This window comes from Thermobia domestica, chromosome 11 (assembly GCF_964235325.1).
Source record: "Thermobia domestica chromosome 11, izTheDome1.hap1.1, whole genome shotgun sequence".
In the NCBI taxonomy this organism is placed as follows: Eukaryota; Metazoa; Arthropoda; class Insecta; order Zygentoma; family Lepismatidae; genus Thermobia; species Thermobia domestica.
The window spans coordinates 242,158,415-242,285,170 of NC_137464.1; the positions used below are offsets into that span (position 1 = coordinate 242,158,415).

The window sequence follows — 126,756 nt, forward strand, 5'->3', positions numbered from 1 at the left end:
CAGCATACTTTCAATTCAGTGGTATAGAAGCAAAACCTGATAAATCCATTATTCAATTTTGTCAGGAAACAAAGAAGTGACGCCCTTATGCTTCAGAATTGTTGAACATTTTTTTGTTTAGTGATCAATAATACAAATGAGTGAAATCAACAACTAAACAAAAAAGTTGTTAAGAAATTCTGAAAACATGAGGGCGTAACTTTTTCTTCGTTCCCAGCCAAAATTCAAAAACGAATTTAGAAGGTTTTGCTTCTCTGCTTCTATACAACGGCTCGATATGTTAGTCAGCCGCTTTGAAACTAATTGAGAGAACATTTGCAAAAAAAAAAAAAAAAAAAAAGTATTTCACAAGGAATTCTTTAATTGCACAAAAATTGACAGTTCCTAAAATGTCTTTTCTTCTTTCTAAAGTAAGGAATATTGATTAAAAAGAGCGTAATAAGAAACAACTTCTACCTTTTCCATTGTTTTGTAGTGTAATATACGAGTGAAGTGGTGTGTTTAGGGGTGTACGAGTTTATACACAATTAGATTTAGTAAATTCAACATAATTCTAGGTTTTAGAATTATTTTGTATAACTGGAGTGTGAAATGATTCTAAGTGTGGTTGTGTTTTGATGTATTCCAAGTGAGTTAAAACTGCACCTAATGGCAACGAACATGTTTCGAGAAGCTGCACAAGCAAATACATGTATTGCTTTAAATGTTGTAGCAAATGTTTGTTGTATTTACTGGCTTTCATTTTCCAAGAGTAATAACATTCATTTAAAAGCATATGTGGAATTAAAAATTAAGTTGTTCATTAATCCCCAGTTTCAATATTACTTCTACATAGCATACCTCATTATTCATTACTATGATTAATATTATCCTTTCTATTCATTTGTTTTGTAAATTTGTTATTAAATAATCTGATTACATAATTTTCTAGACAGAATGTTAAGAGAAAGAAATGAAATGAAAGTTTTGAGTTTTATGTCCCACGCTTATGCCGGCTAGGCTAAAGGAGACGGTGAAGATGATAAATACTGTAAATGAAATGGTGGAATGAAGAAAGTGGGAGGAAACGGGAGAACCCGAGAAAACCTTACCGACAAGGTGTTTGTCCGCCACAAGATCCACTTGACGGGAGCAGGGTTTGGACCAGGAACCCCATGCACCAGAGGTGAACGATCTACCACTGAGCCACCGCGACCACCAGAATTTTAAGATGTTCATGAGCAAGTAATCAAATCTCTTCTTACACCTTTGTTGTTTAAGAATACAAAGGGCTAGTGCCTACTTCTGTTGCTCTTGTCAATTTATTTAATAAAATATAAAAATACGATATACGGTATTTTAACTGAAAAAGATAGTATCCTATTAGTTATACAACCTTTCGTCAAACAAAGTGTTGGAAACAACCAGGGAAACTAACAGTGATATAAAAATATTCAGATCATGTCTTGCCCCCCCCCACTTTTAACGTCCAATCGCCGCCACTGTATGGCATATTCAGGATTATTATTATTATTATTATTATATGAATGTCTTTGGAGCACCGAAATTGTGTAAGACGAACCATGGTATGTAGAGGTGGTTTAAGATGAGTGGTCATAGGAGAGGAAAAAACAGGATTTTTCTCTCTGACTCTCTAATGTAAAGATTATGTGCTGAAGGTAAGAAGCGTCATCATTCTACAATAGGTTGCTTTTACGTAGAATATCAGCTACTTCAGTTCTCCTCCTTCGGGCTACTTACCTCATGGGGTAAATTCAAAACAATTTCAATTTAAAACATATACATTGTAAAACTTTTCCGTAATGAAACATCTAGGGAAAATTAAACATTTAATAGGGAAATCTGTTATCAAAATGTCCAAACAAGTAGATAGAAGATTATTTAATGATAAACATTGTGAAACTTTATAAAAATCTCCAAATTAGAATTAACGTTTACTGGAAAGCATTCGTTATACACCAGCGAGCATATTGTGAGCAGTGAGCACAGGGAAAATAATTACGAAACTGTTTGCAAACAAAAATTAGAGACACTAATGCAAGTGCGACAACATTTTTTTTTTTTTTTTTTTTTTTTTTTTGGTATCGTCATGAGTTTTACACATATGTTACAATTTGATTCTTTCCCACATAAAAAATAAATAAAATAACCACAGTAATAGAAATGACAGTTGCACCTCTCTGGGGGTTCGAACCAGCTACCTTCGGCATACAGACTCGTTGCTTTAACTAACTGAGCTATTTGTTTTCTTACGTAAATTGAACATGTTATACGGTAAAGATGATTTTTCATTACGATCGTGCTACCAATTCGTCCTTTTCCATAGGTAATTTCAACTATTTGCTCTATCTAAACGCTAATACTTGGCATAGATTCATATATTTGAAGTTTGCAGATAATGCATGTAATAAGACATATTAGAAATGTTTCGTTAAAAGTTTCGTTTGTAGATTTAATCCGCATTTCTCTCAATGACATAGATGTCGTTGCTTCGTGTTGAACTGTAGAATTCCCTCGACTTCTTGAAAATTTCCCACTTTAGCAGAGTTGGTAATTCTCGTAATTTCGGTCGATTTAATGTTTTTTGCTTCTAATTTATTTATTTTAAGCTAATATCTAACACAAATATTTAAAACGGGCTTGTTATTAACGTTTCCTGCTGGGGAAACCTTCCGAAATTTCGAACATATAAAGAAAACGGAGATATTTTCAAAAAACTTCAAAATAAAGAGACGCGTCATTTATTTTGCTCATGGTAGTACACGTTTTCTTTATTTTACTAATAGCCAAGCAGGGTCTTCTGTGTACATTGCTGCTTGGCTGCTTGACTTTCCGCATACACTTTAATCTGAGACATTATACAAAGTGAATCAGAATCATTTTTTCGTAAGGCAAATTTTTTAAACTTCTGAGAGCATTTTGATATGTATTTATTCTACACTCTTCTTCGAGCTCGGTATTGTATTCCTCTTCTTCCTCTATCTTGTTTTCTTCTTTCCCACATTCCGTACGATTCTTGATTAAGTTGCGGAGATTAAGGACAGTTTGTAGGGGTGAATATGAGTAGTGGTTGGGGAAGGTCAAGACTGTCCAGAAATATTTAACAAAAGAACGAACATTTTATCGCAGACAGTGTAATGTATATGTCTCACAAAATGTCTAAACATCTTCTAAACGCAGTAGATATCCCCGCGGATAGACGGCCGAGTCAGCAAAAAATTATCTTGTTTTCCTAGAAATCGATACCATTTCCTGGAATTGGGAGGCAAGTTTCGACAAGCCTTTAGTTGCTATGTTCATAGCCTTTTACGGGTAGTACAGAAGCGCGTGGGAAAATTTTGGTTTATTTGAATCCCCGTTACCCCCTACTCCTCCTGGAAAGCCAAAGAGCATAAGCGATTTAGCCCCTTGATCCTATTCCCACGAGATGACTGTAGAATATGAACTGAAAACATGATATTCAAATGATCGAAGCTTCTCAACAGATTGTATGAAATTGGTCTTAGTTGATAAGGTAAATATTATATGTCATGATTTTTTTTTAAAAGCGTGAGATGAGACACACTATATGAGTCTCATAACGAAACACATACTCATGCAAAATCGTGTTGATTAGCCCCTTGGCCCTATTCCCACAAAGTGTCTGTAGAAGCCGTGATAGTCAAATGATCAAAGCCTCTCACGAAATTGGCTTAGTTGCTAAGGTAAATATTGTATTTCACAATTTTTTTAAAGACGTGAGACATGAAACCAGATATAAGTCTCATAACGAAACACATACCTATACACTCCTTTCCCCAGACCTCCTGCGAATGGATTCCAATGATTGAGCAAATTCTAATAATGGAAACTTCTCATAGCATATCATATTGTTTAAAATGTAGGGTGTGAAGTGTGTTATATGAATATTCACATGCCGATGTCTGCTATGACAAGTAAATCGATATCACTTCCTGTTTAGTTGTTATGTTCATAGCCTTTGAGAACATCATGTTGCTAGAAACAAGATGAAACATGCCTTTTAGGGTTACCATCAGCTATAGGTTCATGAAAAAACACGCCTTTTCTAGTCGTCTTGTATTGGTTAGCTAATTTGAATTCCCAAGCCCCCGTTCCCCTCCCGCAAAGACTCTTGAACGTCTACCGGATCTTCATCAGAGTCCTTTCAGTTACCACGATTGAAACCTGCCAATTGATTGTGTTTTCAGCTTAAACTGTAGTGAGTGTTTTGTGCTTTAAGTTCTTACGAATAAATCCTATCAATTGATTGTGTTTTCAACCTAAAACTGAAGTGTATGTGTGTTTTGTGATACCGCTCGTTCTTATTAAAATAGGTAAGTAAAATATATATGTTCTTTCTTCATTTAGTTATAAAGGCAGTTGAAAGAACAAGTGTATTTATTCAAAGTTCCGTTTTTAAAAAAAACACACAGACACATATGTGAATGTCTGTTTTGTTAGTCTCTTTCTTCCTCTGTTTTGTTAGTACATTGAACTACATCTTAAAATGGTTTAGTTTCAAGAACAACAGATAAGATGCCATTGTCAAATGTTTTGATGATACGTACTACAACGAGATAACAAGACTGCCCTAGTTAAAAACAGATAAGTGAACTTCTATGAGGCTTCTAAGAAAAATGATAAGATGGAATTCTTGAATGTTTTCTGGCTCGCATTGCAATTGACGCAAGAAGTGTCTGCAGACTTGGTATTTTAATTTTGATAATATGATGTATACGTCTGTCTTTCTGTCTGTAAATGAAATCTTTTAAACAATGAAGAGTTTTACGTCCAACAATAAAGCCAACAAGGTCTGTCTGTCTTTCTATGTCGGCTATGCTAATGGAGGCGATGGTGATGAGTTGAGTTGATTTTAGTTCAGCGTCCCTTTCAACAGCAAGGCTATATGAGACGTGGACCTACTGATTATCGTGGTATCTGAACCACTAAGTTTTACGTCTTACAGTTATGTCGGCTATGCTAATGCAGGCGGTGATGATGAGTTGATGAGTTGAGTTGATTTTAGTTTAGCGCCCCTTTCAGCAGCGAGGCTATATGAGACGTGGACCTACTGATTAACGTGGAATCCGAATCACATGAGCTCCAGCCGGGACGATGGTAATGAGAAATGAATGAATGAAATGTTGCATTAAATTCACGTACACGGTGTTTGTCCATCGAGTTTTACGTCCTACGGTTACGTCTACTAGGCTAATGAAGGAGAGGTGATAATGAAAAATGAATGAAATGATGTAATGAAGAAAGTGGAAGGAAACTGGTGAACTCCGAAGGGAAATCCACGCATATGATGTTTGTCCACCACAAAGTTCATAGGGCACGAACTGGGATCGAATCAGGGACCCAAGCACTTGAGGTGAACGCTCTACCACTGAGCCACCGTGCCCTCTGGAACGTAAAAATGAAATGATAAGGACGGTTTTCCGGGGACTGTCAATAGCATCTTTTCGTTAAGTTGTAAAGGAAGCAGGGAATTTGTGGTCGCTAAAATTAATGACAAGTATATAGAAAAAAAAGACGTGATTTGAACACGGGCCCTCATGCACCAGAGGTAAACACTCTACCACTGAGGCACTGAAGTTAATTTCATAATTTTCTAATGATAATAAGAGTGAAATCTAACGTTAAATACACATACATAAGTCAACGAACTGAGAGAGTTTTTGTATCTGCAATGTCTACTTGCAAAGAGCAGAAAAATAAGATAACAGAACATGTTTTGTATTTCAATGTTGTTCTCCAGCTGTCGCGTCAACATTATCTTAGGTCATGGTTTCAGACAACACGAAGCGAAGATATGTATGTGTGTGTGTGTATGTGTTTTAGGTAATATTAAAACAGTGTTTGAGATCTAAAACTTGTCAAAACTAGTGTTGCTTATACATCTCGGATGCCGTTACCTATGTACACATGATGTTGATTGATTTTTGAGTTTAACGTTCCGTTCAGCAGCGAGGCTATATGCACCACAAAGTTCACACGGCAAGAGTTAGGATCGAACCAGGGACCCCAATCACAGAAGGTGAACGCTTTACCACTAATCCACAGCACCCCACGATTTCAACATGGGGGCACAAATCTTCAAGTTAAAACAATTGTCTATTCTCAAATAAGAGAACATTTCTCCATTTCTTTAAGTTGATCTAGGAAGTTGAACTTTATACAGTTTTCTCCATATTATAGTCTAAGCTGTATGTGATATTACTTTAAAAGGACGAAAGTAGTTAAAATATTCCCTATTATTATCATCAATTTCTTCTAAAATGCTCAGAATTCCGTCATAGAATTCGTATACTAGCTATGTACACATGCGTGCATTAAGAAATTTTTTGTTGGGAGAGGTCCAAGCTTTGGGCGACGGGGCTCAAACACTACAAGCCTCTGTGTAGTATTGAACGCGTATTATTTTGCACTCGAAAAGACAATAAGTACTTGTAAAATACTTTCATCTATATTTTCATAGCGTCCCTTTCAGCAGCGAGGCTATATGAGACGTGGACACTAAATCACCAAGGACCCCTATCGCATCACAAGTGAACGCTTTACCAATGATTCACCGAGTCCCCTAGTACTTGTAAAAATTCTTTCATCTATATTGTCATAGCGCCCCTTTCAGCATCGAGGCTATATGAGACGTGGACACTAAATCACCAAGGTCCCCTATCGCATCACAAGTGAACGCTTAACCATTGATTCACCGAGTCCCCTTAGATCAAAGTACAGTACTCATGTAATAATATTATCTAACATAAAGTTTACTTGTCGAGGGGCTCCCTGGGGGTAATATTCATACACGTAAAATATTTTAAAATAAACAATATTAGTACCGATTCCATAGTTTTCGAAGGTGCTGTATTCAATAAAGACACTTTGAAAATAGTAACATGACATCTAACGGATAAAAATAGTGATGAGCTCACGGGGTCTCCCTAGGGGGTAATATTCATACACGTAAAAATAATTTAAAATAAACAGTATTAGTTTCGATTCCACAGTTTTCGAAGATGTTGTATTCAATAAAGACACTTTGAAATCAGTAACGTGACATCTAAGGGGTAAAAAGTGTTGAGCTCCCGGGGGTGATATTCATACACGTAAAATAAACAACATTAGTATCGATTCTATAGTTTTCGAAGGTGTTGTATTCAATAAAGACACTTTGAAATCAGTAACATGACATCTAAGGGGTAAAAAGTTGTGGGCTCCCGGGGGTTGGTATTCTTACACGTAAAAAATAATATAAAATAAACAATATTAGTATCGATTCCATAGTTTTCCTAGTGTTGATCCCATATCGTGACAGGATTCCAATCTGTGACTTCCCGTGCACTAAAGATGAACGCTGTATCACGTAAGAAAAAGAGATGAAATCTTTTAGTTTAAAATGTCTCCCCTCCCTCATTCACACGTTAAGGGTAGCATATGAATAAGACAAGTAAGACACATGTAGGAACGGTTTTCCGGGGAAAGTCAATAGCATCTTTTCGTTAAGTTGTAAAGAAGATAGCATTGAATTTGTGGTCGCTAAAATTAATGACAGTATAAAAGAAAGACGTGTAGAGAGGAGGAGGAGGAAATACGGATTTCGCGTTCACTAAAATTAACGATAAAATTCTAAAACAGAATAAGTATAAAAGGCCGTGTAATCTACATATCTTCATTAGTCAATACAATTGAAAGAGATTGTGAGCATACATTTGTTTCACTCCTCATCCCATGGAATAGGAAGAAAAGTTAAAAATATTTAAAAGGTATGATGAGAGATTATTTCATTGACATCATAAAGTTCTGTCTTATATAGTATATATTTATATATCTAATATATATTGATTTATAAGTAACAAAATTCATTTCTTTTTTATTTTAGGTTGCATACAAATAAAGATAAGTGTAATCCTTTTCCCTATTCCCGTTGATATTATTATTATTATTCCTTTTTAATTACTTATATATCACATTTTACTTACTCGTATATTCTTTTAAACGCTTATATATCCTTTCAAAATATTTATATACATATATATATATATATTCCATTTAAATAAGATTTATATATCCTATTATATATCATATTCATATACCGTTTACACATATTGCATTACGTATATATACATCTGAGGAAGAAAAATGGCAAAAGAGAGTACGCAAGATTTACTGAAGGAGATTACGGTCTTCATTAATGACATTGAAGAAGAAGAAGAAGAGGTAGTGGGCGTAAATAACGAAACGCAAGTTCTTTTAAGTGAAATAAATGCCATAATCGGGATAGAAGAAGAAGAAGAAGAAGAAGAAGAAGAAATGGAAATAGATCATCATGAAAAAATGCAAGAAGAAGAAGACGGAGAAGAACAAATGAAAATAGAAGAAAGAATAGAAGAAGCAGCAACAGAAGAAGAAGAAGAAGAAAGAGAAACTATTGAAATTCAAATTCCAGTAGAAAAAGAAGAATATGATGAAGAAGAACTATTACAAATATTGAACAGTACTAGCAATAGAACGATAACAGAAGAAGCATCAGGCCGTATTAAAGAAATTATAAAGTGGTTACAAGAAGGAACAGAAGAAGACGTCGAAGAAGAAAGGAGAAATGAAGAAGAGCTGCTAAATCTCACGTTTTCCCAAATAATAGGAGAGGATTACAATAAGGAAGAGATGAAGATAGAAGAAGAAGATGATAAGTTTTACACGAATGAACTAGAAAATTGGATTAACAATTTGTTTCCCGATCCCAGAAAAGAAGAAGAAGAAGTAATATATCCCTCAATTATGGAAATATTAGCAGAGGCTAGTGCAGAACACGAAGAAATGGAAGTCGATTTAGACGACATAGAAAAAAGAATGGACGAATTGCTAGTCGTATTTCAAGCACAAAGAAATTCAAATATACAAGTAGGATTCGGAAATAACAACCGTAATGATGGACACAATAGATTTCATATAATAGAAGAACGAAGAAGACAATACAGAAGATACAATATGGAGGGTAGAATGTTACGATTCCGTCTAGCCCCCGTGCGTGCAGATGAAAACCCTTTTACGGCAATTGAAGCAAGTCTACGGGCACTAATAGATTATTTACTACGTAATGTGGACCAGCATGATTACGTAGGAATAACAATCGCAAATGAGAGAGAAGGACACCGCCCTTTTTGGTTATCATTCAGAGAAGCAAGAAATCTCTCAGCAGAAGTTCTATGGACAAGCTATGAGAAAGTACTGCAAAGTAATGCGGCTTTTCTTATAAATGAAGATTGCATCGTGAATTTTCATCATGTACGTATGCCGAGAGGACAAGGTCCTTTGAAACAACATGTTATGAATACTGAAGAATATGTAAAGGCAAAACGTGGTATTATCACAATTAAGAATAAAGGCACAAGATGTTTAGCACATGCAATCATCGTTGCCATAGGACTGAAAAAATACAAGGGAAGAAATCAAACTGAATACAATAGATATGTAAAGCATCAAAGTAAATATATAATAGAAAAAGAAGCAGAAGACCTGTGTGAAGCTGCCGATGTAGATCTTAGTCATGGTGGTGGAATTCCTGAAATTCGTAAATTTCAGGAATATTTAAAGGATTATAAAATTACAGTGTATAGGGGCTTTTCAGGAAGTGATGTCATGTTTGAAGCACCACCAAGTGATAACGAGAGAACTGCTTTAAATTTACTGTTTATAGATAATCACTTCAACGTCATTGAAAGCTTGACATCATGTTTTAGCTGTAAATTTTATTGCGAAAGTTGTCATAAGAAATATGAAAAAAAGCATGAACATTTGAAACATTGTACAGCTGTATGTTTTCGTTGTCATCAGAAGCCTCCATGTGATTTTAAAGAAACCCATATTACTTGCAATGATTGTAATCGAGAATTTTATGGCCAGTCATGCTATGACTATCACAAGTCAGCGCCGTATCAAAATGGAAAGCCTTTATGTTCCATTGTGAAATGTTGTGCCCAGTGTTTGAAAATTTATGTAATGAAAGAAAAACGTTCTCACGTATGTGGAGAAACTTATTGCAATGTTTGCTATGCTATTGTACCACCCAATCATGAATGTTACATGAAAGTGAATGAAAGAAGAAAATCGAAAAAAGTCAATGAAAAAATCATCATGGAGAAGAAATCTATGATTCTGTTTTATGATATTGAATGCACACAAGATACGAAAATAGAAGACGAGGACGCAAACATATATGAACATATACCTAATGTCTTGGTTAGTCAACATGTATGCTACCAATGTTATGAAGATAACAACATCAAGAATGATTGTGTCATTTGTGGAAAGCGAGAAAATATTTTTGACGGAGAAAATGTAATAGAAGATTTTCTAAAACATCTTCAACAACGTCGACCAAACATTAAATCAGTAATCTGTGTTGCCCATAATTCAAAGGGATATGACGCACATTTCATCATTAAGACCATGGTTGAGAAGATGAATTGGACTCCAGAAGTAATCATGAATGGAGCAAAAATTCTCTCTCTTAAAATAGAAAACGTAACCTTCATCGATTCACTAAGCTTTCTTCCTATGCCCTTAAGTAAATTAAGTGGTGCATTTGGGCTTCAATCGTGCAAAGGATATTTCCCACACTTCTTTAATCGACGTGAGAACCAAACCTATGAAGGGCCGCTTCCAGACATTAAATATTATGGAGCAGATACTATGAAAGTAGACGAAAGACGCAAGTTTCTCGAATGGTATACCGAACATCAAAACGACACCTTTAAAATGAAAGAAGAACTCATCAAGTATTGTGTACAGGATGTCGAAGTATTACGTCAAGCCTGTATTTCCTTTATGAATACATTTGAATCTGAAACTAATGTTAATCCCCTACTTGAATGTATTACAATTGCCAGTGCATGTAATTTGGTATATCGTAGAAATTTCTTAAAGGAAAATACAATTGGTATCATACCAAAGAACGGATATCGATGGAGAGATGTACAATCAATTGAAGCAGTACAATGGATAGCTTGGGAAGAAAAAACCAGAAACATCCAAATTACGAATGCTGCACGTAGTAAGGAAAAACGAATAGCATCAATGAAAGTAGATGGTGTATGGACAGAACCCAATACAGGAAAAATTCACGTGTGGGAGTATGAGGGATGCTGGACGCATGGTTGTATCAAGTGTTACCCTAATGACAGAGATAAACCCATCTATAACAATGCTATAGATACCATGGAATTTCGATATGAAGCAACAAAGAAGAAAATCCAAAAATTAAAAGATTTTGGCTGTGAAGTGCATGAAATATGGGGTTGTGAATTTAAAAAACAATTGGCAGGAAATGAAGAGATAAAGAAGTATGTTAGTAATCATCCGTATACAAAGAAATCACCATTAAATCCTCGTGACGCTTTTTATGGAGGACGTGTGAATGCCATACGTCTGTATCATAAAGCACAAGAATCTGAAGGAGAGACCATAAAATACAAAGATGTTATTTCATTGTACCCATTTATCTCTAAGACTAAGAAGTTTCCAATTCGTCATCCTACTATCTACCTGCCTGGAGATTCAAATATTCCCACCATTGAAGAAGTAGAAGGATTAGTTAAGCTCAGTATTTTGCCTCCAAAACAACTGTTTCATCCTGTCCTCCCTTATAAATCAAATGATAGATTGATGTTTCCACTCTGCCGTACATGTTGTGATGAATTAATCCAAGCACCTTGTAATCACAACGATGAAGACCGAGTGCTACATGGAACATGGGTAGCAGATGAAGTAAGAAAGGCATTAGAAAAAGGATATAAAATAATAGATATTCATGAAATATGGGCATATGACGTTGTTCAATATGATGAAAAAACAAAAAGTGGTGGCTTATTTGCAGAATACATAAACACCTTCCTGAAAGCAAAAACAGAAGCTAGTGGATGGCCATCATGGTGTGAAACAGATGAATTAAAGAAGAAGTACATTCAGCAATTTTATGAAAAGGAAGGAATACGTCTAGATGAGAACAAAATTAAACATAATCCAGCACTTAGAAGTTTAGCTAAATTAATGCTAAATTCATTTTGGGGAAAATTTGGTCAACGTGAGAACATGGGTCATGTCAGCATTATTAATGAACCCAAGGATTTATATGAGAAATTATCATCTCATGATATAGATGTTCATCAAATATTTCCAGTAAATGATGACATGTTATATGTATATTGGCAATACACCGATGACGTTCCTGTTTCATTACCAACAGTAAATGTTGTCATAGCCGCATACACAACAGCACAAGCAAGATTAGAATTGTACAAATATTTAGATCAACTACAAGAAAGAGTATTATATTTTGATACTGATTCCGTCATTTATACGCAAAAACCTGGTGAAAGTACAATTCCAACTGGTGACTTTTTAGGCGATTTAACAAATGAAGTCCTCGAATATGGTAAAGAAGCCTATATTTCAGAATATGTATCGGCGGGCCCGAAGAATTACAGCTTACGTATTTTTGATCCCAGTACGAAGAAGGAGTTTCAAGTATGCAAGATACGGGGCTTTTCATTAAACTATGAATCTTCAAAACACCTAAATTTTGATGTAATGAAGAAAATGATAGTAGATAGTGAAGAGGATGCAGAAGAAGAGGAAGAATCTCGTCCCACGGAAGTCAAAATTACCAATGAGAAAAAAATTTGCCGCAGGAAAGACCATACTATCGTCAGCATGCCCGAAACAAAAATTTATAAGATAAATTATATTAAACGACGTAGAATTCCAAATTCATATGATACTCTTCCATATGGCTACACTACTTCCAACAAAAGAAGAAGAGAAATGTAATAAGGCCTTTATAAATATACGTATAAGGAAAGAATGATCATACTCTTTAACATGGACACGACGTGGAAACATCCCTTTTCATGTATTGTTGCCGGACCAAGTGGATGTGGAAAAACTTCCTTTGTAATACGATTCCTGTCCAATTTACCACGTATGGTTAATACATCGTTTCGTCATATTTATTGGTACTATGCAGAATGGCAAAATGCATACAGAGAAATTTCGACAAAAGTACAATTTATTGAAGGATTACCTCGAACAAAAGACTTTTTACCTGAAACTGGACCACATCTTATTATTATTGATGATCAAATGTGTGAAGTGAACCGCAATATAGTTGATTTCTTTACAAAGGGTTCTCATCATAGAAATCTTAGTGTACTATTTATTACACAAAACATATTTCATCAGGGAAAAGGAAGCAGAGATATGAGTTTGAATTGTTCTTATCTCGTATTATTTAAAAATCCAAGAGATAAATCACAAATTAAACATTTGAGTTATCAATTAACTCCTGAGAATCCAAAATTTCTTCAAGAAAGTTTCAACGACGCAACAAAGTTACCATATGGATATTTCTTTATTGATTTAAAACAGGATACGCCAGATGAACTTCGTTTTCAAACAAATATCTTTCCTGATGATATTTATCATTACGTTTATGTTCCATCGAAATAGAAGAAGAAGATGTGTTTATAATGTTTGTTTTAAACTGTGTTTCTTCATTCTGACAATATGTCTCCAAGAGTAAAACACGGAGATCTTCTTCGTACGCTGAGCAAAGCAAATCCTAAATTACGTAAAGCTATACTGGCAAATGCAGACTCTTCAGTGATTCGAAGTATTTGTGAATGTTGTTATAATGTATTAAAAGGGAATGTACCTCTTACAAAGACACAGAAAGCAAGATTAAAGCGATACAAGAGGACGCTTCGATATCTTGTGAAGAAAGGAAACTCCATCCAAAAGAAGAAGAAGCATTTATTAGTACAGCAGCAGGGTGGATTCCTACCGGCATTATTAGCTCCTATTTTAACTGGTGCATTATCAAGTTTACTATTCCGTTAGTACAATGGAACACGCAAAGAAGATGATTTTAGTTCCACCTGAAGTTCTGAATCGTATACAAACACCAGCATCATCATCATCATCAACCCTGGAGAAACGTGAATCTAATTTGGATCAAGAAATGCAAGAGATTTTACAGTTATCATCGCTTAGTGATGAAGAAAAGTGGAATCAGTATAACAATATTCTTCAAAAATATTTACATTTAATACGAAAACAAGAAGAACCTGTGACACTTTCAATTACGTCAACTAAATCAGAGAAGCCTGAAGTAGAAGAAGAAATATTATTATCTATACCCAAAATGTTTCGTAAAAGAGCTGAATTACTACTACATAGAATGAAACATGATGATAATATCACGTGGGATAATAAAGGAACTGTTTACATCAGAGGTGATAAACTAGAAGGATCTCACATTGTAGATTTAATTTCTGATGTGTCGCGACCCCGGAAACACACAAATCCACCGGGATGGGAGAAATTTTGTAATTATTTATCTTCTAATAACACACCTCAAGAACTTATTGGAAATCCAAAACGTTTGTCATATATTTTACGACGAACTAAAGCATCACCAACAGCATCATCGTCAAGGGAAAAAGTACCTCTGAGATCGTTTGCAGAAGACGACGAAGAAGCAGAAGAAGAAGAAGAAAAGGAAAAAGTAATATCTCCAATAAGGAAAAGGAAACGTGCCTGTAAACGCCCAGTATGGTCAAGGTGGAAACCGTAAACAAACAGTTAAGCAAGATTTACTACAACCCTTCACATCCTGCCTCGTTTTCAACTGTTAAAAAATTGTGGATAGCTACAAAGAAGAAAATTCCTATACATTGTATAAGAAGATGGTTACTGCAACAAACAACATATACGTTACACAAACCTGTACGTCGTCGTTTTAAAAGAGATTTCTATGTAGTGAATAACATTGATGATGAGTGGGAAAGTGATATTAATGATCTTCAATCTCTTCATAAATTTAATGATGGATATCGTTATATTCTGACAGTGATAGATGTGTTCAGTCGATATGCATGGGCTGTGCCATTAAAATCTAAAAGTACAAATGATGTCTTAAAAGCATTGCAAATTGTGTTCAAAGATAGAAAACCGATTACATTCCGAACAGATAAAGGAAGTGAGTTTACTAATAAAACAATACAGAAGTACTTAGTGCACAACAAAATAAAACATATTACAACTAAAAATCCTGATATAAAAGCTAGTATTGTAGAACGTTTTAACAGAACTCTAAAAGAAAAAATGTGGAAGTATTTTACAAAGTATCAAACGTATAATTATTTAAATGTATTACCTCTTCTTGTGAAATCATACAATGAAGGTTATCATTCAAGTATAAAGATGTCACCTGCAAATGTTTCTCAAAATAACCTATTACAAGTATGGCATAATCAATATGATAATAAAATAAAGAAGAAGAAGAAGAAGAATCCAAATTTCTCAAAACATCTTAAGATTGGTGATACAGTACGAATTAGTAAAACTAAACGTACATTTGATAAAGGATATATGCAAAATTGGACTTGGGAAATATTTAAAGTGAAGAAGATAATACCAAGAGATCCACCTGTTTATGAAATTGAAGATTTAAACAAGGAACCACTGGATGGATTATTTTACAGAGAGGAATTACAACCTGTGACGTTATCAAAGACATTTTACATAGATAAAATCATACGTACAAGAAGAAAAGGCAGCAGAAAAGAATATCTTGTTCATTGGAAAGGATATCCTTCTTCTTTCGATTCCTGGATACCTGCATCATCCGTAAAGAAGATCGAGAAGTACAATGGAACCTGATGGAGATTTTTACGTTACGCTTCCCAGTAATAGTTCTATGGAATATTTTCCTGACAACACCTTAACATCATACACTACGAAACTTCATCAAAGAATGGAATTCCATGAAAAGTGGGAAGTGGCTATTGTTGAAATTCATTATCCTCATTCAATATTAAATATTAATGACGAAAATAATAAAATTTTTTACAAACCTGCAAAAAGTGATGAATGGAAATTTATAACTATTCCTGTACGTTATTACACTGACATATCAGAATTGATAAAGATAATAAATACGTACAACAGATTCACAAATTTACATATTTCTTATACTCGTGAGAGTAATACCTGTTTTATACGACGTCTTCATAAAGACATAGATGTAGACGTTGCATTATCACCAAGTGTTAGTGCGATGTTGGGGTTTGATCCAAGCGTTGATTTAAAGGATATGCAACAAGGCCAAAGCATTCCAAATTTACGTTTAGGACTTCCATCTACAATGTATGTGTATTGTGATATAATTCAATCTGTATTTGTTGGAGATACAGTAGCACCATTATTACGTATCATAAATATGAATCCTGTGAATCATACATTTGGAAGTAGTGTTATAGAAATTTTTAATCCTCCACATTATGTGCCTATAGAGAAGATGCATTTTGAACACATCAAAATAGATATAAGAGATAGTACAGGCTCTCCACTGGCATTCACTTTCGGAACTGTATGCGTTAAACTACATTTTCGACCAGTGCGTCAACATCGACAAATATGAATAATCCATATTTACAATATTATCAAAAACAAGCTCTTTCTGGAACTGGAAACGTTTATGTTGGCTCCCCTTATCAAGTTGGACATGGTATTGGAAGTTTCCTTGGAGGATTATTTCGTTCTGTCATGCCATTAGTAAAACAAGGAGCTAAAACAGTAGGAAAGGAATTATTAAAATCTGGAGCAAACGTTATTACTGATGTCATCATCGACAATCAACCTATTAACGAATCCTTTCATCAACGAATGGGTGAAGCGAGATCCGTCTTGCAAGACAAAGCAAAAAATAAACTGAAATCTATGCTAGGATCTGGATATCAACGAAGGAAAAGAAGAATTACACATCATTCCATCTTTAACCCTTCACCATTACACATCATCAAGCGCAAGAAGAAGAAGGAGAAGGGCAAGAGGAAACGTACACAGAAAACAAAGAAAAATCAATCTTATAAGAAGAGGAAGTTATCACACGATATCTTTGATTAAATCATCACCATTATGGCTTTCTTACATCATCAATCCTGCGAGTGTGTAAAAAGTGAACTAGATATTTTTTCTACAAAACCAACGCAAACCAGTATATTGGATAATCATGTTGTTACATACAAACCAATAAGTTCACTAGCTGATAATGCTCCTATAGAGTTTGTCATCCCAGGAACAAGTGATGAATACATAGATCTACCACATACTCTTCTTTACATCGAAGCTCAAATCGTTAAGCCTGATGGATCAGCATTTGGTGAAAGTGATAAAGCTGTGGCTCCTATTAATGACTTTTTAAATTCTATGTTCAGTGAAGTGGAAGTGTATTTAAATAACAAACTGATTTCATTTCCATCTCATAATCATCCATATCGATCATACATTGAAAAACTGTTAAATTATGATGATTCTGCTAAAAATACTCATCTTCAATGTGCATTCTGGTTTCAAGATACTGCTGGACATATGGATGCAACATCTAGTGGTAATAAAGGATTTCAACAACGTTATGAATTAACAAAAAAAAGTGCAAAATTCGACATGCTTGGACATCTTCATTGTGATATTTTTAATCAAGATAAATTTTTAATCCAAGGAGTAGAATTACGTCTCAAGTTAATTCCTGCAAAGCCAAACTTTTGTCTCATCGCTAGTGATGCGTCTGTTGAGGCTAAAGTGAACATTTTAGACGCTGCTTTACATATTAAAAAGATTAATGTTAGTCCTACAATAAAACTAGCACATAACAAGCTTCTACAATCAACAACAGCCAAATATCCTCTCACAAGAGTGCAAATGAAGTCATTCGTCATTCCAAAGGATCTTCAATCAAAAACAATTGATAATTTATTTATGGGAGTATTACCAACTCGAGTGATTGTGGCGTTTACACAAAATGATGCCTATACAGGAACAATAACTTCAAATCCATTTCATTTCAAACATTTTGACATCAATTTCTTCTCTCTATACATTGATGGAAAACCTGTACCTTCAAAACCATTACAACCAATTTTCGAAAACAACCTCTATGTTTCCTCATATCATACCTTATTCTGTGGATCAGGCATTCACTTTTCCAATCATGGCAACAATATTCCTCGCCTTGACTTTCCTCAAGGATACACTATCTTTGTTTTCGACATTACTCAAGATGGAGAAGCCAGCGCTGTGCAGCATTGGAATCTTATACGTCATGGGTGTGTTCGTCTGGAAGTTCATTTTACGAAGCCTCTACCAGCACCTATCTCCTGCATTGTGTATGGAGAATTCCAATCTCTCTTAGAAGTGGATCATCAGAGGAACATCATCATGGATTTTTAAAGGTACGTTATTTAAATATCATATCATATATGTACATGTCTGCATTTTTATACATGATGTCCTCTACACTAGATTTATTGAATGCTTTGCAAACAAATTCTTTATTTCACAATCATTTCGTTGGCGTATATGCAGCCAATGAATTACCAGCACATGTTCCACTACCTGCAGCTATCATCATAAATACAGATCCCTCGAACAAACTTGGCACACACTGGATTTCCGTATATATTCATACTGATGGCCGTGCCCACTACTTCGATACATTTGGATTTCCTCCATATGTAATGCATCATATTCAATTTCTACGTAGAAATTCCACTTCTTATACATTTAATAATAAACAAATTCAAAGTGTGAAATCATCCCTATGTGGACATTATTCATATCTTTTCCTATGCTTCAAAGCTAAAGGAAAGTCCTTAAATGAATTTCATTACACTTTCTCATCAACTCCAGAAAAAAATGATCGTCGCTTGCTGTATTTACTTCTACAGGTAATCATATCTTCATTCTTCTTCTTCGTTTGTTTTGATTACTTTCTTTTCATATTATTGCAGGTAGCCATTTCTTCTTCTTCTTCTTCTTTATTATAATGTGTTTGTATGTATTATTATTTCTTCATGATTATAGATAAAATAAATTTTAAGTTTGTTTTTCAATTTTTTTTCATTTCAGAGAGTAAAAGATCGTCATCGTGTGTATGGACATCATCTTCAATGTAAAGATTGACTTCTATCTACGTTTCATCATCAACATCAACAGCAGTAGTATCATCAGTGATCAGTATATGGCAGTTATGAAGTTATCAACACATGTACAATGGAAACAAAATCTAACGTTCTTTTAAAATGTACTATACCTACCGTCGTTTTAATTGTGTAAATAGTTTCATCAACAATAAACACTTTGTATTATTTTTTCTCTTTGAAAACAAATGTTTTATTTCTTATTTTCTCCGTTTCCTAATAAATAAATATGTTTTATGATCAGTTATGTAATTAAATACACATATCATAAAACATATTTTTAAGTCATTGAATTAAAGAATTTAAAAAAAAAGATTCTAAAACTGATTTTTAATTCAATGATGTAATCATATAGCTACATAATAATAATAATGAATTCAAATACTTAATCAGTTATTCTTTCGTAAATTAAATCAAGTATGTGAATTCAATATTATTATTATTATGATAGGACTTTTGTTTTTTAAAATTTTAATATTAATTATTTTAGTTCCTTTTTTTAAAATTAAAAAAAAAGTCCTAGCATACTTAAGACAAAGTTGTATAATAATAATAATTTCAAATACTAATTTTTATTTTAACATTCATTTCAAGAATTTGAATTCGTTATGATTATTATTATTATTATTATACGTATCACTTATACGAGGAAAAAATATGTTAGGATTTTTTTCTTATAAAAAACTTTAAAATCCTATCATATTGAGGTGTATGAAACGAACACAAAACACACACACAAATAAAACATTTCACTTTTCACTATATATATTTTTTATTACATTTAATATTACGTTCTTTAGCATACATGAAAAAACAAATCAATTTCTCCTTCTTTATGAAGAGTCGTTCACTTCATTGATACCCTCCGAAGGCTGAGTTTCGGTTTCCCCCCACCATGGCTGTGTCGATACACTATCAAATAAATCAGCCATAATTGAATCTATGAGTTTTTGTTTGCAAAATACTTTCATTTCCAATTTTAATCGTTCACCATCAATGTTCACATCACTGTTCTTATCAAGAGAGACACTTGGAAAACTAATGTTCATACCATTAATAATACTCTGTTCATCTACACAGGTATGGATTCCGGCAAGTCCTCTGCATGTAAGACACTGCAATTGTACATGATTACGAATAGTATCTGTACACAAGTCAAAATATTCACGTAGCACAACACTACAAACTTTACTGTTTTTCACAGCATGTTCAATACATGGTAATATTTCCAAGAAATAAAGCCAATCACTTGAAGATAAGTACACAGTGTTTCGAGGAGCATGAAGTGTTCCTTTCTTCTCTAACATCACTAATTTTTCACCCATTAGTTTTCGCACCACCAGTTCGTTTTTTCGACCAAGAGATTTTATAAATGTAATTTCCACTTGAGAATTTAAATAGTCCGTAACAAATGGGGTTAAATGTACAAGTTTCTCCCACTCTGCCAAATTTAACTCCACTCCAAACACAAGTCCTTTGCCAACACGAATCACTGGTTCAAATGTATCACTATCCAGTCCGATACAAATTAATTTGGTTTTCATTGAATTAAGTCCATATTCAACATTTAACAAGTACTCTTTCTTGGTATCCATAGTTGACGCACAAGCACTCAAAGACATGTTACTCCAGTCGCTGGTCAGTACAGAATAACGACACTATGCATACAGATGACTGCGCATGCATGAAGAGGAGGGGCGAAGAGGAAAATTCATGTTTCATCTTGTTTGTACATGTCACCATACACTTACGCTGAGTAAACCAGTTCAGTAAATTCAAGATCGTGCATGTTACGTCCAGATACATTAATCTTCATTCCTTTATATATTAAACAGACATTCCCACTTTGTAAATACGTTAATAATGCACCATTATCTGCTTCCAATTTTTCAGTACAACGTCCAGGTAAAATCACTTTTTCACCTCCTTCAAATGTCACACATGCCTTCCTACCATATACCGTTGTAATTATCTCACAGTTTACAATACGAAATGGTACTCCAATCTCCAAATCTCGCATTTTTGTAAAGGGTACCATTGATGGCTTATTAAGTTTATCTAATAAACTCATTGACGATGACATCTTTAAAATTTTTGACGTTTCTTCCTTTGCAACAGCTGCTAACAGAATGATCTACACAAGCACATACGTTCCGCTTACGTTCTTCGCAGGAGGGGTGAGGGGTTTGGGGATTCAAATTATTAGCCAATAAACGACAAGAACACGAAAAAGGCATGTTTTATCTTGTTTTTTACATCTGGTAGGCGTCTAAGACTATGAGCATAGCAACAGCAAACCAACATTTTCCCACGGGCTTCTGTGGTAACCGTAAAAGGATATGTACATAGCAACTAAAGAGGAGTAGGGGGTAACGGGGATTCAAATAAACCAAAATTTTCCCACGCGCTTCTGTACTACCCGTAAAAGGCTATGAACATAGCAACTAAAGGCTTGTCGAAACTTGCCTCCCAATTCCAGGAAATGGTATCGATTTCTAGGAAAACAAGATAATTTTTTGCTGACTCGGCCGTCTATCCGCGGGGATATCTACTAACGCTGCAAGTCGGAACTCAGAATTTTCCGTTAAATGTTTATTTTTCTTTCCGTTGTCCGCGTAACACAGTTTCCGCTTAATGAAGGGACTTTTTACACGTTTTATTCTCCAAAATTCATGGGACCGTGAAATATTTCCGTTTAAGACAGTTTTCCGTTTAATAAAGGGTCCGTTGAAGACAGGTTTTACTGTATATATATATATATATACAGAGAGAGGCGGAGTGCTTTCAAATTATATTAAGGGAAATCAATACCTGTAGAAACGCTTTTGTCATTCGAATTATCTTTCCATTGAGTTGTCAACCATGAAATGATGAATTGGTTATATTTTAATTACCGTTCATTTATTTACAGAAAGCAAGTTAAAACATTGTGATTCAATTTATAATGAAGCATTTGTATTTCATTTACAAACTTCATTCTGCAACTTAGGTAAAAGTGGTATTTAAATAGCTTTCATGTATAAAAAGCAAATTGAAATAAATATGTATGTTTTATGTGATGAGAATAATTAAGGAGTATTTTATTCTATATGAGAGAATTGTAACTCTTTGTTCAGGCCGAACTTCTATTTTTCCTTTCTTTTTATTCTATACATAGACTAGTAACTCTCAGTTCTTTTCCTACGTTCTCTTTTATATATAGTATGTTCGGAACAACTGTACCCGTTTTTTTTTTTTTTTTTTTTAACAGTTAAGTTTCTGTGTCCCATTCCAGAGAATCTCTCCGAGTTTAGCGAGAATGAAATAATAGACTGAAACAGTGATGTTATTTCCTCTGCGTTACCATGGTGATCGCCATGTTTTTTCTACACAAACGCAGGAAGTGAAAGAAATACTGTAAAGTCTATTGTTAATAAGAAGAGAATAGACCAGTCAATAAGATAATTGCAGAATATTTTGAAGACAAAGTAAAGTTGGTGGGAAAAGGCATAGATTAAGAATATGGCGCCACTATTTACAAAATTTACGAGTGAAACCTAGTAATTCACAAACTAACACTCATAGAAACTTTTTCCTACAGAGGCACATCTCTAGGTAAACTGATAAAATAGAAGTTGCCTAATAGTGCCGGCTCCATTACTACTTAATGCATAATAAACAAAAGCAACTATACACAATTTAAAACCTCTAAGGTACAAATTGACGAGCTGTCGGGACAATGAAAATAGAACAAATCAATTTGTCTACAAGGAAAAATCATTGTCTACTTTGAGAATAATATTAATTACATTGGCGCATTTACATTTCTTACGCTCACCCATTAAAATATGAGTACATAGTTACGAGTACAGATATGGTACAAAATAAAGAAACAAACAAATAATTAGAAGAGAAAAAAGCGAACAATAAGCGTGTAACCATATGCGTGTTGAGAATTTTCAATCTGAACCAATTTCTGATCAGTTAATATGCATCAAATCTTTCCTACGGAGTATGGGGTACGGAGTAGAAACCTTTAATGCCTACTCCCGAGGCCGTTATGGGGTAAGGAGTATAAACCTTTAATACCTACTTCTGAGAGCGCTATGGGCAACGGAGTATAAATCTTTAATACCTACTCCCGAGGCCGCTATGGGGTACGAAGTATAAACCTTTAATACCTACTCCCGAGGCCGCTATGGGGTACGGAGTATAAACCTTTAATACCTACTCCTGAGGCCGCTATGGGGTACGGAGTATAAACCTTTAATACCTACTCCTGAGGCCGCTATGGGCAACGGAGTATAAACCTTTAATACCTTCTCGCGAGGCCGCTATGGGCAACGGAGTATAAATCTTTAATACCTACTCCCGAGGCCGCTATGGGGTACGAAGTATAAACCTTTAATACCTACTCCCGAGGCCGCTATGGGGTACGGAGTATAAACCTTTAATACCTACTCCTGAGGCCGCTATGGGCAACGGAGTATAAACCTTTAATACCTACTCCCGAGGCCGCTATGGGGTACGAAGTATAAACCTTTAATACCTACTCCCGAGGCCGCTATGGGGTACGGAGTATAAACCTTTAATACCTACTCCTGAGGCCGCTATGGGCAACGGAGTATAAACCTTTAATACCTTCTCGCGAGGCCGCTATGGGCAACGGAGTATAAATCTTTAATACCTACTCCTGAGGCCGCTATGGGCAACGGGGTATAAATCTTTAATACCTACTCCTGAGGCCGCTATGGGCAACGGGGTATAAATCTTTAATGCCTACTCCCGAGGCCGCTATGGGGTAAGGAGTATAAACCTTTAATACCTACTTCTGAGAGCGCTATGGGCAACGGAGTATAAATCTTTAATACCTACTCCCGAGGCCGCTATGGGGTACGAAGTATAAACCTTTAATACCTACTCCCGAGGCCGCTATGGGGTACGGAGTATAAACCTTTAATACCTACTCCTGAGGCCGCTATGGGCAACGGAGTATAAACCTTTAATACCTACTCCCGAGGCCGCTATGGGGTACGAAGTATAAACCTTTAATACCTACTCCCGAGGCCGCTATGGGGTACGGAGTATAAACCTTTAATACCTACTCCTGAGGCCGCTATGGGCAACGGAGTATAAACCTTTAATACCTTCTCCCGAGGCCGCTATAGGTAACGGAGTATAAACCTTTAATACCTACTTCGGATGCCGCTTTGGGGTACGGAGTATAAACCTATCCCGTCTGAGGCCGCTGTAGGCTAAGACAAACATCCTTTCTACTTGAGGCAGCATCGTATACCGCCGGAAACTGTTCATATTCCACACTGAAAACAATTTATTTAGAGTATTCAAAGACTTATAAAATCTTGGTGCTGAACTGGTGTTGCCCACAAAAATCGAGAAATTTCTCCTGTCGAAATGGCAGGCCTGTATTTATGTATTGTGCGCTCTGTGCTCTAAATACTTTGTCCTCCCCCCTTCCCACACACACACAAACTTGTCTCAAACAAGGAAACAAACTGTGATTTTGCAAACATACCAGTTCTAATTGCGTAGCAGTTTAGGTATTACAAGTTACATAAGTTACAACGTAGTTTTAATGGCCTAATTTTCTCAATGATAATTGATGATCATGATGCGGTGTTCTGCCTGAAGGTAGGTATTTGACCAGAAGGTCCCTGGACAACGTGAACTCATGGTAGTTTGCATTGCCTTTCATGGGATGATACCGAAATAAGGACGGGACCTACAGCTTAACTTGGGAACCGAACCGCTTGTGTCCCCACAGAGAATCGAACTCGGAACCCCGTGATTACAAAGCAACCAGCTTAACCACTTATCTTTTGATAATACATTCTCTCAATACTGGTATATAATTTATAGATATAACTTTTAATTTATTGTCTGGAGAAAATGCATTCTATGAATTCTTAATAACTGTTATATAATTTTTACATTTCATAATTTCACTTAAATTGTGATTGATTTTTTTAAAAATATTAAATATTATCTAGAGTAGTCTATTAGAGATCTAATGGAGACGTGATTTTGAAACTGGGATTGGCTGATATACATTGGTGGACGTCACTCTAAGACACTAATAATAATTATTGGTGATAACTGATAAGAAAAAGAATAGTCTACATTATTCACCGTCAGTACTAGTTTAATAGCATCTATATTACTAATACGATAAGCTGTCTGTCTGTAGCGTTTTTCAACCCGTGAACCATAATAGATAGAAATTTGAAATTCTAATATGTAAAGCTCTCGAAGAAATGATCCAAATGACCTGTTCCAGGTTCCTGGTTTACACCTGAGCTGAGATATGGAGGTGCAAAGTCCCAATAAGAATAACATGAGGCATATTGAAAATACTCGAAAACGACCAATATTAGAGATGAATTCATAGTTTTTGGGGTCGCTGAGATGAATAGTGACAGTTTTAATCCAATTCAACTCCAAGGTCATACTCCACTCCCCAGGGAGGGGGCGATATTTTAAAAGTAATCGAAAACGATAGATATTAGTGTTGAATTAATAGTTTTGGAGGTCACTGATTTTAAAGGTATCAGTTTTCATGATGTTCAAGTTTATCCTCACTCCTTGGAGTACGGGGTGGGAGAGGATGACTTTTTAAAAAATAATCAAATAAGCTAGCTAGTTAGTAACTACTGTAATTAGAGCGAATTAAAGACATTAATATATTTTCTCGCGCTGCGCGGGACTCTGCGGGTTGCTAGTTTTAAATGTTAGGCCTACTTTATTGTGAATCTTTTTTTAAAAAAAAAAATCATTTAAAATTTGCCGCCCCCTAAATCCTGCTTCCTTGTGCTCGAGCACAGAAGAGTACTTATCTAAATTAGCGATGGACAAAAACCGTTTTTTATAAAAACCGAAACCCGAAAAACCGACATTTCGGTTTTCTCCAAAACCGGTTCGGTTTTCACCGAAACTGGTTTCGGTGAAAACTTTTCGAAAACACATAAAACTATTTCTGTGGAAATGGATTCGGTTTCCGGAGAACAACGAAACACCATTCTGGTCAGAAATAGAACAAATTTTGGAAGAAAAAAAACGGAATCGGTTTTGAAGAAATACGAAACCGGACCTGGTAAAAAAAAAACGAACCGGTTTTGGAGAAACCCCGATAACCGGTTTCGGTGAAAAACCGAACCGGTTTTGAAGAAAACCGAAACCGGTTTTTTGAAAATTTTCAAAAAAAACTGTTTCTGTGCCCACCACTAATCTAAATACGGTCCTGCGAAATGGAGACGAGTTTTATAATGTTTCTCGTTTCGTCTCGAATTTAGAATGAAATCTTTCCGTTTAACGTCCCACAGTTATGCCCTTTTGGCTAAGGCAGACGATGATTAAAGCAACTGAATCATAATGGAAGAATTGATAGAATGAAATACTGGGAGGAAACTCAAGTACCTATGTAGACGATGTTGTCCACCACAAAATTACTGGGCTGGAGATCGAACCAGGGACCCGACACACTAGAAATAAACGCTCTACCACTTTAATTTTAAAATGTATTTGTTGTATCGACTCTCAGACGAGGCGAGAATTTTCTCGTCTTGCGAGTAACACCGGCCATGGTCCGGAATACATTAGAGAAACACTGGTCTAACCAATTAAGCTCAATGGGCTTCACGGACTGGATATTGTAAACAGGAAACGTACCCACCCGTTTCAGTTCTGTGATATTTCCAAAGAACCACACAGAAACAGGTACTTGCACAAGAGATGCGCCTTCACGACAAGCAACTCAACCTACGTAAATGGAATGCAAGCTTACATACCGTGTCACGTTTCTACTCTAGCTGCTTTACATATAAATAGACAGCTGATTGGATGAAAAAAAGGAAAAGTTGAAAAATCAACTCCTACGTAAGTTTACCTCTTCTTGCGTCATTCTTCTATTTTGTGTAACAAAGCATAACGAAGTTCGAAAACAGATTTTCCTACGCAGATTTTAAATAATAAAGAAATAAATAGGTAAAATCTTTGCTAATGACTGGCTGTAAACTCAGTTGAGGAAAAGCAAGTGTGTGGACATATATATACACAGTGTGCACATATATATATACAGTGGCGTATTTAGGGGGGCTTCCGGGCTTAAGCTCCCCCCCCAAATCTTACTTACTATAGTAAAGTATATGAAATATCTTGCAGAATTTTCACATTTTCAGGCAAAGCTTCCCCCCCCGAAAGTTTGCAAAGCCCTCCCCGAAACAAAATCGTAAATACGCCACTGACTGTACGTTTGCTTTCTACATCTTACTAGACACTTCCATTAGATTCGTTATACTAAAAATGATTTTTAGGACTACTTAGTCACATAAAACATTTTTTCCGCTCATGAGCTCAATCTAACAAAACTGGATGTTCAATTTATGCCCCTCACTCTTGCGCTCAAAACAATGACCATAATTTTTATGTACGTCTTCGGTCAGAAGGGAAAATTCTCTTCTGTTTCCGAGTAGAAATATAGCGCAACATAGAATAGCGTATTTGTAGGTGTTCAATATGTGGACTGATCTTATGATAAAATGAAGCAGAGAATTGAAAATCTATTCACATTAAAAAAAAAAAAAAAAAAAAGGTGTTACTTTCTTTGACAATACAGCACAATTAGTGCCAAACAAATTATTAATCTATTTTTTGACTTTGTTTACGTTTCTCTTTCTTCAACATAAGAACTCTAAGATACACATTTAGGTGTGACGCAGTTAGCTCTTCTGGGAGCGCGGTAGCTCAGTGGTAGAGCGTTCACCTCCGGTGCTTGGGGTCTCTGGTTCGATCCCAGCTCGCGCCGTGTGGACTTTGTGGAGGACGAACACCGTGCTCGTGGGTTTTCTCGGAGTTCTCCCGTTTCGTCCCACTTTCTTCATTCCACCATTTCACTCATCATTACCGTCTCCTTTAGCCTAACCAGCATAACTGTGGGACGTTAAACTTAAAGATTTCATTTCAGTTCAGTTAGCTCTTGAATACCACAAAATTTGCTGGGTCAATACCACCAAACTTTAGTGATTATAACGCGAGCTAACTATTCGGTTAAACTCAAGCTCAGCAATGAAGTTAGACAAAACCTTGAACATCCACTTTTTTTCTTAATGTTCTCTATTCGCACCCGCAGGCTAAAAATTGATGCATATCCTAACGGAAAAGAGCTGAAAGAAATTAAATTTATAGTTTTACGTGTCACTTGCGTCCTTGTAAAATAAAAGTTGTAAAATACGAGGCGCACCCAGAAAGTAAGTTTCCCATGCGTCCCATAGCTAGGAAACCGTATGTTGCGCGAAGAGACTGCGTGTACGTGAGAGAGTAAGGTCTCCACATGTCACATGCACCAGCAGAACTTCCCTAATTCTCTCAGTAGCGTCGTGGCAGTGATTGCAGATTGGCGTTCCTATTCCAGCTTCCGCCGCGTGTGAAGTACGAGCAGTGATAAAGTTTTTGAATGCACAGGGCATAGTACCGATTGAAATCCATCGTCAGCTGTTTCGTTGTAAAAATGTCAATGCTGACCCTGTGCACCTTGCTTTGTGCTCTAGGGTCAGTTGCTTCAACACATAACTTCTTGATCAACAGGCTCTCCGTAACAGTGGTGTACAATAAGGAGCGGAAAATCTGCAGGAACTGATTGCTCATACCGTTAGGCCCATGGACCTGGCACAGCTGACGATGGATTTCGATTAGTGCTATGCCCTGTGCATTCAAAAACTTTATCATTGCTCGCACTTCACACGCGGCGGGAGCTGGAATAGAAACGCCAATCTGCAATCACTGCCACGACGCTTCTGAGAGAATTGAGGAAGTTCTTCTGGCACATGCGCCATGCTAGGACCTTACTCTCTCACGTACAAGCAGTCGCTTTGCGCAACATACGGTTTCCTAGCTATGGGACGCGTGGGAAACTTACTTTCTGGATGCGCCTCATATAAAAAATACAGTAGAATATACAATCAATTTGTTGAAATATTGTGTAGGGTAAAAGATAGACCTTATGGGAAGTATTTGTTTGTTTGTTTGTTTGTTTTTTAACATGACTGTATGACTTGCTTTTTTCGTAAAGAATTACAGTATATATTTTGAGCACTTAATTTAAAGGATTCTGCAATGATATTTGAAAATCAGAGGAAAATAGATTATAATAAATATCCCTCAAATTTAAATATCCCTTTCGGGAGAATTAGGCAGAACAGAAATTCCTGTTCTGCCTAAAGATAAGATTAGACAAAAATTGTGTTTCAGAGTGCTAGAGGGTCATAGGCAGAACAGGAAGAAACCAGGCCGGTAGCCAGCCCAAAAATGTAGGGAGGTGCCGGCTGAAGTTATTCTCCAACTATATTATAGTTAATCACCGTATTATAGTTCATTTGCAAGCCTACCGTGAAAATTTTAGGGGTCCAGCAAAAATTTAGGGGGTCCAGCCCCCCTAGACCCCCTGGATACGGGCCTGGAAGGAACCGTTGGTCAAGGGGGGAAGCTAAGTTGAGTTCTTGCCCCGGGCGACAACTAGTCTAGTTCCGTCACTGAATCCCGTGCACCGAAGATATATCTTGCAGCCCCTTCAGTAAGGAGGAGGGCCAATTAATTCATTTTCGAACACATAACTCTAATTAAATAATAACATTTTTCGGGACAACTTTTTTTTTTTCGTTCAGTATATTCTAATCTCCAAGAAATTATGTTACAATTCCCAGGTCTTATCGTGATGTTTACCCGGTTAAATGTATGTGTTCATAATGTAGGTATGTTTTTTGCTTTTTTTTTAAGAAAAAATCTTTATCTCTGTGAGTTTCGTGTGGGGAAAGGGGATTTCCGAGAGAAGCATCTATTACAAACCCACACATATACACATGCTGCATCATGGATGGAACATTTATTTGTGTTCCCTCTCGTCCTGTCATAACATTTATCTTCATTCTGTTCAACTGTGTTCCGTTTGTTTGAAAACGTTTGTCTACTTTGTAAAAAAAAAAAGGGGGGGGGGAAGACTCCTTTTTTTTAAAAAAATTGAAGTTCATCCATGCTGACTAGATACTATGATTTACAAATCATAATTATTTCATTTAACATTTAAAAAATCGAGTGATAATATGCCATGTAAACGTCATTCGAGATTTCAACAGCTTAGCCTATACGAGTCCTCCTACGTCCTCAAACTGTGGGCTTAGAAGTTCATCCATACTGTACTGCAGGGATCTAAAGATCATACTTCTTTTATTGCTATTACTAGCTGAAATGCCGTTTTTCCAGGTCCGTGTCCAGAATTTTTTATTGGGAGGAGTCCAAGTTTTGGGGAGGTCCAATACTACAACCCACTATCTCTATGACAGTGGCGGATCCAGGGGGCGATCGGGGCGACCTCTCCCCCAGAAGAGGAAACTTTTCTTTTATTTTATATATAAATAAAACCCATCCCAGAGTTTGGAGCTTTTAAAAGTAGCTCTAAGCTAAGCAAGGCCATGCCGTGGAAAATCAGTGCCCGGGGCAAAAGTATACGACGGCGCCCCATACATATATTCCAAGCAATTTTTCCTATCTTTTTTTCCTTTTTACTATCAAATTTTTCGCCCCCTCACTTCGGCGCCCGGGGCCGTCACCCCGCTCGTCCCCCCCGACGGCACGGCCCTGGCTCTAAGTAGCAGTATTACAATCCATCGACCCCAGAAGTCCGTCCTGGATCCGCCCCTGGTCTATGAAGAATTGAACGAATATTATTCTGCACCCAAGTGATTGCAAAATACTTCCACCTATATTTTCAGAAAAAAATTGTAGAACTAGATTTTTGTAAAAGAAAGATTACATATCGTCGACAGCGTCACAAAGTGTCGTATCTCAAAAAAATCGAAAATTGAGATATTTTACTATGTAGTTGCAAACACTGAGTTCTACAATTTCCCAAAACGACACATCTGTAATGTGCGTTGTTTTGACGGTGGTGATGACGTCACTGTGTCGTATCTTAAGATGAAGCATATAAACCATTTTCACAAACAGTCGTATCTTGAGTTACGACAGTTTGTGAGCAACAGATCTTTCCCAACTGGACAGATACGCCTATATTAAAAGCAATTTGTTTATATATACAAAGTGACCCAAAAGTAGGTATACAGTCTCGTACTGATAAACCCACTGCTTTTTATATCATTTCTTATTGTTATCCATCAGGTAGACTTAGTTTCTTTATTATTTGTTCCTAATGTATTTTTACTTATATCTTAAGCTCGGAACAGCCGAAGCAAATAAACTTATAAGCTAGAATATTATGCTTGATCAATGCGGGGCTGTATACATATATATTTACACGGCATGGGGCGTCCTCAGGTTGTGGATCGACATGACATTTTTGAGTTTTGCGTCCCACGGTTATGCTGGTTAGGCTAAAGGAGACGGTGATTATGAGAAATGAATGAAATGATGGAATGAAGAAAGTGAAAGGAAACGGGAGAACCCCAAGGAAACCCACGCACACGTTGTTTGTCCACCACAAAGTTCACTTGGCGGGAGCAGGGTTGGAACCCGCGACTCTATGAACCAGAGGTGAACACCACGGCCCCAGGTTGCGGATCGAGGAGAAGGCCTTTAGATATAGAGGTTAGCTGCGAAGATACTGAATAAGCAATCGCAGGCAGACAAGGAGTGTCCCTCCAGCTTGGGGTTTTCGGTGAGCCTAACAAAATCATCCTGTAAAAAAAAAAAAACAAAAAAAGACACTTTTTCAGAAACAATCACAGAAGCCTCGGACCAAGATTGATAAGTTGGCACGACATCAGCAAAAGAAAATGGACATGAGATTTGGAACATGGAATATTAGAATTCTTTATAGGGAGGCACGTTAAAATCTGTAACGAATGAGTTAGAGAAACACAGGATGGATCTAGTAGGAGTTCAGGTTGGTTGCTACGATGGGGTATGCGGTGCAAACACGTAAGAACAGAGAAATTTCTCTCCGATTCTTTGAATCTCGGCATGGACAAAACGAAGGAGATTCAAGCCACAGTGCTATAAGCACATCTATTAAGCACTGTGGCAGTAATTTTGTACCCTTGCAACTTGAACCGATTGTTAAACTGGCAAGGAAAAAGAACCCATATACCGTTCATTGTATTGATAGAAGCGATGTATGAAATTAGATCTCTGTCCCAATGTCTTTGTATTCTGTCAGTTAGACGTGACGAAAATGGAGATCCAATCAATCGGACGGAAATGCGCGAAGTGAAAGTGAACAAAGACTATCCAAACTGCATTCAGTTTAAGACAAGTCATTTTGAGGACACTTACATAACTATTTCCCTGAAAAGAACGCAAATTGAATCCACCAGATAGAAGTTCCTACTTTGGAGACTTGTCAAAAATTATCGCTCCAGAGAAGTACGAGGACTCGTTTTGATTGATTGATTGCTTGATTTTTAACGTCCCTTTCAGCAGCGAGGCTATATGAGACGTGGACCTACTAATTAACGTGGAATCCGAACCACATAAGCTCCCCCCGGGAATCGAACCCGGGTCTCCTACGCCTACGAGGACTCGTTATTATTGTGTCCGGGCCCAACTCCAATCATTCGAAACCCTGAACATGTTCAATTTTACAGAAACTTACCACATTAGCCATCCTTCTTAAGTGCAATATCAAAGCATGCAATTTACAAATTACTTTGCAAGATTTTATATTCTGGCAATGACAACTTGATAGCATTATTTTATGTTATGGTTATTATGCTCTTAATATTGTGTTTCTTGTGTGTACTCAGGAATTTCGTTTTACCCTCAAGAATCTCAGGTAGCATTTGTTAAATTATATTGTGTGATAAACACGAAATTTTTCAATAAAAGTACAATATATTAAGATTGTTCATCTATTAATGTAGTTCTTAGTATAAAAAATATGCGTCGTATCTTTCATACAAGAGAGGATTACCATCGTCACAAACTGTCGTATCTTTTTCCCGCCAAATTTTCCACAAGCTTTTACAGGCAAATTCCATAAAACTTTCTACACTGATTTCTTATGATTTAAGTTATAATTTGGTAAATTTTCTAACCTTTCGGTAAAATAGATTTTGAGTTATGGCTGTTCAAAGTTGTGTGAAAACCTAAAAATCGCTCTCCTGAAAAGTTTAGAAAACTGAGATACGACAGTTTGTGACGCTGTCGACGATATGAAGTGTAAGATTAAATTTTCATACATCAATCATTTTCCTGTTAAGCAAGTATAGTTTTATTAAGAAAGTATACAAATGTATGTTGAGTGAGGAAGTTTTTTTTGGGGGGGAAGGTCTGGACCCAGTAGACGCCTCCCGTGGATATGGCCCTGCGTTCTTAGCATGCGGAGAATGTGCTAGTATAAAGTATTGAAAACCTCTCCTCCTTGAAGATAAGCATGGGGATGAATTTGGACTTATAGAAAAACTATTGATTGGACACTAATATCGGAAGTTTTCGATTATTTCTACATGTCACACTTACCTTCTTCATCACTTTGCCAAAAATGTACTAAGATTCTAAAGCCAGTGACCACTCATGTACCAAAAATTATCGAAATCGGTTCAGTGGTGTACAACACGTCACTCATGTACCAAAAATAATCAAAATTGGTGTACCGGTACGAGGAGTCACTCATGAACCAAACATCGTCAAAATCGGTACAGCGATATTGGAGTCATTCGTGTACCAAAAATCGCCAAAATCGGTGTAGCGATGTACGAGAAGTCACTCATGTACCAAAAATCATCAAAATTGGTGTAGCGGTATACGAGGAATCACTGATGTACCAAAATTATCAAAATCGGTGCAACAATATACGAGGAGTTACTAATGTACCAAAAAAACCATCAAAATCATTGCAGCGTATACGAGGAGTCACTCAAGTACCAAAAATCATCAAAATCGGTATAGTGGTATATAAAGAGTCACTCATGTACCAAAAATCAAAATCGTGTAGCGGTATGCGAGGAGTCACTCACGTACTAGTAATCATCAAAATCGGTGCAGCGATATACGAATAGTTAAATGTGGAATGTACTTATATTTAGTTTTACTTATTACTAAGGAAAAGGGTTAAGGGCTCGAATGATTATTTCATTCCTCAGTTTTGTTTTTCAATTTACTCCTAGCAAGCAGAAAATTATATCCTCCCTATGATATAGCACTATTTAATGTATTGAGAATATAAATATTTTACTTTTTCTCCTTAAGTTTCCATCAGAACTTTATGAATTTTCGAAAACACAAAATTAAACATACGTAGTTTACATACAAGACATCACAAGACGAGAAGTACATTTTAAATTCGAGACTTCGATCCTAAGCCCGAGTGAGACTCGCGTTGAATGTTTATTACAAAACGCCGGAGCCCGAGTCTTAACTCGTTTTTTTACGTAATAACCATTGTGGAGCTTATTATGCGTTGCGGTCGGTTGTTGGCCGTGTTACTGAGACTCTGTCCATGAAGAAATACTATTCACCTGACATCTAGCGAAGAGTAAACGAACTTTTGCAGATTGTTGTGATCAGCTTTCTGCGTTTGATTGCAGCACGTTCGATAAAATAGAGGAAGGTTTTCTTTCGAAAACTATTTCATTTTACAGAAGTTGTTTTCAGAGACGGATCTAGCCTGGAGCCGGGGGGCCTATGTTCTCCCAGTTTTTTGAGAGACAAAAATATTTGGAGCTATTACTTATATATTTTTAAAGTTTATAATAAACTCATGCCTATCGTAGTCTGCCTTCCGGTTGCCCCCCCCCCTATTTTTTACTTTCTAGATCCGCCTCTAGTTGTTTTGTTTGAAGTAAGTAAAATGAATGTAGAAGATATATCAAAGATTTTTGAAGAGTACAGTTCAGATTCCGGCTCGGAAGGTGAAATTGATGATTCAGATTTGGATCCTGATGCCGAAATTTAGAAAGCAGGCAAGGGCGCCCATGTTGTGGTTTCCAAGGGGGGGGAGGCAAGTATAAGCGACGTTTCAAATATAGTTTCAAATCTTGCTGTAACTAATGTAAAAATTCTATTGGGTTTTCGATATTCCTAAGTACAATTTCCTCTTAGGGGGCAAGCCCACCCCCCTGATGGGCGCCCTAGAAAGCAGGTGAGCATACGAGAACACCCATATAAAGATATTTGTACGAGGCGCATCCAGAAAGTAACTTTCCCACGCGTCCCATAGGTAGGAAGCCGTATGTGGCGCAAAGCGACTGCGGTGCACGTGAGAGAATAAGATCCTAGCATGGCGAATGTGCCACTGAAACTTTTCTAGTGCTCTCAGTAGCAGTCTGACCACCGTTAGTATTTTCGTACTAGATCTAGTACCTTTTATAATATTTTAGTGTTCTAGTACGTTCACCAACAAATCTAGTAATTTTCGCTTCCTCTTTTTTTCTCAAAAATGCATTTGGGAGAGAAAATGGAGTCTCATGAAAATTTGGCAATGTACGAAGATTTCACTGTTCCTGGTAACTTTTTTCTGCTTGATTTTTTAACAGTGGTATTCAAGGGCGCCCATCAGTCCTCGCCCCCCTTTAGAGGAAATTGTGCTTGGGAAGATCGAAAACCCAACAGATATTTTAGAATAGTTACTGCAAAATTTGAGACTACATTTGAAATGTCGCTTATACTTGCCCCCCCCTTGGAAACCACAACATGGGCGCCCTTGGTGGTATTTACAAGAGCCGGATTAAAAATCGATTTTGTCAATAAGTTTATTGTATGATATTTCTTGTTTTCTCCCGACATCCTCTATATTTTGTCATACTTGTGTTACGTTAGTGGCTTCAGAGTGTGTTCTAATACGACAATTAAGCAGGGATTCCGCCAAGATTTTTAGTTCGGGAGTGTAAAGTCAAAATTGGGAGGGTGTAAGTGCTTTGTATCGAATTTTAACTGTAAAAAAATAGTTTTTTTTCGAGGGGAGGGAGGGGAGGGAGTGCTGCAGAAAATCTTCTAATAAGATATTAATATCGTAAAAGATTATAAATAGGGTGAAACGGAAACAAATAAAATTTTAGTACTTTCCCCCAGATCTAGTACTTTTTTCCGCATAGGTTAGTACGAAATACTTTTGCTGGGTGGTCACACTGCTCAGTAGCGTCTTGGCAGTTGTTGAGGGAAGATGATCATATTCCAGCTCCCGCCGCCTGTGAAGTGCGAGCAGTAATAAAGTTTCTGAATGCACAACGCATAGCGCCGATTGAAATCCATCATCAGCTGTGCCAGGTGTATGGAAGTAGTAGTCCCCCCCGTTGGCGCGAATGACTCATCCTCACTCTCTTTTATGACCGGGATTTTTGAAATTCGTTCCCTTTTACGGCTTAGATGAGGGTCAATGACCTAGGGGTACCTAGGACCACCCCTCTAAATTTTGGCAGGGGTACCTTGGCCCACCCCCTAAATTTTGGCAGGGGTACATAGGACCACCCCCCTTAAATTTTGGAAATTGCCAAATCTAAAAATTGGGTATGGTAGCCTAGGACCATAGTATGTACCTCTATCAGTATTGGGTGTCTATGTTGTTCCCTTTCATGGGTAAAAAATTGCCAAAAATTCAAATTTCGGGGGATTTTGACCTAATTTATCCCCTTTGATGAGGTATTATTACCCTATATAGTTATATGGGCGTATACAGGGGTCCATTCCCTTTCATAACATATGGGTATATTAATGCACCCCTTGAAAAATTTGGGAGGGGTATCATGGCCCACCCCTTAAATTTTGAAAATTGCCAAATCTAAAAATTGTGTGTGGTAGCCTAGGACCATAGTATGTACCTCTATCAGTATTGGGTGTCTATGTCGTTCCCTTTCATGGGTAAAAAATTGCCAAAAATTCAAATTTCGGGATTTTTTGACCTAATTTATCCCCTTGGATGAGGTGTTATTACCCTATATAGTTATATGGACGTATACAGGGGTTTATTACATTTCATAAGACATGGGTATATTAATGCACCCCTTGAAAAATTTGGGAGGGTTATCTTGGCCCACCCCTTAAATTTTGGAAATTGCCCAATTTTAACATTGGGTATTATAGTATAGGACCCTAATATGTATTATGATAAATTTGGGTGGTCCACCTCGTCCCCTTTTAAGGGTACAAAATTGCCAAAAATATAAACGTAAGCAATACGTTATACCACGTGTTTGGTTTTCAGCCTATTTTATCTCCTTGGATGAGGTCCTATTACCTTATATAGTTATATGGGCGTATACAGGGGTTAATTCTCTTTTATAATATATGGGTATATTAATGCACCCCTTTAAAAATTTGGGAAGGGTATCTTGGCCCACCCCTTAAATTTTGGAAATTGACCAATTTAAACATTGGGTATTATAGTATAGGACCCTAATATGTATTATAATAAATTTGGGTGGTCCACCTCGTTCCCTTTTAGGGGTACAAAATTGGCAAAATTTTAGTACAACCACGTGTTTGGTTTTTGGTCGATTTTATCCCCTTTGATGAGGTGTTATTACCCTATATAGTTATATGGTCATGTATAGGGGTCCATTCCCTTTCATAAGATATGGGTATATTGGTGCACCCCTTTAAAATTTTGGGAGTACCTTGGCACACCCCTTAAATTTTGCAAATTGCCCAATTTAAACATTTGGTAGGACGAAACATGAGAAAACATGTTCCCTTTTAGAGGTACAAAATTGCCAAAATATAAACGTAAGCAATACGTTGTACCACGTGTTTGGTCTTTTGGCCCAATTTATCCTCTTGGATGAGGCCCTATTACCTTATATAGTTATATGGACGTATACAGGGGTTCATTACCTTTCATAAGATATGGGTATATTTGTGCACCCCTTTAAAATTTGGGTGGAGTACTTTGGCCCACCCCCTTCAATTTTGGAAATTGCCCAATTTAAACATTTGGTATAATAGTATAGGACCCTAATATGTATTATTATATCCCTTTTAGGGGCACAAAATTACCAAATTTTACTACAACCACGTATTTGGTATTTTGGCTCATTTTATCACCTTGGATGAGGTCCTATTACCTTATATAGTTATATGGACGTATACAGATGTCCATTTCCTATTATAAGACATAGGTACATTTGTGCACCCCTTTAAAAATTTGGGAGGAGTACCATGGCCAATCTTTTAAATTTTTGAAATTTTCCAGTTTAAGCATATACTACTGGACTCTAATATGTATCATGATAAATTTGGGTGATTCACTTCGTTCCCTTTTAGGGTACAAAATTGCCAAAATATAAACATAAGCAATATGTTGTACCACGTGTTTGGTTTTTTGATCCAATTTATCCTCTTGGATGAGGACCTATTACCTTATATGGTCATGTATAAGGGTCTATTCCCTATCATAAGACATAGGTACATTTGTACACCCCTTGAAATTTTTGGGAATGGTAGGGTCTACCTTGGCCCACCCCTTAAGTTTTAGAAATTGCCCAATTTAAACATTTGGTATAATAGTACTGGACCTTAATATATATTACTATAAATTTGGGTGGTGCACCTCGTTCCCTTTTAGGGGTCATTTTGTTCCGCTTTAGGGGTGAACATGGATACCTTGCAATCGTCCCGAGTTCAATTCTTGGTGCTAGTTTCAGGAAATGTTGAATTTAACGTCTCCGAAAAACGATGATGATGAGAAGTGATAGGACGAAACATGAACTTACTTGATTGAGGATTGAAGCAGGGACCTCACACATTAGTGACAAACGCGGATGGGATGATGTGATTTTGGACCTCTCGTTTCCGTTCATGGATTAAATAAAAAGATGACTCTCTGCTTAAATCTGATTAGTTCATTGTTCGAGCGATTTTTAAACGCCCAGCGTTTGTTGATCAGTAAGCGCTTCATTGATGGAAACAATGTTGCCAGATTTTGAAAATCTAAACTGCTCCGATTCTTTTTTCGAAACGGTTCCGCTGAGTGCAAGAATTTTTCAAAACTAAAAATTTTAAAAACTAAAAATTTTCAAACTAAAAAAATTTAAACTTTTCAAAAAAATTTTTCGAACTAAAAAATTTCAAATAAAATTTAAACAAAAATTTTCAAACTAAAAGATTTCAAATAAAATTTTGAAACAAATTTTGAAAATCTAAAATTTTTAAAACTAAAAAATAAAATCAAACTTTCTGGAACGAAATTTTTTAAACTTAAAATTTTCGAACTCGAACCGAATTTGAAAACTAAAAAACTTTTCGAACCAAATTTTCAATCAATTTTTTTTCGAACTCAGAAAGTTTCAAACTTAAAACTTGCAAATCAAAATTTCAAACTAAAAAAGTTTTCGATCTAAAATTTTGAACTAAAAAAATTCGAACTCAAAGTTCTCACTAAAAATTTTCGAACTCAGAAAGTTTTAAAATCAAAATTTGAAACTCAAGTTTCGAATTTAAAATATTTTCGAACTACAATTATCAAACTCAAACTTTTCGAAAATCTTAACAGAGATTGAAAGTGATCACTCGTTTCGCGAGCCGTAACTTTTAGTAATGTAACATAGTTTACGGTTTAAGATTTATATTGTCTTGAGAACGATTGAGTTCGTTTATGTAATGAACCCGTTGGCCAGCCATAGCCTGATTTCACATCGTAGCTCATGAAAGCAATCTTGTTGTAGTTGTGTAGCCGTGACCATTTTTTTCTGGACATATAGCCTGTACGATCACCAGGAATGAAATACTACTTAGTTTAGCGACCATTAAGATGAAATCTGAACCATCAAATGTTAAGACATCCTGCGATAGAACAAACAAAAATGTGTGTTTCCTTACCTGGAGTCGAACCCCGGATCGATTAGAACTTTAAGAAAAGGACATATTTCGTTTAGCACAGCGATTCATATCTTATGAGCTGGGAACTCGGACCTCAAAATCGACGTCTGCTTAGTTGTTAAAAGCAATGAACCAATTTTCCATTTACATTGCCAAACACTTGTCACACGTTTTGTCATATTGAAATTGCATTAAAAAAAAAATCATATGCGAAGGCGAAGATGACGAAAGAGAGGAGCGACTTCTTGCACAAGTTTCGTAACGAAATGAATTTCATTACTTCAGTATCATAGTTTCTTTGTCATAGATGAAGAATGCAGAATTTGCAGTTTTTCTTTATAACATCATTCAGCTCTGTCATATTGCATTCTCTCTCTTTAAATTGTGTTACTGTTGCGTAGTTACTAAGATATCAGTCCCGTGCTTGTAACATTGAACTTGTCATTTACTGCAATAGTGATTACCGTGTTACCTAGTGATGCTATAATGTTGCATTGAATCCAATTTTTCTGGTGCAAGAGGTTTTCAGTTCGATTCCTTTAGAGTGCTTCCCGTCGTTCTTATAGGATTATCATGTTACTTATTTTATGAAAGATCGTGCCAGTAGTGAATGATGCTACATTGAATTCAATTTACTATGGTGGAAGAGCTTCCCTCATAAGATTGTAAATGAAAAAAGAAAAAAAAAACTGTTACGATACCATGGTTCGACTTTCCTTGTGTAAAAGAAATGAACGATTTATCGTTTTGATCTCATATTGTTTTGTACCATGGTGTTGTAATACGAGTGATTTGTATTAAATAACATTCACAAGAAGATCGATTCCGGCTGGAAAACAATTTCATAAAAGTGAACAAGTGCATCTAATGCGAAAAGGATTCTAGTTTGATCCTGCTGACGTTCACTATTTTAAGTGGAGTTTTTATACGATAAAAGTATTGCACGAACAGTCTGTGCCTACTGCTAAAACTTAATTACATTTTCATTGAAATCAACATAAGTAATATATATTTGTATTTAAAAAATGTAATCAGTATGTGCTGTAATAAACAACATTGTGTGTTTGTGTGTGTGTCGTGTGCGTGCGTGATGTTAGTCTAAACAACAGTCTTTTTCATGAATGGTTTTTAAATTATTGTTGTGGTATTTGCTCCTCGAGAAAAAAGCTGAGGCCTGCAAAATGATCTTCCTCAACTCAGTGACCTTGCTTGTTTCATGTTAAGTGTATCATTATCTGTTTTACGTCGTGATGACTCAATGACAGAGGTGTGTAAGGTCGCTGGTTCGATCTTAGCTAACGCCAAGTTGCTTTGTAGTGAACAAAAAAAGCCGTGTGCGTGAGTTTTCTCAGGGTTCTCCCCACTATATTTAATCCATCATTACATTTATTTCTCATCATCATCGTCTTCTTTAGCCTAGTTAACATAACCGTAAGACGTAAAACTCAAAGATTTAATTTCATTTCTCTGAACCACCACGAGTGTTTTTTGTTCTCTTGACAGTACCGAGGACGTAAATCTTGTGTTCCTAGACTGCATAAGACGTGAACGATAAAAATATGAACCACCATAAATGTTTTATGTTGACTTAACAATATCGAGGCTGTATAGGACGTGGACCTACAGTTCAAAGTGAAATGCGAATCATCATAAATGTAGCTATAAACACCAAATATTTGTTTCTATTTTACGTATAAGATGGAAAGCGTTTATGACCTTAGGCTGTATAAGACTTGAACGTACTTCTGTGGGTTGTGTACTTAAACCCGTAATAATAACGCCAAAAATCGAACCTGGACTTAGCCACTGAAATCTCAAATGGGCTTAAGGAAAGATTTTTTTTATTGTAATGCATTCAACCTGGAAAAATGCTGATTAGCACCTTGACCTTCAAGTGAGAGGAATGAGAGGTAAGGAAATACTTCTGTGCTTGACGTCACATGAATGAAATTCTGTCCATCTTAGCATTTTTTCGTTCTGTGCTTTGATCAGTAAGCTGTTATTCGTTTCATACAAGTTCAAGTGTTAATGTGGCTAATATTTATTAAATCACATCTTAATGGTCGCTAAACTAAGTAGTATTTCATTCCTGGTGATCGTACAGGCTATATGTCCAGAAAAAAAATGGTCACGGCTACACAACTACAACAAGATTGCTTTCATGAGCTACGATGTGAAATCAGGCTATGGCTGGCCAACGGGTTCATTACATAAACGAACTCAATCGTTCTCAAGACAATATAAATCTTAAACCGTAAACTATGTTACATTACTAAAAGTTACGGCTCGCGAAACGAGTGATCACTTTCAATCTCTGTTAAGATTTTCGAAAAGTTTGAGTTTGATAATTGTAGTTCGAAAATATTTTAAATTCGAAACTTGAGTTTCAAATTTTGATTTTAAAACTTTCTGAGTTCGAAAATTTTTAGTGAGAACTTTGAGTTCGAATTTTTTTAGTTCAAAATTTTAGATCGAAAACTTTTTTAGTTTGAAATTTTGATTTGCAAGTTTTAAGTTTGAAACTTTCTGAGTTCGAAAAAAAATTGATTGAAAATTTGGTTCGAAAAGTTTTTTAGTTTTCAAATTCGGTTCGAGTTCGAAAATTTTAAGTTTAAAAAATTTCGTTCCAGAAAGTTTGATTTTATTTTTTAGTTTTAAAAATTTTAGATTTTCAAAATTTGTTTCAAAATTTTATTTGAAATCTTTTAGTTTGAAAATTTTTGTTTAAATTTTATTTGAAATTTTTTAGTTCGAAAAATTTTTTTGAAAAGTTTAAATTTTTTTAGTTTGAAAATTTTTAGTTTTTAAAATTTTTAGTTTTGAAAAATTCTTGCACTCAGCGGAACCGTTTCGAAAAAAGAATCGGAGCAGTTTAGATTTTCAAAATCTGGCAACATTGTTTCCATCAATGAAGCGCTTACTGATCAACAAACGCTGGGCGTTTAAAAATCGCTCGAACAATGAACTAATCAGATTTAAGCAGAGAGTCATCTTTTTATTTAATCCATGAACGGAAACGAGAGGTCCAAAATCACATCATCCCATCCGCGTTTGTCACTAATGTGTGAGGTCCCTGCTTCAATCCTCAATCAAGTAAGTTCATGTTTCGTCCTATCACTTCTCATCATCATCGTTTTTCGGAGACGTTAAATTCAACATTTCCTGAAACTAGCACCAAGAATCGAACTCGGGACGATTGCAAGGTATCCATGTTCACCCCTAAAGCGGAACAAAATGACCCCTAAAAGGGAACGAGGTGCACCACCCAAATTTATAGTAATATATATTAAGGTCCAGTACTATTATACCAAATGTTTAAATTGGGCAATTTCTAAAACTTAAGGGGTGGGCCAAGGTAGACCCTACCATTCCCAAAAATTTCAAGGGGTGTACAAATGTACCTATGTCTTATGATAGGGAATAGACCCTTATACATGACCATATAAGGTAATAGGTCCTCATCCAAGAGGATAAATTGGATCAAAAAACCAAACACGTGGTACAACATATTGCTTATGTTTATATTTTGGCAATTTTGTACCCTAAAAGGGAACGAAGTGAATCACCCAAATTTATCATGATACATATTAGAGTCCAGTAGTATATGCTTAAACTGGAAAATTTCAAAAATTTAAAAGATTGGCCATGGTACTCCTCCCAAATTTTTAAAGGGGTGCACAAATGTACCTATGTCTTATAATAGGAAATGGACATCTGTATACGTCCATATAACTATATAAGGTAATAGGACCTCATCCAAGGTGATAAAATGAGCCAAAATACCAAATACGTGGTTGTAGTAAAATTTGGTAATTTTGTGCCCCTAAAAGGGATATAATAATACATATTAGGGTCCTATACTATTATACCAAATGTTTAAATTGGGCAATTTCCAAAATTGAAGGGGGTGGGCCAAAGTACTCCACCCAAATTTTAAAGGGGTGCACAAATATACCCATATCTTATGAAAGGTAATGAACCCCTGTATACGTCCATATAACTATATAAGGTAATAGGGCCTCATCCAAGAGGATAAATTGGGCCAAAAGACCAAACACGTGGTACAACGTATTGCTTACGTTTATATTTTGGCAATTTTGTACCTCTAAAAGGGAACATGTTTTCTCATGTTTCGTCCTACCAAATGTTTAAATTGGGCAATTTGCAAAATTTAAGGGGTGTGCCAAGGTACTCCCAAAATTTTAAAGGGGTGCACCAATATACCCATATCTTATGAAAGGGAATGGACCCCTATACATGACCATATAACTATATAGGGTAATAACACCTCATCAAAGGGGATAAAATCGACCAAAAACCAAACACGTGGTTGTACTAAAATTTTGCCAATTTTGTACCCCTAAAAGGGAACTAGGTGGACCACCCAAATTTATTATAATACATATTAGGGTCCTATACTATAATACCCAATGTTTAAATTGGTCAATTTCCAAAATTTAAGGGGTGGGCCAAGATACCCTTCCCAAATTTTTAAAGGGGTGCATTAATATACCCATATATTATAAAAGAGAATTAACCCCTGTATACGCCCATATAACTATATAAGGTAATAGGACCTCATCCAAGGAGATAAAATAGGCTGAAAACCAAACACGTGGTATAACGTATTGCTTACGTTTATATTTTTGGCAATTTTGTACCCTTAAAAGGGGACGAGGTGGACCACCCAAATTTATCATAATACATATTAGGGTCCTATACTATAATACCCAATGTTAAAATTGGGCAATTTCCAAAATTTAAGGGGTGGGCCAAGATAACCCTCCCAAATTTTTCAAGGGGTGCATTAATATACCCATGTCTTATGAAATGTAATAAACCCCTGTATACGTCCATATAACTATATAGGGTAATAACACCTCATCCAAGGGGATAAATTAGGTCAAAAACCCCCGAAATTTGAATTTTTGGCAATTTTTTACCCATGAAAGGGAACGACATAGACACCCAATACTGATAGAGGTACATACTATGGTCCTAGGCTACCACACACAATTTTTAGATTTGGCAATTTTCAAAATTTAAGGGGTGGGCCATGATACCCCTCCCAAATTTTTCAAGGGGTGCATTAATATACCCATATGTTATGAAAGGGAATGGACCCCTGTATACGCCCATATAACTATATAGGGTAATAATACCTCATCAAAGGGGATAAATTAGGTCAAAAACCCCCGAAATTTGAATTTTTGGCAATTTTTTACCCATGAAAGGGAACAACATAGACACCCAATACTGATAGAGGTACATACTATGGTCCTAGGCTACCATACCCAATTTTTAGATTTGGCAATTTCCAAAATTTAAGGGGGGTGGTCCTATGTACCCCTGCCAAAATTTAGGGGGTGGGCCAAGGTACCCCTGCCAAAATTTAGAGGGGTGGTCCTAGGTACCCCTAGGTCATTGACCCTCATCTAAGCCGTAAAAGGGAACGAATTTCAAAAATCCCGGTCATAAAAGAGAGTGAGGATGAGTCATTCGCGCCAACGGGGGGGACTACTACTATGGACCTTACGTCATGAGCAAGCAGATGGTGCGTTGCTGGTGTAGACAATTTGCAGTAGGATGCTAAACTGTGCATGATGTGGAGCGCAATGGGAGGCTAACCATCATCACAGACGCCCTGGTGGAAATTGTTGGGAACGCATCATGTTGAATCGTGGATAATGGAACTCAGCTGTCAGTTCCCTCAAATTTCCCGCTCCTTAGTACAAACCAATGTTACTATACGCTGGTGAAGTAAACGTCATTTCCGGTTCCTGTTGAGCTAGCTGGTTACAAACAAACCAGCTTTGAGCGGGTTATATGAAGAAGTTTACGTGGTACTCCCCTATGAAAATGATTTGTTTCGTTTTCGGATATAACGATAACAGTTTAAGAGGTACATGCAATGCTCTTTTTTTTTTTTTTTTTTTGTTTGTTTGTTTGTTTTCCCAAGAATGAAATTAGAAATATTGTACTATATAACATATTAAAGAGAAACAAAAAGAAAGCCACACTGTACAACAAGCGATATAATGATTAATTACTTATTGGGCGAACTGATATATCTCAATCTTTTTGAAGAACACTTTCTCTCCTTGCATATTCTGCCAGAAAGAAATTAAAATACACATATTTTTACCAACGCTGCCTTGCTCTATCTTTTTTGTTCGTTTGTTTGTGACATTTTTAGGCTAATTTCGGTGTTTAATATATGTTAATACTCAGAACACTGTAAAATCGTTTCTTAGTAAACTGATAATTGAATCACACATTTAAAGGCATACTATAATCTTCGAACGGTTCTTGCCCCAGCATGGAGTGTGATACTTGCCTGCCTCCGCTCTTTCTGATCCTCACCAGCGTAAGTTAGATAACGTTTTTACCTTTGTGATAACATGTATGTGTAAAAATTTGAAACTTTTGATACAATTGAGATTTCCAGGCAATAGATGATTTTCAAATTGGTAAATCGGCATTACATATATGTAAGACACTATTAAGTAATCACAACCTAACCTAACCGTACTTTACCGCATATGAATTTTGGTAAGAGTATAGTACAGGCAATATAGTAAAGTTTAAACCGGACTTGTTAATTTGTCTCATCCCGTTTGACATAAAATATAATTGCTCCATCATATCGATCTACGCTAAGTACGCATGAAAAATACGGGATCACTATTTGAAAATTTATGTGTAAAATTTGTCTAATCTACGAAAATACTTCTGTGCAAGAAAATTGTAGAGGGAGAACGTAGAAACAGCGTTAAAAATGTGCCATGGTTACTAAGAAATTGAACTGCAAATCCACTTGTAGTGATTACTAGCCCTGGCTAGTGTACGCTTTTCGTACCTGTCTTTCTTTCACGCATACCCATTTTCACTGATCCGCCTGCTCCCTACAGATGCATCCTTACATGCAGTCGAGCTTCAAGCTGCCCTTAATCATCATAGATGTAGTGTTACGTGAAGTGACCACCCAGCGTAAGTTAGTACGTGTTCTGCTTATGAATTTTAATACATATATATGCTGACATGTTACAAATCTGTACGTCGTTTGTGGTAGACGCAAAGAAAATAATTCAGATAACATTAGGACATTATATAGGATAGTTAGAGAGTTATACCTTTTAAATTATTTAATTATTTCTGGTGGCGCATTTCAACTTCACCAGTGCCAAACAAAAAATGGACACCCGCTAACAAACGAATGAAGAATAAATTAGGAAATTATTTCCAGAAAGATGCTATGTTTCTGAGATTATGTATTCGTAATTGTATGCTTTAAAATGCATTGGTTATTCTAGCGCTGTACTCCTTTGTTCCGAATATCTGATCACTAATTTTATAAAAATCAAGTTTCTTCCATATTAAACATTTTTGCTGAAGCTAAACAAACAATATGACAAGTATATAGCATAACAATTTTCAATAATTTTAATTAAACTCAATCTAAAATTATTATTAAGGGCGCTCATGTACATGCTTGGGATTCTCACTCACTTGTCCAGCAAGTTATTGGCGATTGACGGAATTAACATGTAGAGTAACTTTATTTCATATTATGATAAATGTAGCCTTCCTATACGTATGAAGTAAATATATTCACTGGTATTCGTGAAAATGTAGTCTTTTTCCATAATTTTAAGTTCGTCTTTCACAAGACTTACAGCTGCCACATATAATGCCATTGAAACTGCCTTAGAAACCACCTTAGCAACGGATTGTTTGTAACCAATATGGCTGCGCCCAGTAAAATTCACAGCAGACGACTTCAGCAGCGTATAGTACAAACTTTATCACTGCTCGCACGCTCCAAAAGCACATATTTCAAACAGCAGTGTAGCAAACTATCTCTTCTTACATTACCAAATTATACATTCGGAGTAAAACCAAAAAATACGTAAAATTTGTTTGCAATGTTTATAGTGCGTTTATTATAAGATAGCAATGTGCTATATTAAAAAAAAGGCCTAAAAATCCCAGGATACTGGAATAAACAAGGTTAGATTAGCTCAGTATCGAAAGCGTTAAAGAGTATCGTGGCTATAGTAGATCATCCAAATCTTATATTTTAAACACTGTTTTAGTTTTGAAACCAGCATTGTTTAGCCATTGCCCGTTGCTCGATTTTTGCTGTGGTTGGACACCTACTGCAAGGAGTACCTTCGATATTGAAATTACCAGAACGAAAGTAACTGAACCATCTTTTGGCTTTTGGTTTTGATAACACAACTTGCCCATAATCAGCACAAATTCCTTTATATGCTTGCGCAGCATTTGCGCCTGTATTGAAATAAAATTGTAAAATATAGATTAACGTTTCGGAAAGTTCACAGTTTGCTGACATTCACGGCGCAATACCTCTGGTCTGATTATTATGAATTTCAACACTTATTTCTACATGGACTAGCTACGACTTTCAGCTGTCAATCGACGTTAGATCTGATCCGCTGCGACTGATAGACCTTAGGATTTGACACTAACGCAATCTCATGCACAAAAAGCTCTATACTTTTTTAGACGCCCTGATATGAGTCATCTCCGTTTAATAAAAATAAAATGTTTTTTATGTAAAAATAGTTGCTTGGCAACTGAATGTAAAACAATACCGTGTGTTACTGAAAAGATTTCTCATCATGTCAGATAGTGAATTTATCGACTACCATTTTAACATTTTATTTGTTTATTTGTATTTGTACCCTCAACAGAGTGTAAAACTCCAGTTACAAAAGGCTAACATTAGTGTTTATGTCCAGTTAACCAGTAAGAGTAATGATGATAAATAAGTTTAAATACATACATAAATAAATACATAATAATACAAGACAAATAAAATACATGAAATGTACAAATAAGCCATGAATCATAGGATTTCCAAAACATGGTTCCTGAAGTGACGCTCTTTGTTACTGACTATATCCAAAAACACATTCTCTTTACTTATTCCATTGTAAGCAGCACTAATTCTCCAAGTAGGTGACATACAGTATATTTGTTCTTGCTTTCCGGCAAAAGAATATATTATTTTTTGCACGCGTTTTGAGGGATGGGGCTTGAATAAATAGATTTTGTAACAGCGCTGGACAGTCAATTTTATTATGCAGAGGTCGAAAGAGAAAAATTAAGTCAGTTAGTGTTCTTCTTTTGTTCTAACGTCCTGAATTTAAAATTATCAATAAGATTGGTATAGTGCTCAAATTTTGGATAAAGACCGGTCTTTTTGTGGGTAAAATATCTCAAGAATTTACTTTGTAATTGCTCAACTTTCTGGCATTCAGATTTTAAGTATGGCTTCCAGATAATTGATGCATATTCTAATTTAGCCCTAACGTACGAAAAGTAAAGAGTCTTCAATGTCATCTCATTTTTAAGTTCATTACTCATTCGAATTACGAATCCGAGGTTCCTGTAGGCTTCATTAGTTATTTTATTTACATGTTGGTTGAATGTTAACCTATGATCAAATATTACTCCCAAACCTTTCACTGAGTTCGATTTATTTAAATTTGCCCCACTAATGAAATACGAATATTCGCAAGGAAACTCTTTTCTACTGAACGTCACAGACACAGATTTATCTACATTCATCTGAAGTTTGTTTACCTTACACCAATTCATTACCTTATTTAAGTCTTGTTGTATGAAAAATAACAGTCTTGTTGTGTTTTGATTTTGGCATATATTTACTCCAAAGTGTGATGAAGTTGAAGTAGTGCGCAAGACTTGGGCCAATATTTAACACGATTCCGGTAACTTGCATTTCGGTAAGTTAAACTGATATCTGAACTTATCGATTATCTCAGTTGTTCCGACAGTCGTGTTTGGACCTTAGCGTTCATCATCTTTCACGGTACCGAGATAGGCAACCGTTCCCATAAACCTTTCTCAACATTTCAAATTATTTCCAGTAAAGTTTTCCCTAAGCGTGCACAGAACTTGATATTCAGTGTTTGCTCCATCGTTGAAATGATGGCGAGATTTCATAACACGAGTTTATACATGGTGTTACAAAAATTTGACACAAAATTTTGGGAATAGATTCCTCACATCAAAATAAGAAAAGAAAGTTCCTATGGACCAGTGGTCGGAAGTCAGTGGCGTAGCAGCTGCCCCCGCAACCCCCGCAATGCGGGGGGGCCCCGAGGTATAGGGGGCCCCGAAGTCTTGCTATGAATAAAGATTTAAAGAAGTAGAACCTCAACCTTACTTCTATCGGCTTTACAACTAGGGCCCCTTCTCTATACTTTGCGGGGGGGGGGGCGCAAAAGTGTGCTACGCCACTGTCGAAAGTGCATAATTTCGTAGTTATATAAGTTCGTAAAATATGAAGAAAATGAACTTCAGAGATCCATAGTTCTACTACTATAGGATTGATCGTAGTCGGAGCCTTGGGTACACGTACAGAAGTTTCCAGCTCGACCGTTGCTAGTATGTCGTGTTTAAATACAGGTTGTTATACAAACGTGTCTCAATAGTTTGGGAACAGATTTCTGACATCAAAATAAGAAAAATGTTGATACCGACCTGTGCTCAAAAGTGGAAAGTTTCGAAGTTATAGGGTGCCGAAAACGTGAAACAAGGATACTTTAAGGGAACATAGCTCCACTAGAGACCTGCACGGGCCGGGCTTGGGCGGGCCGACACTGATTTCTCTTCAGATCGGGCCGGGCTGGGGCCGATTAATTGCAATTCTTTAATAATTATTGACATTCGTTAAACGATAATTAGAATAAACGCAAACGTTGAAGAAGTGTGTCCGTGGAAAATGTTACAAAATGAAACTTCGAAAATTTATCGGGCCCGGGCCGGGCTTGGGCCAAGAATTTTAAAAAAGTTATCGGGCCGGGCCGGGCTCGGGCCGAAAATCTCCAAAACTTTTCGGGCCCGGGCTAAGCCGGGCCTACGTACATTCGGGCTGGATTGGGCACGGGCCGAAAAATTCGGCCCGTGCAGGTCTCTAAGCTCCATTACTGTGGGACCTGCAGTAGTCGGGTCAAGACATCACTGAGGAACTAGTACGTGAACTATCCAAATATCCATCTTTCAGAACCTCTGGTATTTTCACAATCATTTTTACAGAGGCCATTTTGGGAGTACTTGATCACTCTCCACCTACCTCTCTAAAAATTAGTGTGCAAGTATTGGAGCATTCTTAAACATGAATATTTGGATAGTTCACATACCATCTTCTCACAAGTAAACCTTACGTTTGGGTGAATCGAGTTGCTGACTGAGACACATATGAGAAAGTAGTACTAAATGTGGTCAGTATTTCAGTGAAGTTGTAGGTGCGAAGCTCCAGGGGTTTAGGAGATACAGCTACCAGAACGTCACATGGAAGTACAGAATATCTTCATACAGTTGGAGGTAAAAGCTCTGTAAGACCTCTTGTAACGACAAAAGGTGAATAACAAATATGTGGGTACATATTAGGACTAGGGGGAAGTCATATAGTAAGGGTATACCTGACGGCGGCCATCTTGAAATCCGCCATTTTGAATTAAGGTTAAATTTTTTAAATAGGAATAGGGTCATGTGATACATGATTTAAAGCGCAAATTTAATCAGAAGAACAATGGTGACGTTAATTTTGATTTATGCGCAATTGGTAAAAAGTTACAGGGAAATTAAATATTGTTGCAGCATAAATTATGTATTAGTCCTTTACCCCACCTTGTAAATTTTGTGTTGTGGTATAACCATTTTTGCTTTATCATTAACCAGCATTTGTTATCGCATAAACAAGTTGCTAATTTAAGGAAAAATGACCAAAGTGGAATTGAGTCATAATTGAAGTTGGGTCTTTCTTCCAGAAAAGTCCTCAATTAGTACAATCAATATGTAGTTCAGAAAAGAGTGCTTGACTTGCACAAATGCTCTGCTCACAGTGAGCACACCTGACAAACGCAATGGAGTTACACTTGACACATTTGTCGTTAACAATTCCGTCAAAGCTGTAGTCGTAAGGTGCAATCCATTTAATTTTGTGCTGGTTAATGATAAAGCAAAAATGGTTATACCGTTGGAGTTATGGTAAAATTTGTTATTAATAAGGTGTCACTGTTATGCGTTTTGTTTAAAACTTTTGTCTGATTCAAAATGGCAGATTTGAACATGGCCGCCATCAAGGCAACTCTTACCATAGACCTAATATTTATCCACCTGCTTTTTATTTAATTATTATCATTAACACAAAATTTACAAGGTGGGGTAAAGGACTAATACATATGCTGCAACAATATTTAATTTCCCTGTAACTTTTTACCAATTGCGCATAAATCAAAATTAACGTCACCATTGTTCTTCTGATTAAATTTACGCCTTTATCATATATCACATGACCCTATTCCTATTTTAAAAACTTAACCTTAATTCAAAATGGCGGATTTCAAGATGGCTGCCGTCAGGTATACCCTTACTATATGACTTCCCCCTAGTCCTAATATGTACCCATATATTTGTTATTCACTTTTTGTCGTTACAAGAAGTCTTACAGAGCTTTTACCTCCAACTGTATGAAGACTATTCTATACTTCCATGTGATGTTCTGGTAGCTATATCTCCTAAACCCCTGGAGCTTCGCACCCACAACTTCACTGAAATACTGACCACATATAGTACTACTTTCTCATATGTGTCTCAGTCAGCAACTCGATTCACCCAAACGTAAGGTTTACTTGTCAGTAGTATAAATGGTTAGTGAAGCCTGTTGTTGGAAGACCTACCAACAATCTGGCATAGCTAATGTCATCGTAACAATAAACAGTAAGGAAAGGAAGGGCAAACGATTAATAGCTTCACTACTATGGGACCTATCGCAGTCGGGTCAAGACATCACTGACAAGTAAACCTTACGTTTGGGTGAATCGAGTTGCTGACTGAGACACATATGAAAAAGTAGTACTAAATGTGGTCAGTATTTCAGTGAAGTTTTAGGTGCGAAGCTCCAGGGGTTTAGGAGATACAGCTACCAGAACATCACATGAAAGTACAGAATAGTCTTCATACAGTTGGAGGTAAAAGCTCTGTAAGACCTCTTGTAACGACAAAAGATGAATAACAAATATATGGGTACATATTAGGACTAGGGGGATGTCATATAGTAAGGGTATACCTGACGGCGGCCATCTTGAAATCCGCCATTTTGAATTAAGGTTAAGTTTTTGAAATAGGAATAGGGTCATGTGATACATGATTTAAGGCGCAAATTTAATCAGAAGAACAATGGTGACGTTAATTTTGATTTACGCGCAATTGGTAAAAAGTTACAGGGAAATTAAATATTGTTGCTGCATATCTATTAGTCCTTTACCCCACTTTGTAAATTTTGTGTTAATGATAATAATTAAATAAAAAGCAGATGGATAAATATTAGATCTATGGTAAGAGTTGCCTTGATGGCGGCCATGTTCAAATCCGCCATTTTGAATCAGACAAAAGTTTTAAACAAAACGCATAACAGTGACACCTTATTAATAGCAAATTTTACCATAACTCCAACGGTATAACCATTTTTGCTTTATCATTAACCAGCACAAAATTAAATGGATTGCTTCTTACGACTACTGCTTTGACGGAATTGTTAACGACAAATGTGTTAAGTGTAACTGGATTGCCTTTGTCAGGTGTGCTCACAGTGAGCAGAGCATCTGTGCAAGTCATGCACTCTTTTCTGAACTACATATTGATTGTACTAATTGAGGACTTTTCTGGAAGAAAGACCCAAGTTCAATTATGACTCAATTCCACTTTGGTCATTTTTCCTTAAATTAGCAACTTGTTTATGCGATAACAAGTGCTGGTTAATGATAAAGCAAAAATGGTTATACCGTTGGATTTATGGTAAAAATTGCTATTAATAAGGTGTCACTGTTATGCGTTTTGTTTAAAACTTTTGTCTGATTCAAAATGGTGGATTTGAACATGGTCGCCATCAAGGCAACTCTTACCATAGATCTAATATTTATCCATCTGCTTTTTATTTAATTATTATCATTAACACAAAATTTACAAGGTGGGGTAAAGGACTAATACATATGCAGCAACAATATTTAATTTCCCTGTAACTTTTTACCAATTGCGCGTAAATCAAAATTAACGTCACCATTGTTCTTCTGATTAAATTTGCGCCTTAAATCATGTATCACATGACCCTATTCCTATTTCAAAAACTTAACCTTAATTCAAAATGGCGGATTTCAAGATGGCCGCCGTCAGGTATACCCTTACTATATGACTTCCCCCTAGTCCTAATATGTACCCATATATTTGTTATTCATCTTTTGTCGTTACAAGAGGTCTTACAGAGTTTTTACCTCCAACTGTATGAAGACTATTCTGTACTTCCATGTGATGTTCTGGTAGCTGTATCTCCTGAACCCCTGGAGCTTCGCACCTAAAACTTCACTGAAATACTGACCACATTTAGTACTACTTTCTCATATGTGTCTCAGTCAGCAACTCGATTCACCCAAACGTAAGGTTTACTTGTCAGTAGTATAAATGGTTAGTGAAGCCTGTTGCTGGAAGACCTACCAACAATCTGGCATAGCTAATGTCATCGTAACAATAAACAGTAAGGAAAAGGAAGGACAACTTACTGACCAGGAGAGTGTGCTGCCATTCTTGTAAAACCTCGAAAAACTTATTCGAGATCTTGGTAGTCGAATCAATCTTCAGTTGTTGTTAAGAGTGAGGGTTTTTATATGATTGTGGCAGAACACTTTCCCTTTCACCAGAAGTTGTTTACAATGATTTGCACATCTGATGAAATACCTTGTTTTCTAAAGAGTGTTGCTATTGTCTTTATATTTAAAATGAGTTTTAAAAAGTTTTAATTATACTCAAATATCATTATTAAATTTATATTAAACAACACACTATAACTCTGAAACTACCCACTTTTGAGCACAGGTTAGTATCAATCTTTTTTCTTATTTTGATCTGAGAAATCTGTTCCCAAAATATTGTGACAAATATTTGTCTAACACCCTGTATTTAAACACGGCATACTAACAACGGTCCAGCTGGAAACTTCTGTACGTGTACCCAAAGTCACATGCAAGATTCACAATTGTGAATATTTCCGTGCCAAAACTATCTTCACAGTAAAAAAAAAAAAAAAAAAAAATCGTTTCCTAATTGTCACACTATGTATACTATTTGCCACTGTGTAAGTTCAATCAATAAAATGTTACTGTATTCTGACAATTCACATCCCTCCCTAAGAACGCCACTGGAATTAAAGTATACTTAATATAGAATGTGAATTTGGGAACAGTGATATGAATAAAGCCTAGCGTATATTAACTAAAACAAGAAATTTAAAAAATAAAATCATTTTAAAAGCTGTTTGACGACATTTGAATGTGACTTCCCCCCTCATTTGCCTAACTTCGTCGCTTTGCGCTTCGTGAGTTTCTTTTGTTTTACTTCTCTTTATTATGCCATTCATTTCCTCTTCTATGTCTCTTGTTGCTTGCCTTCCTTGTTCCTCCAAGTTTAAGATCAAGAAAGTTTGAAAACAAAGAAAGTTTTTTTGTCTCTGAGACACAATCGACATTGTTCACATTGTTTCCAAACTTGAATTTTGTTAACTTTCAGAATATTCGCTGTCTGTAGTTTCTCGAAATGCATTTAATAGACTTGTTGGATTTTTTTTTTTTTTTTTGTCGTGCCATAAAAGGTAATTTCGTTGGATTATATTTGACAACACTGGTAATGTACAAAGAAATGCTAAAGTCAGACTAAAGTATTGCTTAATTACATATGTACTGTAGTGTTTGAAGGTTGCCAGTGAATTGTAAATTATGGAAAGTACGTTAAAAAAAAAAAAAGAGTGTGAGAAAGAACATAAGAATAAATCATAAATCTTCGTACCAGTGTTGAATTCAGACTTTTGTACGAGGGAGGGCAATACAAATTTAAGGCAATATTATAGATTGCAATAGAGAAGCAGGAATCTGTCGCAACAAAACTATCGACTTGTTATTGTCTGTTCGGCTCCAATAACCAACATATTGCCATTTTTTCCTGAGTAACGTTGTAAAGCGTTTGTGTGAGTCTGTACCTAATTTCCATGTTTTTATTTAACTTCAACTTTATATGAGAACGAAGTTTGTTAATTAGATAATTCGAACAAATGACCCGGTTCAAACCATAGATGCTCATTTTACTCCGACTTCACTCGCCCTCGCCCTCGCCCTCGCGAAGGGAATTGTCCATCGCCCTCGCGCACGCTCGCCCTTGCAAGGATGGTTGTCCATCGCCCTCGCTCGCCCTCGCCCTCGTATTGAAAAATTCTCCTCGCCCTCGCAGTGGGAGTTGTCCATCGTCCTCGCTCACCTTCGCCCTCGCGATGGAAGTTGTTCATCGCCCTCGCTTGCTCCCCCCGCCCTCATTTCATTGAGGGCTAGGTTATTTCAGGGTGAGGAAGCCCTCGCGAGGATCAGATTCTCAATTTTCCAGTCTATTTGCTGAATTATTTCCTTAACATACCTCCTAAACAAAGAAAACTAAACATATAATCGTATAACTTACTCCGGATCACCTAAAATGGAACAAATCATTGACTACTCCACGCTTAATATTACCATGAATATGTTCAGATAAAATTTGAATAGTTTCCTTTACATCTTTCCGTGCAAACTAGTGTTTCCCATGAGACGAGAAGAGACGAGAAATAAGGTTTATCATCTCGTCTGATAAATCTTATAGAAGTCTCGTCTCGTCTCAATTCTCGGAACCTTCTTTATTATCTCGATTCTTGACGACTCGCTTCTCGTCTCGTTCTGTACGTACATTTACATACAAAATGTATTCCCTTATCTAGAAGTTCTCAGAATCCTTCTGGGTCACGAGGAGTGTAAAAAGGGTGTAATCTAACATTTAAACCATATTCATTATTGGAATATATTGTGTAATGCTTTAAGTATCTTTAAACGTTCATAAATGCTCTTCATTGTGATTTTACAATCACTTTTATCAACTTATGGGTTTTACGTATGGATCATTTACCACTAAAATAGTGTTTGAGACCTAAGACTTGGGTGAACTAGTGTTTCTCACGAGATTCGAAAAAAAAAATCTCGTCTTGTCTCGTAGTGCAAATTATAAGAGTGATAACGGTGATAATGTTTTAAAAAGTGTTGTTTTTAACATATTATTTCTTATAATTATTAAAATATAAGGAGATATATAAAATGTTCGTAAAAAATCCAGTTAGTTATCTGCACGAAATTAGTTCGGTGAATTTCGTTTATAATTTCAGCAATAACACTCTTTGTAATATGTTGCATATTTCTTATGTGCAAAAAAATCATTGAACCATTTATTAATGTTACTTTTGTGTGTAAAAGTTAGTTTCTATTTTTACTAAGCTGGTAAGGAAGACACCTTTACTATTATCCGCTCAACGAGAGATGGCTTCTGACAGTTGGATAGAGCACGCGGAGTATTGGTGGCGCTGTTGCCATGTTGCTCTTTAACAGACACAGTAGCTCTGGCGACAAATTAGGACACTTAACAAGTCATAGTTTCATAATCGTAAAAATATGAGAGTTCATAGTTTCCAAAATATCAACAATAATAGTAGGGTAACTGTCCCATTGACAGTATAAGGGCAGCATTTGACAAATTGCATGTTTTTTCACCCTTCAAATGAGCCTGACTTACTCACATCTCGTATAGCTCCTTCTTCATCCTTCTTCATCCTTCTTCATCCTTCATGAATGCATCCTTCCTTCATCCATGCACACCACCAGAAAAATTATAGACTGATAATTATTATTTTTAAAAATAATATACGAAAAGTTGTTTATTGTACCAGTAATCGACACTACGAGTTGAGAGAATCACCAGTAATTGACACATCGTGACCCAGTAATTGACATCTTTAATACCTTACTTTGAATGAACCATATAATTTTCTACCAACTTTCAATCTGATTTACAACAGTTTTTACAGTATTATTTTTGCATACAATGGATATTAATACTAAAATAATACAAATATTCATAGCCTAGTCTTGTTTCCAGTTGACAGATGACAAGATAATTATGTACTAATAATTATATAATTGAAAAGTAAAATATTTTGCAATACTATCAGTGAAATATTATCTTATTTGAAATGTCCTCGGTTCTAATGTAACAGCACTACATAACACTATAATGAAAATGGCCTAATGATGGCGAAAAATATTTATGATATTTTCATCTGTCGGTATTAGGTTTTGATCTTGCGCATAACTACATTATCCACATTGAAGGGACCATTGCCAACTAGAGTAATCGATCCGTAAAATCAGGGCCAGATTAAGGGGGGCGCTATAGCTCCGGGCCTCCCGGTGGACTGGAGCCTCCATTCTGATCAAAATTTCAACTGGCCATCTAAAAAGTATCACGAAGATACAATCATCAACATAAAATAAAATATGACCAAAAATATGAAACATATTCCATTAACTTTCCTATTGTACTTTCACGGAAATGTATTAGGTGAAGTCAGTAGGATCCACATATTTTTTCTAGCCCCGGGCCTCCAGATGGGTTAATCCAGCCCTGTGTAAAATATGAATTTTATGTCCACCTTATCTGAGACACAAAATCGTTTTCCGCTATTTCTCTAAGAAATTTGACATAAACCTTCTCCTTATCAATAGCAGTAATGCAACCGATATAAAAATGTTCATCATAATAAACAGCATAGTATTTCCTTTGTTCAACCTTACACGTTGATAGGTGATGTAATGTGATTGGAATGTCACTGTCCATTGCCAGACTCTCGTCAGAAGTATCTTGGAACTTAATGTCTGATTCTTCCCACGACGTACTCTGTTCACTTTTAGATTTATTAACTGTTTTGTTTATCTTTTGAAATTTTTATGGTTTCGTACTTTGATTCTCTTCAAGTTTCTATTTTCTCTTCTGCTCCTGGATCAATTTCCTTTCTTCTATACCTTTTTCTTTGCATGTTTTTGTTCCTATTTCTTTTGGTAATCTCTCTTCCAAATGTCTGATGTCACAACTGATGGTACCTTTTCTGTTCCGTACTGCAGGTGATCTTTCAGGCCAGAACAAAGCCTTCTTGAAAAGTGATTCCACAGAAGAGTTGGTGTTTTCACCACCTGACGGAATCTGAAGGGACGAATTTGATGGCACGGACTGTATTTGTAACAGTTGTGCCACTTCAGTTTTCTCGCTTTTCTCTGAGCTATCTCTAATGCCTAAGGAAGATTGTGCCCTCTCGTTTGTAGGTGATTGATCACTTCGCAGCTGCATTCCATTCATATGATCACTCGCTGAAGATTCACATTGAGTTGACTTTAGACTGATTAGATGTGATTTTGCTTTGCTCCATAGATGTGAATTGATTTTACTTGTAAAAAAACAAAGAAACAAAGTAGGGTCATTCCACGTCAGTTCATCCAGGCCATGTCACCCACCGACTCGGAATTTGATGATATTTGGTACACTTGGTCTTCAACCACCAAAACTAACTTGTGCAAAATTTCAAAGTTCTCGCTCAACCCGTTCCTATGTTATGATCCATCAAAATTTTCACATGGTAGGCAAAAATTTCTACTCGCGACAGCCGGAAATGGCGCGTCGAGGTTTAAAATTTCCCTCATAACGTGCTGATATGAATCCTTTGAGACAACAGACCTATCCATTCTGATGCAAAATTGTCCGTAGATTTCAAATCTGTGGTCAGATTTGACATAACATCAACCTAAAGTGCACTTTTGTACAAAAAAACTAGTAAAAAGTATGCTTGAAAAATAAGCCTCAACTAGAAATACAAAAATGGCTCTATTTCAAAAAGTACCAAATTCACAGAAATAATCCCTAGATATTCTGAAAGAGGATGAAATTTCCTATAAAATAAAGTGAAAATCGTTTTGGGTATTTGACTTATTGCTAAAGAAGAAATAAAAATGCAGTTTTATACAATGTGCAGGTAATTGTAATATTTTCTAGCACTCAAACACACTTACATAGGCCTATACATTTCATTTTTTGGCAACAGTTTTCCATTTCTGTTCAATTAATAATTTACATTTATTACTCAATTGGTATTGCCTACCATTACGAGTAAATGGAGTCTTAATAACAGATAAAATGTGCTGTACTGGGACCCAACATGTGTCAGCTCTGCTAGGCCAATAAAAGGATGCTGCAGGTCCAGCTGGGTGCATGAATTTTATATTTATATCCGCATTGTCATCATCTACTTCTACTACTAATCCGATATACCACTTATTATCATAGATGCATGCTACAAAGCAATTAACTTTGATGTCCTGGCAAGCCAACTTTTCCAACTGATCATATCCTGGAGCAAAGTTAAATTCTAAATCTGGTGTTTCATCTGTACTCAATCGTCTTGCTGTTATAACTGTATTTGACAGTGGTACAAACTTATGAAAACCTCTTGTGCCTGCTACAGTCTGAGCAATCTGGAAACGATTTGCTAACACATCTCCTTACATTGTTAATCTCGGCATCAGGTAGATAAAAAAATGTAATTTTCGACAACTGACGCTTGCAAAAGTCATACATTTGTTTTGGATTTGTTATCTGGTTTTGAAATGGCCTCTGCAGATTTGCCTTTGTAACACATCGTTTCACACTGCCACCAATCCCATCGCAAGGTGACTTACCATGGCTGGTGGCAAAGAAAGACCAACAAGCAGATATGCCAAAGTCTTGGAGATGATGGCACAGATTTAAAAAAGCTCTTACAGTTCTTATATTGTGCAGCACACCCATCTGTTACATATTCGACCCTTTTAATATGTGGATATTTACTCTTTAAGAACGACATGGTTTCAGATTGGACTTTATACACAAAAGGCACGTCATGATGTAAGACATCAGATAAAAAACATAGAGATTTCTCAGTTAAACGGTTAGTTTCAATAAAATAAAGTACAACAGGGTGTAAGGAACTTGACACATGACTCCAATGGTAAGTCTGTATCTCATTTTTCAATATAAAATCATAATTCTCTGCAAAGTCCATCAATATAATGGCTTCATCATGAGAGAGATTTTGTTTACGTTCCTTTAGGTAAGTTGCCTGCCTTTTAGCAATGAAAGAATGAGGTATTAATCCTTGGAGCTTCTGAACAAAATGATCAATGAATTCTGGAATTGGCAGTGTTCTTTCTACTAACTGACTACGATCGACATTGACCCACTCTGTAAAGCTTACCTGCTCGTCATCCCAGTACTTCTCGATTTTGTTTTGGAGAAATTCTGTTATTTTACTGCTATCCTGGGGACATTTCACACACACTCCTAACATACAATTTCTATTACTTTTATCACACACCATCAGTGAAATTGCATGATCAAGATCTTCCTTTTTTAAACTAATGGCATGCAACAATAAATCTACATTTTGATGAGTAGTACACACACAGACACTGTGTGTACCTGTTGAACCTGCAACAACACACCATTTAGGCCTTAATAAGCAGAATTTGGTAAACCCAATTTTAATATCAGAATGTTTTTCTTTAAAAGCAACGTAAAGCTCACTTAGATTGCACAATATTAGTCGTTTTTGCATGTGGAGGTTTCTTTTAACACTCACAAAATCTTTTCTTCCAGGAAGTATCCGACTAAATTCGTCATCTTGATAGAAATTTTGAACTAAAGTTATAGTTTCTTCAGGTAGTCTTTTCCCTAATTTGTGTTCTGCTAAGGAGCATATACCCTTGCTTTTACTTAATGCCCTAGCCTGCCTAACCATGTATTCACTAACATTAAAAACATCAGAAACTTTTTTGCGGGACCATGACTCTGGAGCAATAGTGAGAATTTGAAGTTTTTCAAGTCTATTTGCTATTGCTATCTTCTGCTTCATTAACAGAACTAAGCGATCCAGGTCTGCTGCTTTTTCTTTTACTTCATTTGCACTGGTTCTTAAGTCCGAATCACTGGTGTCAGATAACAAGTGTTCTGTGTCATCAAGCGGTAAACTGCGTTTCATTGTTAACGTCGCTGCTTCGTGCATCACTTTGATTTTTTTACGCCCAACTGCTACACGCTGATGTGCAGGAACAGCATGCAGTTTTAAAGGTGAAAGACCTAAATGTGTTAAATTTGCATCAAGCTTTGCCTTTTCTCCTTCCAATGCAGCTTCTCTTGTATCCGGATCAAATTTGAAATCGCCGTCTGAACTGTTGTGTGGAGATGCTGACTCTAGCGTGTCTGAAGACGATTTCCCTTGTTTAACAGTAGCGATTTCCTTCTCCACTCTTTTGCGGCAGTTGGAACACATTTTCTGGCCTGGGATAACGATAATGTCCAGATGTTTCCTGACGGTTTTAGCAAGTTCCAGAATCACTGTTCGCAAATCACGTCGCACTATTTTCTTGTGTCTTGTAAAAGGATCACAACATTTCTTGTGAGCTAGTCCATAGTGATGCAAATACCACTGTTTATGATGAAAACAAATAGTCAGGTTCTCATTGGTACCTTGTAATTTAGACCTCCACAAAATAAGTTCAATTTCACTCTCTGCGAAAGTTTCATTATTAAATGGCAGAATTTTCTCCGTAGAACCATATGTATTCTGGTGGCATTTTGAGTCTGGATGTGCACAACCTATGCTGCAAGGAGGTAGATCAGTCTCAGTAACTTCAGATGAACCTTCACCTTCCATTTCAATCCTAAAAATGAAATCAGAAAATAATTAATTAATTAATTACTGTATACATTAGTTAATTAATTTATAAACATTAGTAACTACAAATCGCAATATTGAAAATTATGCAGCCAATGACGCTATTCTGTAATTCAAAATGTGTCACAAACTATGAAACTTTTGCTTTTCAAATTCTCTCCTCTGTTGTTCCGCACTCTTTGCTCACCCAGGGTACTTCTAATTGCTGCCACATAGTAACAGCCATGTGGCAGGAGGAAAATTTCAACAATTCTTTTCATTCATTTTGACATTTTTAAATGTAGTACATCACATGCTCAAATACCCAACACGATTTTCACTTCATTGTATAGGAAATTTCATCCTCTTTCAGAATATCTAGGAATTATTTCTGTGAATTTGGTACTTTTTGAAATAGAGCCATTTTTGTAGTTCTAGTTGAGGCTTGTTTTTCAAGTATGCCTTTTACTAGTTTTTTTGTACAAAAGTGCACTTTAGGTTGATGTTATGTCAAATCTGACCACAGATTTGAAATCTACGGACAATTCTGCATCAGAATGGATAGGTTTGTTGTCTCAAAGGGTTCATATCAGCATGTTATGAGGGAAATTTTAAAACTCCGGCTGTCGCGAGTAGAATTTTGTACCTACCATGTCCAAATTTTTATGGACCGTAACATGGGAACGGGTTGAGCGAGAACTCTGAAATTTTGCACAAGTTAGTTTTGGTGGTTGTAGACCAAGTGTACCAAATATCATTAAAATCTGAGTCGATGGGTGATATTTCGGTTTTTCGCTGGATGAACTGACGTGGAATGACCCGTCAGCGACTGCGAAAACTATGAATTCGACACTAGTATCGGTCATTTTCTATTACTTTCACATGTCCGTTAAACGCCTCCCTCCTGGTTCCAATTTTGGAAAAACCACTGGGACCTGGACCAAGATACCCGTGACCAAAATTTGGTAACTCTTGGTCCACTCGTCTGGGTTCCCAGGCCGCACACAGACAGACACACAAACAAACTCTTGATTTTATTTCTATTAGATTTACCCAGAAATTGAAAAAAGTTACACACGATGTAAGTATCATTTTTACAATTTATTATTAAATCCCTACGATTGGAAAATTACAACATGGGAACTTCAGTTGCAAAATGCGATTTTTTGACTTTCGAGATGGCGTTTTACAGCTTTACAGGTTGGCATCACTGGTAGGAAAGAGGTGTGATCCAAGGATGTTATAAAATAGAGGATCTGCCCATGTGTATCTTCATCGTACAAAAAAAAAAAAAAAAAAAAAAAAAAACGAGCATCGTCTGAGCCGGCACGTCTGATTGGCTACTCTCGTGTCCGCCATGATCGTTGGCTCGAAACATTGCGATCTTAATGGCGCGGAGTGGACAGAGTAGGTGTGGCGAAGCTGTGATGTATGGCTTCACGATTTTGTTGTACGAGCAATCCTCTATTTTATAACCTCCTTGGTGTGATCACAGGACAGCTGTCGGCTAGTGTTCGTAGTTTGAGAGAAATTTCACTATTCTAGGAAAAATTTCGTAGGGAAATTTATTAAAGTTTCTTTTTTCTTTTAAATCAAACATGAAAATGCAGGGAAATTCTCGCTCTGACTGAATGACCAATATAAATGCTTAAATTTGTCTTTGTTCTTCAGAAATAAACCTATATAAAGCAACAGTATGTTTGTGTGCGTGTCACTGTAATTTGCACCTGTTGTTAGCTGTGTGTATTTGTATTACTTTGTAAAAAAGTGAAGAAAAAAGTAAAAATAGAAGCGAAAAGCAAATGTGATTGACTCTTCCTTTAATTTAGCTAAATTAATCTTCTCAGATAATTTTTGTTACAGGAATTGGACGCAAAACGAATTAGGGGAAATCTGATAGGAAAAGGGAAATTTTTTTATGTCAGTCGAGGGAAATTTTCTTAAGAAAACCTGCTAACACACAAAAATAATATATATTCCTTATAATATTGTTCTAAAACTTGATTTATTCTTTTACAGAGGGTGGATAGGTTTCAGTTCAGAATAAAATAGAACTGAATGCAGTGCATTTAAATAATTTCACGCAAATTCGTTTGATTAAATAGCTCAGAAACTAAATTAATATACATATAGATTGATTGTTCGATTTCTTATTAAAGTATTTGAATATAAAGAAATTTTCGAGCTTGCTACCAATACCTTGGAATTTCAGATTTAGAGGCATCTGCATGGTATTTTAGGAGAAATCTTTAGTATGGCACTAATCACACGTCAGAACGACTCTTCATAAGGCCTATCACTACCATAGCAAACAAATTGTGCCTTATCCAATGGGTCATTTTACTATGGGTCATTTTACTATTTTCTGAAGTTTGATTCGTTCTCTACGTACTAAACCTGCTAGAATCAAGGATGTTATAAAATAGAGGATCTGCCTATACAACAAAATCGTGAAGCCATACGTCACAGCTTCGCCACACCTACTCTGCCCACTCCGCGCCACTAAGATCGCAATGTGTCCAGCCAACAATCATGGCCGAAACGAGACTAACCAATCAAACGTCCAGGATCAGACGATGCTCGGTTGTTTTTTTGCCTTCATTGAGTTCATTTGTTGAGATACGTATGGGTAGATCCTCTATTTTATAACATCCTTGGCTAGAACTCACCCTGTGAAAGTTGACATTATGGTCATATTGATCCCTCCCCATATTTTGTTTACACAGTAGAATATGAGCTCAAAACCTATAAGTTGCTGGTAGGGAAGTCTTGAACTGAAGAATTTTTGCAAGAAGTAAATAGGAGATGCTGGAGAGGAGAGTCCATTTTCAGAATTAGTTTCGTTACTTTTTTTTCTTCTTTTAATGCTAACACTTCCATATACGAACTCAGAAGTGATCCTTGTATTCAACCAGGTTAAGAAGAAGTCGGGAACGGATTAAAAACGAAAAACCTTCCTTCAATTTGAAGAGTGAGATTTGGGTTGCACTGTGTACAAAACTGTTGTTTTCTATAAGAAATTTCAGCGACAGTTTTGCAACCAGTTGAAACAAAAGCAACTCGATAGAAGTAGGGCCTAACTGAGACAGAAAAATGCTTTGCCTCAACCTGATGAAGCAGATGATAATAATATTTATTTCTCTTGGGGAGTTTGGTTTAATTTTATGTTGGTGTAGGAATCGAATTTTTTCTAGCCATTTCTGGGCATTTTAGACATTGATTTTAGCCACTTTTTTCGTTAAGTTTTGGCAACACTACCAAGCCGACATTAGGTGGCAACATTGTTTATAAATGTATGGTGCAATTTGTAAACAAATGTTAGGAAGAACCAAATCAAAACTGACAAAGAACTATAATAACAAAGAAGATGTTTCCAAATGTGTGTCGACTGTGTTTATCACCAAAAAAGGAGTGTATAGACATTTTTGAACAAAGCTCAGAAATATCTCAACTAATTCAAGACACATTGCAATTTACGGTATGTAGAATATCATGTGTGCAGTTAACTGGTAGAACATAATTTAATACTCGAAATTTCTTAAACATGATAATGTGTATTTTAAGAGACTTTTCCACCGATACAATTGTTCAAAGAACTGAGCGCAAGGTGAATTTTACTCCAAAGGAATTAGAGATTTAAAACTAACTAAAAATAAGTTAGCACAAGTTTGCTTGGAACAGAAACTGGATGCGCTCGAGAAGACAGTCCTATCAAACAGCAAATTTACAGATAAAATAGCTACGATGTGGAACATTTATGATGAAGGAATGAGAGTTTATAATTCAAGCTGAACTTAAAATTTTTTTTCTGCCCGCAATAAACTGCTTTCTGGTGGAAATCCTAGAAAATCTTCAATAAGCAATAACACTCATGTAGGGTCAGTCGTATGGCCAAGAATCCTATGCGAAAGATCTTCCCTTCCCTAACAAATTTGGTCCTTTTTCCTCTGGGCCTTGCATCTTTCCCGACAATTTCATAGATTTTTCTCAAGAAAATCACAGTTGGTGGGTTTGTTGTCCACATTTTCAGTATTTAATAATAATATTGCATACTCTTATTAAGCTATTTTTACTTTTAGTATAGGTGGTATGTGAATTAATTGGCTTTTTTACAGGGTGATAACATGTACCGTACTTAAGAAAATTACCATACACGCATTATCTTTTGCAGTATACGAATATACTAACACATCCCCCAGCAATAATATTACTTAACAGAAATGAATTTCTCCTTCATCCCTCTCAGTAATTCAAATACGTACTAAATAGAGTATTTTCATATTCAATTTTTCGTATTTACGCTCATACATAATGTATTTACTATATATTACTGCATACAGTTACCGTTGCGAGAAATTAAATTTGTTACCTTCCTGTAACGGACAAAAATTCATGTTCCACTGGTGTCCGTTATTGAGAGGTTTCACTGTAATAATGGTACTCCTCATTTAGTGCATGCTCTGCTAAAAGAAATACAAAGCTCAAGCCTAACGTGAAAATGTAGGAAATGTACCAAAATTTGGTAGATTCGGCGTCACGATGTACGGTATTGTATGAAATCTATAGTGCAAAACACAAAACAACGTGTGCCAGGTGGCCACTAAAACATGAATGCTATCTAATCGATTGAGGTATAGGCCAAGTTGGTGGGCCTGCGCGGTAGTTTGCACGAAGGTAGTGGGCGTGTTAGCGACAGTTGGTATACGCGTAAACGAAGGTAGTGAAAATAAGTGGGTTTGAAATGATACGAGTTCCAATAGCTTTTGTCATGGTTTCATACTAAGAATACTGCTTGTAAGTAAAAATACAGCTTCTGTGCCCTATGCAGATATACACAGCCAGTGGAAAATAGGACATTTGTGTTGTATCGGCGGACCACACGAAAATAAAAAGAAAGTCCCAAAATGTACTACATTTACTTAAAATTAGATTATGTTACGTTAGGTTGCGGTACATTAGGTTATTTTTTGTTAAGTTACAAGTCTGTTATCTTCGAAACAGAAATGAAATGAAATTTTTGAGTTTTACGTCCCACGGTTATCTTCGAAACAGAGGCGTGCAAACTTTCATAATTTGGCATAGAAAGTTACTATATGCGTATAAATACAGGGACGATAGCATAAAAACTAGTGCAAAAAACATAAAGCAATCTGCCACTAAACGCAACTAAAGCAACGTTGTCACTAAAAAGCTGAATGCTATCTAACCGAGTTAGGGCAGGGCAAAGCTCGTGGGCCCGCGTGATAGCGCGGAAGTGCTACCAAAGGGAGCAGGCGCGTCAGCAACGGTGATCACGCGCGTAAACGAGAGTAGTCGAAAACAGATTGGTTTTGCCCAGGGTTGGCTGGTTTAAACCAGCTGGTTTTTTTTTTAAACGTTTAAACCAAACAAAAGAAGAACGAAAAATGCTTTGAATCGTGTGAACTTAATGGTGACGTCTCTACATATGAAACCATCTGCATTACGTTTATGTACTTTTCACCCTTTAATCAAGGGGTCTCATGTTCAATTCTCGATCGAATCCATCTTTCAAGTGTAAACCAAATAGCGATTCGAGATGTCCATTTAAGCGAAAGTCTTCTCCTGATAACCTTGGTATTTCATAAGGATGTTAAACCTAAACATACGAAACGAAACCAAATTATGTATTCCTACTTGCCTGTTGTTTTATAAAGAAGCCAAAGTTGCTTAAATATATTGATAGAAATTGGCAAAATTTATCAACTGCCTACGCAGTTTCCAACATCAGCTTGGATTTGACTTTGTTTTAATTTTATTGTATGATATCTACATACCAAATTTCTAATTTAATACCTCACTTTTAGCGTAGTGATTATGATACGTTGACCTTAATATTTTATATACAAATACATTTAAAGTAATAACAGGATTTTCCCAATGGCTGAATAATATTTATAATGTTTTTATTGTGTAACTGTTTATCTTTTTGTCCTTCTGAAATGACTCTCGACAATTATATTAACAACTAGGCCTATGTAAAGATCAGTACAACGTATTTTTATCAGGAGTCCTTCGTGAGTGAGTCGGCAATTGCATTTGTGACCAATTAGTCCCGGTTTCGTGTCGAAATGGACAATTTTTCTTGGATGAAGCCGAGAATCGGTTTGGATTCCGTTTTAAGCTTATGTGACCCCTTCCAGCATAACCTTGTTGTTGCATAATAACACCAAGGCGAAACAAACTAATTTCTGTCCATTTCTAATATACATAAATACATAGAGTAAATTGTTTAAACCAAAAAAACCGGGTTTAAACCAAAGAACCTGGTTTTTTGGTTTTTTCAATAAAAACCATGGTTTTTGCCAACTCTGGTGTTGCCAATCATACGAGTTTCAGTAGCACTTGTCATAATTTCATATTCGTAACGATCCACTTCTCAACATAAAATACAGCTTCTGTATACTGTGCAGAAAGTTCACACTTACAGAATAGGAGTATGCCCCCATAAAATAGAATAGCACGAAAAAAATGGCCAATATGTCGTAAAAAGTGTCCAAAGTTAGAATGCTTAAACAAGTAGAAATCTCAACAAATATTCAACATTTACAGGTTTGGTTTGGTTTGGTCTGGTCCCTTTTTCTGACACTTGACCAAGAAAGAGTGATTTTTGAGGAATTTAACAGTGCAGGTACACTTCGTATATATTGAAAATTGCTCCCAGGCTTTAAATTTCAAACGGAAGTAGTATTGTAGAAATAAACAGTATAATCACCATTGCCCGTTAGAGAACCTTTTCATATGCATACTTAACAAACAAACAAACAAACAAAAAAAAAAACGCTTGCACCACTCTGAGCTTACCTTCGTTCGTTCTTGGTTCCATACGATACTATATGTATCGTTTCATCATACGTAGTTAAAATGAGATGTGGCTCTGATGTTAACCTACACGCCTTTGGTGTGGAAGACCTGTGTTCGATTCCGTCAGAAGCTCATGTAGTTTGGATCCCACGTTAAGCTGTAGATCCAGCTGTATAAGCTTGCTGCTGAAAGTAACGCTGAACTCAAATCTAATCCAATTCAGTTCATTCTAAGGATAGGCAAAAACGTTATATATATATAAACCGAAACCCGAAAAACCGACATTTCGGTTTTCTCCAAAAACCGTTTCGGTGAAAACTTTTGGAAAACACATAAAACTATTTCTGTGGAAACGGATTTGGTTTCCGGAGAACAACGAAACACTATTCTGGTTAGAAATAGAACAAATTTTGGAAAAAACCGGATCCGGTGAAAAACCGAACCGTTTTTTTAGAAAACCGAAACCTTTTTTTTAATTTTCAAAACCCGATTTCGTTTTTTTTCCTGAAAACCGAAAAACCGGTTTTTGTGTCCACCAATAGTTCATTCCAGACCTGCTTTTTGTAACTAAATTAACTTGTTCATGTCTTTAGCTAAGCAACCGAGTGGTTCATTTCCTAAAACCCAAGTCTGTTGGCGAAAACACTCCTTGTTCCAGTAAAATCCAGTCGGTGGCTCTGGTAAAGTGCGCACCTTTGGTGTGTAGGTTTCCTGATTCCAGATCTATACCATACAAACTTTGTAGTGGGCAAGTATCATGTGCGTGGGTGTTTTCGGGTTCTCCTTTTTTTCCCCATTTTCTTCATTCCACTGTTTCATTCATTACCATCATCACGTCTCCTTTAGTCTTGGTGCATAATCTTGTAATGTTATTCTGGAAATTTCGTTTCATTTCGGTAGGAATGTACCACTTTTTCACCGATATCGATATTTTTGGACACATTTCTTATTATATTATCAGAATAGTAAAATGATTCAACAGTGTAATGAAATAATGAAATGATTATTCCATAGATCGAGAGCATATCGTGAAGCAGCTCCATATTCCCGATGCGCCGTTAGTCTCTTTTAAAATGTAAGTAGAAGAAGAAAATGACAAAATGAGCGTCTTGTGGGTTTCTTCCATAGTATTTTCTTCTGAATCGAAGCCTCTGTCTCGTTTGGGATTCAAATGGCGGGTCTGCTATCCTGACTAAGAACTTTTTTTTTTTTTTTTTTTTTTTTTTTTTTTTTTTTTAATACTTGGCATGAAGGGACTAAATATATCAGTTGAGTACAAGTAGTGCAAATCAAAGGCGTACACTTGTAGAAAGAAATCGATGAAATATAAATGTCACTGTTAATATTACACAAATTGAAAATAGTTCAGTATCGGTAAATATCCGTGTCTTATTTGCCGATACCGATACTGCCTAAAGTGGCCGATATCACTGATACCAATACCGATATATCGGTACATCCGTGCATTTCGGATCCAGTCTAGATTTTTACTACTTATATCCTCAGTATTGTAAAACTCTGTCCCATATAGGTTGTACGTAGAGCAAGGTAAATAAAATGAGTTTCCGTAATCGACTCCTACTGCCGGCTTTTATTATAAAATTCACTAACCAACAGTATTTACAGAAATACTACAAGTTTATTCTCCTCTAAATTTGTTAGGTTAGGAATTATGTAGTCCTTGACTGTGAGGCCAAGGACAGGATCTCTACAGAGCCCCGTGGCAGGCTAGGCAGAATGGCGAAGGAGTCTCCAATGCTTCGTGGCAAGCAGTGAGGAGGTTAGTATTCAGAGCCCTGTACCAGACTACGCCAGGAAGAAAGGAATAGCCAAGAGTCTCGTGACAGACTAGAGGTTTGGGATTAGGTTACTTGTAATGTCAGTAGGAGAGACAGCAGTGAACTGGTGCAGAACTGCCAGCTGTGTGCCATTATATAGGCGTCCTGGCGCCGCTAGCACTTGCTGCTCCCGTGGCAGGCTAAGCAACTGAGGTAGGATTCCCATCAGAAGCCCGTAGCAGGCTAAGCCAGGAAGAAAGGAATAGCAAAGAGTCTCGTGACAGACTAGAGGTTTGGGATTAGGTTACTTGTAATGTCAGTAGGAGAGACAGCAGTGAACTGGTGCAGAACTGCCAGCTGTGTGCCATTATATAGGCGTCCTGGCGCCGCTAGCACTTGCTGCTCCCGTGGCAGGCTAAGCAACTGAGGTAGGATTCCCATCAGAAGCCCGTAGCAGGCTAAGCCAGGAAGAAAGGAATAGCAAAGAGTCTCGTGACAGACTAGAGGTTTGGGATTAGGTTACTTGTAATGTCAGTAGGAGAGACAGCAGTGAACTGGTGCAGAACTGCCAGCTGTGTGCCATTATATAGGCGTCCTGGCGCCGCTAGCACTTGCTGCTCCCGTGGCAGGCTAAGCAACTGAGGTAGGATTCCCATCAGAAGCCCGTAGCAGGCTAAGCCAGGAAGAAAGGAATAGCAAAGAGTCTCGTGACAGACTAGAGGTTTGGGATTAGGTTACTTGTAATGTCAGTAGGAGAGACAGCAGTGAACTGGTGCAGAACTGCCAGCTGTGTGCCATTATATAGGCGTCCTGGCGCCGCTAGCACTTGCTGCTCCCGTGGCAGGCTAAGCAACTGAGGTAGGATTCCCATCAGAAGCCCGTAGCAGGCTAAGCCAGGAAGAAAGGAATAGCAAAGAGTCTCGTGACAGACTAGAGGTTTGGGATTAGGTTACTTGTAATGTCAGTAGGAGAGACAGCAGTGAACTGGTGCAGAACTGCCAGCTGTGTGCCATTATATAGGCGTCCTGGCGCCGCTAGCACTTGCTGCTCCCGTGGCAGGCTAAGCAACTGAGGTAGGATTCCCATCAGAAGCCCGTAGCAGGCTAAGCCAGGAAGAAAGGAATAGCAAAGAGTCTCGTGACAGACTAGAGGTTTGGGATTAGGTTACTTGTAATGTCAGTAGGAGAGACAGCAGTGAACTGGTGCAGAACTGCCAGCTGTGTGCCATTATATAGGCGTCCTGGCGCCGCTAGCACTTGCTGCTCCCGTGGCAGGCTAAGCAACTGAGGTAGGATTCCCATCAGAAGCCCGTAGCAGGCTAAGCCAGGAAGAAAGGAATAGCAAAGAGTCTCGTGACAGACTAGAGGTTTGGGATTAGGTTACTTGTAATGTCAGTAGGAGAGACAGCAGTGAACTGGTGCAGAACTGCCAGCTGTGTGCCATTATATAGGCGTCCTGGCGCCGCTAGCACTTGCTGCTCCCGTGGCAGGCTAAGCAACTGAGGTAGGATTCCCATCAGAAGCCCGTAGCAGGCTAAGCCAGGAAGAAAGGAATAGCAAAGAGTCTCGTGACAGACTAGAGGTTTGGGGTTAGGTTACTTGTAATGTCAGTAGGAGAGACAGCAGTGAACTGGTGCAGAACTGCCAGCTGCGTGCCATTATATAGGCGTCCTGGCGCCAGTAGCACTTGCTGCTCCGATGTCATCGTGTGCTTCGTAGAAGAAGCCAGAGATCCGTCGTCTGCTGGTTGTAGTAAACTCAGGTGGTGCTTATTATCCTGACGTAAAACCATGCTGTGGTGTTTGTAAACACAAGCGTAAAGTATTGTTTGTATACAATTCCACGTGGAATATTACAATATTATTCTTCCTACGTGCTAAAATATATGCAACTAAAATGAATGTATTTAATAACTCTTCGAGTAAAAGTTCACTTCTGTTGTCTTTCTTTTTCAGGTTGCCAAAGATGATACATTTTCCACAAAAGTGTGTCTCTTGTGTTTACAGAATATTTTCTCAATTAAGTATTTGCAACAATTTTATGCGTTGTGCAATGCCACACTTGAAAACAAATTGTCTTCGCATGATAGGAGCAAGGTAAGGACTATTAATATCGTAGTTTTTTTTTTGTTTTAAATTAATATTTAACTTTAATATTCAGAAGTACTGGTTTGAAATTATTCGATGTCGTATCCATTGTTCTAACGATTTTTGAAAGGGTTGTATCATTACAAGTTGACGAGACGAATCATTCAGCATTCATGAATATGGAAATGTTGTGTAGTAGTAGTTGCTATCAATAACGTTGCAACTTCAAATTTGATTTCTTGAGATATAGATGTTAAGAATTTGTTAGTAGAAGATTTCGAATTTCAAGGATTTTTTTTTTTTTTTTTTTTTTTCTGGAAAGTGAAGTTCGCGGTAGATTATTCCTTTATATAGAGATATTTTTCAAAGTACCAAATACAGCAATCTCCCCATTATTCGTACTTATCACCAGACAAAGTTACACAAATAAATGAAAAACACGAATAATCGGAAATGTTTATTATTTGTCATAATTAGGGTTTCGGATTTTTGTGTGCTAAAAATGAAAAAAATATTTGCTAAAAATTAAAAAACATATTTAACAAAAAATAACAAGGAAAAGTATGGGAAAACACCCAACATAAGAAAAATGTATACTGGTATTCAGCAATAGCTCCTATTCATCGAATGTCGAAATTCCATGGGCATTGAAATGAATAACTAACGTTTCTAAATTGTCCATCATAAAACCATGCCTATTGTCACGGAATAATGTCTTATATTGAGGAATCAAACGTTCTATATTACACGATGTTAACCTTGCGTATTTGAAAAACGGCATATCACGAATATTCACACCAACTTGACTGTGTTTGGGTCTTCTAATACTTCAGATATTTTCCATAGGGTTTTATAACCAATGTTTTTCTCAACCAAATCCTTATTATTATTTTTTTTTCTTTCTTACGACTTCAACTTTCGAAGCAGAAAGAACATTCAGCTTTCTTTCAACGCACTGTACTTCTTTAACCGAAGTTCTCAATAAATCTCTGGTAGTTTCTAGCTTCTTTATAGAGTGAGTCAAGAAACGGAAATTGACAGATATAAAAGCCAAGTCACATTTCAAGCCACTGTCACTAAATTTTGAACAATTTCAATGAAGAAGCATCGTCATGGTTTAGAGTAGTTGCTACAGATACAAATGCTTCAAAATTCTCGGCATTAAGCCGGGTATCCCACCGCGTGATTACAGGTGTTAAAGTAAGTGAAAGATCTGGATTTGTTTCTTTGGAAAGTTAAATTCTAGTTAGCGATTCTATGATTTTTTTTTTTTTTTTCCCCATTTGATGCTAACTTGTTAGGATAAAGGGTTCGGATTTTTTCATACAATCGATGTAGGGCATATACGACAGATGCCATGTGAATCATATTAGGGTAGCATACAGAGAGACCTTCACCAACTTTCCTCATATAAGGAGTATCGTCAGTCGAAAAAAGTAAAATACTGTCATATTTCACCATTCGGCCACAAAGTGTGCAAAGATTCATTGAACAGCCTGGTAACTGTCATTTGATTTGTAACTGAAAGTTCTTTAGAGGCTAGCAAGAAATGTTTGGAAATTATTTCATCATCTCCCAGTGCACCTACTACATTTTCCACTTTTCTAACACTAATAGAATCACTAGTTTCATCAATCCCCACCATTCTTTTTATTTTATTTTATTTTATTTTTTATTTTTTTTTATTTATTTATTTATTTATTTATTTATTTTTTTTTTTACATACGAACCTAATGCTTGTTACGATGAAGCACGGGACGCAGCACCGATTTGTTTACTGCTTGACAAGTGCACTACCTGGGAACGTTGATCTACATTTACACGTTTCGAACACGACGAAATAAGATTTTACCATCGGTAGTAAAAAAAAAAAAAAATTCAATACGTCGTTTTCTAAACGTTCACGATATTGGATTTCACGTTGGACATCGTTAATTCACAGATCTAAAAATGTGTACTTCAGTCCCACAACTTGGTTCTGTATATAAGGTACTGGCGTCGAATGTCTAAGACTGAAACGCGATAATGTTAGGAAAGAAAGAGACGTTTGTCATCCAAAAGCACCTGGTGAAAGAGAGGAAATTAGGGTGAGATTTTGAAGCCGGACTGGAAGCCTTAGCATCACCACGACTGACAAATCACCTGGTGGTGAAGGCAATGGTAGTATCGCACTGCAACGAAACCCTTCTTGTTCTTTAGTAAAATAAAATATAGTGCTGTGCGTACGATTACTTCCCTTTCATATATGGTTACCCGTCCTCCCCTCTTTGTACTTTAATTCGTTGTGAAATTTAGAATAAAATAACGGAAAATTACTAAAAATAGGTACTTATTACAAAAATATTTATTTACGTAATTTTTCAGAGAATATGTTTTTTTATGTGAAATAAAATTTGTAATTTACACTTGCAGGACTTTAATTGGGATAATAAACTTTGTTTTGGGTTTGTACCTGTTTGGAAAAAAATATGTTTTTACATACAAATCCGGGCCTTAGTCATAATAATGGTTTAACATGAGTAAATTATAAACCTTTGAAGTGTTTATAGTATAGCTGTGTTTCAATTCTTGTGTCAAGAATAATAAAATACCCTGCACGAACGACCAGCAAACCGGGTAATTTGTTTGCGAATGATTAGAAGATCTTGTTTTTTACATGGGTGACCGGAACACGACCGTAGATTTTGTGTACTTTTTGTTTGTTTTTTTCGTCCTTTTTTGTCATGAACATTTTCAATACTTATTCAAGGGTAGTCAAAAGTCTTTGGACACCCTGTTATGTTGAATCCTGAAAGATAAACTTGAGATCTGTTAATGGGAAATAAATTCCACGGGAAATGTGTTGCTAACTATGTTTTGCAGTTCAATCTAAAGAGCCTGTACTGGAAAAGAAGCATATGCAGTTAACAGTGTAAGATACTGTGGTTTGCTTGCGAACTGTTTAAAGACAACAAGTCGCTCCGGACGGCGAGATATATTGTTGAAGACAGGTTTTTTTTTTTTTTTTTTTTTTTTTTTTAAATCAGTGCACTTTGTTTTTCCTTGGTGAAAATTGCTAGTGGAGCGAACATATTCTCTCTAGGGTACAGGAAAAATCAAATTTTCACATCTTTACTACAACAATATAATGTTATAACATACGATATCAGAAGGTAATGCGCACGATCTACAGAGAGTTATAGCGATATTCATATAGTGTTGGGCTTGTTTTCATCCTGCAGAGTTTACACATTCGTCTGTCGTCGTATCCAAAGTTTTTTGCGGGGTTTTCGTTTGCTTACGTCTGATTCTGGTATTAAAGTTTTCCCACGATGTCTCATTTCTGTGTACAATTATTCCACTTCATCCTCACGCTTTAATAATGTATTAATATATATTTCTGGGAGAGAGAGAGTTTGAAACAAAGCTTTCTACACTATTTGGTATACTTTATTTCCAAGACATTGCATTTCACATTTCGTTTGTTAAGATATCCAACACCGCCGGTCTTCCACATTCGGATTTTCTGTAACAACAGGCATCCACTCATCAGTGTGTTAATTCTTACCCTTTTCTTCTTAATCCGAAACTAGCTGCACTTGCGCTCTCTACACAATGCATCATTCACATATGAGCATGAATCTCCTTGTCGTTTCTCACATTTGTACGTATCCTTTTACAGACACAAGTCAAAGACGTCTTGATAAAAATCGGTAAGCAGTACCATAAAGGGGAGATTTCGATTATTTTTTCAATATCTCACACGGTTTGCAAGATTGAATCTACTTCCAATTGGAGTTTCTGATTCATGTATGATCAGTGTTTTCTTTCTTCTTGCATGCAGTATGTAATAAACGAATACATTACATACACAATTAATTATAATGTCAGTGATATATGATGTTCATTGCGCAAAACACTGCAAACAGTAAAGATTCATCTTAGACTGGAGAAATCTCTACCCTTCGTTTTTCATTATCATTTGGCCAGGAAACAAACGCCTGAGAGATATAAAACCCCTGTAATACAAATATGTGATGTTGGAATATATAACCTGTAGGATATGATGCTTTACATTTTTTAAATTTCAACACTTCCAGTGTACTCTTAAAAATGTAATGAAGAAATAATGGCCATGTTTTTTTTAAATATTCAATTAGAACTAGACAATCTTGAGAACATTTTTGAATCGATCAGCGAAAACGGCACGTTTCTATCGCTCGTGGTTTTCGAGATCTCACTGTCGAAAGGATTGGAGACAAGCATGAAAACTTTTCTTGACCACAAATATATAAAGCCAAACATTTTAATATATAGATTCTTAGTTCATTTTCTGTTATTCTTCCTCCAACTCGTCGAATCTTATATATACAGCCACAATACAATCAATATTAAAGAGCGTTTTATAATTTTTCAGTTCATTTTCTGTTATTCTTCCTCCAACTCGTCGAATCTTATATATACAGCCACAATACAATCAACATTAAAGAGCGTTTTATAATTTTTCAGTTCATTTTCTGTTATTCTTCCTCCAACTCGTCGAATCTTATATATACAGCCACAATACAATCAACATTAAAGAGCGTTTTATAATTTTTCTTTACTTTTTTTTTCTTTCTTTTTTCTTTTTCTTTTTTTTTTTTTTAACATCTATGTAAGTAAGGTAGTTAACTAATATTCTGTTTTTATATAGTTTCAGGACACTTTTTGTAAAGAGGACAAAGATGGCCTTTTAAAGTTTGAGTCTGATTGCAAAATGGATGAGTTCGATGAACATGCAATCAAAATAATAGACGTCCGAACTTGCGAGGCGTGGGAGCCCTCTTCTGAGGAAACTTCTGAGCTTAAAAAGGATGAGGAGGACAGAAATGATTCTGGCATTTATGAAATGCCAGAAGACCACGATGTGAATCATAATTCTATTCGGTAAGTTACTGCTAACGAATCAGGTACGATTACTAAATTTTCCAATTTATATCTCTTTGTCCTTCTACGAGGATGATTCAGAAAGTAATGCCTTTGAATCAAAGTACGAGGATGATTCAGAAAGTAATGCCTCCAAGATGATAAACTTCATTTGTGTTTAACAGATAGCACCGATATAGGTATCAATGGAAAGTTTGCAATGTAAGCTACAAATGGTGGCATCATTTTTCAACATAGCCCTCATTACGGGTAGCACACTAGCGCCCACGCGAAGCAAGGTTTCTCATGCTGTCGGCAAAGAATTGTGGTGTCTACTGGCGATACCACTGTAAAACTGCTGCTTCTACCTCGACTTAAGGTCTGATAAACACGAACCACTTTTTATTATTATTATTATTCCTAGGCACTAACTGTAGGTACAAGGTAATTATATGATCTCACTGTTTGTCAGGTCTTCGAAGTCTAAGTTTAAACCTTGTTGTTTAGTTCTACTGTAATATGATTCAAATAGTATTCTTTCTAGTTACAAAGATGTTTTATAAGGAAGTTTGACATTCTTTATGTGTGCATGCATATGTATGTGTGTGTGTGTGTGTGTGTGTGTGTGTTATTTGTGAATTTTTCAGTTTTGAGCCCTTCATTCGGTAGAGCATCAAAAACTATCTGAGAAAGTGATAGAATTTTTCAGTTTTGAGCCCTTCATTCGGTAGAGCATCAAAAACTATCTGAGAAAGTGATAGAATTTTTCAGTTTTGAGCCCTTCATTCGGTAGAGCATCAAAAACTATCTGAGAAAGTGATAGAATTTTTCAGTTTTGAGCCCTTCATTCGGTAGAGCATCAAAAACTATCTGAGAAAGTGATAGAATTTTTCAGTTTTGAGCCCTTCATTCGGTAGAGCATCAAAAACTATCTGAGAAAGTGATAGAATTTTTCAGTTTTGAGCCCTTCATTCGGTAGAGCATCAAAAACTATCTGAGAAAGTGATAGAATTTTTCAGTTTTGAGCCCTTCATTCGGTAGAGCATCAAAAACTATCTGAGAAAGTGATAGAATTTTTCAGTTTTGAGCCCTTCATTCGGTAGAGCATCAAAAACTATCTGAGAAAGTGATAGAATTTTTCAGTTTTGAGCCCTTCATTCGGTGGAGCATCAAAAACTATCTGAGAAAGTGATAGAATTTTTCAGTTTTGAGCCCTTCATTCGGTAGAGCATCAAAAACTATCTGAGAAAGTGATAGAATTTTTCGCGTCACTGTTACCGTTCCCGAGATATTGGCCGAGAAAGCTCTGATTTCGGGAGATTTAAGAAGCGATATCTCGGAAACCAGAAGTCATAGAGAAATTATATTTGTGTTGGTCAGTACTTAAGAGGATTGTGAACATTTTGGTACCAAATAGTAACCGGTGGCTACTGGCCAACTGGCGACCGTTCCGAAGAAATTAGGCAAAAATGTTCGGATTTCGGGAGAATTAAGGAGCCATATCTCGGGAACCGTAAGTCATAGAGAGATTATATTTTGCGAATTTTCAATGTCGTACACATGGTGGGAGTATGCATTCATCACCTAGGCATGACTGACCCAATTGGACATTTTCCGTTCTCTTGGATCCCTCAAGGAGGTACTATCTAGACGAAGTCCGCAGTATCGTAGGACCCAGATCTCCGAGCTTAACTTCTGGTAAATTCTCTGCCCCACTTCCTAGCGAAGTCATCCTATCTTATCCTCTTGGCTAACTTGACATTGTTTAATACCAGTTAGTAATTCAATAATTATTGCGTCACTAGTTATTGACTCAATTATTGTGTCATTACTTATTGATGCAATAATTATTGAATCAATAACTAATGACGCAATAATTATTGAGTCAATAACTAATGACGCAATAACTGTTGAATCAATAATTATTGAGTCAATAACTAATGACGCAATAATTATTGAATCAATAAATAATGACACAATAATTATTGAGTCAATAACTAATGACGCAATAATTATTGAATCAATAACTAATGACAGTAATTATTGAGTCAATAACTATTGAATCAATAACTAATGACGCAATAATTATTGAATCAATAACTAATGACACAATATTTATTGAGTCAATAACTAATGACACAATAATTATTGACTCAATAATTAATGACGTAATAACTATTGAATCAATAACTAATGACAGAATAATTATTGAATCAATAACTAATGACGCAATAATTATTGAATCAATAACTAATGACAGTAATTATTGAATCAATAACTAATGACACAATAACTATTGAATCAATAACTAATGACACAATAATTATTGAATCAATAACTAATGACACAATATTTATTGAGTCAATAACTAATGACACAATAATTATTGACTCAATAATTAATGACGTAATAACTATTGAATCAATAACTAATGACAGAATAACTATTGAATCAATAACTAATGACGCAATAATTATTGAATCAATAACTAATGACAGTAATTATTGAATCAATAACTAATGACACAATAATTATTGAATCAATAAGTAATGACGCAATAACTATTGAATCAATAACTAATGACGCAATAATTATTGAATCAATAACTAATGACAGAATAATTATTAAGTCAATAACTAATGACGCAATAACTATTGAATCAATAATTATTGAATCAATAACTAATGACACTTGAAAAAAATAACCCTTTTAAGTTCGTTCTGGCAATGTTCTTGGAGCATTCTCAACTGATTAGTTCTAGTTTCGATATTCCTTTTAGTTAGGTTGTTTCTATGTATGTGTTGCTAAGTTGTGAGTTAATGTATGTAGTGGCCACCAACAGTTCAAAGCTATTGCTGTTAGTAGTATTTTCCGTGGGCTGGGGGAAGAAACAGAGAGAGAAGATCAAGTTGACTAAAATGTTTAAAAAAAAAAAAAAAAAAAAAAAAAGTGAAACCGAAACTTTTCATTAGTGTCTAAGACTACAGAATTAGTTACAGATATCATACCAAGAATTTAATAATCCGGTTGGGACTCCCAGGACTCGTGATGGATGAGTATTAGTTTACTAAATGTACCTGTGTATCTGTTTTAAAAGTTAAAATTCTGTTAACTTTTCTTCTATTGTCAGATCATTCGTCAAGGAAAATGAAATCAAAGCTGATGTAAACAATATGGACGCAGAAAGTTGTGAAAACAGTGAGCTGAAGGATGAATGGCTGGTAAGTTTATAAGGGCTTTTTGTTTGCTGGTATATTATATAAATTTATAGTGGCTACTGGAATCTTTGACTCTTGATGACGTTTTACGAGTGTTGAAATTACGAGGGGCATGCTGAAAGTCGTGAGTCGTTTCTACAACCGTATATCTTTATTTGTAAGTGAAAGAAATATATCATCTCAATCTACAGACCTTTCTTTCTTTTTCTCCAAACTGGCAGGCAGCGATGTTTTGTTTTTACAGCGTGCTGTGATTGAATTCTTTGTTAAAGAGGACCAATCTGCTTCTGAAATTCACCGCAGACTGCAGCGTGCCTATAGAGATGTGTGCATGGGTGCCAGCAGTGTTAGGAGGTGGGTGAAATATTTTAAGAATGGAAACACGAGTATCGAAGATGAACCTCGCAGCAGGCGCCCTCAAACTGCTTCCGCGAAACGCAACGAATTTAGGGTTGATGAGCTGATTAGGGGAGATAGGCATATCACTGTGAATGAAATCACTGCAAAACTTGGTGTTGGACATAGTGCGGTGCAAGAAATGATTCACAGCACACGTTATCGGCATGTTTGTGCTCATTGGGCCCCACGTTTATTAACGGAGGATCACGAACGTCAGAGACTAACCATTGCCCAAACCCTTCTTCAGAAATTTCGACATGAAGGTAATGACTTTTTGACGAGTATTATGACTGGAAATGAAAAGCTGGTTCCATCATTATGAACCTGAAACAAAATGTCAGAATATGAAATGCCATCACTTGAATTCGCCACTGAAGAAGAAACCGAAGACAGTGCAATCAGTAGGGAAAGTTATGGGGAGCGTCTTCTGCTGGGATGCACAGTGTTGCATTCTGGTTGACTTTCTTGAGCCTGGACAATGCGCGTTCACATACTGCACGTGCCACTATGGAGCAGATCAGGAGATTTGAGTGGAAAATACTTCCACATCCTCCCTACAGCCCCGACATGGCACCTTCCGACTACCATATTTTCGGTTTTGTGAAGAAACAGATGCGAGGCCATCGCTACGAGACACTGGAGGATATTTGGCAAGTAGTGCGTCAGTGTCTACGGGCAGCTGGAACGGAATTCTATCGCAAGGATATTTTCAAACTTGCAGAACGATGGGGAAAATGTGTGAGGGGAAAAAAAATTGAGACTATATGGAAAAGTGAAAGAAAGATCTGTAGATTGAGATGATATATTTGGTTTCACTTACAAATAAAGATTACGTTTGTGAAAAAATGTTGCTCACGACTTTCAGTATGCCCTCATTTTATAAGACTTAGTTGTATATCATTTGTCCCAGACAAAAAATGCAGATGGTTTACAGGCGCCTGTGAAATATGCATAAACAGGCGTATTTTTACAGGCGCCTGTACATGCGCCTGAAAATGGAACATTTTTAAACGCATAAGACAGGTATCGATTTTTTTCACGATCATTGCATGTTCATTTCACGGAAACAGGTAGGTGTCATCTTGATAGGGTTGCAACCTTGCAACGTGAAAAATGCGTGTAAACAACATGTAGAGAGTGGAAAGACATGTACGTAACCGGCATATTCCATGTAGTTGACATATAAGTTACCTCATGAGGATTTGACAACTGCTGTTCATTTGGTAAAAATGTAATTGACGTGTTAAATACATGTGAAATAAAGGTGTTAGCGAATTAGTGGACGTGCTAGCGGAATATACATATAAAGTAAATCGCATTAAGTACTATACATGTCTCAGGACCTTGCATATGTGCATGACAAACTGGAGACTTGGTGCCTGAATATTACATGTTTCCTACACTTGTAACATTAATGATTCACTCCAATCAACCTTGTTAATTGCATGCACCTGTCTAACCCATTTATTGGCAATCATGATCATTGTATTTTCCGTTTACCTGCACATTGCCTGTACATTGCATATAGGTGGATTCGCACTTCGCATGTGCACGGAGATATTACAGACAATGTATTCAGTTGTAATCCGATGTATTATACATGTGTCAGGACCTTGCATAGCGAATGTCGAATTGGAGACTTGTGCCTGAATATTGCATGTCTCCTGTGTCTATAACGTGAATGTTTAGCTCCAATCCACCTTGTTCACCACACGTATCTGTTTAATCCATTTATTGGCAATCATGATCATTGCATGTTCCCATTCACCTGTACATTGCCTATACACTGCACGTAGGGAAGTTACACACTTCACATGTACACAAAAATGATAAATGTAAAATAACATATTCTACATCATGTATTTTCCATTTTATACGCTAATACATGGTATTTACATGTAATGCGAATGTCACACATGTATATTACATGTTGATAAACAGGCACCTTCCTTGTACTTTTCATTCTTACTGTATTGCGAATGTTATCAACAATCTATTCAAAGTACTTTACATGCACATATTCCCTCCATTTACTTGCATGTAAGTGACGACGTGTACATTGCATGTTCTCATTTTAATGTACAGGCTCTGTACAACGCATGTTTCCGTGCAAAATTTCCAACAGAAGTTGAATACTTTTTCTACATACATATCACCTGAAGACAATGTGCCTGTAATATTTTCTTTACATGTGTTTTCGCCGAAACATGCTCCTGCATAATGCCTGTCAAAATCTGACAGGCTTCTACAGGCAGTCTCATGTACAAAACATTGTATGTTTCCTCAAAAATGTTCATAGTAATAGTTATAAATAAGGGTTGAATAAATTGTTGAAGCACTAAGATGCAAGAGCGCCTCCAAATTTGGTGAAGTTTTCGGTAAAGAGAGCTGAAGATTTTACTTTTTTTTTCTTTCTGTTTTGTTTTGTTTTGTTTCTTTTCTTTATAAAGTCAAGATAAAATAAAACACACACCTTTTGTTTTAGGCCACGCTTATACTCCCTATCTCTTCTGAGAACTTGTAAGAGACTTAACGTGGGAAACTGATGGAGAGACACAGGCATAAGACTAACTAGAATCTCGGTACGCCCACGTCAACTATAACTAGTGATGCTGTACATTATACAAGGATTTTTTTTTTTTTAAATACAGTTTTTCATCACTTTATCCTTTACGAATTGTACTGTGTTTCGTAGCAATCAGAGATTTCTCCATCTGTTTTTTTTTTTTTTTTTTTTTTTTTTTTTTTTTTTTTTTTTTTTTTTTTTTTTTTAAGGTTTTAGCAGAACATAATTTCTTTGATCAGAGGAAAATTAATTCACTCTCTCATTGGTTTCAACCTCAAGCAATAGAATTGTGGTAGAGATTCATAGAACAAACAAACCATATTCCTTCAAAATCGAATTATTTTTATGAAAGCTATACTGGGACATATTTTCCAAATCACGGGAGGTTGTTAACACATTAGGTGCCAAGAGTAAATTTTGTTGTTCACCGGTAGAGTGCCAAACGTACTTAGTTATATTATTCTTGTTTTGATCATTTTTAAAAAAATATAATGTTAATGTTGAAACATAATCTAAGGTAAAGTATTAAATCCGCGCGCATGAAAGTTGGGGGTCCGCTCGGACCTACGTGTGTGTTTTTGTTTATGGGCAAGGGATAAATTACAGTTGAATCGGCAACTCTGATAGTCGTTTGTTTATTATTACATGTACAAGCTAGCTATGTATGAAAAGTGGAGATGAATTACTCTTGCTTTAAGTGCTAATAAATATCTTTGTGCAACGAAAATCGATAAAATACGCACAATACTTGATCTCATTAGTAGTAACAGTATAGTGATCTAGACCTTATTGAAAATTCACCAGATGACAAGAACCTCACAACACTTGCATTTTGTCAAAATAAAGTAAAATAAATAATGAATCCATTGCTAAATTTTTAACATGTCATTTTAACATGTATGCTACTTACCAGCACTTTACAAACGACAATTCGACGAATTACAAATTGTGGGTCCTATTGGACCCACGAGGGCAGTTTTTAGACCACTTCAGTGAATCCGATCGGACCTACATGGCAGCTAACGTGTTATATTCACCTGTTTATCCTTGTGTTTTTAAAATCCAAACATAAGGGATGACTGGAATGCTTCAGAAACATATATCCAAAACGTTTACCAAAACCTTTAAAAAAAAAAAAAAAAAAAATCTTAACGTTAATCCACCTCTTTATTCCTCATTAATATTTACTGCATCCGGAGGGCATCATTGGAAAGCCTTAAGAGTCTGACATCCTAAAAATAGTACAAAATTTACCATTCTTCTTTTGTTTGTTTCTCATAAGTGAAAGGAGATAATGAAATGCTACTTACCACAATCATAGATAATGTTATTCTACAACAGAAAATATGAACCTGAAGAATCTTCAGTGGTACCATCCATAGAAATTACACTGTTGCCAGAATAACATTTCCTCTAAAATCTTAAGTTAAGGCAGCCATTACAGGAACGAACTCAACTGCATTTGATTACTTATCATGTTGTGTTGGAATCTTGTGAACTACTTTTAAATAATAGTTGTATTTAGTTTGTAATAAACAAAATAGTTTTAACATACAGTTATTAAAATTAAATAATACTGTTATTTAAAAAAAAAAAAGTAGTTCATGGGATACCAAAACAACATGATACGTAACCAAATGCAGTTGAGTTCGTTCCTCTAGTCGCTGCCTTAACTTAGATTTTGGGGGAGATATTATTCTGACAACATTGTAATTTTTATGGATGGCAACACTGAAAATTCTTCAAGTTCATATTTCCTGATGTAGAATAACATTATCTATGATTGTGGTAAGTTGCATTTCATTATCTCCTTTCACTTGTGAAAAACAAGCAAAAGAAAAATGGTAAATTTTGTATTATTTTTAGGATGTGAGGCTCTTAAATAAAGGATATGCTATATTCTACAAAATCAAATATACCTTATTTTTATGAAAATTGTCATGGAACTTTTTAATGTGGGGATTCACTTTATATTCTTGACAGACTTAGTAGGGTAATAGAGAAGCTCAAAAGGAAGTATACGCCATATTGCAATGAAATCGAATCCTTATTATGAAAGTTAACCAAGAAATTATTTTGTTTATTTAAATAACGAAACTTCGAAGAGCTTACTTCCTTTTACCAGCTTATTCTTGGTTGATTTCACCCGCAACCCTTGGGGATCATTGCGGTGTCCTTAAGGGTCTTCACTACAGCGAAATTAAACTACCACTAATTTTAGTTTTTTAGTTTTTTTTTTTTTTTTTATATCTTCAAAACATATCAAAATATTCAAAAAGCAGAAACGTAGTGAACTAGACAATACGATTTTGCATATGATACCGTTATCACAACTCATCTATCTGCTTTTGATTTACAGCTGTAGATAGATTTAGCTTAAAATATATAAAACGATAATCATGCCTGTTGTTCTGTATGGTTGCGAAACATGGTCGCTTACTCTGAGGGAAGAACATAGACTGAAAGTATTTGAGAACAGGATCCTGAGAAGAATATTCGGACCCAAGAGGAACGAGAATGGGGAATGGCGGAAGCTTCATAACGAGGAACTACATAGTTTATACGGTTTACCCAACATTGTTAGGGTCGTCAAGTCTAGGAGGCTTAGGTGGGCAGGTCATGTAGCTAGAATGGAAGAAAGTAGAAACGCTTTCAAAGTCTTGACTGGTAGACCCATAGGAAAACGACCATTAGGAAGACCTAGGCGCAGATGGGAGGATAATATTAAGATGGATCTCGCAGAGATAGGAATACAAAGTAGAAACTGGATCCAATTAGCTAAGGATAGAAGTCAGTGGAGAACTTTTGTGAACGCGGCACTGAACCTCCGGGTTCCATAGGCCATAGAGTTAGTTAGTTAGTTAGTTAGTTAGTTAGTTAGTTAGATAGATTTAGCATTTTTTTTGCGGATTCTGTAAATAGCGGCATACCAAAAGCACATAGGCGAATTGTGGTAAAGGTATTAAATTGAAAATCGTATTGTCTAGTTCACTACGTTTCTGCTTTTCGAATATTTTTTATTTGTTTTGAAGATATTACAGAAAGACTCTAAAATTAGCGGTAGTTTAATTTCGCTGTAGTGAAGACGCTTAAGAAAGTATACACTATGCTTTGTTGTCGAAATCGAATAATTTTACGTATTTATACCCACGAAATTGTTCTCTATGTGTATATTAAAACTTGAGATGGGGTGGATTATGTTCCTCTTCGATCAGAAAGTCCAGAATCAAAAATTTTCTTTTACGCCTTATACTTGGAGAACTACATATAGTGTGGCCAAATCCAAACTATCAGTTAACTCAGTGTGATGTGTTTATTTCGTAGACGCATGTTTTGGACCATTTCTAAAGTTCTTGGCCGTTCTAAAAGACGACGCGCGTATATACACACGCTCATGCAAGCATAACCACGAAACAGATAAGAAAAATAAACTAGAAAAATGCAGTAAACTCCACACGCACAAGCGTATGTGTATTGTAACTTACTGAAAGACAATAACTGAAGTTCTCCCCCGGGTTGTTGGCGCGATCAACCGAATGTCGAAGCCCCTAAAACACAATGCTAGGCTGCATTTAAAATGCGCGCGCTCTGTTCATTGCGTGACATCATCACTTGACCAGAATGTATTGCTGACCTGGGACCAATTTACGTAGGCTGGCAACTATGTTTAAACTTCCAACCTTCTTTCTCTCGCTCCCAGAGGATAAAACGAACACGTGTTGTCCGTACATACACATACCCATTTTTCGTAATGGACTCTTCTACTTCTGTCATGCGCAGAAGTGTCGAGGGACCTAATGTCCGAGGGTAAACAGTAAAGTGTCATTAAAACTGAATAAGTTGTACGAGAGTCATCGTGGAATAGACGATTGGTGGGCAGACAGACGAATAGACATACAAATGGCGCTGAGTGAAATGAAGAAGCTTGCTCAGCTATATTTAGTTTCAGTTGTTAAGCTCATTTCTGTAAGTTTTATTAGTGGAAGAAAAATGTAGAACAATTTTTCTTTTGTTTCTTTCATATTTTTGTTTCCTTCAGTAGAGTCCCGATTATCCGAGCTAATGTGGACCGGATCTAACTCGGATAAGCAAAAACTCGGTTAATACGGAAGGATACAAAGAAAATTTTAAACAGCATTTATTATTGTTGTTTACTGATTATTTCTCTTTATTGGATTTTTTTACTACTGTATTTATTATTTTTATTGGATATACAGTACAGCACATATAATTATGCGCGCACACATAAAAAAATCAGTCATAATATAGTAAATAAAATGCAGTTTGATATTGATAAGTATATAAGTATATGAAACATAATACAAAACACAACATAAATAAGGTACTGTGTAGTATACACATATATTTTTTAAAAAAATCGTTCAGTGTCTTCTGCTTTATTAAGCTGGCTCGTTTTTGGCCACTATATTACACAGACGTAGCGACATCATATTGTCAGTGGTGCCATGTCGTTTTGCTGCTCGAAGTAGAACAGCACCTTCTCAAACTGAAACTCAAGACGTGCAACAGTTCAAGTTCACTCCCTTAATTGTGGCAATGTCGGGCAGAGTCGCTATCTTTACACTACCTATATGTTTGCTTTGTTGTTGAAGTAAAGGCTTGCAGTCTGCTCATCGTTGTAACCGGATTTGATTTAAATTTTTTGTTTGTTTGGATTAAGCTCGGATAACACGGAACCTCGTTTAATCGAAATTCGGAGAATTGGGACTCGACTGGATACTAGCTGAACCTGCGCACTCTACTCAGCGCATCATTCATGTATGAGCATGAATTTCCTTGTCATTCCTCACAGCATCTGTACATGTCCCTTTCCAGACACAAGTAAAAGACGTCTTCATAAAAAGCGGCAAGAGATATCGTAAAGGGGAGATTTTTTCGATTACTTTTGCAATATCTCGCAGCGTTTACAAAATTTGAGCCTACTTCCGATTCGAGTTTTTAATTCATGTATGATCAGTGTGTTCTTTCTTCTTGCATGCAGTATGTAATAAGCAAATACATTACATATACAATTATAATGTCAGTGATATATGGTGTTCATTGAGCAAAACACTCCAAACAATCTTCTTAAACTGAAGAAATGGTTATCCTTCGTTTTTCATTGTCATTTGGCCATGAAACAAACGCCTGAGAGATATGTAACCCCTATATACAATTATATGGCGTTGGAATGTATAATGCGTAGGATATGGTGCTTTTTTTTAATTTCAACACTTCCAGTGTATCCGTAAAAATGTAATAAAGAAATAATGGCCATGTTTTTAAAATATTCAATTAAAACTGTACAATTTACGCAAAATTTGCAATCGATCAGTGAAAATGTCATCTTTCTAGAGCCTATAGTTTTCGAGATCTCATTGTCGAAAGGATTGGCCACAAACATATAAACGCCAACAAACGTATAGTTTAAAAGAACTCCAAAGATGACAGCTCATTTTATTTGCATTGATTTTTGAGGAGACATATTAAAATACAAAGGCCTTAAAGAATAATTTTAGAAAATAAACTTTATTAAAAAAGATCTTTTTAATAAATAATTTATTTAAAGTACACATATTTTAAAATATTTGTCTTTTTTAAACGTGAAATGACAAATAACCGTGATCAAAGGTTTGAAATCCAAAGTTTGAGGTTGGAGCTCACGCACTTTCATTGCTATTGTAGCATTTTAATAGATAGATCAGCGTTTCCCAACCGGTGTGCCGTAAATGGGCCGCTGATGTGCCGCGAGGAATCGAAACAAAATTATTAATTTTATAGCAATCAAATTGCAAAACGTAGGAAAAAATATATATATTTGTATTTCACATTACTATGAATCTACAATTTTATGTTTCATACCAGGTTACTGTTCTGTACATTTCTAATGTTGAAAAAAGTATTTGTTGTCATTGTTATGACCATTATTGCTTCTTTATTGTTGCAGATTATTTCGTAACTTGAAAATTTAAAATATCATTAAATCCTTTCGACAAATTATCTACATTTGTGTTTTAAAAGTAAAAGAGATTTGTTCGTTCGTTCGTTATTTAGTGATCTTCCTTCTTAATAAAAGGCTGGCTACAGTTTTTAAAAAGAAAGTGTATTTTTAAAACCTGAATCAAATATTTCATTGCAATTGTTTTCTATTTTTAAATTAGAATGAAAAATAAGCATAATGATTTACCACGGGGGAAAACCAGTGATAAAGCTATCTTCTCTGTGAGGAGGAGATCAATAATCATAGAAAAAATACCTCTGTGTTTTATATTTACAAATAATAATATCTATAAGTGTGCCGCGAGAATTCAAGTAACGCCCGTAGTCAGTAGCGTAGCCAGGATGTGTTTGGGGGGGGGGGCAAGTGCTTCTATAGGTAGATATAGAAAAATTACAAACAAAAAATATATAAACATAAAAATATATAAAAATTACAAACATCAAAGTACCAAAGTACATTGTCGGACCTCTTTGGGGGGCGGGCCCTCTGGCCCCCCTTCCCTACGCCACTGCCCGTAGTGTGCCACAAGTTGTAAAAGGTTGGGAAACGCTGAGATAGATGAAGAGAAACCAAATCTAACAAACTAACTAAGGGTACTTGAACAAAAAGATTAAAAGAGAGTCCAATCTCAGTGAAAATTCGAAAACAAAACAACCGATTTGTAGGTAAGAACTATAACCACTAGGCTACGTGTCCACCTACTTCATTTCTGCGATAAAGCTTAAATGTTAAGTGATTTTTTATATTTCTGTTGCGTGGAACGTTTAGGATGTAACAGTTTTGCTGTTTTGTTTTCTTGTTACTCTGTTATGTGTTACGTAAACTATGTAAGTAAAGGTAACATATTTTATTACTTTACCAAGATTCACGGCTTTAAACATTTTAATTAGGCTAGTTAAGTGACGAAGTGAAATTACATTATGTGAACTGATTTTCTTGTACTTTCCATTGCTACAAGGGGCAGTGAATGCTAATCCGTAGAAAAACTACGTTCTTTTTCTGTGTGGAAGATAATACATCTCAAACTCAGCATGGTCTGGGATTGCAACAAATGTGATCCTCCAGAAAACTTATTGATGGTGTAAAAGTAGTGGTGTAGTAGATGTGTTTTGAACTTGTGCGTAAACGTAGAAGATCATTGTACAGAGTCCGCCTGAAAAATGTATACACTCTTTGTCATCCTGTATGTGCGCTTTATGGAGACGATGAGGTATTCTACCAACAGGACGGGGGCCCCATCCCACTTCCATATAAGAGTATGAGCATTCCTGGATGATAATCTGAAGGGACATTGGATTGGACGAAGAGAGCCCATTGAGTTCCCTCCCCGTTCGCCAGATCTTGCCCCCCATGGACGACTTCTTGCGGGGAACTGTGAAAGATGATGTAAATTGAAGTAAGCCACGCACGCTCGAGAACCTAAGATTACAGAGGCATGTGCATCAGTCTTCATTGATACTTTGACCACTGTAGCTGCAGCGATGGCTCGTCGTTCTGTTAGGTGTTTGGCCGCCACTGGCCAACATTTTGAACATCTAACGTAAACATATTCTTACTTGGAGGTTTGTAACACATGTTTGAACAATAATTAAATATAATTTAAAAATATATGATATATGGTTTTTTTAAACAGTGTATACAGTTTTCTGGCGGACTCTGTATAACTTCAAACTTGTCTACTTGAGGCTTTTTTCTATTAAGCTGTATTGTTTGTAAGGCGTGCATATGCGTGAAGATGTGTAGATTCATCATTATTTTTTTTTTTTAAAGTATTGTAATTAAGTACATTATCTTGCTTTTTAAAACTATTCATTTATTTATTTTTAGGGTCTGCGCCCATTGTCTGTCGTTAGACAAGAAGACTCCGTTCCGCCGTTTCTTCAGGTTTGGCTAAAAACTCAGAAACAAACAGATGACATGTATAATTTCATTCCCGATATTGAAAATGGTGAATGCGGAATAACAGGTGATGAAAAACAGAAACTGTTTACCCAATATCTCAATAGAATTAGTGACTTCATTAAAAATGAGATAGAGTTTGGAGACATAATTTCTCGTCCTGAAACCCCAGTGCTTGCTGCTAACAGGTTGGACCCCTTAAGTCAATGTGTTGTTGCTGAAGACTTAGTACATATTGAGAATAATTTGACAATACCAAGTGTAGATGGTGATCTCGATGCGATGATTAAGACGTATCTGTGTGATGAGAACGTATTACCTGCTGTGAACTGTTCCGAGGACACAAATGCGGTGACACAACTTAATCAGACTGATGTTTTAGAGCCTAATTCACAAGTTTCAGGTGAGTTTCGAATCAAAGAATGCAAAATAAAAGATTTAGTTCAAGAGAAGAAAGTAGATTGCAGACTGCAGCAAGAGTATCAAGAGTCTGAGACACCTTCTGAATGGAAAAATAGCGAAAAAAGAGTCATTCAAGAACATATAAATGATTGTAACTCAGAAATTTTACCGGATCTCGTGATGGAGCAGTATGTGCCTGAAGACGTAATACCTCCAGCGAACAGTGCCGACATATCAAGTACATCTTCCCAGACTCTGTTGAAAGAATGTCCATCAAAGTATTCAGAGCACAACCCAGAAGAATCTAGTCAACCTCAGGACAGTCAATTTGAAACGGCAGTTCCTGTTTTAAACCATTCCGAGGCAGTAGTGACCGATAACGAAAAGCCGCATCGTAAGAACCCAAAACGAAAGAGACTGTCCTCTCAACAGAGAAACAACAAACGATCAAAAAAATGTGAACAAGTAAAGAACCGTGGTTCACAAAAAAAAGTGAGTGTTTCAGATCCGATTCAGGGAAATTGTACAACAAGTGAGGATAAAGATCAAATATCAGATCCGAACAATAGTTTTCAACCATTCTCATATACAGACTCAGCAGTGGAAGATTCATGCTTGGCAGTCACTACATCACACGCACAAGAAAAATCTCGGCGAAGGGATGGGCTTTGCCATTTGGAGGCGAATGAATTCACTGCCGAGGAAGAACCAGAAGAGAGCGAAAGGAGGTAAGCCAATTTTCTTTGATTGTTACTTTCTTATTAGTACTAGGTAAAAAATATATGAGACCTAGAAAACAGAATTGGGCTTTTTGATAATGATGATGATGATATTATTATTGTTATTTAGGGAAATAAAAAGTGTTATATCTCACCTGACACACATATATTTACTGAAACCGAACCCTTTTTCTTTTTTATCGGTAGTTTAATATGAAAACCATGTTCCGAAATAGATTTTTAAATTAATGTACATTCTGCCTCATGTCTTCAGATTATTTATACAAATATCGGTCTTCAGATTTTAGTTTAGGAAACTTTTTCATTGAATTCATTTTAGCATTACCAGGCCTCGTGTGTCATGATCATAGGTATTCGGTTGTTACTGGCAGTTAACTTACCGCAAACAAAGAGGCTTTCATGCTGCACCACGCTCGTCAGCCGATCTCTTCGTCTTTACGTAAGAATTTTCTGTTTTAATAACGTCCATTAGTTGTAGTTCCTTTCACAGTCTGCACTGCATCTTCTATCAATATTCTCATGATACGAGTTTCTTCTTAGCCAATGCACCAACTAATTTCTCTTCCTCTTTCTAATTCCACCTAAAATTATTCTTTTCTCCCCTGCTTCGTATCAGCTCGACCTTGCAAACTTCCTCCATTCTTCTTCACACCCACTACATTAGAAAACCTTCCGTCTTTTTTCTCCCTTTTGCGTAGTGGTCATATGTCTGACTGATAAAGATTACAATACTCGACACAAAACATTTTATAACTATTTTTCATAGCTCTTTATTCAAAAACCTACAAAGTGTATTTTTCTTTTCCAAATACTGCTTTCGACATTCCTACCCTTGCTTATATTTCACATTCGTACTTAATATTTTCACTAATAATATTACTCAGGTACCAAAAAGGGGCCGCGATGGCTCAGTGGTAGAGCGTTCACCTCTGGTGCATTGGGTCCTTGGTTCGATCCTAGCTCGCGCCAAGTGAACTTTGTGGTGGTCAAACACCACGTGCGTGGGTTTTCTCGGGGTTCTCCCCTTTCAGCCCATTTCTCATCATCACCGTCTCATTTAGCCTAGTCAGCATAACAGTGGGACGTAAAACTCAAAGATTTCATTTCAGGTACCGATAACTAGTCACGTGCGTAATTTTTTTTTCGCTCGTTCTTCTATCTTTAATATCGATAGCTTCGTCCCGATCGTCATTGCTTTGGTCTTTATGATTTTTTTTTCCATCCCATATACTTCACACCTGTTCGTAAAGTTTGTTACATCTTATTAATTTTCCTTTTAGATACTGAAACAAGCTTCATATTATCTGCAAAACATATATATATATATATATATATATATATATAGATAGATAGATAGATAGATAGATAGATAGATAGATATAGATATATAGATATACATAGTTCTTATGAGTAGGGCTCGCAATTTTATGATCTAAGAACTGTGAAAATGCACCTGTATTTACTCCCTAAAAAGTAGCAACATATGCTATGACTCAAAATCTACATACAATATATATAAAAATCAAAGTCACTATGTTTGTGACTTAATACCATTTGAACCACCCGATCAATCTCGATCAAATTTTCAATATAGATTAGGTTTTGGTTTTCTAGAATGTAGGAGAGGGGGATATATAGAAACAGGGTGTCTACTAGTATGGAAAACATGGAAAACCTGGAAAAGTCAGGGAATTTTCTGTATATTCTGGAAATTTTTGGTAAAGTTATTGCTGTGTTTCATTGCTTTTACATTTTATTGCACAATGTTTGGAAAACAACTTTTCTCTACAGCAGAAACCATCATACAGGGAAGGACTTCTGAAAGAAGTTGGCAACTCTTGCGTCTAGAGCTCGTGGTTTCTGATCTCCACGTTAAAAAATGATCCTCATGTCCAGGGATGTAGCTAGGCTATTGCAACGAGTGACTCACAATGAAGTCCAAAATAACACTTGTTCTGATCTTATTGATTTTGATGTAGCGGTAAATTAGAGCCTAACTATGTATAGTTAACTCTTAATTTATAAAATAATGCGTACCTACATTAGTTATATTTAAACCTCCTATTCCATTTCCTTCATATTCCGTTTTCAGTGCAGTTTGGCGTTTCGCGTGTCTTTTGTGATTTTTATCATTATTTTACAGGTACTTTCTGTGAATAGTTTTGGTATGCTTGTAAAAAAGCTAACTCTATGGCCTATGGAACCCGGAGGTTCAATGCCGTGTTCACAAAAGCTCGTAACTTTTTAATAAGATCATTTTTTTCTAGCAAGTGCTCATATTTTTATAGAAAACATGAATGTAGTAGACAGAGCTCGGCGATTATTATCACACTTGAAGAAGTATGTCGATTTAGTGTCAGTAGTAATCGAGAACCGTCTTGTGACAGCTTTAAAATTGTTAAATCATGTCTGAAAAATTCTTTGCTTGGAGCTAAATTAGTTTTCTTCCGAACCGCAACTTTTTTTTTTTTTAACGAAATTTCAGTCAGACTCACCAATACTTCCTTTTCTTTATAGTGAAATACTTAAACTTCTGAAGTCCCTTATGATTAGATGTGTTAAACAGGGCTCCCAGCAAGCAACCATTTGCTGCCTTTTGCAACTTTTTTTCGTGGATGCAACTATTTTTATTATTTTGCAACTATTTGCAACTTTTTCCACTGTTACTGTTTGTAGAGCACGTTGAGGACACAAGTTGTTCATGAACAAACCTGCATTTGAATTTCCCTCCATTGTGTACATTCCCTCCTCACTCGTGTTCTGGAAGGGAGTGAATCCGCTCTGTGGAAGAACCTACTTCCAACTTGTTGAATCTACGAATTTGCTTCTTCTAAGTGAATTGCTTTATTGGTTACTCTTTTCATAATATGTTAAATGTTGCCAAGCTTTACGGAAAGCTATTCATTTCATTTTTATGTTATTTCCGAGTGTAAATCTTCTAGTTGGAACAGTCAGTAATGGAGCTCTGTTGTGTTTCCCTGCAGGCCGATGTTTTTTTGAGTGCAAAGATTGTAATTTGAGCGTTGCAGAATGTCCAAGTCGAGGTATCACGTTTTGGATGATTGGTTTCAGCGAACTGATGCTTTACGATACAAGCTATCATCTTGGTTATCAATGAAAAGTGAAGTGGAAGTGTTCTGACGCGTTTGTAGTGCAACAATAAACATTGGAAGTAAAGAATTTCAAACTGTGTCATAGTATGTGTCAACACCAAAATATGGTACTACTGCAAAGAAGAAACTGAGTGAGCTGCAGTTGAAAATCTACCTGACTAGCATATGCTTAAAAAGTGGAAATTCTATGAGAACTGATACTGCGAGTTCGGTAAGTCTGGTGTTTTTGCCGTCTCCAAACCAGCCACCTTTGACAGAAGCACTAACACCGATCAAGCTACAGTTAAGCTCATAGCGTTATGCAACTCCCAGAGCAGAAATTGGTCGGACTTTACATGTTGTTACCCAAAACTTACCTGCGGCATCGTGCGATAATATAGCTAATGCTATAGATTCATGCTTCCAGATCCAAACGGTTTTCTCAAAAACTTTTGTTTGAGCCATTCTAAACTGTCCTGTTTGTTGACTGATGCTTTAGGGCCATTTTTTCACAAACAACTTTGTGCAGATTTGAAGAACATTCCCTTTACACTTCTCTATGATGAAACGACAAATTTTCAAAATCACAAAGAACTACAGTTTGCAATTCGTTATTGGAGCTCTACTTTGCGACAGGTTATGGTGCGCCACTAGCACTCATTTTTCATTGGACACGCAAAAGGTGAGGACGTTCATGAGTACATTTGTGAAGTGCTAGATTTATACAATTTGTCACTCAATAACCTTCTTATGTTGGGAAGTTATGGACCAAATGTAAACAAGAAAGTGTTCAGAATCACATGGGAGTGCGTGGCTTTCCGTTACTGGAAATTGGTAATTGCAATATTCATACCGTTCATAATGGGTTCAGAAAAGGCGAAAAGATATTTGGTGATGATGTCTGTAATCTTGTCACCATGATTTACATTTTTTTTTTTTTTTTTTTTTTTTCCATGGATAGCCATCGAGGTGGGAAGATTTTGAAAGAATTCAGGAGAAGACAGGAACACCAAGGCATCGTTTCATCAACCATGTCCCTTCACGCTGGTTGACAGTGTTGCCGTCTGTGGAATGTTTTACGGAACAGTTTCCAGCCATTGAATATTATTTACTGCAGTTTATTCCGAAAAAGCAAAGCAGGCTGATGAACACCTCAAACTACGTATCAATTTCCAAGATGCTGAAGAAAGGAGCGATTGTGAAAGCAGGAGAGGTCTTTGTATGTGAAAGTGCCTCTTTGTTCACATTATTCTTAACTATGTTCCAAAACGAAGAACCTCTTGTATACATGTTGTACAACGAGCTTCACACCGTTCTTCTGAAGATAGTTGGTAGGGTTTTTAGGCCAGAATCTCAAAAACGCTTTGATACATTAACCCCTTCAGTGCCTAATTTTCAGATGCGAACCGCTGTAAAAAGTGTAGTTTTTTGGGAGAACTTTGGATGTTGATTCTAAATCTGTTTCAAAATCACTTACATCAGAATCACTAATTAATAACTCTTCCTCGATGTCAGCATCGTTGAAATACGTTTTGAAGCCATTACTGTGCTGTCTGCTCTCAAACAAAACAAAGAATTAAAACTGTATTTGACGAAACCCAAATTCTATTTTAATTGCTTTCTTTTTCCTCTTCTTCTTTTAATTAAGCAACAATTGAAACCAGCTGAGCGCAAACTCGCTAAATATTGTCGGGATATCATTACTCATACTATGGGCAAGTATATTCGCCATACGCAATACAAAATAGCCAAAGCAAAATGAAAGCGTATATAAACGCCATCCGCACAGCAGGTGCGTTCTGAAGACACGAGTTAACTCGCAACCCAAAGGAGTTATAGGACGAAGTCTTTCGTGCTGAAAATCTTTTGCCATGGAAGGAAGTGAAGTTTGGTGAGAAACTCTTCTCAATGGTCAGCGCGCTTCCTAATAAACAGTCACCAGAGTTCGTTTCAAGTGTGCAGAAGCATTACAAGGCAATTGGGAATCATGGGCCGCGGTGGCTCAGTGGTAGAGCGTTCACCTCTGGTGCTTGGGGTCCCGGGTTCGATCCCAGCCCCCGCCAAGTGAACTTTGTGGTGGACAAACACCGTGTGCGTTGGTTTTCTCGGGGTTCTCCCGTTTCCTCCTACTTTCTTCATTCCACCATTTCATTCATTACTCATTATCACCGTCTCCTTTAGCCTAACCGGCATAACCGTGGGACGTAAAACTCATAAATTTCATTTCATTTTCATTTCAGTTGGGAATCATGTGATCGAAAAATGCAAAATCTTCGAAAAGAACATCCTGAAACAGTGTCGTTTTGTGCACCCTATAGAATATCGGAAAGTGACCAGTGACAGTGACATTACAGATATTGCCCCGTTCATCTGTCCCATGTAAAGTTCCAGTTGAGGGAAGCTGTTGAAATTAGAAACAGTGCAGTATTAAGAGAATAAGAGAATCGACCATTTCTGGAATAAGATTATCTCACTGAGAAACGCCAGTGGCTCACCAAAGTGTCCTACTGTCATGAACACAGTGAAGTCCATGTTGACACTGTCCCATGGAAATTCTGACGTTGAACGTGGGTATTCTTTCTCAAGTAGAGTCCTGTCTGAAGAACGAAGCAGCATGTCAGAGAGAATGTTGAATGCAAGAACGACAGAATGAAGAAGTATGAAAGCAACCCAGCAACGTTTCCTGTAAGTCAGGAACTCATGAGAATGATTCAGAAGGCTCATCGCAGTTACCTAAATTACCAAGAAAGGATGAGAAAACTAACGGAAGAAAAGGAACTAAAGAAAAAGCAGGAGCACGAGCGACTCGAAACAGAAAAATTCATTACGGAAGCAGCTAAGTCCAAAGCAGCAATAACTGACTTAAGAAAGAAATAAGCGGAATCAAAGGAAGTTGAGCTGTCCAAACGTAAAACATCTGACCAGCTTCTCTCGGAGACTAACAAAGGCTTAAAACAGCATTAGAGAAGGACATGGCGGAAGTACAATTGTCATAAGCGATGATTGGAGTTGTGGCGATAATTAGAGAAGATGGAAGATATCAACAAGCAGCTACAGAAGATGATTACCAGTAAACAGTTAGCACTGATAACTACATATTTTAAGAAGACAAGTGAGAAACAGTAAAATTTGTGTAGAATTTGAATGGTCTACCTATCATGGACAATATATTGCTGAGTTTAAAATGCTTTGATCCTTTTTCATTGTTCTTGCCACTTTTTATAAACACAGTTTGCAACTTTTTATGAATACAATATGCAACTTTTTTTAATCTTGCAACTACAAGCAACTGTTCTTATGCAAAATATCACTGGGAGCTCTGGTTAAAAATCCATTGTGTTTAAAGTAGCAAGTTTTGAAGACCCAATGAAAGTTTTTCCTAGAAGATGATAGTAAGGATCTGTGTTCGGCTAAGCAGGTGGATGTCGGATTTGCAACATATACAGCATTAAAATCAGATAAGTTATCTGAACTGGATATCCTTTGTTTTCGGAAGGATTGTTTGCATAATTCAACAAGTTTTTGTAAGAATATTCTGTGTAAATTGCCATTAAAATACAGACTTACTTGTGGTGTTGTATGCCTCTCTTCCGATTCAGTGTTAAACAAGAGACTTGCGTAGGAACAAGTAACAGTAACATTGGAAGTGCTTGTAGAGAATCGTCATTTGTCTGGCCCTGCTGCTGATGAAGTAAAGCGACCTCTACAGTGAAATTTGTATTCAAGATTCAGTTATCACAAGAATGAAGAACTTTGACATGAGTAAGGATCGTTTAGATCATTTGTAGTTCCTCATTCTTGAGCACACTAACACCAGCAACAATTTTTCATCGTTCGTTAAGAAAATTCCAGTGTTGCCACACGGAAACGCTTCCGTTGAACACAGTTTCTCATTGAATAAGTAGTTTCTTGTGAATAATCTACGCGAAGAGTCTTTAGTTTCGCTGTCATGTTCCACGGAGGTGTTCAGGCAATGCCAGTCTCAAAACAATTAATTCATGCAGCAAGAAATGCAAATGCCAAATGGAAAGAGGCTCTCAGAAGGAAGCAGATAACAGCTGAGGCAGAGAAAAATCGTGCGAAAGAAAGGAACAGAGCAGCTGCAGAGTTGGAAGAACTGAAAAAAAGAAGGAACAAAATTCTTGAGGAGGCAGCAAAAGAAATCAACGAAGTTGATGATGAGCACATGAGAAATCTTAAAAGAAAATCCAGTATCGTGATCATAATTGGAAATCTCATGTAGATTTTAGTGTTCTAGATTATAGAAATATTCTGTATTTAGTATTCTACATAGAAATACTAAATATGGAATATTTTTATAATCTAGAATACTAAAATCCACAATATTTGTCAGTATTTGTATCTCGCAAAGACATTCTTATTAGTATCCATATATCTGTGTGTATTGTCGTGTATATATTAGCCCTACTTCATGTCCTGCAATAATAAAAAAATCAAGTAGAAGTAAATCACTTGGATAGTCCGGTTTATGTAACTGAGTATCTCACAAGTACGTGGTATGAAGTGTAAAATATTTATACGCATTTTGGTGTATTATTATGTATGTTTTGTCTTTCACACTTTTTGTATTTGAAATATACGGAAAGAGGTGGCTATAAGGGGAGATGGAAAGGCATCAAAAATACATTGTATTTAACAATATTGTTCTTGCCAGGAGTAAATGTGTAATTACTTAAGCGTTGTTCATATTTTTATAACAGCTGTCGTAATTAAGAGAATAGACATTATGAAAGTACAAGTGATTAGAGAATAACGGTTACTTAACTCCAGTACAGTATAGTTTGGAAAATTTTCTGTTTTGGCCTGGAAAACCTGGGAAAGTCAGGGAATTTTATTTGTCTGAAATAGACACCCTGATATATCATGTTTTAAACACAACTTTTTTTGGATAATGTAAAAGAAAGCATCTCGGTACACTGCTCACACTCTAAAAATCTCATTCGTACTTTGTAAGCAAGGCTGTCGAGTTCAGCAGGAATATTGAGGAAAGTTCCATAATCAGAGTGTGTGTGTGTGTAAAAGAAATTGTTATGCAAAAAGTGAAAAAATAGTGCATGACTGGAGTGGGAATTGAACCCGGGTCTTCGACTTACCGTGCTGACCATTACTTCAGTCTGTTCCCTGAACAGTTATACGGTCTAATCACCCTTGAAGCCAGTGCTCTTGAATTCACACCTATGCACAATGGGCCAGGAACCCCTTAAACCTGGCCAAAACCCCAAAAATAAAAGTTCATGGAAGGATCAATCACCTAACGCATATGATCCAGGAAGGTCTCAACCGTATACAGCTATCAGAGTTACTGACATATGTTCACTGTATTCGTCAGAAATGAAAGACAAAACGAAACTTTGTAAATGTTGTTCTGTATTCATGGGTATTTTCAGTGTTATAGAAGGTCCGTTAATACTTTTACGGATATTAGCGTCATATTTACGACTAGGTAACTATCATTTATTCCATCTGTGTATATTCTAATTCAATGATAAACATCTAGTTACGACAGTATATGCAAATTTATCAATTCTGTAGATGCTTATGGAGAAGTAAATTAGAAATCACGAAGAATTTTTTTTTTTCTTTTTTTCGTTTTGTAGGTTTTTAATCCGGGAAAAGCGGATACAAGACGAAGGTTTTTGCTAAGTTGGTACTTGAATTATTTATGTTTCTGGAACAGTTAACCAATTTTGCCCGTTTACATTGTAAATTGTAAGTGCATTTACTGTGGATGGTGTGTGGGATTTTGTGACAAAAATACACCATATTAATAGTAGGTTTGTTCTTTTTTCAACACAATGCCAAATAAAATAAGTTTAAAAAAAGCTATTTGAGTTTCTAAAGAATGCAGAAGGGAACAGATAAGCCAAAAAGCAGCAGCTTCTGCGCTTCGTGGAAGATGAAATATCAGGCGGAGAGACGTTATGTGGTGCTGACCAAAAACCAGTAATAGCCTTTTACTATCAGATGTTCCAGAAGCTCGACAGATGGAATCACGAGTAGGGTAAAGTAGAGGGAAAATATGCAGACTGGCTGTATATTGATATTAATCTGAGTAATAGCGAACTATAGCCGTCGACTTCGGCGAAAGTCGGAAGCTAACAGGCGGACTTCGCAGAAAGCAGTGGAAGATCAAAGAAGAGAAAAACTGAGACAATTCAGCCGAGAGTGAAATCACTCTTGTTGGAAGTTCTAGACACAATCCGAAAGGCACAGTACAACGTCTTACGATTCAGATAAGGTTCTGGCATTGTTTGTAGAAACGAATCTAGCTAAACATCAGTACTAGCTTCTTAGGAGTGAAGCGAAGAAACTAATATTTATCCCGCTTATAATCACGTACGGGACGTAAAGAAGTGCTGTCCAGAGGAGATACAAGTGAGTGAGTCTTTGTCAGAAGCATCACTTCAGAGTCTACTAAATCACACTGTGAAAAAGATTTTGTAGGTTCAAGAGCCAGTCTTGGAGAACATGCCACGTAAATACCGTATGTGTCTAACATTCATCAGCACTGGAGCTGTGATGAGGCTAGTGATCAGGCCTAATGCAAGCAGTCAGCTAGCAAGGTTGGGTTTCAGGATTCAGACATTTTCTTCATTTCATATGTGCCATTATAGCTGTTATTCGAGAAAAAAGGTGTAAGAGTTGTGATGTGACAATCCACACCCATCATCACCAAGATTCTTCAGTCCAGTTCAGCTCCAATTCAAAAAAGAAACCGAAGATCTAGCATAAGAAGAGGTGCAGCGAGTACAAGAACAAATATTAGCTTTAACAACACCAAGTAAGGTGTTCGTTAAAGATATGGCGTTTCAAGCCTAACACAACCTCGATTTGACGATGACAGATGGGAAAGTTTGTAACGCTATCACGCATACAAAGTCTGCACAAACCTGTTATGTATGCGGCACAAAACCTGAAGATATGAACAGTTACAAGAAGACCTCCATCAGCAAGCCTGAAAGTCCCCGAGTCCTTCAGATTTAGTCTTTCTACATTGCATGCACGGATTAGGTACAGAGAGTGGCTGCTTCATGTAGCCTACAGACTAGACATAAAGAAATGGCAAGTCCGGAAAGATCAGTCAGCCTTGAAGAAAAGGAAGGAAGCCATCCAAAAAAAAAAAAAAAAAAAAAAATAATTGAAGCTGAGTATTGTCCCATTGTTGATGATCCAAGGCCGGGCGGCAGCGGAACATGAAATGAATCCAACACGGCTAGATTTATTTTTTTCTTTCTTCAGAATGCGGAAACGCGAAACGGTAGTCAGGTACTCACGAAACTCATCGAGAAGCAGTCTGTGTTATTATAGGCATTATCCTCAGGGCTGTCGACGCAGACAAATTTGAAGAGTGGGCAAATTATATCCAAGAACTGTATATTGCAAATTACTCGTGGTTTACATGCCGGCATCAATTTATAAGATTCTTCCTCATGGTCAGTGCATCATCGCTTATTCCTGCTGCGATAGTTTGCGATCTTTCAAGACATAATAATGTATGACAAATATGATTTCGTTTGTTGCTGTTTTCAGATCTGATTGCATCTCAGCGGCCTTAAAAACTTTAGATTAGATTAGACACTAATATCGGTCACTTTTGATCATTTTAAAATGCCTCCACCCTCCCTCTCCCTTAAGTTACTCCGTCAGAGTGATATGACAAAAACTATCTCAGGTTCGAACTTCATCTAGGTTGAAAATTTAAGGAGATTGGTCCGGTGGTTCAAGAGTTATTAAGTTATATATATATATATATATATATATATATATATATATCCCCTCCTTCCCTAAGTTCTAAAGTCAAAGTGATATGATAAAAAACCAACCCAGATCTGAACATCATCTGTGCTGAAAATTTGATTAAGAGCGGATAGGTGGTTTAAAGCGTAATGAAGTCACAAAGATAGTCACTTATATATTTATCCCTTCCCTACGTTGCACCGTAAAAGTGAAATGATAAAAAAGTACCCAGATTCGAACCTCATCTATGTTGGAAATTTGATTGAGATCGATTGGGTGGTTCAAGAATTGTTAACTCACAAACATAGTCACTTTTATTTTTATATATATGTTGATTTTTGAATATCTCCCCTACTTTGTTCCGTCAAAGTGAAATGATAGAAAATATCCCAGGCCCCAACCTCATCTGTTCTTAAAATTTGATCGAGATTGGTCGTTTGGTTCAAGAGTTACCAAGTGCCCCTCCTCTACCTTCCCCAAGTTTTACTGTCAAAGTGAAATGATAAAAATACTCCCAGGCTCGAACCTCATTTATGTTGAAAATTTGATCGAGATCAGTCGTGTGGTTCAAAAGATTAATAGTCACAAACCAATCACTTTCAATTTTATAATATAGATAACAGATAAATTACCGTAAACTGGGGTTACTTGGAAAGCTGACATTTTTGTGTTATATGGTATAATAATGAGAGAACTGTGACAGATAGGTCGTCTTCTTCCAGACCAATGAAAAGTAGGCACCTACATAAAATAATATGGATATTCATAGTGCTATGTGTTATTTATAGACTGGTCTAAAAATTCTCTCAGTAATTGATATTTTTTTGTGTCTTTTTTGAATTTTCTGTAAATTCTCCCTGTGTTTCCCTAATGAAAAGTGATTTTTACCTGGTTGTGCTAATTATCATTGTTTTCAGAAATTTCCTAATGTGACGTATTAGTTTTACATTTCCACTTCCTTTCTGGGACAATCTGTGGCCATTTTTTTATATTTCCTTCCGTTTTTTCTACTAAAAATGATTATACTGATCAGGGGATAGACAACGATGACACGATTGAAGTTTTGCCTGAACCTACCTACAACCGCAGAGAACAAGTTGTTTTTCCATATAACTTTGCAGTAAAGAATTTCAATATGTGAATTTTTGTCCTCATCGTACTGTGCTACATTATTATTATTATTATAGTACCATATGGTATTTTTGCGAAGAGTTAACGTAAATGTACACTCGTAAAAATAATACCAGGTAATTTTGTAAACCAACGTAAGACAATTACTGATCTGATACACACATACATTTCATAAAATTATGTAGGGAATACTCTCTAAAAGTACTGGAGAGATTTGAGGAAAGTCTTCGGGTCTCATCCTAAACGAAGGGAAAATCCCAACCTACACCTCCTCGCGGGAGAAAGCGGGCAACGTCTGTGACGGCTAATGTAGTTGGGGACCGACCGACTCCCGGGGTAAGGAGTCAGCCTCTATCAAGTGCCAACGGCCTCCTCGAAGGACGGATGAGCGGGTAGAGGTCAGGGCACCGTCTTGTCCTTAGGAGGAGAAACTGTAAAAGGCGGATGAACCGGAAGTGGTCAACGGCATGGAGATGTGGAAAGGAAATGAGAATAATACCACATAATCTTTTCCCCAGAAGGGACGAAGGAGAAATAAATATGATGGTTCTTCCTGAGGTAAAAATTCCGGAGGTAAAATAGTTCCCCGTTCGGATCTTCGGGTGGGGACTACTCCGGGAAAAATCATCAAAGGAGAAAATAATAATTTTCATTTCAGCATAGAAACCTGGAACGTACGAACTCTACGACGCGCGGGTAAACGTGAGAATTTAAAAATGGAAATGGATAAATGTAAAATGGACATAGTGTGCTTGAGTGAAGTGAGATTACCAGGAAAAAGTGAGACAGTATCGGGAAATTACAGAATATTCTATTCGGGTAACGTTAAGGCCGAGAATGATGTCGCGATAGCAATGAAGAACGAAGTAGCAAGAAGTGTAACCAAAGTGGAATGCTGCAGTGACCGACTGATGTTTGTGAAACGAAGTGCAAAACTAGTGGACATTGTGATAATACAAGTGTATATGCCAACAACCGACCATGAGTACAATGAAGTAGAAGTAATGTATGTCGAGATTAGTGACATTTTGCATCAGGAAGGAAGAGGTAAGGTCAACGCCATAGTGATGGGAGACTTCAACAGCGTAGTAGAAGGAGCTGCGAATAAGACAGTTGGACCATTTGGACTAGGTAGAATGAACGAACGGGATCAAATGCTTATCGATTTCTGCAGGCAATATGATCTGGTGGTGATGAACATGTGGTTTAAGAAAAGAAAAACCAAGCTGTACACATGGAAAAGTCCAGGAGATAAGAAACGCTACCAAATAGCTTACATTCCTGTGAAGCAACGTTTCAGGAATAGTGTACAAGACGTGAAGACACTACCAGGATCGGGCATTGATTCGGACCACAATCTCCTAGTGGCGGAAGTGCAAACCTGGTTAAAGTCGATCAAGAAAAATGGGAGGAAAAATTGAAAATGGAACTCAGAGCGACTAAGAAATATTGACAGCGATGTGAAAGAAGAGATTGAAGAAAAATTCTGTGCAATGTGCGATATGGTTGGTAATGTAGAATATAGTTGGGGAAAAGTTAAACAGATTCTACTAGATACACTCCATAATAACATTGGCAGGATTGAAAAAGCACCGAGAAAAACATTGATAACTGAAGCGATGCTTAAGAAGATGGAGGAACGCTGAAGAAAGAAAAAAAACGAACATCAATGAATACAGAAGGCTGAATAATGAATTGAGAAGAGAGACGGACAAAGCCAAAGAAAAGTACATGGAACAGATATGTAAAGAAATAATGGAACTTCAACGGCGCCGCAGATATGATCTGATGTACCAGAAAGCACAAGAATTAGGGGCGAAAGCTAACAAAAGTATACGAACGTTTGTAATCGAAGATCAACAAGGTCATGTGGTCACTGACCATCAAGGAATCCTCAGAATTTGGGAGGAATACATAAAAGATCTGTATAATCAGAAGAATCGCCCCAAATATATTGCGATCGAAGCAGAGGAAGAGGTGGGTGATGAAGAAAATGGACCCAGTAGATTGGAAAGTGAAGTAATACAAGCAATCAAAGACATGTAAAGGAGAAAGGCCACTGGAGACGACGACATAACAACGACATTGGAGTAGATTTGCTCAAGGGATTAGGAGAAAATGCAATGAAAGTACTGACTTCACTTATTAACAAAATATCTACTTGAGTGGAGAATGGCCAAAGGATTTTTTTGATATTACATTAATTGCATTGCCTAAGGAAACTCAAGCAAAGAAGTGCAGCGACTACAGAACCATTAGCCCTATTTCCTACACTGGAAAGATTATTGCACGCATACTGAACAGGCGACTGGAAATAAGATAGAAGAGATGTTACAAGAAGATCAGTTTGGATTCCGGAAAGGGAAAGGCACCGGAGATGCTTTTGGGTTGATGAGAATTATGTCAGAATGAATTCTTGATGTGAAGGAAGAACTATGTTTGTGTTTCATCGACTGGCGAAAAGCTTTCGACCGGGTCAATTGGACGAAACTTCTGAAAATACTTAAAGAAATCAGTCAACTGGAGAGACCGACGACTCATTCGAAACTTGTACATAGGACAACAAGTGAAGTTACGCTTGAACGAAGGAGAAACCAATAGTGTGAAGATTGAAAGAGGAGTCAGACAAGGGTGTAGTATGTCGCCACAGTTATTCAACATTTACAGTGAATGTTTAATGAAGGAAGCATTAATGGGAATTGAGATTTCAAGATTGGAGGGCAGATCATTAACAAGATCAGGTATGCAGATGATATAGTTATTAAAGCTAGAACCGAAGAACTACAGGAGATGATTGACAAAATAGTTGACATCGGAAAACTATATGGAATGGAAATCAACATCGAAAAGTCGAAAGTCATGAGAAAATGCCGAGGAAACGCGCCCTTACGGGTCAGAGTAAAAGAAAGGGAGCTTGAAGAGGTCGAGAATTTCAAGTATCTGAGAAGTATTTTGACAAGAGACGCCTACTGCACCAAAGAGATCAGGTCAAGAATTGCCATAGCGAAAGAAGCATTCAACAGAAAAAGATCACTCAACTAGCAAGCTCAATATTGGACTTAGGAAGAAGTTGGTCAAGTGCTATATCTGGAGCATTGGACTGTATGGTTCAGAGACTTGGACATTACGGAAGTTCGAGAAGAAATATTTAAAGAGCTTCGAAATGTGGTATAGGAGGAAAATGGAGAAGATAAAATGGACAGAAAGAGCAACAAACGAAGATGTTTTAAAACGGATAGGAGAGAAGAGGCAGCATCCTTCGTAGAAAGGCCAATTAGATTTACACATCTTGCGAAGAAATTGTCTTCTTCATATCGCCATAGAAGGAAAGATGGAAGGAAAGCGAAGAAGAGGAAGATAAAGAACACAACTGATCGATGATTTGAGAAACAGAAGAAAATATTGGGAGTTAAAAGAAGCTCAGGATCGAAAAACATGGAAGAAACATTTCCAGGCCTAAATCTGCAATAAAAATAATTTTAAAAAACTTTAGTCCCAGGACCTGCCGAAAAGCAGAATACTTAATAATAATAATAATAATAATAATGTAGGGGTTTGGAAGTAAATGCAGAGAAAACTAAATACTTGGAAGTGCGTCGGGACCGTAATACGGCAAATTTTGGAGGCGTTAAAATATTAAATAATACTTTTGATAAAGTGGATACCTTCAAATATTTAGGATCAATATTAACAGACGAAAATCATATTCACGAAGAAATTAAATGTCGACTAAAAGCAGGGAATTCGTGTTACTATTCGGTTCAAAATCTTTTGTCGTCGCGAATCCTGTCGAAGAATTTGAAGCTTAAAATATATAAAACGATAATCATGCCTGTTGTTCTGTATGGTTGCGAAACATGGTCGCTTACTCTGAGGGAAGAACATAGACTGAAAGTATTTGAGAACAGGATCCTGAGAAGAATATTCGGACCCAAGAGGAACGAGAATGGGGAATGGCGGAAACTCCATAACGAGGAACTACATAGTTTATACGGTTTACCCAACATTGTTAGGATCATCAAGTCTAGAAGGCTTAGGTGGGCAGGTCATGTAGCTAGAATGGAAGAAAGTAGAAACGCTTTCAAAGTCTTGACTGGAAGACCCATAGGGAAACGACCATTAGGAAGGCCTAGGCGCAGATGGAAGGATAATATTAAGATGGATCTCGCAGAGATAGGAATACAAAGTAGGAACTGGATGCAATTAGCTAAGGATAGAAGTCAGTGGAGAGCTTTTGTGAACGCGGCACTGAACCTCCGGGTTCCATAGGCCATAGAGTTAGTTAGTTAGTTGGTTAATAATAATGTAGGGCATGTTTCAGTCTTTTAAAAAAGTTTTAAAAGCTTATGCGTGTATTTTCATTTGCAAACTTTTCCCTTGCATTGTTTGAAAACCTACCGTTTATAATAGCACATTGCAATTTTTTTTTATTTTTATTTTTTAATTTTTTTTTTTTATTACTGGTTCTGTAGGCTTTCAGGAAGACAAGCTTACCACAGTAGTTAGTTTAGGTTGGTTTAACAATTTATTGTGTTTAACTAAAAGGTTGTGCAAAAAGAGTTTCATTTTTACTTAAAATAGCCTAGGAACACATTACTATGAAAGAAACATAGGCATGTTGCATACCAGTCTTCTGAGGAAAGTGTGATCTTGCAAGTGGTTCCTTCCAAATAGTCCCATCTTTCACACAGCTCTTATTACTATGAAAAGACATATATTTTCCAAGTAGCCCCAAAAGCGGGACTACTTAGAAACAGCACATTTTGGCTCCTGGGATGCCTCAGACTCAGTAAAAGTTTGTTATAACTACAGGTAACATGGACTAAGCTCTAGAAACATCACAGGAAGAAGAAAAATTAATTGCAATAAATAACAAAAAGTAGTATAAAAATTTAAAAAAAAAAAAAAACTTTCCAATAACCCTAGTTTATGATATTGTTGTATTGTGTAACGATAACATTTGTATTTTGATTGGCCAAATCATTTCGAATTTATTTACTAAAGAACGTGTTTGAAAAGACGTATGCCCTTTAACTGGTTGCTATATAATATATTTAATATCTTTTTCCTTTTTCAGTGAACATTCATCACCGAATTCTAAGTTCAGAATTTTTTCTGAGGATATGGAGGCAAATATTGTTGAGTACATCAAATTCACTAACGAACATATGATTTCCTTGACTGAAAAAGAATTCGAAGAAGAGTTGATTAAAATTGCCGAAGTTGTAAATATAGAAGCGAACTTTCGACCAAAGCAAAAAGTAAGTATTCGTTCAAAAAATAACTTCGCTCGAAATTTCTTACGTCGAAATCCACAACTAAAGAAGAAAGTGTTTAGTAAGCCATCCTTTTGTTTCAACACGTTCTTCCAGAAATTGAACGCGTTGACACAAGAGCACAAAATTTCGCCAAATAAAGTATTGAGTGCTAGTGAGATCGATTTGACACTCTCTGATTCCGATTTGCTTACAATGTATGATGTTACGCTTTCGATTTGTATAACTTGCAGAGGAGAATTTTTGCCACCGTTCTACGTATGCCCAGTTTGTAGCGACTTAGCTGAGCAGTTACAGGACAAAGTTCATGGCACTGCTAATAGCACAGGAAAGATGACTGCTAGCGGGTATTTGAGCTGGCTTCAAATGGTTGAAAAATACGTGAAACCAACTGCCACAAGTCCTGCTATACTTATTGTCGACGGTAAATCTTATCAGAAACATTTCTATAACATAACGTGGGCAAGAGACCATCATATTATTATAATAGGCATGCCTCCAGTTATAAGTACAGATGGAGACTTTCCAGAACGCTTGTTTGTGAAAACATTCCAAAGCTCGTATGAACGTGAAATTGAAGCATTAGAATCTTCCAGTACGGAGTTGAAAGTGGTGAAAGAAGATAATATAGTGAAAGTAGTATCTGCCGCGATGGAAAGCAGTAGTGTGGCTCTAAAAAACAAAAGAAAGGGAATTCGAAATTATGTGGAATTAATGTTCAGTACAATTCCTGAGGAAGATCAGCTTACATGCAGCTCAGATACGTATATACATTTTGAAGAACACACAGAATTATCCCAGAGGTAATAATACTTTTTTCCTTTATTACTTCATTTTTGAGATTAAAAATATTGTTTGTTACTAGGTATGTGTACATAGAGTACATAACGATAGACATCAGTGAACGCTATTGTTAAAATTCTTAATATCATGAGGAAGCTGTTGCACTAACTTTGGTTCATCACCTTGTTGATTCCACTTTTGTGATGTATTAATTTTATACCTCATGAACAGCGAAATACAAGTTACAACTTAGATACTAAGCGAGAAATGTCTTGTGTTCATAATATTATTTAGTAAAATTTTAATAGTATTGTGTGTAATTTCATAATGGAGTTATCATTACAATCGCTGTAAGTACCTGTTTTAGGAAAAAGTGTAAATAAATCACTTACTTGTGTTATTTGTTATACTTTTTACAGAGTATAAAGTATTTGTTAATTTTCTAAACAAGAAAAGCATTTTATACTGTGCTTTGAACACAGTTTGGGTGTTAAAATTACAATTTGCAGACTGGTGTTGTTTCAATAACATGTATATGCTTTGCCAAAATGCTTTCATAGTTTTAGAGGAGGAAAGACATTTCTTACCCTGCATTCTTGGAAAATAAATATGAAAACAAAGGGTTTCAAATCATCACTGACCTTTTTGTCAGTGTATCTTTCACTGCGTTACCAACTAAAACATGATTATTAGTTTGGTAGCGTAGTGAAAGAAGATACATTGAAAAGGGGGCCGAAGAATTCTTCAGAGTAGCAATAGAAGTAAAATAATGAACGAAGGTAAGTCAAAAATTATCCTCAAGTTTGATATAGTTCTTACATTGTTCATATTCTGTCCTCGTTTATTTTATTGTCTTGAAAGTCTGATCCTAATTCCTCCATTTATCTTCCTTTTGTTGCAGATAGATCGTGGCCGCTTCATTAAAAGTTTGCACCAAAGAGTAACCAACGAGCAGTGATCCGGTTTATGTGGTCGGAAGGTGTATTAGGAACCATGACTAATTTCCAGACGATGTGCCACTCTATCTAGTCACTGGTCTGTCTAACAGAACCATATCACGTGCACACTCAATGTTGTCATTTGTGGCCGTAGATGGTCGTCTGGCTCCTTTCTCGTGCAGAACATTTGTGCGACCATTTTTGAATTTTTCAGTCTATTCGTAGAGACTGTTCGTTTACACCTTCTGACCACAAAAACCGGATCACTGCTCGTTGTTCCTCTTTGGTGCAAACTTCTAATGGAGCGGCCATGATCTATTTGCAACAAAAGAAAGATCAATGGAGGAATTAGGATCAAACTTTCATAGCGTGACCACTACAGCATAACAATAAAGTACACGAGGACTGAGGTCAGTAGAACGATGTAAGAAGAGATATGTCAAAATTGCGATAATTTTTGACTTATCCTCGTACGTACCTTGCTTTGCGTATAATATTCCTTTACGATTAGCAACTAATTAACAATAGGCAGATGAGTTCTAAACTTCCAATCGTACTTAATTCTTGCGGAGGTTATAGCAATGCATTAAAAAACAAGAGAGAGAGAAACAAATCATCAGAAGAGTAAACGTAAACATCATTATTTTTTCTTCAGAAGGTTGGAGTATTATATTCTCAAATTTTCATAATGTCAAATTTTAAATTTCCAATTATAGTGTTTAACAAACGTGTTTTGATACTGGAAAGTGACTTAACTAATCATTCAAGGCATGAAAAACACACACACACAAAAAAAAAAAAAAAAAAAGAAAAAAACAATCGTAATTTAGTGGAGCAATGCATCCGCAGATCATCTTATTCACGAGGAATCTAATGATTTAATAATAGACTAGAGATTGATATACATACAAAATTCCACTATCAATAATATACTCATTGAACGCAAACGTTTCATGTAAATATAAGTTTTGTATTTTTAAATACATTATTATTATTATTAAGTATTCTGCCTTTTAGCTGGTCCTGGGACTAGTGAGGTGTTTTTAAATTTTAGGTTTGGGCCTGTATATGTTTCTTCCACGCTTCACGATCTTCAACTTTCTCAACTCCCAGTATTTTCTTCTATTTTTTCAAATTATCGATCAGTTGTATTCTTCTTCCTATTCCTCGCTTTCCTTCCATCTTTTCTTGTATGGCGGTATGAAAACAATTTCTTCTTAAGGTGTGTCTAATCCAGTTGGCCTTCCTACGAAGGATGATGGCTAGAAGTGTCCTCTTCTCTCCTATCCGTTTTCAAATATGTTTGTTTGTTGCTCTCTCTTGTTCATTTAGTCTTCTCCATTTTCCATCAGCATCATATTTCGAAGCTTACTAAATATTTCTTTTCTACTTCCGTAATGTCCGAGTCTCTGAACTATACAGTCCAATACTCCATATAGAGAACTTGACCAACTACTTCCTTAGTCAGTATTGAGCCTGCAAGGTAAGATCTTTTCTTGTTGAATGCTTCTTTGGTTATAGCTATTCTTGGTGCAGTAGACGTCTTTCGCTAAAATGCTTCCCAGATATTTTCAAATAAATATATATATATATATATATATATATATTGTGTTTTTAAATATGTATTTCATTTTCACAGTTTTCAAAATGAAGAAATATATCAACAGTAGGTTTACCAACCTTGATTCAAATAGTGTGATAGGAATTCGATTTCTCGATATTCGTTTACTAAATAAGAATACATCTTTAAATTTCACATTTGTGTGTAGGGCGAGGGAAGGGGAGGAGAGGGATATGTGTAAGCAAGAACCAGTATATAATGCTTTAACAATTTAGTGTGGTATTGTTACAGTGCTAGTTAATATATAAGAATTCAGAGTAGGGGAAAGAACGACGCAAAAGGAAGGTCACTACTAGGATCTTTATTTTCTACGTAAAGTAGATACGTACAGTCAGTGACAAAACGTTCTTTCCGTTTGGTAAAATCTATTTTGGGAATAACGGTGGTGGTAATATACAGAAAATCATATTTTTTTAATTTACTGAAAACTGTACTTAAATTGTCCTTCCATTCTGAAGGTATTTACTAGTGGTGGGCACAAAAACCGGTTTTTCGGTTTTAGAAAACCGAAACCGGGTTTTTTGCAAATTTTCAAAAAAACAGTTTCGGTTTTCTTAAAAACCTGTTTGGTTTATTTCAAAATTGGTTCGGTTTTCTCCGAAACCGGTTATCGGTTTTGTCCAAAACCGGTTCGGTTTTTCACCTGATTCGGTTTCGGTTTTCTTCAATACCGATTCCGGTTTTTTTCCAAAATTTGTTCTATTTCTGACCAGAATGGTGTTTCGTTGTTCTCCGGAAACCAAATCCATTTCCACAGAAATAGTTTTGTGTGTTTTCGAAAAGTTTTCACTGAAACCAGTTTCGGTGAAAACCCGAACCGGTTTTGGAGAAAACCGAAATGTCGGTTTTTCGGGTTTCGGTTTTTATAAAAACCGGTTTTGCGCATCCCTAGTATTTACGAAACTTAATTTCATCAAACAGGAAGAACTTTTGTCGCTGACTGTACATTAGCTTTTGTTTATACATGAGTGCATATAATACAAAATAATAAATCTTAACATATTACGTCTTGAAAAAGTGCTAGTTCTGATATTTATTCAAGAATGGAAAATAAGAGATGCATTTTCTCCTCTAAAATTCATTGTATGTCCTCTCAGTAACTGCTCTTAAAAGTTGTTGGAAGCTGTGTAATAGAATATGACTTGTGTTGTCTGCTCTCTTATGTTGTAGTATTGTAGAGACGAAAAGTCAATAATTGTTTTGTTTTTATTCTGAAAAAAAAATTAACCAAAGACAATAGAATTGAAATATTGTGTTCTGTGTAGAATAGATAAAAACTTTTTTTTCCTTTTCACATATCATTATTTTACGTTCTGGAAACAATTTTTTAAGTGTTGTAAATAGTCTTGTTAATTGTATGTCCTCATTCATGGGGAGATATATATTCGTAAGTACACTTGTAATATTTGTTTGAGTCAATTTTGAGTGACGTTCATGTTGTTAGGAGCTTGTGCATGTTGTTTTGAATACCAGAGTTACGAACTGGTATTCAAAAGTTTTACGTGGTATATGATGTACCTATATAGTAAAACCGTAAATTTATAGGATGAGAAAAGGAACGTCGCTTTGTAAAATTCCTTTAAGGTCAAATTTCGTATTTTTCCGCTATTTTCTTAAATTTTCCTTATTTTTTTTTATTTAAATAAAAGGAAAATTTTATTTTATTTTTAATTGCTTAATTGTATTTATTTTTGGCCAGTTCGAGGTATTATTTGTGTATTTATACGTGTACAGTTGTCAGTAAATATATTGTTACCTTTTATTGTATCGAAAGGTACATGAACTTCTTGGAAAGAGCTTTACGAAAATGGATTTCGTAAATTTATCTTAAAAGTGAGTTTGCTCAAATGTTATTTAAATATACCTGGGCATTTTTCAGGAATTTTAATTGTAGACCATACCTACAATAAATACTTTTTAAGACTTCGTAATTTAGTTCAGATTTTTAAATCTATTTTACTGACGAAGCAACATTTCGAAACGTTAGGGATGAAATAATTGATAAAATTTATATTAAAAAAGCGAATTTATGCTGCTGTTTCCAAAATAATTTGTTTTTATTTGTTAATTTGCTCTTTTTTCTTTCTTTCTTCGTGATACTCAGTATTTTGAAGTTAACAGAAATCTCAGATGCTTGAAATCATCACCCTGTTCTTCTAGTCTTATGTTTCTGTTAATTCGTTCGTAAAAAAGTGAAAATACGATACAAATACGAAGTAGAATTTCAACTTTCCTCCCTCACGAATCTCATAATGTACGCTTAATGTACCATTGAACGTATAAGATTGAAACTTCAATGTTTTGCAGGTGGTATAAGCGGATAAAATCGATTGTTCAATCTCTGTAGGGAAGAATTTGAGTCAAATCTATGCCCCATCTGCTTTGGTACTGCGAGCGTCTAGATTAGCCCCTACATTGAGAATCCACAACGAAGTAGATTAAATATAGTCATGGAAGAAGTTTTGTTTTTTTGAAGAATCAGCATATCTTGAAGAAATTTAATTTAGTTTTTTTTAAAAAAATGTGCACGAGAAATTTCATTAATGTCAGTTATATCAAATATAGCTATTCAAACAACGAAAAAAAAATTGTACATACTTTTTTTCAATCTAATCTATTTGTACATACATTTTTTCAAATTTGGAGAAAATTTTTAAGTTAATTTTTTTAAAGATAATATAGTAAGGTGTATCCCTTCGATTTAATGAGTTTTAAACTATTTTTTCTCTCATCAAGCGATAGTGGTTAGATCGTACGGAAAGTTCAAATTCTCTACCTCTTTTTTACTAGTTGCATAAATTGAGATACGCAGATGCTCTGTTGTAAGTTTTCCAGGTTCGGGCCACCTTTCTATTTTTTGCTTTGATATGATTATTCAGTCTAAAATGGCGAATTAGATAAACAGTTTTTTTTTTTTTTTTTTTTTCATTTTATTACGAAAGTCAAAATGACTCGATTATCATTTACGTCGTGTAATACTTCACTGCTAGTGTTAATACTTTTCATAATGTTGGTTTATTCCTTTAAATGTCTTTAATTTTCGCCTTTCTTTTGTTCGTAATGTTCACGTTTCTGATCAATAGAAAAGTGTTTCTTATACAAAACTGATTTTTTTCCCTTCCTTCTGTCACACATTCTTCACGTTAATAATTATTTTTGAATTCTTCATTTATTTAAGGTGGCCAAATTAACATTTGTTTTTCCCTTTTTGTATCTAAGGATATTTTACTACATATTTAAATAGTTTCATTTGTTCGTCTTCATCAAGGGGATAAAAATCTCGCTCCAAATCACTTGTTAGTGACTCGGACTCACTTAGTAGTGATTACGGTTTGTTATTTGTAATTGTGATTAGTATAAATATAGGACGTATTGCATAAAAACTACAGTGCATAAAACACGAACCAACTTGTGCTAGGTGGCTACTAAAAAGCAGGAATGCTAACAGAGCCAGGGCAGAAGCGTAGCAAGGGGGCCCGAGGGGTGCGTCCGTAGGAAGTAGGCGCGTCAGGGGTGGTGAGTATATACATAAACGAGTTGGATTACAGTGGCTCACAAGTTATAGTACCAGTTCCGAAGCTGTCGATCGATTTGGGGAAGATTCTAAATGCCGTCCAAAATCTCTTTTTCCTACTAACAGTGCAATTCTTGTAGAAAATCAATAAGATTATTTTAACCTCTGTTAAGTTTTTTTTTAAATAATAATAATAATAATAATAATAATAATAATAATAAAATCTTATGGTAATGAATTTATACCTAAGTTTATGGAAAATAAACTGTTTTGAAAGCCTAATAAACTTTTCCCTAAATTTAGATTTTTTAAGAACATTCGCAAGTGCATTTTGGCATGCTTTTAGTCCAGATTGTTAATTTCTTTTCTTATAAATTCTTACGTGAATTTAGTAGTTATTCCTCCTTTTGATATTTTTTGAAACAAATTATTGTTAGAATTAACATTCGTTGTGAAATATGTCTTTCTTCTTTTTCTTAGTATTTTCTGTAATTATGTAAATTTTGTTAAATTGCCGTACTACTTCCTCTCTGCATCTTTTTTCGATAGTTTAACTCGATAGTTTCGATAGTTGCGCAATGAAACCTTATTTTATCACAATGTAGATTTCTATGGAAATTTTTTCATGTAATTTCTTCATCTCAGCAAACGCTATGTGGGAAGGGAAGTACTCTGTGCGTTCTTCGTTTCGGCAATAATAAATTGATAAATGGACTCTTTAAGCGTTGTCACTACGCTCTCGATCACTTTTTTTTTTTTTTTTTTTTTAATTTTAATGAAAAACTTGAAGGCAACAAGAAGTATAGAAAAGGAAAAAAAGAAATGTCACCAAAATCCTACTAAATAAATTAATAAATATTTTCACAGCTTTTGTTATAGGCTAGAAATTTAAGTGCATGTTTATAACGTCATGTGTGTGAACATTGAAATTTCTGCCAGATGTCTTCAAGGCAGTTACTAGTTAATATAACAGCATTTATAAATGTTATTGTGTGGGGTCCCTGGTTCAAAACAGCATGCGGCAAGTAAACTTTGTGGCGTGTTTTTTTGGTGTTTTCCCTTTTCTTTCCATTTTCTTCGGTCCATCATTACCCATCTCATCACCACTATCTCCCTTGCCTCAAAACCTAAGCGTAGGACGTTAAACTAACAAAATAAATAAATAAATAAATAAAATGAATAGTCAAAATTAACAAAAAATTGCCTACTTACCAATGAATCCTCCCTTGAAAAATTTAAAGTCATTTACTGAATTTCGTAGTTTCCTGTTGAATGAATATAGTAGTAAGATAGTTTGTTCATATTGTGTATCCCAATGGTCAGCATTGGATCTTTGTGTTCGAATATGAAGCATTAGGTAAAAGATACAAGACAAATTTATTATTATTATTATTATTATTATTATTATTACTTTGATTTTATTGTGTTTCCATACTCCTAATTACTTTTAACTCAATTTCAATCAATCAAATGTGGAAAATGAAAATGCACAAGAAATGTTATAACAAATTTTATTAAACCCTGTTGTAAACCTTTCGTTGAGTTTTTTTATTATTATTACCAAATCGGAAAAGACATCTGGATAGCTGCTTCATTTCTTGAGCAGTAATTTTCACATTCTGAGCAATTTTTTTAATGTTTTAAGACAATTGCAGCAGCAGACATAAACGTTTGCATTTAATATACAATGTTTCAGTGTAATAACTAACTAATTCTATGCCTATGGAACCCAGAGGTTCAATGCCACGTTCACAAAACCTCTTCATTGACTTCTATCCTTAGCCAACTGGATCCATTTTCTGCTTTGTATTCCTATTTCTGCGAGATCCATCTTAATATCATCCTCCCATCTTCGCCTAGGTCTTCCTACTGATTGTTTTCCGAATAGATTTCCAGTTAAAACTTTGAAAGCGTTCCTGTTTTTTTACCATTCTAGCTACACGACCTGCCCATATGAGCCTCCTAGATTTGATGATCCTAACAATATTTGGTCAACGATATGAAACATGCAGTTTCTCGTTATGAAGTTTCAGCCATTTCTTATTCCCGCTCCTCTTGAGTCCGAATATTCGACTCATGATCTTGTTCTCAAATACTTTCAGTCTATGTTCTTCCCTCAGAGTAAGCGACCATGTTTCACCACCACACAGCACAACAATCACGATTATCGTTTTATATATTTTAAGCTTGAAATTCCTCGATACGATTCGCCACGACAAAAGATTTTAAACTGGTTTTATTGTAATATTGTTAAGATATAACGTCATCAATTTTGGGTGCAGAAGAAAGTAAAACTTTTACTTGAATGTATGACATTTCGTGACTGGGTTGTAAAATATGCAATTTAATTTTCACCTACCAGTTCGTTAGATGGGGGGGGGGGGGGGGACGAGAATTAAAGGGATAAATTGAAAGTTAGAATTTAGAAAGATGACTTATGTACAAAATAAACGAAACTTCTTACATGAATTGTCTAACTGATATAAAAAATTGAAAAAAAAAATGAAATGCTTAAATTCACCGTGCATTCTTCATATGTTTATGAAGTAGTTTTTTTGCTTTTGGTTTCGTGCACAAGTGTAAGTGTACGGAAAACAAGAGGGAAAATATTTTTAACCTAATTTTTATTTAGCCTCTTTTAGTTCTACTTTTCTCTTATGATGTCTAACAATACCTTGGTCAGAAGTTTGATTTTTTATTATTCTTTCTCAGCAGCTAATCAAGGAAAATCATACAGGTATGTCAAAATTTTACTTCTAGTCTTGAGTGTAAATTAAAGAGTTATTCGATTAAAAAGTTCTTTAAGGCAGGAAACGAAGGTGGAGAGTGGTCAGTGACTCATCTTGATTCTACCTGGAAACGCTGCGCAGTGGTGAAAAGAAACATTTTCCTAAATAAGAACAAAGTGCGATAAATCTCAATAACGTTAGAGGCAAAACCAATTTTAGTAAAAGTCCAGCTATGAATTTAAGTAAATTTTATTTCCTAAGAGCATTTAGTCATAGTTGTAAAAAATACTTACTAAAACCGTCTCTTTCTCTTGTTGTAGTTTGTGTAAATATACATATATTTTATAAATATGTATAACCTGTATAAATATAGATGTTATATATAAATAGTTTTTTAGTGTATCCAGGTAACTTCAATTTTTGGGTGAGTTTTCGCCTCTTCCTACTATTTGAAAGGATGTGTAAAGTTAAACCTGTCTTCTGTAAGTCATTTTAAACAATGAAGAAGACTGATTCTTGAGTTTTCAATGAATTGTTTATTTTTCAAGCGGAACTCAAATGTATTACTCTGATTTGTGATTTTAATGTAGTGTTGATAGTATTATCTCCAGTAACAGATATTATTATATGTTATCGATATGTACAACTTTATTTAAGAAGAATTTGTGTGGAAATATATTAATGTTATGTTTTAGGTAGCAAAAAGATACAAAATATTATATGTTTGGTTTGTATAGTTTATAATAGATTTTAAGCTGCTATTTAAAAAAATTAAAAAATACAGTATATAACAGTAAATACAGTAAATTACAGTGTGTATATATAACGTAAACTTACATTGGAAGTAAGCTTTTAGTAGTACGATATATTTTGAATTTTTTTTTTCCTTTTTGTGTGTATATTGTAAAATTGTATATAAAAAATGAAAGTAAGAAATATATATTCGACGTGTTTCGATCAGACTTGATTAGGGCATGTTGCGCTGGTGACCACATCAGTTTCGATGTTAAACAATTGCTTACCCAAAAGTGAGAAGAATAAGAGATTTCCTGTGATATTACTTACTGTTGAAAGAATTTATAACCTCAAGGTCATGTGTAAAAAGATGGATGTATAGTTCCTAAACTCTTTTTTAACATGTAAGAGCAACAGAACGTTAGACCTGTTTTCTCTAAGTCATTTTAAACAAGGAAAAGACTGTCATGAATTTTCAGTGAGTTGTATATTTTTCAAGCACAACTCATACCTCCTATTCAGATTCATGGTACTTGTCGTACCGATGATATTATCTTCAGGATATTATATTATGGATATGTAGAATTGTATGTAGCAGATTTTGTGTGGAAAATATATTAAATGTTGCGGTAACTTTGTTGGAACGAAGATGCAAAATGGTGGTATGTATATTAAGATTGGTGTCCCGATAGTAATCCACATCTTATTAAATATCCACGTTTACCTGTGCTTTAAGTACGTCACTGAAACATTAAAAGCTACAACAAGAATATAACAATATAATTTTAAGAAAACATCAAAGATAGATCTTTATCTATTATTCTAAAAGTCAATACTTCGTACTCCTCTGCAAGTAAGTTTCGAACATTTGGCATATAAATAAGATTATTAGAAATTGTCTTGTTTATTTCATAGTGTAGAAGCAGATGCAAGGATATTCCGACATGAGTTGGTGCCTGGTGAGAAAATTTTAACATGGGATACTTAATTGCTATGAAATCATAAATGAGTACAATACTAGTAACTGATTGTTAAAGTGTAGCCATGCTCAAACTTTTGTCTACTCTCAAGTGTATTGAAAGAAGTTTTTAAATGAAGATTCAAACAAATTTTAAAAATTCCACGTATAACTGACAAGGGTGAGCCGGGAGAATTAAGAGTAGTACAGTATAACTAATGAGTGCATTCCGTAGAGTAAACTAAACCAAGGGACGTAGGCAAAAAGTAAAATTTATTTAATTACAATTTCCAAGAAAATCACCTTTGAAGATGGAAAAGTTGAATGATCTGAAGAAGTAGAAGTGGATCAGTTATTCTGAATGCGGCATATTAATCAGAATGGGTATCAAAATACGCCTGTCGAAATTGGTAACAAATTCTGCTTGTTCTGTTGATATTGAAGTTTTACATAGTTTACTTGTTTACAGTTCCACAGAAACAGTCGCCCAGAAGTATCATTGTCTTCGATAGCATGTTCTTTGATACCACTTATGTACTGTTAAGACTGTTGTGCACTGCTAGAAAGAAAATAGGAGTCGCAGGGGCCGCCAAACGTCGAACTACACAATTCAAAATGGTGAAAATAGTCAAAATTGTGTTCTGTAAGGGTTCCAGATGTCCCAGAATCTGAGTAAAGAATTCGTTTGGTTTTCACAATTAGAACACACGTGAAATATATATATATAAAACCTGCTATTCAAATATTCTGGCGGATCGCATAGTCTTAACCACCTTCTAACAATACAATGTGGTTTCTACTTTTGTTTAGCTTCTTGTTTCACTATTTTCCATTGGCCGAGAGGCATGCAGGACACTTGGGTCAGACATTCTCCGATTCACATTTAACTTGTTATTTCGCACTTTTACTCAGAGTCAGGCATGGACTCTCCATTGTTGCATTGCCCATAGAAAACTGCTGTTCTACATATGCAGTTGAAGATCTGAATTAAATTTGGTACCAGTGTTAAGCATTCTGACCATTGTGATACGATTTTCTTTTTACTTTTTTAAAATTTTATTTATTGGTTACTGCAATATTGCTACAAAATATTCTGCGTTGAGAATTCTGTTTCAGTTCTCAAAAAAAAAAAAAAAAAAAAAAAAAAATCTAATTTAAAAGCTATTTTCTCGGAAATCGTACTCAAAATTATTTCTTAGTGGATGTGCCACTTTAGGTTAGTTGGCTTTATCTACTACACTAATTAGTTTTGTTCAATTTTGTGCAACCCTCCGTTGTGAGCGTGTAGAGCTCCTAGGGTTGTTTTTTAATGTTATGAATTTAAAACCATTGAGAAAACTGCTCTAGTCGTAAACCTAAGGAAATGATAACCAAAGTGTTACGATCTTATTGAGATCAGTTGTGTATTAAACAGTTATCTTTATAGAGTAACATGTATATTTGGATTTTCTTATTTTTCACATGCATGATTGATTCATATAAATGTTGCATGTAGCATTTAGAGGTATTTGAGTGTGTTATATTTGTATTGAAATTGTATTTAGAATTTATATATATAATGCTTTATATGGTTCTTGTAAAGAAGTTTTAGGACATACTTCTTACAACTGGGATAATCTCGTCCGTATCTTTAATTCCAAAGACCAAATTATAGTTCTTGCTGTTGTGATGATTAAAATATATTATCCCAAGCTGATACCTGTAGAAGATGAAACAGGATCAAAACAGGGATCATCCGAATTAGCCACTTGGGGATAGGCAATAATTTCTGTGATAAATAACCTCCTGAGATACCACTATCTTCAAGTTATCGGTGTCAATAATAGAACTCCCAAGTACGGTCAGCAATAACAATTGATTTGAATCTAACCGCATAGCGCTAAGGTTGGTCAAAACAAGAACTTCACATCAGAATTTTCTGGATTTTGTACAGATATTTTGTTGTTACTATAATGTTAGGTTATCACTTTTAAGAAAGAAAACCCAGATTAGATTTTTAGGTGAAGTGCATATGGTTAAGATATACAAAGATTTCCATAATCTTCGTTCAGACACTGTAGTTTTATTTCTTTTTTTAGTGTAGGGTTTTTCCGTGAACTAATTTTTATGTCCTATTTTAAAAACATCCACAAGCTATGGCTAACAATTTTTTTATTTTATACGTTATATTGAGTTTAATGTATCGAAAATACTTAAAAAAAAAAAAAAAAAAAAATATGACATTCCAATTCAGTTACAAATTACTACTGTAATATATATATATATATATATATATATATATATATATATATATATATATATATATATATTAATCAAGCAGTATATCAGCATTTATTTACGGACCTCGTAGTATTAGTAAAGATGGAAAAGTTACGTGATATAAATTTAATACTTACTAATTAAAGTAGTTAGTAATTTAAAAAATACCTACCTTCTGTGAAGATTCCATCTCCTTGACAATGTAGTAAGTGAGTGTGTTTTGGGCCTTTTTGGTTGTTTCTAAGAACGCCTTGCTTGTATGAAACCAACTTGCATATTGTTATGTGGGCTTACATAACAGAAGATAAATACTTAGGCAATGGAATGATTGTGGGGACTTTCCCTGAAGAATAGTCTTTTCGCTCTCACTCTTTTTGTTCAGGTTCTGAATTAAGACCCCGTCACAGTGGGTGCTTACGGCTAGTAATTTGTAAGAATTCCCAGGCTGTCTCTCGGTCACGAAAGTCATGAAAGTCACGAAATTTAGCTTTTGGGTCATGATTTTTTTTTATCTGTACAAATATAAGTAGAGACTGGAAAATTTTGTTCTATAAAAAGTCAAAATTCACCTCCAAAAATGACTATGATATGCTTTAGACGCTTCCAAATCGCAAGCAAAGCACGCTTCTATCGCATGCATGAAAATTCGGCCTAATTCGCACCCAAATTCATTCTTGAGATTGTCCTTCAGCTGACATTATTGAGCAGTGGCGAACCAGTTTATTCAACTGAGAAGACACCAAGTTTTTATCGCTCCAGGGAACAGTCTTTCAAAGTAGAGATAAGTGCTAAAAAGTATAGGTACTGCTATTAGTTTTTGAATTACGAAATTTTATGTTTTGATAAAGAAAAAGTCGTCATGACATTTCATTTTGGAATTTTAGTAGACACCCTGATCCCTGCTATCACATATAAGAATTCCTACTTCACAGAGTGGCATGGGAACACCGATTTGTACGTTATACCTTCTAGTGGTCATTCTTATACACTATGAAAAGTGAAGTTTTGTATAGTGATCAACAACAATTCTATAAACTCTTTATATCATCAAATGTAATGGACAAGCATTTTTCTTCAAGACGCACGGCAAAATATTAACAGCATTAATTACGACTTCTGCCTTCAGAACATTCTCTGTAAGGTCATCATCACCATAGGTATTCTGCCATTATTGGCAGGTCACTTGCCCCAACTGTGAAACTTCCATGCTCCACGGTCTTCCGCTAACCTCTTCGTCTTCACACGTACGATTTTTTTGTTTTTGTTTTGATATTGTCCACCAATTGTAGCCTCCTTCGCCCTCTCCCATTCTTTCCTTCCACCATACCCTCCAGCACGTTTCTTTCAAATGTATTGGATTTCGAATATGTGATACACTTGTGTGCGATGTCCAGCACTAAATCTATCTTGTAATGTGTTTGATATCAAATATGTGATACACTTGTGTGCCGTGTCCAGTACTAAATGTATCTTGTAATGTGCTTGATATCAAATATGTGATACACTTGTGTGCCGTGTCCAGTATTAAAGTTATCTTGTAATGTGTTCAATTTCAAATATGTGATATACTTGTGTGCCGTGTCCAGCACTAAATTTATCTTATAATGTGTTTGATTTCAAATATGTAATACACCTGTGTGCCGTGTCCAGTACTAAATTTATCTTGTAATATGTTCGATTTCAAATATGTGATACACTTGTGTGCCGTGATGAAAATAAATTTCTTGTGTTGTTTTATATTTTCAATACAATTTTTACTGTTAACTAAATATTGTATTTATAGAATCTCTTTTTAAAAAAGAGAATTGTAATATTTTTAAAAGTAATTTTAGAATTGAAAGCAATTCTTCCAAAGTATGTATATATGTGGGTCGTAATAAACTCTAATGGTTAGCGGTAGTTACATTAAATGTTTTCTTAATATTTTTCTCAAATATAATACTGTATTTTTTTGGAAGGATCTGAGTAACGTATTAGACTAATTTCGAGTGGTGGTTTCAAATAGAATTTCAATGAATTCTTTAATGATCTTATATATCGTCATCTGAGATTCAACACTGCGTATTTCCAATTTTGCCGAATTTGAGTTTTTTATACCATTAGAATCAGTATAGGAGGGCGCACAGTCTGGATAAATAGTACATCTATATCACGACAAATGGCTCTGTTATTTACTCAAAGTAATAACGCGTATAATGATGCTGAAACTAGTTTATATATATATATATATATATATATATATATATATATATATATATATATATATATATATATATATATATATATATATATATATATATATATATTTTTTTTGTCTCCTGTAAAATTGGTAAAATGTTACTTACGCGGTATTGAATCTCAGATGACGATATACCGTATTTGCCGACGTACAAATGTACTTTTCTTTTCTTAAAAGTCGGTCCAAAAATAAGTAAATGTAAGTCCAAGCCTTGTACGCCGATTCAGAGATTTTGCTATTTCAGTTCTTCCGTATGTTTTCCCGATTGTGTGCTGTTCCATGTTTTCTGTGCGTCCTTATGGTGTGAAACAACATCCCAACTATGAACTCAGTGAATTTAAATGACTCAGTGAATGAGAAAAGACTTATGTTATATTAAGCTTTATACTGTATGAAATAGTTTTTGAACGCTTCTTGTGTAACGAAAATAAAAGTTAACAAAAGGTT

The 126,756-nt window shown here is 35.9% G+C and overlaps 1 protein-coding gene across 2 annotated transcripts; it reads left to right on the forward strand.

Annotated features, from left to right (window-relative positions):
* The first annotated feature begins 65,755 nt into the window (after nucleotides 1–65,755).
* Nucleotides 65,756–115,434, forward strand: LOC145664857 (uncharacterized). 2 transcript variants are annotated; one of them, XM_081731881.1, is made up of 6 exons: nucleotides 65,756–65,959; nucleotides 73,036–73,176; nucleotides 77,840–78,072; nucleotides 81,182–81,272; nucleotides 92,063–93,264; nucleotides 110,335–115,434. In XM_081731881.1, the coding sequence occupies exons 1-6, from the start codon at nucleotides 65,849–65,851 to the stop codon at nucleotides 111,338–111,340; spliced, it is 2,784 nt and encodes a 927-aa protein (XP_081588007.1). In that variant the 5' UTR covers nucleotides 65,756–65,848; the 3' UTR covers nucleotides 111,341–115,434. The 2 variants fall into 2 exon arrangements, with proteins under 2 accessions (XP_081588007.1, XP_081588008.1); XM_081731882.1 differs by lacking the exon at nucleotides 110,335–115,434 and adding an exon at nucleotides 97,330–98,976.
* The last annotated feature ends 11,322 nt before the right edge of the window (nucleotides 115,435–126,756 follow it).

What these genes read in the sequence shown, in the direction of transcription:
- LOC145664857 (XM_081731881.1), top strand. Translation starts at nt 65,849, where the DNA reads ATGTTTCCAAATGTGTGTCGACTGTGTTTATCACCAAAAAAGGAGTGT. An exon ending in AAGACACATTGCAATTTACG is followed by an intron (nt 65,960 to 73,035) that starts GTATGTAGAATA and finishes TTTCTTTTTCAG; the next exon opens with GTTGCCAAAGATGATACATT. An exon ending in AGCTGAAGGATGAATGGCTG is followed by an intron (nt 81,273 to 92,062) that starts GTAAGTTTATAA and finishes ATTTATTTTTAG; the next exon opens with GGTCTGCGCCCATTGTCTGT.